At 44.8% G+C, this 144,179-nt stretch overlaps 1 pseudogene; it reads right to left on the reverse strand.

Annotated features, from left to right (window-relative positions):
- Positions 1–142,091: 142,091 nt before the first annotated feature.
- Positions 142,092–142,209, reverse strand: LOC124724248 (annotated as a pseudogene).
- Between the last annotated feature and the right edge of the window lie 1,970 nt (positions 142,210–144,179).

Genomic DNA, 144,179 nt, shown 5'->3' on the forward strand with positions numbered 1-144,179 from the left:
TACTTTCTCTTGGAGAAAGGGCCATGAAATACGCCATAGAGACAACGGAGGTCCTGAACTAAACATTAAATTTCCTTCGCCATATTGCTATGACGGATTAAAAGTAAAATGCGGTCGACAGCCCGGGCTCGGTCGTGAAAACGGCCGATAACTCAGACGGAAAACAAATTGGAACATAAGTGTTTTAAAAAAAGGGCATTCCGTCAGGAAATGTCGAGCCGTTGAAGGTTGCTGACAATGAGCAGAAAGTGTTGGGGATCACCACTTAACAAATGGCGATGGCTAAAACGACAGTGACCAAAACGCAACCTAACTAGAATGATCTCCTCGCAGCGAGGGAGCCGAGCGGAGGTCAGCCAAGCCGCTTGGAGAGGTCCCTTGTTCCCATGAGGGGAGGACCAGTGGTGATGCCAAAGTGACACCACCTGCTGACACACGGCAACACGGAGATCGTCGGAGGGAATGAAAGAACTAACGGACCGAGGACAGCAGTCTTGGCAGCAGCGTCAGCGGCCTCGTTTCCTGTCAGACCGATGTAACCAGGAACCCACATAAACATCACGGAGGCTCCGTCAAAAGTGAGCAAGTTAAAACTTTCCTGGACCCATTGACTAAGGGGTGGACGGTGTACAGCACACCGACTCTCTGAGAAAGGCACCAAGAGAGTCGGAGCAAATGACAAAATTGCAAAGTCTGTGTTGCCGGATGTAATGCGTGGCCTGGTACAGGACGAAGAGTTCCGCTGTGTTCCAGAAGCCGATACCGAAAATCTTCGGTGCCAGTGACGAAGCTACACTCGACACCAAGGTCGGTCAGAGAGCCATCAGTGGACACAAAGGTACTATCGCGAAGTTCCGAGCCAAGGCCGACAAACTTGCGTTGATAGAGCTAGTCTGGAGCAGTGTCCTTAGGAAGAGTCCAAGGTGAACACGAGCCGCCGCCCGAAGCCAAGGTGGTGAAGGGTTTATACCCACCGGGAAAGTGGCAGGTAGCGTGAAATTAATTTGCCGGAGAGTGTTAGCCAAAGGCGAACTCCAGGAGGTAACAGAGAGGAGGGACACGCCCCGTACTGGCTGTCAAAGGAGTCATCGAAGAAGGTGGCGTAGGATGGGTGGCCAGGCATGGCAGACAAATGGCATGCGTATCCACTGACGAGAACATCACGTCGGTATGACAGTGGTAGTTCGGCAGACTCTCAACCGGGCTAGTGTAAAAGGCGCCAGTGGCCAAACGGATGCCACGACGGTGGATTGTATTGAGACGGCGCAAGATTAACGGACGTACAGATGCCTAAACGAAATACCCACAGTCTAGTTTTGAACGGACAAAGGATCGGTATAAACGGAGGAGGGTGGATCGATCCGCTCCGCAGGAAGTGCCACTGAGTACACGTAGGACACCGAGGGACCGCATACAACGGGCGGCCAGGTAGGACACTGGGAGGACCAACAAAGTTCCCTATAGACCTTGAGCCCCAGGAATTTCGTAGTTTCAACGAACGGAAGAGCCAGCGTATGGTATGCGGCAAGACTGAGGGTACTTAGTTCATATATTACGTCACCCCCTGTCCCCTAACCACTCCCTTCTCTTCCAGTGATGAGCTCCAACCCTGGAGCAATTGCTACTAAATAAGAAGGAAATACATGTTTCATGCCTACCAGTTGTAACCAGGAAAACTCTTCAACCTTCGTTTTACTGGTGGACCCGTTGCACCTAAGAAACACCTTCGAAGTTTTGTAGGTGTTCCGTAAGTTATCAGCGATTACTCACGACTTCTCCCCTTAGAAGTCATTGTTCCATAGTATCTAGTAGAGGTATTATTCCTTATATTACGGGGCACTGTTAGAGTTGGCACGTAGGTGATAAAGGAATGGGTTACCATAAAAGAGCGGCTACTAGTGTTACTACCGATGTCATTTTGGATTCGCGCTCGTGGCCTAGCCATATGAAATAGTGCTTATTGATAAATCTATGCCAGTGGAAGTGGCACGTCTTCAGAGACAAGTGACTGTTGACATAAGAGGCTGTCATTAGAAACGACCTTAGAAATTTGTTTTACTAATTCTTCAAGCTAGTAGCAGCTGGTTGGTATGGGCAAGGGGAAAATTGAGATACCTACCTAGACTATTCGTCCCAAAGGATATACCTGCAGTAAAGATAATTTCTAGCCCCCCCATTAATTTATTTAATGATAGTATAGGAGGTACAGCAAGAAACAAATTTAAGTTTGAAACTTCCTGGCAGATTAAAACTGTGTGCCGGACAGAGACTCGTGCTTGGGTAGCTCAGTCAGTCGAGCACTTGCCCACGAAAGGTAAAGGCCCCGAGTTCGAGTCTCGGTCTGGCACACAGTTTTAACATGCCAGGAAGTTTCACATCAGCGCACACTCCGCTGCAGAGTGAATATCTCATTCTGGAAGTTTAAGTTTATTGGCGATGTGGCGTAGTCTGCCGGAACTTTTGTTTTTTGCAGCTGCAAGCTGTAATGTTTCATTTACAAAACAAAGTATCTCGGATTGAACCACGACAATTTTTGTCGCATAACTGGTTTGGTGAAAGCCCTTAAGAAGTACCAAAGAGACTACATACATCATTAATTTTTCGAATGAATTAAAGAAAAGGGAGTGGAATTAGTATGCCACAGGAGCAACTGGAGATGCAGACGCGTATAAACTGAGCTCTCCTTTACGAGCTGGAGTGTGCGCTGCCGTGAGTATTGTTCTCTCGACTTGGGAACAGCGCTCGCATAATGAAAAGACGGCGAGAATTATTAGTGGCGCCGTAAGACGCGCCTGCGCAGTGGCTGCCAGAGTTAGCAAACATCCCCCTCCGCAGGTCGGAGCACTCTATTATTTAAACGGCCTGTGCGCCATAAAAGATCGGCTCCGTGTAGAGCATAGTGTGTTCTTGAAGTACGTAAACCAGCTTGAACTGATTTGGGACGCCCAGCTGACAGCTGGTTGAAATTGTTGAACGAACACGTATGTCTCTTTCAAAAAATTATCTTGTTATACGTCATGGAAAGGAGTTATAGTTTTCATTTCTCAAAATATAAATGTGTGAAATAAAGAAATTTTAGTTTCAAGAAATGGCAGCACGGGATTGCGGTACCAAGTCCAAACGCTTGTGTGACGCCGAGATCTGAGAGTTCGTTGTGCAGATTTGGCAGCGGTGTTCGGCGGTTCGTCCTTGCCGTTGTCTTACATAAAGTCACATTTGCCATGCGATAATAATAGTAATAACATTCGCTAACAAGCAGACCTTTTGTCCCCTCTCCACGAACCACACAGTGTTGCTTAGATTGTCAGACGGGCTGGCAGATAACCTTCACACTGAGAAGATCTCGCGAAATAACGGTCCTTCTGTAGGTAGCAAAATGTATTCTCTGTATTGTGATGAGACTGTAGATTTAGTTTTCTCTTCACAGACACGCGGCTGTGTCGACAGTTGAAAATAGCATTTCTTGCGGACATACGCTCATCGACGGGTTAGTAAAAATGGTAGGTCGCCTCCAGCACAGCAATGAAACTACATCTGGCACAACAGGTGACTGATGGGAATCCAGCCAGTCCATTAAATGGTGACCTGACAGAGGACGTACAGTCGTAAGACACTGGACTCACCTTAGGGGGAGAGGGGGCGGGGGGGGGCGGCAGCGGCTATAATCCCCATCTGGCCATCCAGATTTAGGTTTCCTATGATTTCCCAAATCTTAAAAGGCGAACGATGGGATGTTTCCTTCCCCAATCAGAGCTTGTGCTCCGTCTCTAACAACGTCTGCGGCGGGTCGTTAAACCTTCATTTTACTTGTGAAGTTACTCACTGTGCCTTTGTTGAAACGGGTTACAGTATTACTTTCTATTCCTAGGTGTAGCAGGGCCAGAGCTCTAGGAATGCTCAGTGTATTTCTAGTTTTCTTCACGTCTTTCTTTTTCTCGTCTGGATACCGGCAAAAAGAAACCAACACATATCGATATGTGATACATCTTGGGAGGCTGTGTGAAAGAGCGACTGTACTGACACGAATTCACTCTCTGTGAGACCGTTATTTTCCTTCAAGCATTATTATATACACTCATGTTCAGAAAAACAGAACACCTTGAACGACTAGAGATAGGACGTTCATATTCACACGACATGTACATTACTATGTTCTGCAGAAATGTTTAGCATTTGGACCATGTCGGCCGCGGGTTGAAAGTCAACATCGATATCGAGGCGCAACACCGCCTACTGGTAAAATTCGCTTGCGGCTCTCGCTGTCGCTATAAACCGAAGGTAATGAATCAGTGTGACTTGAGCAGATGTGCAGGATGTCTAGCAGACGTATGCGCAAACCGTAACATCAAATCAGTGAGTCTGAAAGAGGGTGCGTTGTTGGGATGAGAGAATGTGATCCTTCCATCCGGGAAATTGCTGCTCGTGTGTGTCGAAGTGTTTCGGCAGTGCAACGGGTGTGTGCACAATGATTCAAGGAAGGCCGTAAAACACGACGAGAGGGACGAAGTGCACCATCCAGACCCCCCCCCCCCCTCCTCCCCGAGAAGATTCGACACCTCATCCGAATGGCATTGCAGGACAAATCTGCGTCCTCCTCGGCTCTGGCGTAACAATGGAACACATCGTACACTTACCAGGGGTGACAGCCGTTGCCGTTTATTACGGCATGGGTTAAGTGCTCGTCATCCACTTCCCCGCCTAGCTTTGACGAATGTGCAGAAACATACTAGACTGCAGTAGTGTATGGAACGACGTCGGTGGGGACAGGAACGGCATCAGATAGAGTTTTCGGACGAATCTAGGTTCTGTTTGTTTGAAAATGATGGCCGCATTTAGGTTCGCCGCGGGGGAAGCGGCATCGCAGTGACTGCATTAGCACAAGACATACGGCGACAATTCAAGGCCTTAAGGGGTGTGATGCTTTGTGATTCAACCACAAATCACAGTGTACATCCACGACAGTGTGACCTACATGAATGACATCCTGCGACCCGTAGCTATACCCTTTCTACACAACACCCTAGACGCCATTTTTCAGCATGACAATGCACGACCACATGTTTCTGCATGAACACGTACCTTCTTGGCGTCACAGGATGTCAGCCTTTTGCCCTGGCCCACCAGATCGTCAGACTAGTCGACAATCGAAAATGTGTGAGATATGGTGAAACGACGGGTGCAGTGCTATGACCTAGTGCCAGCCACCACATAAACTTTGGTAACTAAGTGAACGCAGCATGGATGGCTATACAACAGGACACCATTCACACCTTATCCGCGTCGATGCCATCACCCATGGAACAAGTTGTGAGGGCCCATGGCGGACCCAATGCCCTACTTGCAACAGGAAACATGCTGAACAGGGGTGACTGAAATGCTATACTAAAGTATATGTCCTGTGAATACGAACGTCGTATCTGTACTCTTTAAAGGTGGTCTGTTTTTTCTGAACATGAGTGTATAAATAAGTAAATGTCATGCCCCTATTGGAAAAAACAACGTAATTACTACGGATACCAACTATGCTATTGACACCTTGACAAAAGAGCATGATGACTCTTATCTTCCAGATGATGTGGCGGAGGATTGAGGTTTAACTTACCGCCAAAGACAGTGATATTAGAGACAGAACACATCCTCTGATTGGGAAAAGACAGGAAAGAAAATCAGTCCGCCACGTTCAGAGGAACCGTCTCAGTATTTACCTTAAGTCATTTAGGAAATTCACGGTAAACTGAAAGCTCAATGGTCAGACAGCGATTTGCATCTCTGATCAGTCATGACGTGTTATTGCATTAAACGGATTCTACTGGCACATACGCTGCATAAATGGACAGTGGCTCTGTCTCCTATAATGTCATCACTGCTGACGTACCGTACATGAAAGCTTATTTTCGCACGACTGTAACCAAAGAACGAGTTTATGTATTGCTTCAGGCACTTAGCTCTTATTTTATATGTTATGTTTTTGTTTTGTAATATGGGGAACATGGTGGCATATATGTAAAATTGTCTTCTTTTAGGCCCTGGGATAGCTGTATAATCGGAGACATTCTCATGACGCTCTATTTTTGGCTATTTATAGTCCACGCCCTACCTAAGCCTTTGTACGCGAACATTTACATTACTTTTTTTAATAAACATACTAGAGTACAAAAGAACGGAAGTAAGTTTCGCATCAGTTGTCATTGTCAAGTAACATTAGTCGGTAAAACTTGGACCATACATAGAAAGAACTGCTATCGTGTAGTACACAGGGTAACTGAAAGAAATGCGCAACATGATGATGAACATAAATGTTTTGTTCAAAGAAAAAATACAAGTGAGGTCACCGCGATCTATGAAGGTCCTCTGGACACCACAAAAGAGGGTCATGCTTCTTAGTAGGGTGTGTGAGCACTAAGGACGGCAGTGCGTGGTCTGCAACGAGCTCCCATGCTGTCCACAAGGTTGGCAACGAGTTCTTGTGGTAGGGCGTTCCATTTGTCCAACGCGCGGTTGACAACTAATGAATGGGTGCTGGAGCACGTAGACATGCTGCAGTACGTCTTTCCACCGCATCCCATACACAGTCGATGGATGTAATTCGGGAGAATCTACAGGGTAGTCCGTTCGCCGAATAGCCTCTCATTCCAAGAGCCTCTCATTCACCTGCGCTGTTCAACGCAGTCGTGCAATGTCGTCCTTAAAAATGAAGGCAGGACCGAATACACCAGTGGAAAGGCGGACGTGTGGAACGAGTGCAGTGCCACATCAGCAGTGACCGGTGAGTGCATAGTGTTCAAAGCGGTCAGTACACCCACGCAACATTACGCCTCCGCACACCGTTAACACCTGGACCACGAAAACAATCACGTTCGACAATGTTCCTGGAGGAATTACTTGTTCCCATCTCTCATATATGAGAGGGTCATCATACAAGGGCCCGTCTCGAATCGCTACTCATACTGAATCTGGTCTCATACGAGAAGTGCACGCGGCCACACTTCTCGTTGGTCCAGTCACTATGCTCCTGGCAGCGTCGCAATCGGTTGTCGGTGGAACACAAATTACTGGTTACTGGGCAAAGAGACCGCTCCCAGGCAGTCGCTGCGCCGCAGTGGAGCATGATATTGCTTGCGCGTCTTCCAGTCCCATTAAATGTGGTTGCAATTGCATCCGCTGTTCACCGTGGATCACTTCTTGCGTATTGCACAATGTAGAGCTCATCTGCTGCTGCTGTTCACCGTGGTCCATCACCTCCTTTGGACAGCAGTGCCTGTGGCACGGAACCCTCCCTACACACATGAAACAGTGCTGTGAGCAATACAAAACTCTGGACTACACTCGTCACACGTCATCGTTCTTCCAGTTTCCCGATTGTTGCTGCATGTGTGAAGTCATCCAGATATGATCTCTGGGCCATGTTGTAATGGAAAACGCCACCCTTGTGCACCGCAGCTGTTTGCTGATTGACAAACATTATATTTTCCCGTTCCTTTAACTCCCTCGTGTTGCGGGAAGAGCCAGTCATTCTGATCTCACGCCGTGCGACATCCAGCTTTTTGTGCACGACTGGGATACATGTGGCAACTTGCACCCGCACTTTCGTTCATTTCCACCGAGTTGATAATATTTTATATTACTTTATCTGTCTCGATCATACGTTTCAATGGTCTGTATGCGCTTCATTTCTCCTCTTAAATTTTATGAAGATAGCCGCCCAAATTATGTATAATGTTTTAGCTGAACGTGGTTCGTCTCCTAAATCGGACACACACACACACACACACACACACACACACACACACACAGCGCGTGAGACAGACAGAGAGAGAGAGAGAGAGAGAGAGAGAGAGAGAGAGACAGTCGACGTATGTTACGTTGAGACAGTCGACATATGTTACGTTGACGAACGCTTTTCGGATATCAGGTAAGGAGAAATATCCCTTTTCATCTGCATCTGTAGAATGGGAAGATGGATCACAGAACGTACTGGAGATTTTAGAACTAGCGTTTTCGATTATTAGGAACACTCGAGGTTTCGGAGTTCAGCAAGTCGTCGATAGTCTAGACCAGGGCTTCCCCTTAGGGGTCCGCCAGCTCTTTCTAGGGCGTCCGCGGCCACCTTTCACCAAATCGTGTAAAATAATGTGTAAAATTATTGAATAAAAATGTGAAAATCAAATTCATCACATTTTTTTTCGTGTGAAAAGCATGTGTACTTTTACTTCAGGTCGTATTCCCAAGCAGCCTTTGCGGTTCCGAAGTGAGAATGCATACACAGTTTAGTGCCGGAGAATGCGGCTTCTCTGATCGACTGTTTCGCAACAATACGGGGGTCGATTGTGCGCCGGGTCTCGGCGCTAGATGCGCTTCAATCTTTTACGCATGCGCGGAGCGAGCTTTGTCGACCAATCACAGCGCTCGTTGGCACGTATGCAGCCCCAGGCATCATTAAATGTTACACTTGCTTTGTCAGTGCACTACCTATTTCATAAGTTGATTTTTGACCTTCTTTTCATTCATCTCTAAACCAAAGACTATTGATACTTCGGGGGGGGGGGGGGGTGGATGGGGAGGGGGCGGTCATTGGGAACATGGCACTTGCATTAAGAAGCTTTCAGTTCGCATGGGTTTCGCTCTGAAATTTATTTAAAGTTACTGTGCTCTTGACTGACTAGGGGTCCGCCATGGATTTTCGACCGAAGAAGGGGTCCGCCAGCTGAAAAGGTTGGGAAGCTCTGGTCTAGACGATGGTAGCGCTTGCAGCACATGTCATACATTTACCGTGTGAGACGTGCAGGAACCGTCGACACTGCGCGACACGTTATGCATTTACAATTGGCTATGAATTCCACCGTGTGCCTCCGTGCTACAAGTTACTGTGGCATCCTGCGCTTGTTCCAGTCGTAAACTTTTCCAACGAAGTTGAAGATGTATGGTGACCGAATCTGTGTATTTTGACAGTTACGTGTCACACCTTTGTTACATATATAGTGAGATGAGTAATAGCACATTCCAGGAAAAAAAGATACAAATTAATGTACTACAGCTTTTCCCCGATAACTGTTTGAGAACCTCGCCCTTCGTGGTCAAGGCAGCTCTTAAAAATGCGCCAAACGCTGTGTTGTTCTTATCTATACTTCTATAAGACAAGTCATAGTGTAACGTTGTTACCAAATTTATTCAAAAGTTCTTGACCAGTTTACTTCAGATTTTTACACTTTACTCTAATAAACGTTCGGGCGGACGTAGGTTACACATTGTATAGATTTTTAACAAAAAACCTCGGAAAGTTCTTGACCGATTTACTTCATATTTTTTACACGATTCCCAAACAAAATTCGTACATATCCTTTTCTAATAGCAAATAATATCGAATGTTCTTGACTGAAATACCTCAGATGTTTACACTATACTCTAATAACGTATCTACAATACAGGAAATATTGTTAGCAAAAAGTCCGAAACATTCTTGACCGATGCACTTTAATTTTTTTTACCGAGTCCGCCTGCTTAGCCGGGTAGTAACGTTCTCGCCTCCCGTGCGAGCGGGCCACAGGGTTTGATTCTCGACTGGGTTGGAGATTTTCTCCGCTCAGGGACTGGGTGTTGTGTTGTCCTTATCTGCATTTCATCCTTATCACCTCATCATTGTATAATTTGTCATAACGTCTTTCGCGCGGACTGACGTAATTTAGTCAATAATGCAACGACTAAACAATGAAATCGTCAAGCCAAAGAGAATCACAGACTGATCAGTGAAGCCGGCCGCTGTGGCCGAGTGGTTCTAGGCGCTTCAGTCCGGAACCGCGCTGCTGCTACTGTCGCGGGTTCAAATCCTGGCTCGGGCATGGATGTTTGTGATGTCCTTAGGTTAGTTAGGTGTAAGTAGTTCTAAGTTCTAGGGGACTGATGACCTCAGATGTTAAGTCCCATAGTGCTCAGAGCCATTTGAACCATTCTTTGCAGCGATGTAAGGGTTTCCTTCTCCCTTCGCTTCCAGAAGTCGTCCTTAATTTTGTTGCGGCATTCCTTTTCCATAGCAAGCATTTAGCTGTTGCTATCATGATCTCCCACCGTCCTGCCCCACCTTGCTGTCCTCGCAGCGATAAATTTCCATCATATATTATGTTGGGCAAGGAATTTATATGTGTGTGGGCGGCTGCTGGTGATGTTCACAGTTTGGCCATGTTTTTGTTGGCGAAGTGAAACGTCATAGCGTTGTCCGTATACAAGGTGTCAACGATAGCTGTTAAATAAATGCATAGTACAATAACGTGTGCGCTCTACACGATTAGTCAATTCTGTAATCTGTTTTCGGCTTACAAGGCCATTATCAGACTTTAAATGACTCTCGTCGTCAAATAAGTTATAATGTTTGTGTACAGAACAGGAAAAGACGTCAGTCGTCTAGACTGAAGCACTGTTAATTCTGACACTGTGATGGTAATGCAATTAAAAAACGTAAGAAGGTGAACAGTAAATAAATATAAAAACAGCAAACCGGGAAAAACATTAACACTAAACTCGAATCTACCATACTATCAGAGATGACATTTGCTGTGTTTCGTGTCTCACTGTAGACGAGTAAATCTTTTCCAATGTTGTTTTAGCTCATTTGACGAGGAGCATAACAACATTATGATTTTCATTTATTATTTCTGTTGTTCTACCAAGAAGCGACGAAAAAAATCTCGTAACACGTACCACATTGGTGTAGGGGGGAAGTCAAGACAGACAATTTGTGGTCTATGAAGTCGGGAAACAACGTGAAATTAACCTTCAAATGACACCTGCTCGCCCGCCAGAGCGGTTCTAGGCGCTTCAGTCTGGAACCGCGCGACCGCTACGGTCGCAGGTTCGAATCCTGCCTCGGGCATGGATGCGTGTGATGTCCTTAGATTAGTTAGGTTTAAGTAGTTCTAAGTTCTAGGGGACTGATGACCTCAGATGTTCAGTCCCATAGTGCTCAGAGCCATTTGAACCATTTTGACACCTGCTCGCCGCGCGAGATATTAAATATGCTGTCGCCGTCTTACGCCACCAACGTAGCCGATCGTTTGTTTGAAGCTTATTTATTTTTCCCGCTAAAATCGTTCTTGAATACTGAATACCTCTTATTTTGTAACGACTAACTTCAAAATTTGATTTTTGTGTAAATTTTGCCTCAAAATTTTGAGAATTTTGATAGCTTAAAATTAAGAATTAAATAATTTTGTTTGTCTGACCCTCCCACTACGAAACTTCTATGCTTGTAAGGGTTAAATTTAGCCCGCCCGGTTAGCCGTGCGGTCCAACGCACGGCTTTCCGGATTGGGAAGGAGCGCCTGGTCCCCGACACGAATCCGCCCGGCGGATTTGGGTCGAGGTCCGGTGAGCCGGCCAGTGTGTGGATGGTTTTTAGGCGGTTTTCCATCTGCCTCGGCGAATGCGGGCTGGTTCCCCTTATTCCGCCTCAGCTACACTATGTCGGCGATTACTGCGCAAACAAGTTCTCCACGTACGCGTACACCAGCATTACTCTACGACGCAAAGATAGGGGTTACACTCGTCTGGTGTGAGACGTTCCCTGGGGGTGGGGGGTCCACAGGGGGCCGAACCGCAGAATAACCCTGGGTTCGGTGTAGGGCGGCGGAGGGGTGAAGTGGACTGCGGTAGTCGTCGTGGGGTTGTGGAACACTGCGGCTGAGGCGGGGACGGAGCCTCTCCGTCGTTTGTAGGCCCCCGGTTAACATAAAATACAATACAAGGATTAAATTTAAATCGAATTTTAAAGGTAATTAGTTTTTGCATAAGTTTTTTTCCTCAATACCGTCATGGGCAAATTTAAAGTTATAAAACAACAGACTAGGCCGGCGACGTGAGAGAGCGAAAAGATATTCAAAATAGAGCACTGCGCGCATGCGCTGTACGACAGACGGCTTTTGTAGGCCAATTTGTTTCCCACCTTGGTGACCCCAAATGTCCTATATTAAATCGCTCGCCTCAATGTCCCCTACGGCATTATGGTACGGTGTAAACAGTTGTCGTCTAAATCTTGCTGTACATGGTCTCTCTCCTTCCCTCGAACCAATCAAAGCCGATTTATCAGTAATCGTATCCGAATAGAGTTGTAGGTGGACAACACGATTAGTAGCGCAAGCGAAGAGAACGGTGTAGCATTTGTTGACAGTGTGAAGGTTGATTGAAGGTCCTAATCTCATGGCCACTTCTCACGCGCGGATAATATTTTTAGGGCTACTCAAAGTCGTTTGCGCGTGAAAGATCAATAGAAATTGAAGAAATGGTTGCTAGGATCCTAGTTGCCTGTGCCATTGTACAACAGACACCAAGGACATTTGAGAGCGTGCGACGAAATTTTATGCGGCGTTGTAATTCGTGCATTAGGCTGGTGGTCTCTACGTTGAACTGGCAGCAGTTAATTCCATAAATTATCTGGGAGTACGCATTATGAGTGATTTAAAATGGAATGATCATATAAAGTTGATCGTCGGTAAAGCAAATGCCAGACTGAGATTCATTGGAAGAATCCTAAGGAAATGCAATCCGAAAACAAAGGAAGTAGGTTACAGTACGCTTGTTCGCCCACTGCACGAATACTGCTCAGCAGTGTGGGATCCGTACCAGATAAGGTTGATAGAAGAGTTAGAGAAGATCCAACGGAGAGCAGCGCGCTTCGTTACAGGATCATTTAGTAATCGCGAAAGCGTTACGGAGATGATAGATAAACTCCAGTGGAAGACTCTGCAGGAGAGACGCTCAGTAGCTCGGTACGGGCTTTTGTTAAAGTTTCGAGGACATACCTTCACCGAAGAGTCAATATTGCTCCTTCCTACGTATATCTCGCGAAGAGACCGTGAGGATAAAATCAGAGAGATCAGAGCCCACACAGAAGCATACCGACAATCCTTCTTTTTGCGAACAATACGAGACTGGATTAGAAGGGAGAACCGATAGATGTAATCAGAGTACCCTCCGCCACACACGGTCAGGTGGCTTGCGGAGAATGGATGTAGATGTAGATGTAGATTTTAAGTTTTTGCTGTAACGAGTAATCTTATTCCATTAGAAATTCGTTATTTACGTACTATCCTTCATTCCTTATCTCGATGTATTCAGTTTTATCTGCGACACATTCATTGGTGTATTGTGTCAGTAAATGTCTCGTGCCAAAAGGAGGTCGCGAGTGTCGCTGAATGTGTGTCGGCCGCGCTGCTTCACAGATGTGTTGTGGAACGCAGGCGAGTGAGAGAGAATGCGCTGGGGCTTATCGAGGCGCGCCATCAGCGTATCAGAGCGCGCCTATAAATGCAGCTTATGACGTCGCGGTTCGCAACGTGGAAGCGGAGGTATCGACCGGAAGGTGACGGTAGAGGTCGCCGCTGCCGCGGCTGTATGCAGGCGGCGTGCGCGTCCCCGTGCCCGCGTTCCGCACTACTACCGCTACAGCCGCCTCGCCTTTATGGTCGTGGCTTCCTGTGCTCGCCGGCCGGCCGCGCCGCAGCGTGCAGCTGATTTCGCAACGCCGCCCTGTCGCTGCACCAGAATGAGCCGTAATAGCTCCTGTTTCATATCTCCGCGAAAAGGGGGAGGAGGGTGGTTCCTGGGCGGTCCTATTCATTTTCTCTCTAGGACTAATAGTTTGTGCGAAGCAATGACAGCTCTCTGCTTGGAACCACATCTCATGAAACTATAGGGGCTGAAGCGCGAGTATTTCACGATATCTCACAGCAAATTCCGCATTTTTTCAACCGAAATTCACCGAGAAAAAAATGCGTTGCATTACTTATTGAACGCCCTGTATTAACATGTCATCGTTTTCTGAAGTCAGACTGTGTATATCGATGTCTACATCTACAATTATGCTCCGCAAGCCACCCAACGGTGTGTGGCGGAGGGCACTTTACGTGCCACTGTCATTACCTCCCTTTCCTGTTCCAGTCGCGTATGGTTCGCGGGAAGAAGGACTGCCGGAAGGCCTCCGTGCGCGCTCAAATCTCTCTGATTTTACATTCGTGATCTCCTTGGGAGGTATAAGTAGGGGGAAGCAATATATTCGATGCCTCATCCAGAAACGCACCCTCTCGAAACCTGGACAGCAAACTACACCGCGATGCAGAGCGCCTCTCTTGCAGAGTCTGCCACTTGAGTTTGCTAACCATCTCCGTAACGCTATCACGCTTTCCAAATAACCCTCTGACGAAACACGCCGCTCTTCTTTGGATCTTTTCTATCTCCTCTGTCAACCCGACCTGGTACGGATCCCACACTGATGAGCAATACTCAAGTATAGTTCCAACGAGTGTTTTGTAAGCCACCTCCTTTGTTGATGGACTACATTTTTCAGGACTCTCCCAATGAATCTCAACCTGGCACCCGCCTTACCAACAATTAATTTTATATGATCATTCCACTTCAAATCGTTCCGTACGCATTCTCCCAGATATTTTACAGAAGTGACTGCTACCAATGTTTGTTCAGCTATCATATAATCATACAATAAAGGATCCTTCTTTCTATGTATTCGCAATACATTACATTTGTCTATGTTAAGGGTCAGTTACCACTCCCTGCACCAAGTGCCTATCCCCTGCAGATCTTCCTGCATTTCGCTACAATTTTCTAATGCTGCAACTTCTCTGTATACTACAGCATCATCCGCGAGAAGCGGCATGGAACTTCCGACACTATCTACTAGGTCCCTACAGACGAAGTGCAAACTTAAACCGATATCGACGGAAGAAAAAAAATGTTGATGTTGTTTTTCTGCAATTCGGCTCAAGCTATTTAAGGAATTACAAAAAGTTAGAATGTGTGTGGCTGCATGGGGTTTCGAACCCATCTCTCTCTTGTAACGTACCGGAGCTACATTATTTCTGCCCTGAAGACTCCTTTTCTGTACTTTTTCATGCTTGCTGTTCATAATGCGAATCCAGTTACTACGTTGAATGTATACTGTACTCTTTATCATTTCATTAAATGGCGAGTCATCGTCAGTAAAGAGGACAATTATGTTAATGAAGATGCATAAATAGAAACGAATAACTGACGATAACAATATGTCATCAGATAGACTAGCAACAGAGGAAGTGATACAACTATTCTTTACGAAAACGAGGAACCGAATAAGTAATAAACAATGGAAAAGTGCACGTGGGCCGAAAACACTGCCCTCATTGTCGTCAGTGTTTGCTATCATAGAGGGACTGCACTTATTCTCGCACACATCTGGATGTTACCTAAGTAACGCCGCAAGCCTAATAATCATCCAGCCCTTAGGCGAAGAAATAAATACATAAAAGGCTCCAAATCATTACAGGTGGGGATAGCAGATCATCACACTCTGAATACCTGTGTAGCTTCAACCACTGCATCATCTCTCCCAGCGAAAGTAGAGACGTTGTACGTCCCACCGATATCTGTGAAACGCTTCGTAAACCACTGTTTATGAATCCTCTTAATAGTATTAACATGTTCCATTTCTCTTTATTAACGCCATTCACGCTTCGTCCACGTATTTAGGCAATTAATTTGGACTACCGCACGTACTTATGATTTATCTGCCGATTGTTGTTGTTGTTGTTGTTGTTATGGTGTTCAGTCCAGAGACTGGTTTGATGCAGCTCTCCATGCTACTCTATCCTGTGCAAATTTCTTCATCTCCCAGTGTCTACTGCAACCTACATCCTTTTGAATCTGCTTAGTGTATTCATCTCTTGGTCTCCCTCTACAATTTTTACCCTCCATGCTGCCCTCCAATACTAAATTGATGATCCCTTGATGCCTCAGAACATGTCCTACCAACCGATCCCTTCTTCTAGTCCAGTTGTGCCACAAACTTCTCTTCTCCCCAATCCTATTCAATGCCTCCTCATTAGTTATGTGATCTACCCATCTAATCTTCAGCATTCTTCTGTAGCACCACATTTCCAAAGCTTCTATTCTCTTCTTGTCCAAAATATTTATCGTCCATGTTTCACTTCCATACATGGCTACACTCCATACAAATACTTTCAGAAACGACTTCCTGACGCTAAATCTACACTCGATGTTAACAAATTTTTCTTCTTCAGAAACGCTTTCCTTGCCATTGCCAGTCTACATTTTATATCCTCTCTACTTCGACCATCATCAGTTATTTTGCTCCCCAAATAGTGAAACTCCTTTACTACTTTAAGTGTCTCATTTCCTAATCTAATTCCCTCAGCATTGGCCGACTTAATTCGACTGCATTCCGTTATCCTCGTTTTGCTTCTGTTGATGTTCATCTTATACCCTCCTTTCAAGACACTGTCCATTCCGTTCAACTGCTCTTCCATGTCCTTTGCTGTTTCTGACAGAATTACAATGTCATCGGCAAACCTCAAAGTTTTTATTACTTCTCCACGGATTTTAATACCTACTCCGAATTTTTCTTTTGTTATTGAATAACATCGGGGATAGGCTACAACCCTGTCTCACTCCCTTCCCAACAACTGCTTCCCTTTCATGCCGCTCGACTCTTATAACTGCCACCTGGATTCTGTACAAATTGTAAATAACCTTTCGCTCCCTGTATTTTACCCCAGTCACCTTCAGAATTTGAAAGAGAGTATTCCAGTCAACATTGTCAAAAGCTTTCTCTAAGTCTACAAATGCTAGAAACGTAGGTTTGCCTTTCCTTAATCTAGCTTCTAAGATAAGTCGTAAGGTCAGTATTGCCTCATGTGTTCCAATATTTCTAAGGAATCCAAACTGATCTTCCCCGAGGTCGGCTTCTACTAGTTTTTCCATTCGTCTGTAAAGAATTCGTGTTAGTATTTTGCAGCTGTGGCTTATTAAACTGATTGTTCGGTAATTTTCACACCTGTCATACACGGCGCAATCCAATGTACAGTGCGCGACGGACGGTATTCCGTACGATATTGGCGATTTCTTTGTCCTGTTCAATTCATGTTTCTAACGAGGGAAACACACTATCTACAATCATCTGTATGTCCCCTAATCCCTCTCTTATCTTATTCTCGTGATGCCTGCGCGAGATATAAGATAGTGGAAACACAATTACCTATCAGTCTTCCCCGAATATCAGTCCGCTAAATTTACCCATTAAGTTTTGACGAGAACAACTTCGTCTATCCTCAGAAAGCTACCACTAAAATTTATCGAGCATTTCTGTGACAATTTTGTGCAATTATATCGTTTGTTAAGATCCTAGAAGCGCGCCTCTGAACTCGTTCGCAATCTGTTGTGGTGCATACATTACAGCTCCCTTGACACATAGAAGCAATAATCTAGAATTGTATCGGGTTCTTTCCCGCCGTTATGAACATTGTCTTGCGTTTATTCACGTTTAATGAGAGCAGACCTTCATTACATCAAGTGGAAACGTTGTCCATTTCTTTCTGGATTTTGTTACTTCGTCCATCGTCGATAACAGGCATATTTGTCACCGAACATTCTGTCAGTGCTTTTGTCAAAAATGTTCAGATGTGTGTGAAATCTTATGGGACTTAACTGCTAAGGTCATCAGTCCCTAAGCTTACACACTACTTAACCTAAATTATCCTAAGGACAAAAACACACCCATGCCCGAGGGAGGACTCGAACCTCCTCCGGGACCAGCCGCACAGTCCATGACTGCAGCGCCTGAGACCGCTCGGCTAATCCCGCGCGGCGTGCTTTTGTCCCTATCTGATAAAGCGTTCATATGTATTGTGAAGATTAGACGTTCTGTAACGCTCCTTTGTGGCGCGATGTAGACTGCCAAACAAATAAAGCTTTCACCGAGAAGAAGAGGAAGAAGAAACGACATGAAAATTACTAGTTTAGAGGGTACGTGATTTTATTCCATTCATTACAAAATCGAGTGAAAGTTATCAGGAAGTTGGTAGTATGAGACACATTTCAGTATGACGTTTGCACCACGTTTGGTCTGGATCCACGCACTGATTTGGTTGGAATGGGTTTTAGAAAGCCATTGTATTCTCTCATGGGGCATGCTGACTCACAACAGCTGTACTGGTTCAAAATGGTTCAAATGGCTCTGAGCACTATGGAACTTAACATCTCAGGTCATCAGTCCCCTAGAACTTAGAACTACTTAAACCTAACTAACCTAAGGACATCACACACATCCATGCCCGAGGCAGGATTCGAACCTGCGACCGTAGTGGTCACGCGGTTCCAGACTGAAGCGCCTAGAACCGCTCGGCCAACAGCGGCCGGCAGCTATACTGGTCCTTGATAGCCTGGTTACTGGCTGTGGCTCTGAGTTGGCATCCGAGCTGGATCCACATGTGTTTATCGCGAACAGATCTGGGGATCTTGCTGGCTTAGGGAGTACCTCAACATCACGCCGACAGTTTAGAGAGACGTATAACATGTCTCGACGAGTATTGCCCTGTTGAAAAATGTTACCACAATATTCACATCAAACACATAAGGATGCAGGATGTCCGTGGCATACTGTTGTGCCGTCAGAGGTCCTTCGATCTGTAGCCATGCAGATTGGCTCCCCAAACCGCTGTGCCTCTCCTAACCATTGGGTGAATGGGACCTCTTCCCATGTCGCCGGCCGCGATACTCGCCGAAGATGATCATGTGGGGCAGTACGGAATTGCGATCAATCACTGAACACAATCGACGCCATTCGCCAGCAGTACGTGCTTCCCGGTTGCGGCACCACTCCAAACCCAGCGGTTTGTATTGTGATGTCAACGGCAGCCTACACATGGGCCGGTAATCGTCCAGTCCTGCTGCTGCTAGTCTCCGACCATTGGCGCGGGACGGCACAGAGTGTTGCAGGTAGCCTGTTACTCGTTCTCGGGTTGCAGACGCAGGTGTGAAGGGGCTACGATTTGCCTGGTGCAGAATACGGCGATCCTCCCTCGTTGTGGTCAGACGTCATCGATCGGAACCGTGACGACGAGTATGCATGCCCACACGTTGCCATGCAGTCCAGCATAGGAGCTCTCTCACATCCAAATGCTACCCAAATCTGAGTATTGAACGACCCGACAAACGTATAACATGTCTCGACGAGTATTGCCCTGTTGAAAAATGTTACCACAATATTCACATCAAACACATAAGGACGCAGGATGTCCGTGGCATACTGTTGTGCCGTCAGAGGTCCTTCGATCTGTAGCCATGCAGATTGGCTCCCCAAACCGCTGTGCCTCTCCTAACCACAATGACGCCCCTTTCAAACTGTGTCAGGTGCTGATAACGCTTTCCCACACGAGTACGACCATCGCCGTGTCCTTCACAGTGATTACACAACAACCGACGCTGTTCGCACCGCTTATATGCTCTATCAGGCCTGTTGACAATGCTAAACACAAACGGCACAATTGCACCATGGTGGCCATTCTTCCTGTCAGTGAGGATTGTGACTTTAATTATTTACATATACGCGGATAGTGTGTACATTTACGCAGTTACATTCACATCCAACCATGTCCTCTGTGTGCTTAACTTTGTCATGCAGTGAATATTACTTTCGTTACTGTTGAACATTCTTCGTGTAGTACAACATACAGGATTCTACCAGTCAAAATTTCATCTACTTAATCTCATATCTGCGAGAATACTCTCTGTGGTGGTACCATGGTTATTAGCTGATGATGCCATACAGGAGTAAATCTAGGAAAATCGAAAATCCTCCGGAAATATCTTAGGCGTATCCTGGGATGTTTATTAAACTGGAGTTGTCCGGTATCTTACCTCATTCCCTTCTCCATCGTGCGTTTGATTTACCTCTTCGTCTCTAATAACCTCGCTATCTACAAGATGTTTACCTCTAACCTCCTTCCTTCCGGCTGGATATAGTATTGTAAATCATATCAGATCCAGATGAAGCGCAATAACGAATTACCACCTCTTAACTTCCTGCCGGGGACAGCAATACTGGAAATTCCGCTCACTGCTCTGGGGCTAACATTTATTAATCTTGAATAGTCCTTACGACATCCAGTCACGCAGTCTGTCTGTCTTTCTCTCGCCAACAAGTGAAGAATAGTTCCGTTACCGCAGCCGTATTGAGAACTGTGCCTCTTAACGCAGCACCAGTATTATCAGTCGAGTGGAATGCTCTTTATCACCTCCTGTCACTGATACGGCGTTACTCAAGTTTCATTACGGAAAGGAATGTGCGCAGATCGAAAAGCTTCGGTCAGGAAAATTTGCCTAGCTATTTACCTTCGATTAACAGTCAGTTTTGATGTGAGGGTCTAAAAGATTTTACGAAAACATGAGGCCTAAAGAACGCTGACACTCGTAGAAGTCGGATGAGGAAACGAAGGGGGAATCCCATTGGAAGCAACAATGAAAATAAAATAAAATTCTACGCGGTAAAGAGGTGTGTCACAAGTGAATGGGGAATTGTGAGTAGGTAATAGAGGAATGAAATACAAATTGGAAACCAATGGAAACAAGAGAGACTGGAGATACAGTAACTAAGAATGAAGGAAAGATAGAGAGCGGAATGATGGAAGTCATTATCAGGAAAGAGCTATTAGAAAGTTTAAGGAAAATTATTGCCTTTATGACGGCATGTTCTTGCTTCAAGAGCTTACTGCAAAGCATTTTGTATTGTACGATATTCAACGGTATGATGCTTTTCCTTCAGAGACAGCGCCTACTTTTTTCCCGTTGAGTGATATTTCTGATAGAACAATTCGTAGTTACTGCAGTGACTTTAACAGAAATAGGAAAGCTTGATACGGTGTAAGTGTACAATTAACCCGTGAGTTTTAACGTCACATGTCTTGATCATAGATTAGATCTCTTTAAATACTTCTTCCTTTCTAGAGGCATGAGAAATTTCCTCTCATCGGTAGGATGTCAAACCCTAAGTTCCTTTCTTTTTTCGAAGCGGCGTCATCTGTAAAGGCTAGCCACCAGAGCGTGTAGCCGGCCGCGGTGACCGAGCGGTTCTAGGCACTTCAGTCCGGAACCGCGCGACTGCTACGGTTGCAGGTTCGAGTCCTGCCTCGGGCATGGATGTGTGTGATGTAATTAGGTTAGTTAGGTTTAAGTAGTTCTAAGTTCTAGGGGACTGATGACCTCAGATGTTAAGTCCCATAGTGCTCAGAGCCATTTGAACCATTTTGAACCAGAGCGTGTAGGGCACGAGTTATTTAGTTCACCTCATTTGTTGGTTACGAATGTACTATATGTCAGACATGCCAAGATGTCGCGGGAGATTCGAATGCATTGTTTCACATGTTCGTTCGTGGAGAACGGGAATGGTTCATTCGCTGAAATGTGTTCCTTATCAATTTTATATCTATACACTGGTTCTGAAAATGAGGTGGAGTTTAATATACTCTCTAAACCATCGGGGGTGTTGCGTGACATGTGTAAGTGGAGCGATACTGTGCGTATGAAGAGGAGTTGTAGTTGGTGGAGCTTCTACGAAGTTCTCTCGAGCTGGATCTAGGCTAGCCGTTAATGGTGGCAGTGTAAACTTTTGAGTGGTGCCGTCCTGCAGGTGTGTCGTGTCGCTGCCGTTATCGCTGCTGATAGGCCTGCCACCTACGGCACGTCTGCCAAGTAGCAGCTGTTACGACGCTGCGCCGCACTCGTTCCATTGATAACTAATCAATCTCTACGCTAGATACTGTTTGCAGCTGTAGGAGACCCTAGCGGTGAAGGAAAAATATGGATGCCACGTTAGTGAACAGTGAATACTTGGGTGCTTATATTCTTCGACGAGACTAAGTTCAGACACGTCTTAGGTTAATTTGTTGGGGAAGCTTTCATGGTAACGTTATATGTTGTTGACCTGCCAGACAATGTTAATAGTAACCTAAGAATTTTCATAGATGATGGCCTGGGAAAAGCTGCGCAAATAGTCATTGAAATCCTGATAACATTTTAACATTTCAAAGGTTACCAATTTGTGTTAAAAGTTAAGAAAGGGTAATTGTGCACTTAATCGAAAACAAAGTAGTGTCCTGTGAGGACAACATCAGTGAGTGACAAATGGAATCAGTCAAGTGGTATAAATACATATTGTAAAAACTACAGGTATCACAATTTTAAACGTGGCTGTCAGCAACTTTAAACAAATTATCAATATATAAAATTTACAGCCACCAGGTTGCATAAGTTAAATGTAAAAACCTCAACTAGGTGTCTCTGCCACTGAGGGTAGTTCTTCAGAAGGAAGTCTCTTGTAAAGTTTGAGTATTTTACAAAAGAAACGTCTACAATACTTAATCCTGACCACATTGAGAAGGAGAACATGCAATAAAACTGGTACGTACATAAATTGCATGAAGTTAAAATTGTAAATATGCATGATGAACTAAGGAGCTCAAGTCAAACAGCAGAAAATATGAAATAAAATCCTGAATGGGGAGAGTAAAAATTGTTACAGTAAATACAGCTTGTTAATAGAGCAGACATTAGACTGAACGTGTCAGCTAGTTACAATGCTAGGTAAACATGGTGTAGAGCGCGCCACTTACTGGGCGATAGCAGCTTGATAAACGCTCAACTGTATAAAATGCGTAACTGTTAAAGTAATACATCAGTACGATGCATATTTAGATATTTTAAACAAAATAATTCTGTGTGGTATAAAAACAGGATTTACAAAATATACAAAAGGAGTAAAATAATTTTTGTAAAAATGACTCGGCGAAAGTAGCAAAATGAGTAAAATGGTTAATTTCAGCAAGTTCCTTGTGCCGGCCATTTTCGCAGCAACTGTGTATCAATCACAGTTGTTCAAAAGACAAATACGTACTGAGAATAAGGAACGTACTGCAACAGGATTTTTTTTTATCAAGGTGTTACAACTATGAAATGATCTCACAGCCTTAATGGCAGGCAAAGCAGGTTCATTGGTAGGGTAGTGGAAAACTGCATATATCTACAAAGCAGACTGATTACAAACACTCGTGCGACCTATCTTAGAATGTTGCTCAAGTCTATGGGAGTCGTAGTAAATAGACTAAGGGGGATACTGAACTTATTCAAAGAAGGTCAGACAGAATGGCCGGCCGGTGTGGCCGTGCGGTTCTAGGCGATTCAGTCTGGAACCGCGTGACCGCTACGGTCGCAGGTTCGAATCCTGCCTCGGGCAAGGATGCGTGTGATGTCCTTAGGTTAGTTAGGTTTAAGTAGTTCTAAGTTCTAGGGGACTGATGACCTCAGAAGTTAAGTCCCATAGTGCTCAGAGCCATTTGAACCATTTTGAATCAGACAGAATGGTCACAGGCTTGTTTGACCTACGTGACAACATCGTGAAGGTTCTGAAACACCTGCGCGGGCAGACGTTTGAAAACAGGCGCCAAGTTTGAAGGAGCGATACTAACTAAGAGACCACGGGGCAATCAGAGTTTTGTATTTTTCATACAGTATTTGTGGTGTCACCGCCAGACACCACACTTGCTAGGTGGTAGCCTTTAAATCGGCCGCGGTCCATTAGTATACGTCGGACCCGCGTGTCGCAACTGTCAGTGATTGCAGACCGAGCGCCACCACACGGCAGGTCTAGAGAGACTTCCTAGCACTCGCCCCAGTTGTACAGCCGACGTTGCTAGGAATGGATCAATGACAAATACGCTCTCATTTGCCGAGACGATAGTTAGCATAGCCTTCAGCTACGTCCTTTGCTACGACCTAGCAAGGCGCCATTATCAATAGATATTTAACTTGCGATGCCTGTACCGTCAGACCGATGTACACCACTTATGGATTAAAGTTAAGTATTCTACCAGTTACCTCCTGTTTTGCTAGTCTTATTTCTCTGACCTGTTCCAGACCTCACGCCAGACTGCGTGAGCTTAAAAGCGTGCATTTCGGCCTCCTCTAGCAACACGGTGTTGGCTCTTCTGCCAACACTACAGTATTTATGGTATGTGAAATGCAGCAGCAAAAATAAATTTCCCACAGCGGTTAGATGCAACTCTCAAATATCCTAATAAAGTCGACTTTGAAGTTTTCCGAGTTCATTTCATTCCCTAAATTAAGATCAACTTATTTTCGACGTGCCTTGTGGCTCTGTGGTAGAACACTTGGCTGCTGCATGGCTGGCCTGCGTTCAATCCCCCCCCCCCCCCCCCCCCCGCCCTTCCGCCTTCCAAAATGGTTCAAATGGCTCTGAGCACTATGGGACTTAACATCTGAGGTCATCAGTCCCCTAGAACTTAGAACTACTTAAACCTAACTAACCTAAGGACATCACACACATCCATGCCCGAGGCAGGATTCGAACCTGCGACCGTAGAGGTGTTTTTAAACAACGGTGATGTTCTACGAACATTTATGGGGAAAATAAAATACGTAAAGGCTGGCTCTGAGCACTATGCGACTTAACTTCTGAGGTCATCAGTCGCCTAGAACTTAGAACTAATTAAACCTAACTAACCTAAGGACATCACACACATCCATGCCCGAGGCAGGATTCGAACCTGCGACCGTAGCGGTCACGCGGTTCCAGACTGAAGCGCCTTTAACCGCACGGCCACACCGGCCGGCAAAATACGTAAAGATTAAAGAAATTATTTCTGATGTTTTTTTTTAAATTTAGTTAATCTTTATTATCACTCTTTTATAATTAGGAATTTGTGATTGCAATCAAAACTGTTTTTTGTGTGTGATATTTAATTAGAAATAAAAAAACGTGAATTTTTTATGAAAATAACAATTCGATACGTGATGATTGCATACATCTGATGAACTTTTTACTTAAATGATGTGGGTATTCGAACATAACGAAAAAAACTTACGAAAACGAGAATCGAACGAGCGATTACGAGACCCGAGCGCTACCGACATCTTTTTTGCATTTTCGTCTTTACGTATTTTACACCTCACAGAGAAACTTGTAGTACATTCACCTTAGTATATATATATATATATATATCGGCCGGGAATCGAACCCAGGCCACAGACAACCATTCTATCACAGAGCCAAACGGCCCTTCAGTTTTGAACTAGATTTAACGAATTGAAGACGCTCGGGAAATTTTAAAGTCAATTTTCTCGAGAGTACTGGAGAGTCGCAGGGAACGCCTTTGGGTTATTGGCAGGCTGCTTGAGTTGCGAACTTCATATTCCATAAATATAAAAAACTTACAAAAATCCGATTGTCATGTGTGTCTCTTTGCTAAGTGTTGGATCTATGAATACACTACATACCAGAATGTAGCACTCCTGCGGGAACCGCGAAGACAAGATACATTTCACTGCGCACAGCTACGTTTAACCATTTACTCTTTTCGCTCTCTATATGCGAATGGAATGCGAAGCAGCTCTAATACGTGGCACAATGGAAAGTCATCTCGGTGCTCGCTACTTCGCCAAATTCCCGGTACGTTGCTAGTTGCTGTTATTTCTTCCTGTTATTTCCGTTTGGTGTGAAAGCAAAACCACTGTAAAACGGCCACCAGAGACGTCTCAAAGTGTGCTACACGAAGCCTCAGGCTATTTCCGCACGACGCTGTTTCTGCCGTTACGACAAACTTTCTTCTCCCGTGACTACTGTTGGCTTCCACACTTAACAGCTGTGTGCAGGACCGACCGTTAGACAAAAGAAAAAAGTGGACGAAAATTACTTTTCCGATTTCCTTGATCTTTTGTTTAAATACTAATGCACCACATCTGTTTCTGGGGCTAGTTTTTTGCTAAACGCATTCCTTTTCATAAGAAAATAACACAACTTCTACGTTTCATTGCACTTGTGCTCTCATGCTGCAGCTTTTATCACTTGTGTTTTATTAAAGGTATTGGCTTGTAATTTTTTTTACATACAGTACGGAAATATTTGCCTCGGCGCGAAACACTTACCCCACCTCACTCAGTGTGAGAGATTTCGCCATTGGTCAAGCATGTGCTCCTTATTAAGATACGTATTATTTAAAAATGTCTTCGCTTGCTACTTTAAGGTCAGTAAGGGCTAGATCACTCATGATTTCGTGTGAAATTTTGCTGCATATACATAAACGTTTTTGTATTTGGAGTGACTCTGAGCTTTGTCTTCATTCACGAGCAGATGATATGGTGTAAAGGCTTTTGCAACCATGCGCTATGTAAACCAGCTGTGCTCTCAACCGGGTGCGCCGAAGACTATAGGAAGAAGACGCTTTTGTGATGGTGGGAACTTCAATAGTAGCAACTATTTATCAACAACTTATACAAAGTAGCTAATGTTCTAAAATTTTTACTGTCCCCGAAGTAGTCACCAACAATGTGTAAAACCCGCTGCCAGCTACGTGGAAGTCGTAAACGGGAGCAGATGATATTAATAAATATGTAGCAGTTCACTATATTCATTGTGGTTTCCTATGCCCACAGCTTCAAGATCTTCGTTAATTGCTGCTCAGGTTCTCTCTCTCTCTCTCTCTCTCTCTCTCTCTCTCTCTCACACACACACACACACACACACACTACTCCTCCGAAGTATTCGTACTAGTGGTGCGATTTTCGCAAATTTCTGTTGTTTAATATCACTCTCACAGGCTTTGCTAATTATATTATTAATTGCTCTCTGCCGATTTCGGTTTTGATCTTTGCACGACGACACATCTGGTGTCACATACGCCACTAAAGACTGTCACGATATAACGATCTGTAAATAGCACACAATTGTCGGGAAAACGCCTGTTTCTATTACTTAATCCTGGTACGTTCTTCGTTGTGTGATCGATTACATATGGCGGGACAAATTCAAGAGACTAAATTTTACAACAATGAACATAAATATAAGACCTTATACAAATCGCAAAGGGGGGAGTTTGAAGCTTCGTTTTTACATTGTCGTAAGATGCACGCTTTGTGAATCCGATGTCTAGTACAACAGATGCCCAAGTGTTAGTCAAGACATAGTCTCTGATCGTGGTACGCCATACACTCAGTTCTGGTAACGTCGATGGAAGTTGAGCGGTATGAAATTCGTCTTTGGCGAAACGCCACTGGAAAAAATGACAAGTCGAAACTTACGCGACCCGATAATTCACTTCTGCGCGGCCCATCGACTTGTCATTTTTCTGTTTAGGTAATCCCAGACATTTCTGTGTCAGTATGAAATGAGAAGAGGATATAAAAATAAGATTCGCGTGCTGCTGTAAAACGAATCCATGCTGTAGCTACGCGTATCAATGCTCCAATATATCTAGGTCCAAGTGTGCTTTGACAATTTTCTTGGCGGGGCCGCAAAGTAATGGATTAAACAACTTCGGAAACAATGCAAATCTGAGTGGAACGGGGCACACCGTAAGACTATGGTACTTTTTCTAGCGATCTCTATAGAAAGCCAGTCAAAATTTTTGCTATTTTCCATTTATTATGGATTACAGGACAGTTTGCAATAGATGCAAAAAAAGTAAATCAAAAATTTAAGTCTTGATTGCAAATGTGACTTTTCGCAATAAATGTCATATTCATATTTTCAAGTTCTGGACACTTATTATACAAGGTACTATCCAAAATTTTCGGGACTGGTGCTGCCATCTGTTGAAAACCTTACGATTGGACTAATGATCACTATCACCCTCGAAGTAGTTCCCGCCCGCACGTACACACGGGACCAAGCGCTTCTGCCACCGGTCAAACGTTTTCTGGAAGTCCTGTTCTTTGTGGGTGTTTATCACCGCCAGCGATGCTTCTTGAATCATCTCTAGAGTGTCGAACAGACGGCCTTTCAACTTGAGTTTCAGTTTTGGGAATAGCGCGAAGTCGCGCAAGGTGCCACATCTGGCGAGTACGATGGGTGGGGTACAACCGCCATGTTGTTTTTTGCCAAAAAGGTCCTGGTGAGCAAGGACGTGCGACAGGGCGCGTTGTCGTGATGCAGCAGCCAGTTCCCTTGACGCCAAATTTCGGGCCGCACATTTACACGGAGCCGTCGCAAAACGTCACATGAGTACACGGAATTCACTGTTTGGTTGGGTGGGACGAATTCTTTGTGGAAAATTCCCTTGGTATCAAAGAAAACGATGATGATGCTCTTTACTTTGCTCTTCACCTGTCTCGCTTTTTTGGGTCTTGGAGAGCCCGGGCGCTTCCACTGGGACGATTGTTGCTTTGTCTCTGGATCATAACCGTAAATGCAGCTCTCGTCGCCGGTGATAACCCGTGACAAGAAGGTTGGATCAGCGGATGCGGTCTGAGGAAGGTCCGTGCACACTTCAACACACTGTGCCTTCTGATAGGCAGTCAAGACCCTTGGCACAAATTTTGCGGGCGACACGCATGCCCGATTCATCAGTCAACATTCATTGACATGTCCCATAACCAATACCCGCTTCATCCTCAAGGTCTTGAATGGTTCGACGTCGATCCGCTCGAACCAATTGTTGAAGTTCTGCAACAATGTCTGGTGTTGTGCGGCTAACGGGCCTTCCAGGATGAGCATCATCTTCGACGTCTGTACGGCCCGCCCCCAACCGAACATGCCACTCAAACACACGAATACGGCTCATGCTCTGTCCCCCCAAACACTTGTTGAATCATTGCAAGGGTCTCCGTAGCACTTTTCCCGAGATTCCCACAGAATTTGATACACACGCGCTGTTCTGTTCGCGGATCCATTGTAAAATCGCCATACACTAAGCACAGAGTATTACGAAAATCACTGTGGACACGAACACTTCCTCCCAGCTGAATGGCACTCCGCACACTGAGGCATCAGATATGCAGCTCTCGCCATCTAGCGGTGCAAAGATCTACTACTTCTACTTTCCAGATGGCAGCACCACACCCGAAAATTTTGGATTCCACATCGTATACCTATATACATTTAAATAATACTTTGTGAATAAAACTCAACGACAATTAACGAAATCTATATTTTTTTTAAATTCATGTGATGGTCATGAACAGATTGAGGCAAATGTGTTGGCACTGCTAAGATTGTGCTAAAAGATAACTAATTTCAAATTCTGGACCCTACGTAGATATCAGTGCCTATCTTCGACCATAGATACTAGTAGACTGCCTTGCTGTGCAGAAGCTATACGGCTGGTGTGGCTCCAACATAAACCACGTGACTGTTGGCAAAACATGGCGGGATTTCAAATCAGCGGTCTGCCATCCTATGTTTGTATCGTATTTTCCCCACATTTCTCAACTGACTGCCAAACGCTTCCAACAAAAATTATTTTTTTATTTGCGAAAAATTATGCCAGAACTACATTTGACCTGGATTTGTCCACAGGACGATTTATAAAATCTAACAAATACATCGAACGCCACTGGTGGGCAGCGGGACGAAATTACTATAAACTATCAATTAAAGTAAAATGTCGTTAAAATTCTTTTAAACAGTAAGAGTGGGCTCGCGTCAAAACTTTAAACATTGGATTCGCCGCATTTTGAGCTCTAGTCACTTATAAAAGAAAATGGGATATCGGAATTATGTCAACTATAGGTGGAAAAATTGTCGACTTTAGGAGCAGGTCCATTTTAGAGTATCAATTTTAGGTGCACTTCAAAGCTTCAGTTCCCACTATTTTTACAAAAGTTTAAACTATCAGGTTTTTAAAAAAAGACGTAACATGCTACAGTTCTATTCTAATGCAATATTTTACTAACTCGCAGTTATCACACACATTTTAACAACATTCAGACTCACAGGCATTGGAAGCACAGATTTCAGAAGACGAGGCATCATCTAACGAAAGCCTTCTAGTGTGTGATTTACGGAGCTTAGGCCTCTTCGATTTCATATGCTCCGGAAAATCAAAAAGTGTCGGGATAGCATCACTACTTAGCCAATTCCCTCCAGTCTTAGCCCTATAAAAACATCAGGATTAAAATTGACAGACACTGTAAATATAAATTATAAATATACATTTTAAATAATAACTAACCTATCAAAACACTTCTCCTCGAAGTGTTTCGAGCAAAGGTCGAGTATTTGCAGATGGCTTAAAGTTGTTCCGTTTCAGGGCCTGTACCCAAAGCTGCCTTCGGTTTTCATCCTTAGGGAAACTATGAGTAGGAACGAGAAACAGTTATACTTACTTCTGTAACCGAATTATCATAGATACTTTCCAAAATTTCATATGAGTCTGACTTTACAGGCGTCACTTTCAACACTTTAATTTACGTGATACTCTATTTCAAGTGTAAAAAACATTTAAAAGTCACTTCAGCAGATTTCAATAAACGCATCTGCACTATCATAGAAACACTTACACGTGAAATGTAATGCCATTTCCCCCGACAAAACGCTGAGCACAGCCATAAGCGCGACACGAAACAACCATGTTTTGCCAACATTCACGTGACTTCAGCCCAGAGATGTTGGAGCCACGAAAATGACGTCAGGGCCAGTTTATTATATTTATGGTCGAAGGTGCCTATTTAAAAACGACGTTGTTAATAAAAGTTAACGACAATTTACGAAATTTTTCTGTAATTTTTTATTTTTGGCTTGATGTAAGTCCCCCCTCACCTACGTAATACACGCTACGGAAAATACAGGCTGTTACAAAAAGGAACGGCCAAACTTTCAGGAAACATTCCTCACACACAAATAAAGAAAATATGTTATGTGGACATGTGTTCGGAAACGCTTAATTTCCATGTTAGAGCTCATTTTAGTTTCGTCAGTATGTACTGTACTTCCTCGATTCACCGCCATGATTTCATACGGGATACTCTACCTTTGCTGCTAGAACATGTGCCTTTACAAGTACGACACAACATGTGGTTCATGCACGATGGAGCTCCTGCACATTTCAGTCGAAGTGTTCGTACGCTTCTAAACAAAAGATTCTGTGACCGATGGATTGGTAGAGGCGGACCAATTCCATGGCCTCCGCGCTCTCCTGACCTCAACCCTCTTGACTTTAATTTATGGGGGCATTTGAAAGCTCTTGTCTACGCAACCCCGGTACCAAATGTAGAGACTCTTCGTGCTCGTATTGTGGACGGCTGTGATACAATACACCATTCTCCAGGGCTGCATCAGCACATCAGGGATTCCATGCGACAGAAGGTGGATGCATGTATCGTCGCTAACGGAGGACATTTTGAACATTTCCTGTAACAAAGTGTTTGAAGTCACGCTGGTACGGTCTGTTGCTGTGTGTTTCCATTCCATGATTAATGTGATTTGAAGAGAAGTAATAAAATGAGCTCTAACATGCAAAGTAAGCGTTCCCAGACACATGTCCACATAACATATTTTCTTTCTTTGTGTGTGAGGAATGTTTCCTGAAAGTTTGGCCGTACCTTTTTGTAGCACCCTGTATGTCGGTATTCCTAGGGTTGAGGCGCAGCGGTCCGTGCACAGTCTGCAAAAACTGAAGCGCACCATAAAGTCCAAACTCCGAAGAATGGTGACGGACGGCACCATGTTGCTGCAGGATAGTGCCCGCCTACAAGTTGCCAAGGTTGTTTAAACTAGGCTGCAGTAGTTTCGCTGCGAAGTCCTTACACATCTTATACACTGTTCCCATCTCTCTGCATGCGGTTTCTATATTTTTGGACGCCTGAAGAAAGAAATTTATGGCCGTCGATTTGCTTCGGACGAGGATGTGCACGCCTGGGTATAATCATAGTTCCGTAGGCAACCGCAAACACTTTTCCACGAAGGCTTTGACCGTCTTGTCATTTGAATAAATGTCTTAACACTTACGGCGCCCACTGCTGAAATAATAAACAGGTTACTTACTTTTTTGGATGTGCCTCGTTATTATTTATTTTGATAACATTTGTTAGTTTCGCAGCGCACGTCTCCTAGGCTGGTTTTAGATCGAAGCTTCTCTCCTCGCTCTCCTCATCTTTCCAGTTTCGGTTGTACCGTTCCACCTGGTACTTCGACGGGAGTGTGTTTCCTCTAGGATGGGTAATATGCGCCCTAGGGTGCCTGCTGCCTGCAAGGGCTCCTGGAACCATATCCGTTCCGCGCTGACATCGCGCTATCGGCGAACTTATTGTCCGTAACTTCTACTCTATCTGCAGTCACAGATTCCGTTCCAAGCCATCTAGCTATTCAGCAAGGAGCGCAATTCTGATGGACACGTGCTATATTGGGTATTCATTGAAGTATATTTGACAGGATTAAAAAAGGTATTTATCCTATGAGAATGTTTTAGTATCCACAGCAAATTTACATGCTGCAGTGACGTCTGTTGTTACTGAACTTTTACGAAATTTAGACCAATCTTTGCTCTGATACTGATCCCGTATATCATACAATATGAATGTTCCATCCCCTAGGAAATCTTCTCTTGTATGAAATTAGTGTATACCTCAAGCGTTTTGCGCGGCTCTTATCCGCAGCAAGTATTACATAAATATTTGTTTTATAAACTCAATCGCCTTTTTCTTGTTGCAGTCTATTTTAATTGTTCCAGACGCGTTCCGCGTTTTACAAGAAGCCACATCCAGTGGATTTAATGTGAGATAAGACTGTTTTGCTTTTATGTGAAATACTTAGATTTTTTGTGCTTTGCAGTACTGAAAGTCGTCACTCGCCTTACATAGCTCAGGTGTACTCTCGAAAATATTCGTTTCTGTTTTTCGCGACATGCATCACTGCTGATTTTGTGTCACTTGACTACATTTTAAGAGAAATCCAGGTTTTACTGATGGATAAAAGAACCGAATCAAGTTTGGGTGAATTAAAAATATACTGCAGTTGCAAAAGATACTGTAACGAACATGTTATTAGTTTAAAAATAATCCCATTTTACATATGGCATTCCTGCACTGGCCTTCATGCATTCGACTATGTGTACTGTTTCTGAAGACTGCTTGTAGACGGCTATTGCATTCGTTGATGCCTGTTGCTTTTTTCGCAGTTCATGTAGCGCAAAATGCACCGAAGTTTTTCTGTCGTTTGAATCGAATTTATTGCATTCAATTTTTGACCGCTACGCAATGTTTGTGGACTCTCCATTAAAGGCATATGCATTGACGTAAATATTTGAAAGTTTGGAGAAAAGTGAGCAGTATAACATATAGCAGTTGAGCGGCTTATTGTTTTCAAAATATTTTAAATCTCACAGAACAGCAATTTATCCGCCCGTATTCTTTCGACATTTGCTCGGATACACAGGAACTCACCAGTTGACCAGCAGTGTCAACAAATAAACACGCTGCGGCATCTCACACCGCACGATGGAAACAAACTTAAAGTGCACGTAATACAGCCACAAATAAATGTTGACATGTAAGCCAAAACACACAAACGACAAAATGTTGTGGCTAGTGCAGTGCAGTGTGTTGAAAAGCAGGCGCCTGTGTATGGGAGAACATACGGGAATAAATTAAGGGTACTAGAGTACTAGAAAGTAATTTTGAACGTAATAAGTGTTTATGATCCCGTTAAAGCGATATCTAAACAAAATCACAGTTATTGTAGAACCCAGTGACGATGCTAGTAAAGAAAGCGAAACTTTTGGGCTTGATAACACTTTATACATTCCCAAAAGAGGCATAACCCCCATCTTCTTTGTAATTTCTTTACATATTCTTCTTTAATCAAATGTTTGCTTCTCTGGCTAAATTGCAGATATCATTCGGGAGATTTTTGCTAAGGGACATAGCATTCGAGGTTCGATGAATTCACTCAATATTTATTTATAAGTTTCAGTCTTCCATTTTTTAAAATTTTGTTTCAATTTCACTTTAGGGGGGAGCAGTTGTGGTCTCGTCATACAGTGTAAACCAATTCTACTCAACTTGCTGGGCTGAAATAGAGGGCCGATGAGCAGAGATTACACGTGGCTGAACTAAGTCAAAGGTGACGACACAATTGTACCAAATGTAGACCGCGACATAAAAAGAAAACGGAGGGAAAGCTCGCCTTGAACACGGAGAGAATTTTATATATGGACGCTCTAACTAGAGGCTTGAAGTCATATCAGTGTATGTTTATTTTCCACTTTTGTGCGGAATTCAGTTCGTACTGAATCTACTGGTTCAACGGCTTTCTGGAAGTGTATAAATGACGGATAAAATAATATTGTTTCGAAGAAAGTGATCTCGAACGTCTGAGTTTTTCATAGTCGTTCATCGTGAGTCACTGTTGTAAAGCGGGATTCATGCTGCGTGAGTCCCGTGCTCAGACCATGACTAAGCCATCGATCTCGTTACCACCATGGCGTGGCCGAGAGGTTCTAGGCGCTACAGTCTGGAACCGCGCGACCGCTACGGCGGAGGTTCGAATCCTGCCTCGGGCATGGATGAGTGTGATGTTCTTAGGTTAGTTAGGTGTAAGTAATTCTAAGTTCTAGGGGACTTATGACCTCAGAAGTTAAGTCCCATAGTGCTCAGAGCCATTTGAACCACCATGGCGCGTCAGTCTCAATTCCTTCGTCACGGGAATACATGCCTCTCAAACTGCCTGCTGTTTCTTCTCACATTGTTTCGTGTTTAATTCTGTAGTTTCTCCTTTGTAAACCACGTGTTTAGTTCTTTATCCGAGCCTGTCAGCAATCTATTTGGGCTGCTCATTCCTTCGTGTCCCCTTAAATTACGTAAATTGTTAACAAAAGTCCCAAATTTTACCAAACAGCATCCGGCTGAAGATGGTGTAGGATAAAATGAATTCAATGCCCGTGTACGTAAAAATGTCATGATGAAGCGAAAGATCAGTCACCAGATGAAGAGTACGAGAACATTAATCAAGCGATAACGCTATCTCTAGTATCGAAATTTTTTGCATGACTTGGATAACTTAACACCGTAATCAATTATGGCTAATCGATGGTCTCAACAGTGTTCTGAAGAGGTGCTCTTAATTATCTGTCACGTATCTCATCACAACATTCATCGCCGTCTGTTTCCATAAACCTGATCTGCGTCACTGTAGATGCATAGAATGCACTCCCTTTAACGAACTGTTGCCCGTATGGGCTCCACAATGATGGTAGAAAATAGTTTTGATGCACTAATAGCAAGATTCGTTGGGAAGTCAATATGATATGAAAAAATGGAGGTGCACGTTGTGATTACTTTCTGCAACATGTTCTGGGAAGGTTGCACCAAGTTTTATCACGAAGGTGTAACCAGTCAGAAATATCAACAAATGAGTTGCGTTAGATACGGCTTCAGTTTGGGAGGTGTGAATCCGTATATTAATTTACGCGATAAGGCAACATTAAGCTTAATGACCCGGCTGCTTCTCCTCTTTGCCGTGTGGATTTTCTTTCTTTTTATACTTTGCGTGACTTTCATCTGTTGCAAAACAGGCTGCTTGCGCAAAATATCATGTCACCGTGCAGTTTGTTAAGATGCAGCTCCGTTACATACACTCACTGTTGTGAATTTTATGCTTTCCCGTTTAGTGCAATTCTTTGAAAGTTCCATATTTCCTACTACTAAAGAAAAAAAAAAAAAACTGAAATGGCACGTGTATCTCGGGTTGACTTGATTGAGGAGTAGTTGATACGGAGCTGAACATATTGCTCAGAACGGAGGATCATGAGTTGCAGATGTGCAAGAGAACTTCAAAAAATAAGTTATACATCGTTATTGCAGGCCAAGTAATTTGTATTGACTGTTACACTACACTTCGAAATGGCGCAAAAACGAATTCACGACAAAATTCCATAGCCTAGAGAATTTTTTCCAGAATGTATTTTTACTCTGTAGTGGAATGTGCGCTATTTTGAAACTTTTAAAGCTATGTCCCGAACAGCGATTCGTGTCTGCTGAGCTGCCCAGGCGCGACTCTCGATACTGTCTTCCAGCTTCACTTCCGCTGTACCTTGGAAAGCTAAGTCACTGAGAGAATTACCGGCGAATAGTCAAAGTTTTCGGTTCGAGTTTTGGTCCGCTACGCAGTCTTCATGTACCAGGAAGTATGTTGCGCGAAATTTTCGTTATGGATGGCGCGGCTACCTTTCAGCAAATTACGCTAACCGACAGAAAATGATTTTCAGACAAATACAAGAAAAAAATTTAAATGCCCTAAATATTCGGCAATGGAAAAAGTGGTTATATCAACCGAAACTCTGAAAATTGCAAGAACCTGTCTCTGAGTACGAGTAAATTCCATTAATATTTTTAATAATTGCAGCGATTTCCTTCGTTTGCTAATTCAGTTACGCTTTATAACATAGATAAGAAAACATACCGTCTTTTCCAAGTGAACGTTTTGTTTGTGTGTACCAAACATGATTCGCCTATTCATGCTAGTCGTCTTCAGTGGTCTATAATGTAAAGAAAATTGTTTCATTATTATTTTGATAGAAGACCTTCAGTGATTTTTGCAGCTCATTTCAGTTATCTGTCTATTTACAAATATAGAGTTTTCATTAGTCTCACACATTTTAAGTCCTTTTGATGCGTCTGTGTTTTCTGTATATGCTAGATGCACACATTACAAGTTTCCGCTTCGTAATTCTCGTTGAAACATTTCACTGTACATAACCTATATTGTAGCACACTGTGCATGGTCACCCAGGTATAATGTAGTGCTGCCTGAGAGATCGTGGGAGCTGTAGGGGATGAGAATAGACTGTGGTGTCGCGCTGAGCATGGAGAGGGGAATGAATGGTGGTGGTGGTTGTGTGTGTGTGTGTGTGTGTGTGTGTGTGTGTGTGTGTGTGAGTTAGTGAGAATATTGTTCTTCTGCTACTATTGCCTTTTTGTCAGTTAAAGGTACTTCCATTTTTATTAAAAGCACTCCGTATGAAATATTCTTCCTGTAGAGTGAGCATCCCCTTTCTTTTATTGTTATGACTTGAGATTGTAATTTCTTGTTTTAGTCCAGTGTGGCGATTATTGCCTTTTATTAGGTGTTCTGCGTATGTGGAGTCGGTACATTCACTCTTCAGCGCCTTATGTAATTTTTGTTCCTGGTATTAAAGTTTCGTCCGCAGCTCGTGGTCGTGAGGTAGCGTTCTCGCTTCCCACGCCCGGGTTCCCGGGTTCGATTCCCGGCGGGGTCAGGGATTTTCTCTGCCTCGTGATGACTAGGTGTTGTGTGATGTCCTTAGGTTAGTTAGGTTTAAGTAGTTCTAAGTTCTGGGGGACTGATGACCATAGATGTTAAGTCCCATAGTGCTCAGAGCCATTTGAACCATAGAATTAAATTAATGTCACTCGATCTCACGCATACGAAGCGCCATTCAGACTGTGATCATTTCGTGGATGAAACAACAAGATAATAAAAAGAACAATATTTCCTACCGTTTACTGTAATAAAAAGAACATAGCTGTAGAACTGTGTGCATGAGTGTGTTCGCAAATCGGAGTAATACAGTGATACATTATCTGCATGAGTCTTGGACCGAATAAAACATTACGATGATAAAGCTGACAGTCAGAGTGGCGCCTGCTGTAGTTTTATTAGTTTTAGCTCGATATGCTCTGCATATCTTTTGGACTGTTAACTTCAAGCTATTAACTCCTGATCCTCTGCTGCACACGTCACATAAAGTGACTGAAGGGAATACTTTCCTGGAATTGATGGTAGATAAGAATCTGTGCAAGCACTTGCTCATAATATTCCAGTTTGTTAGTACAGCAAATGAGACAATGCTTGGTGGTCGCACAACGTTCATTTATACTGGGACTAGTACAGGAAAGCCCCTTATGAAACAGGAGTAGGTTGCGAAGTAATTTTGGACGCAGAGACAAACTGGCTAAGCAGATCATTACGGCCAACCAACTTACAGTATCTTGGTCAGCCTTTAGTGCGAGGATAGCTGCGTTTTGTTCATATCGGAACGCAGTGTGTTGTGTGTAACGATAGGTAAATGGCATTATACAGGGATGGACAAAAATACGATAACACCGAAACCACAACACATTACCATGCCTAATAGGGTGTAGGAAAGCCAGTGGCATTCAAATCAGCTTCCAGTCGTATTTTAATGAAGAAATGCAGGCCCTTTATGGTTTTCAAGGGAATCTTGCGCCATTCTTCCTGCAAAATAGTGGCAAGTTCAGTTAACGATGATGGAGGTAGATAGCGATTACGCACCCTTCTCTCCAAAGTAGACCACAAAGTCTAAACGATATTGAGATGTGGTGATTGTGGTGGCCAGAGGAGGTGCGACAATTCACCTTCGTGCTCACAAAACCAGTTCTTGTCGATGCGAGCTGTGTGAACAGCGTTCCTGGTTCCAAAAACATATTACCGAAATATGCTACACAGAGGCGTGTTGGAGGACTGGCAACGGGAGTGGGATGAAACAAGAAGTTACAAGGGCAACAAGTACTCTATAATTCGTCCGCGGATGCCCTCTTCCACGAAATCGCGTACACATTCGGCGGCTGGACACGTCACCTCGCCTCTCGTGTTTAAACATGGATTTTACCGTAGATATCTTCACGTACTGTACATGGTTGCGAAACTTTTCTGCTCTTATGGAGAACAAAAGGATGCGGATCACCTTTTCCTTGGATGCCCCAGACGATACGAAAGTACCAAAATCCTTTTACAAGAACTGGTGAACCTTAGTGATACGTTGCCAAATCCCGTGACAGCATTGTTCAAATCAAATGGCTCTGAGCACTATGGGACTTAACAGCGGAGGTCATCAGTCCCCTAGAACTTAGAACTACTTAAAACTAACTAACCTAAGGACATCAGACACATCCATGCCCCAGGCAGGATTCGAACCTGCGGCCGTATTAGTCGCGCGATTCTGGACTGAAGCGCCTAGAACCCCTCGGTCACCACGGCCGGGACAGCTTTGTTAGCAATCCGGTATCACTGACTTTTCAATGCGATGTGCCTATTCATTGTTGCCGTAGACATCCGCAGGGTTAGGGATTTTCTCTACCTCGTGATGGCTGTGTGTTGTGTGCTGTCCTTAGGTTATTTAGGTTTAAGTAGTTCTAAGTTCTAGGGGACTGATGACCATAGATGTTAAGTCCCATAGTGCTCAGAGCCATTTGAACCATTTTTTGAACATCCGCAGGTAGTAGCAACATGTCATAGACAATCGGCAGTAGAAGTCTTCTGTAACATTTTATTGACAGTGATTACTCTGTATGGGCCTGTTTATATCTATCCACACTGGTTAGCCAGAACATTATGACCACCTACCTAATAGCCGATTGTCCATCCTTGACACGGATAACAGCGGCGACGGGTTGTGGCAAGGAAGTAATGAGGCCTTGGTAGGTCGCTGGATGGAGTTGGCATCACATCTGCACACACAAGTCGCGTAATTCCCGTAAATTACGGGGAGGGGTGTGATGAGTTCTGATTCCACGTCCAATCACATCCCGGATAGCCGACCGATGTGGCCGAGCGGTTCTAGGCGCTTCAGTCTGGAACCGCGCGACCGCTATGGTCGCAGGCTCGAATCCTGCCTCGGGCATGGATGTGTGTGATGTCCTTAGGTTAGTTAGGTTTAACTAGTTCTACGTTCTAGGGGACTGATGACCTGAGAAGTTAAGTCCCATAGTGCTCAGAGCCATTTGAACCATTTTTGAACATCCGGGATATGTTTGATCGGGTTCAGATCTGGCGAGTTTGCGGCCAGCATACCAATTGGAGCTCGCCACTGTGTTCCTCGAACCACTCCATCACACTCCGGCCTTGCGGCGTGGTGCAATATCTTGTTGAAAAATGCTACTGCCGTTGGAAGACACGATCGTCATGAAGGGGTGTACGTGGTGTGCAAACAGTGTACGATACTCCTTGGCCGTCATGGTGCCTTGCACGAGCTTCACTGGACCCATGGATGCCCAGGTGAATGTTCCCGAGAGCATAACGGATCCCCCACGAGCTTGTCTCCGTTCCACAGTACAGGTGTCGCGGGGCTGTACTCCGGGAAGACGACGGATTCGCGCTCTCCCATCGCCAAGAAGCAGAAGGTATCGGTATTCATCAACCATGCAGCTCAGTACTCCTCAGTACTCCTCGAACACCCGATAAGTCCTGAAGCCTCCGGGCCATCACATTCCCCCTCGGTCAAACTCAGATACATGATGCGCCTTTCCCAGTCTACATGCGGACAGCACGCTCACTGATACTACATGCATCATGCACCGTGAATGTGTGCTCGCGAGATGTCGACGGTATCGTGTGGTCGGGTTTATATCTATAGTAGGTCGGCGGTCATAATGTTCTGGCTGATCAGTGTATGTTCTCTCTCTCTCTCTCTCTCTCTCTCGTGTGTGTGTGTGTGTGTGTGTGTGTGTGTTCATTACAACTGCAGTAACTATATTTTTATGAAACTGTAAGCTGTCTGTATGATGTAAGTTAAAGATCAATAAACATAAATAAATAAATCGTGTGATAAAATAGCGAGCTGTTTTTTTCACACGAGTGATTTTTCGTGAATTTATGTTAATTCCATTCTCCAGAAATCTCATAATATTATTGAAAGGCTTACGCGAATTGTCACGTCGCATTTGCTTTATGGGTTCGGTCTGGTGTGTTATGATGTGCGTAGAGCCAGTCTGCGTGTATGTCTCTAAAATGTCTCACGCTAAGTCTGCTTTTCGATGATATCATTTACGTATTTTATAAAATATGGGCATGGTTACTCCAGATACGGTATCCAGTCGACCTATTATCGTCATTGTATTCCATTGTAACTTCTGTTATCAACCAAAACTGCGCTGTAAAATGGACTTCGACCGAAGCCGGACGCTTAATAAGGAATAGTCTTAGCAGAAGCTTACGGTGTTGTACGTTGCCTTTTCTAAAGTTTACTTTCGCTGTGGAATACAATCAACAAAAAAATATTTTCGTCTAGTCTGTTTGTTAGACGATTTACGTTCAGTATTGTCTGAATTTATCGTCTTGACCTTGAAGCTGTTCTGTCCCTTTTTGCTTACAAATGAATTTTTATGTCTATTAGTAGTAAAGATCATTTGTCTTGTTTTACAGAACACAATAAAAACCTAGTGATGGTGCTGAAAAAACAGCGAAACATGTCTGGGAAATAAAACAAAAGATAAAAATTGTTTTTGCTCAAGGCGGACCCTCTGCGAAAACAAAACGTAATATCTGAACTTCCTGTAACAAATCTCAATTGTTTTTCTCATTGATAACGAGACATTCAAAGCGATCTACGTCTGTTCGTAGAGATACAATCTCCCTTCATCGTAGGTTATTAGCCACTTGACTAATGTATTAATTATCATTATGTCACTTTTGCCGTAGTCGTCGTGCTGTGAAGCATATTGTTGTCGCAGTAGGAGTGAATCTGTCTGTTCTCTTTGCATCTCGCAATATCTCGTGGAAATTTTATCGGTCGCCATTATCGAATTTCGCTGTCATGTGCAAGATAGGTGCACTGGCTCGTTTCCTGGACTGGCTTGTCTTTCTTATCACCTGGAAAAAAACCTTTAGTGGACGAGTTATCTGGGAACCAGGTAGCCATTCCATACTTTTGCCTGTGTGTTTGATGCTTTGTGATCGTTCCAGTTGGCAATTTTTTCAGAATTATGTACGATTTTATCACTAGAGAGAAATGTTACAGATTTCGTAACCAGACAAATCTGTTTAGTCTCTCAGATTCCTCTCTTAATATAAAAACAGACAAAGTTTTTGTCTTTCACCGTCTTTGTATGCCTCACAGTCAACTGTCATCACTTCTTGTACTTCAGGCGTATGATTTCTTGTGTAATCTTTCGACTTTTGTTATATTTATGAAGATAAGCCATAAGCCATAAAGTTCACTGTATGCCGTGAAAATTTCTCCCATTTACGTTTAGTAGATACTGCTGCTGTGTCACTTCGCCCTTTCTTCTCTCTCTCTCTCTCTCTCTCTCTCTCTCTCTCTCTCTCTCATACTCATTTTCTGGTTACTAAGGTACTAAGCCTCACGTGTTGCTTTGCTGCCTGCTATCTTAATCGCGCCGTTTAGGATGTTATGTTCTTGCGTTCTTTTCGAAACTTTTTGGGGCTATTCAAGTTTCGGAACTAGTTCATGAAACAGGTATGTGGAAAGGAAAGTAAAAATTAGGGGATTCTTGTTAGGGTACATAACACCAAGTCGAAAGGGCTACATTGTTTAACTTTTGAACACGTTTTAAGATAGTTTATCTTCTTCACTCGACATATTCACTCGCTGTTCTTCGGATCCTAAAAACCAGCTGAACTTCTCTTGAAAAACTCCGTCTCTACTCTTATATTTCGTAGCTTCCGTCTTTCTCAGTTTTACAGAAACTATTCGGTAACAAAAAATTAGTTTTGCGTTACTTACAGCTTTATATATCAGCTTCATGATGATGTTCCCCCGCCACTACGTTAGTTATTTTGATGTTTGTATGGAAGTAAGACACTGCACGAAACTCGAAAAAGTTAGCAATGAAAAATAGGGGTCGCTACGATTTTGCGTCTGGTACATGTTACATAATATGTTGCTATGTATTTAGCTAACATATTGAATATTTCTTTAGACTTTCATGAGGATCTCTGTCGCCAATTTGGAGAAAACTGATCTGATGTTGCACACTCATTTGCGATCGCGCGCGCCAGCAATAAAGCCAAGGTTCAATGTCAACTACACACCTCATATTTCATAAATGGTTTGAGATATCAAAATGAGATTTTGGCAAATGATAGCACTCAAAGAAGAGAGTATTTTGCCATATGGTTCTTATGCAAAACTTCATTATCTACCGTTTCATTCTACTAACTGTAGACCTTTCGATGAAAGAATGTAATTTTTTAGAGCCATCGATAGCTTGTGAAACGATAAATGCTATGGCTTTTGGAACAACAGTTTACTCGTTTCTTTTTGTATCTAAGATATGCTTTTTCATAAGCTAGTGACCTTACTTTTCCCTCAGTTCCTCACATAATAAACCACTGTGTTAGAATTCTCTCGCAATTCCGACTGCACAACATGTTAGTGAGGTGACACTATAAATTCCGCTGTGTTTTGGCAGAAGAAGCAAATTTTGACATGTCAGCAAGAGAGATGTGTAGGGTTTACTCAAAATTCGGCAGTCATAACGCTTTTCTGAAAGTTACAAATGGTTAACAAACCAGTCGAACATAAATCTCTGCTTTTCTTGCATTTTCAGAGGAATTCTTTTTAGGTACTAATCAAAGCATAGACATTTCCCCTACACTACCTGCCGGCAACCCCCACCATTACAGCTTCCCCGATGCGTGCCCTGGTCGCAGGTTCGAATCCTGCCTCGGGAATGGATGTGTGTGATGTCCTTAGGTTAGTTAGGTTTAAGTAGTTCTAAGTTCTAGGGGACTGATGACCTGAGATGTTAAGTCCCATAGTGCTCAGAGCCATTTGAACCATTTTTTTTATGCGTGCCCTGCTGACTGCGCACCTATTGGCCACGTTATTCTGCGCGGACTCTTGCTCGGAGGCATTCAAAGGGCTCCAGTGTACGGAGATAGGCGTTTTGCTGCTAGAATATGAGGCTCTCGAGCCCCACTAGAAAGGAGGAGGATATAGTGTGAAATTTTCTAGTCATAACCCACCAGTGCGAAGTGGTAATGCGGCAGTAACAGAAACTAACTTTGGCATTTGACTGCTCCCACTGGAGTACTGTGCGTTGCTACGTCGCAGTAGAAGCATGGAAGATGAGTGTCCAAAGTATCGTCACGGGAAGGCGCGACAGTTTACAATTTACATGTTTAAATTTGTTGACTATAAGACAGAGAAAGGATTTATCGTGCGGCCAGAGCAGGCAACAGAACAGGCAGCCAAAACGTTTAAGTTTAACAAGAGGATAGTTTGTAAATTATACAAGCCGAAGAGAGTGGAATTCAAATTTCTGTGCCAAAGAAGAAGCAGCAAGTTGTTCACAATAAGTATTCCATTGACGATATGGATAAACGTATTATCAGGCAGCAATTTCTACACTATTACGAGCAATAGAAAGGAATACCAGCCTTGCGAAAGCTGCACAGGTTCTTTTGCGCAGAACTGAACTTCAAGGCTGGCAAGAAAACTCTTGAAAAAACTACAGGGTGAACATAAAATCTGGGAACACTTTCAATTATTTATTGCACAACTTTCAATTATTTATTGCACAAGAACTAAACATTGTACAGATGTCATACATATTGCATTTTGAATAGAAACTCTGAAAATGTTTTTTTTACAAACATCCGATATGCGAACCATGAGTGACCCGGCAGACGTCAGTACGGTTATCGAATTCTTGCCGTACCCGTCCCAGCATGGCATCATCGACTGTGGCAGTCGCTTCCCGTATTCTCTCCTGGGACTCTGCTACATCATCACGTGGTAGAGGCGGTACACACACCAGATCTTTAATGTGTCCCCACAGAAAAAAGTCACACGTTAATGAGATCTGGTGATCCAACACACAGAAAGCTCGCTTCGCACCTGAACTCGCCATGTTTGCAACTAGCGCAGACTATTGGCAGATTACCAAACTACGCTGTGGCGGTATACATAAAAAAAAACTTTCAGGGTTTCTCTTCAAAATGACATATGTATGATATCTGTACAATGTTTGGTTCTTGTGCAATAAATAACTGAAAGTGTTCCCGAACTTCATGTACACCCTGTATTATGCGGGATTTAATTTTACAATGTTCCAAAATAAACGTGTTGCATGTCTGTAAAGAGAGAACGTAGTTGAGAAAAGGGCATAGTGCATTACGTTTTTTTTATTTGAGAGCAAAGCATCAGAATCGGAGAGGCCACTGGTTTACTTAGATGAAACATGGATTAACAAACATTAAATCGTAAATAAATATTGGCAAAGTGACAGTATGCGAGGAGTATTGTCGAACAAAAGTGACGGTCAGTGTCTAATTGTTCTGCATTCAGGCGGTAACATGAATTACATTAAGGATTCAATTCTCATATATGACTAAAAAACCAAAACGTCATGCTAGCTCTCAGAAACTGATCATGAACACTCTTCTTTATTTATTTGAAGGGGATGACTTTTTATTTTCTTTTGACGGAACAAGATTTACAAATGCTGAAGCATTTTCTTAATTATCAAAACAATTTGTGACAGCCGTATTATACTTCGTAGCAGGGTAATTTGTAAATTATTATATCCGCTTTCTGTTACTGACAAACGCTCTTGTCCGATCGACTTTTTTTCAAACCATCTATAAGCGATGCGCAAAATAAAACATATAATACGATGATTGAAATGACACAACAAAGGACTGGAAATAACACAAACACAAGTAACTGGATAACAATAATCATAAAAATTTAAAAACTTTCAAAGCACCTGAAGCGGTTCGCGCTGGCAACTTCTCGATTGCAAAGAAAACGTCTTAACCTTCTACACCACGGCACTGCTCGGAACAATACTGTCGGGCCTCAAGCGAGATACCCTTTGTTGATTACTCGCAGTCTTCACCCAATCGGTAGCCATTGTAAGTGTACGAAATGTATGACTAAAACACTGCACAACCAGTAATCATATCGGAATTATTTCCCACAATGCGCGTGACATGGCGAGAGCAATAAAACAGTCTTGCACGTATAAGGTTTTTCAACATCTATTTTTGAACCACTTCCTCTCTCTATTAAATTAAAAAAACTACAAAGGCGCTGATTTCACAGAGTTCACTAAATCGGAACAGCAGATTTACACAGTTCATTCGTGTTAGACAAGTCAAGCTTGGAAACCGATGTTTGATCGGAATAGCAGAATAGATTCAAGCCTAACATGTAAACACGACAGCGAACATTGCATTCGGATTTAGAAATTAGATTTTCGTTTTCCACAAATTGCCTCTCGTGTAAACGTGATGGCCTAACGAGGCCAAGAACAGTGCCATTTGCGTAGAAGTGAGTGCTAACAGAAGAGCAACACAGCTTTAAGTAACTGCAGAAATCAATGTGAGACTTACGACGAACGTATCCATCCGTTAGAATAGTGCGGCGAAATTTGGCGTTAATTGGCTATGGCAGCAGACGACTGACGTTTGTGGCTTTACTAACAGCACATCGCGTGCATCACCTGTCCTGGGCTCGTGACCATATCGGTTGGACGCTGGACGACTGCAAATGAGTTCCGATTTCAGTTGGTAAGAGCTGATGGTAGGGTCCGAGCGTGGCGTGGACTCTACGAAGCCATGGATCCAAGTTGTTCAAAAATGGTTGAAATGTCTCTGAGCACTATGGGACTTAACATTTGAGGTCATCAGTCCCCTAGAGCTTAGAACCACTTAAACCTAAGTAATCTAAGGACATCACACACACCCATTCCCGAGGCAGGATTCGAACCTGCGACCGTAGCGGTCGCGCGGTTCCAGACTGAAGCGCCTAGAACCGCTCGGCCACGCCGGCCGGCGACCCAAGTTGTCAGCAAGGCGCTATGCAAGCTGGCGGTGGCTCCATAATGGTGTGGGCTATGTTTCGTGCAATGGACTGGGTCCTCATGAACAGCTGACCGATTATTGACTGTAAATGGTTATGTTCGGCTACTTGGAGACCATTTGCAGCCATTCATACACGTCATGTTCCCAAATACGATATTTCTTCAAAGAAGTGTTTGCCTTACGTTCTTTATCTCATTTTCTGTTGCACTCTCTTAAGTATGTCATTCTGTTCATCTTACCTTCGATATTGCTTTTTCTCTTAAACCAGAGTCTACTTAATAAAATCTGTGTTTATGCCATCTATAATCGAAGCCAGCTTTAACTTTCAGAAATTTTTCGTACCACTAGAATGTGAAGAGGCTCTTATCGGCATTGACAGCGATAATCGTAGGGTCGCTGTTACATCTGACGGATCAAAATGGACAGAAAAGTAATCCAATAGTCTCGGAGGTTTAGGACGCAAAGTGTCCCCTCTTATGAGTTAGTTTGAGCGACAGTTTACGACGCATTAGTTAGTGTTACGAATCCACACTGTCTTCTAATGACAACCAGACGTAGTAGTAGAGAATTTACTATAAGCAATAAATCAGTCAACTGTCAGTATGTATCAGACTTTTACGACATAAATAAGCGTATAGAATATTCTCGTAAATCCGATTAGAATGAATATGGAGAACTAGCTCAAAAATGTTTTTATGCCACAGGAAATGACTGACTGTTTACGATCCGCTAACTGATTCATTACTTTTCATCCACAGTGTTTTTCTTTTACGGAATGATTGTCTAGCCTCCAGTCGGCAGTTACAGAAATGGAATTTGCACGACGAAATTTTACTGAAGAACCACAAGATTCTGTCCTAGCTCTAATACGTTTCTAATACGTGTATATTATCTTGCATGCCCCAGATAATAGACGGTATTTATTATTTTCGCCGAGGACTCAGCTATCACCCTCAATAGCAATAGACAGAGCTAAAACAGAAATTTCAAATAATTAGTGAGCGATTTTCTGCAAGTGATCTCTCTCAGCCGGCCTGTGTGGCCGAGCGGTTCTAGGCGCGTCAGTCTGGAACCGCGGGATCGCTACGGTCGCAGGTTCGAATCCTGCCTCGGGCATGGATGTGTGTGATGTTCTTAGGTTACTTACGTTTAAGTAGTTACAAGTCTAGGGGACTGATGACCTCAGATGTTAAGTCCCATAGTGCTCAGAGCAATTTGAACCATTTCTCCCTCACAATTGAACAATGAGAAAAATTTTATATATTCAGCTCTGCACATCATAAGATACAACACGAAGAATAGTTACTTCTGTAATGGAAAACCGAATAACTAAGGGAAAATCTTTGAAATGTTTGGGAGTAATTATAATCTGGGATAAATACGTGGTGCTCACCTTCAATCGCATTGTAAAAATTGTCTTCAGAGCTAGGCATTTAAGTACTACATCATACAACATATACTTTGTCATGAAATTAGTATTAAACGGTACATTGCCTTCCTCAAGGAATAAAGATATTCATAATTTCACTATCGGAAGATATGACGATCAACCTGTATGAAAACTGACGTTTTATAAGAAAAAGTTAAAATGCTGCTGCCGAGGTTCTTGAGTTTGCCATGTAACATAAGAAGCGTAGTAGACACAAAACCAAAATTTGAAAATAAGTTGAATTGTTCTGGGAATTTCCACCTGTTCTACAGACAAAAAGTTTGGAAATGTGTGGACTATGAAGTGCAAAGAAACGGTATGCTTTCTCCTGTTGACCTGATGTAATTACATTTTCCTAGAGACATACTGATTCTCAACTTTATCTTCAGTAACGGTAGAAGCTGAAATAATGCATTAAAATTAGTGCCAAGACCGGGACTTGAACCCATGTCACCTGCTTAATAAGCAGGTGTGCTACGCACTTCTGGACAAGGATACTTCGTACAGCTGTGTTGGCCACAGAGCCAAGATAGTGTAACGGTCAGCACATCTGCCTAGTAAATGGGGTTCCAGCTCTGGTACAAATTTTAATTCATTACTTCAACTTCTATCCTTACCGAAACTTTTTCCTATGTTAATCATTTTGTAAATGGTCAGTATGCAGGCAAATCTGAATACGAATTATGTTAAAAGAAGCATGTTTGTTAACTCGTTCCACATCGTTATAACAGGTCTGATTTGTGAAGCATAAAACACCTATCTAACTATTCCAGGGAAGCGAGTATCTTTAAGGCCAGTCAACTGTGTCACACTGAAATGACTGAACCAAGCCGGCCGGTGTGGCCGAGAGGTTCTAGGCGCTTCGGTCTGGAGCCGCGCGACCGCTACCGTCGCAGGTTCGAATCCTGCCTCGGGCATGGATGTGTGTGATGTCCTTAGGTTAGTTAGGTTTAAGTAGTTCTAAGATCTAGGGGACTGATGACCTCAGATGTTAAGTCCCGTAATACTCAGAGCCATTTGAACCATTTTGAATGAACCAAAAAGAGTGACATAATGCATTCTGTCTGTACAGACAGGCGTGTTAAGTCAGTTTTGTCACGTCACGTCTAACCAGCTACACGTTCGGTGTTAACTTCTAGTTACGTTACGGGTGCAGATTACGTGTGGTGTCGCATCGGCGTTCGACCCGCCCCGTCTGGTTCTGCTGTGGCAACTTCTCCGCAGAAGCCGCGCTCGCCGCTGTGGGAATACTCCGTCGCGACTCTCTGGGCACTCTCTATTGACGTGAAGTTCTCGGCTTTCCCAGTGAGCGGAGCAATCGATAGGAACCGAGCATGCAGCCGAGTACAGTTGACGTCTTGCATTAGCACTCGACAAACTAGTTAAAAATGACTCGCAATTAAAATTTGTGTTTGTCACAGTTTGTCAACACACAGTATTCAGGTCCAGAGGGTCTCGGCCTGGTTGATATCCAATCTCATTTACATTTATTTAATTATGTAAATATAAAAAGCTTCCGTAGCAGCACTTTTTATCGTTTTGAAAAGCGGTCATCTATCATCTAATCCTGAAATTCTGAACAACATTATTCGTTATTGAAGGAAATGTATTGTTTAATACAAATGTCATGACAAAATCTGTGAAGTACGTAGCATCGTACCTAGCTCTGTAAATCTCTTTCTACAATATGATCGAAGATGAGCACCACATATTTATCCAGAAACATAATAACTCCCAAACATTTTGAAGATTCCCCCTTAGTTATTCACTCTTCTACTGAAGTAGTAGGTCTAACTGTGTCATTTTTCTTATACCTTTGAGGTGCAGAACTGAGTATATTCTTCTTCTTCTTCATTGTTTTTAGACATATTTGCAGGAAATCAGTCGCTAACTCTTTAAAATATGTTTTGTAATTGCATATCTTTTGATCTTGTCATAATGTGCTGCCTGTTGTGTTTTAAACGGAATATCGTTTAGACTTATTAGAAATAACAGCAGACCTACGATTGAATCTTGTGGCACTTAATTAATAATTTGTCGTGCATATTTATTGGCTCTGAGCACTATGGGACGTAACAGCGGAGGTCATCAGTCCCCTAGAGCTTAGAACTACTTAAACCTAACTAACCTAAGGACACCACACACATCCATGCCCGAGGCCAGATTCAAACCTGCGACCGTATCAGTCGCGCGGTTCCAGACTGAAGCGCCTAGAACCGCTCGGCCACTCCGGCCGGCGTGCATATTTATTTCTCGCAACTTCCGACTGCAGGCTAAACTGTCACTTCGGTAAGTCAAAAGCTCCGAACATAGACCACCAAAAGTAGCGAATTAGTTATCTGATCATTACCGATCGGTTTCTGGGACCTACAAATGATTTTCAGCTAAACTTCCCATATATGACCAAGTCGGATTTATATTCAATGCACTCATGTATATGGCAGATGTCGAGTACTAACCGACAGTAGATTGCCAACTGCTACGTATTTTCCTACTACTGTTTACTATAAATTGCAACTCCGCGATTAGGTTTTGAGGCTCATGCGTTGCGTTCCTAACGCTGTGTCATTCTCTGCCCGTGGCACTATTCGAATGTTGTAGGGAAGACCGCGGTCAACTTCCCAAACGTTGGCGCCATTGCTTGTAGTTCAAGTAGCTCCTCAGTTGGCATCGAGATGCTGAATGGTCCCCGTTCCAGTCTTCCACCAAGGAAATTCCCTGGTTGTGGGATTCAGGCACGCTGGCTACTCAGCTACTGAGGCTGACTGACTATACTACTACTACTTCTACTACTACTGATAATGATGATGATGACGAGGAGGAGGAGGAGGAGGAGTAGGAGTAGGAGGAGGAGTAGCAGCAAGAAGAATGGATTGAAACATCATAAAAAGTTCATATGAAGATGGGTCCGAAAATACTCCGTTAGCGAGCTATGAAATGAATTCCCTGTAGTGACCCATCATAAACTGACGCAACTCAGATATGCATTTCTATGTGCATTCCATTTTACAGAGTGTTTTGGCATTCGTTTTTAGTTTGGCTTGACTGTCTTCTCTTTAGCATCAACGTGTGGGCTGAAATCATACATTATTTATTGGTCTCTACTTCATCCCACAACATCTTACTGGACAAACGGACGGTTTCTCAGAATCACTTAATAGTATACCACTAGACGTCATCCAGCTGACGCACTATGTGCACAATGGTGCTCCTTGTCCCGTAACTCAAGAAGCTGGCCGGTATATTGATAACCAGTTTCCGGATCGATGGATGTGTTGTCGAGGATTCATTTCATGGCTTTCCTGACCTCCAGATTCGAATCCAAAAGATTTTCACATCTGGAGATATTTAAAATCCTTCGTGTATTTAATTCCTGTATCTAACGTCAGTGTTTTGAGCAAGCGTATCCAAAACGCATTTCACCAAATACGACGGACTTTGGGAATTTTTAGCCGAGTACGGCAAAGCATGGGATGCGGACTCAGGGCATGCAATGAAGCAGGTGGAAGTAATTGTGAGCAATTTTTGTGAATGTACGACGTTAAATGTATCACATGTGAGAATAGCAATGGATACATGTCTCTCCCTAACAAAGGAAGGTTCACATGGCTCTGAGCACTATGGGACTTAACAGCTGAGGTCATCAGTCCCCTAGAACTTAGAACTACTTAAACCTAACTAACCTAAGGACTTCACACACATCCATGCCCGAGGCAGGATTCGTACCTGCGACCGTAACGGTCGCGCGGTTCCAGACTGAAGCGCCTAGAACCGCTCGGCCACTCCGACCGGCTAACGAAGGATGGTTGTAATCTTGTTCACATTACTTTCTGTAATGTTCTGGCCTGACGAACGCGTCCCTACATTTATCGACACAAATTTATAAACCCTGTATGCACCCGTCAGATGCAGAATCATGTCTCGCTACGTACGTAACACAAATTCCTTCCCGATTAGCAGTGACTGTAACAGTATCCACATGGTGTATTCTGTACGTGCGGCGGGTATCCGAGCCTACTCCTTGTGTTTACTGATTTGTTAAGTGTGTAAAACGCTTTCTTACATCACGTCGAATGTGATAAAACATATGAAGTGAAATAAGATTTTTTAAAAAATGTTTGGTTCTTGCTGTCACGCTGAAGTGTATCCGTGCAAATGTAAGATAAAAATGTTTATATTCTGACAAATAAGTAAAAACAATGACGAATCATATAATTAAATTTTTAGATAACTGTATCGATATTTAAGGAGAAGCTACCATCACTTGTTAAAACAGTAGAGCGATTTCCTAGGAAAGAGATTTCCTTCCGTTTAACTTTTTATTTTCGCGTGTTATTTGCGCTGAGATAGTCGTAGGTAATTTGATTTATTATTTATTTGCAACCATGTCTACAAGCAATGTAGTTTCTTATAGATCTATGTTTCACATTTATGTTTTGTGTTTTATATTTTTTGTTATAGAAAGGAAAGGAAGGGTGGTATACATTGTTCGAAAGCCGTCGGACCGAACACGTATCGACTCATGCTGTTTAAGCATTTCGTTTCAAATAGAACCTGCATCTCTTAATAAATAAGTCCGAAACAGTATTACTACCAGTTCGTAAGATAGAAAGTAAATTAACACATTTCAATCAGCTTATCGAGCAATGACTCTCAGCCATGCCCACGGCCTGATACACTCACCAATCAAAAAAGCGATGGCAACTTTATTTTTCAGGAAAACGAGTCCGTAGGTATGAGTAATTAATAATTTGGATTCAAATTCATTACATCATGACATCGCATTTGTAATGTGTCCTTTTACATGCACTGCATACAATTGAGCAGATTTGGTTATCTCTATCATTATCACTTACTCTTTGCTGCCAGGCAAAGGATATACTACAATGAGGAAAGTAATTTTATTTCTCGTTTTACAAAAGTCACAGATATTTCTGGATCCTTGTCTTTTCGAGACGTTCTTGATCACTATTCTCACGAGTCACGAACATTTGAATTGATAACTGCCTTGTTGGTGGCGAAGGTGGAGGGGGGGGGGGGAGAGGGGCGGGGGTAACTCTCCTGTCGCCATGCCGGTTGAATTATTTCGTCGTGTCAGGCGACAGGCGTCGCTTCAGACATTGTACTGGCCGTTGGTTAGTTCGTCATACAAGCACAGAGGACTCTAGCTGTCACCGTGTTAAGGGTGTAACTCGAGTGCCCTGATTTTGGGAAACTTGTGCACTGGCGTGAGCAACGACGTGTTGATCAAAGAGATCGCCGTCGACTGCTGCCAGCGAGTAGACTAGTCACAGTGGAGCATATCACTGGCCGGTACGAGTCGATTGAACCTACCGATGCTGGGTGTCGGCTGCATCCCGTAACAGAATGAGGACGTAGCGTGCGACGCTATGTGCGCGAAAATAGCAAGAGAACGGAACACTATTTATTTTGCGTATATATTATTTTTTGGGATGTAGGTTGTGGTGGCAAACGATCAAAGCGGTATCGAACGCTTCAGATAATTCGGAAATACTCTACTGGACAACAGCAACAAGCAGGCAGACCATCCAGAAACACAGGCACCGCGTGGAGTACCGAAGCCACATGCAGCATCTTTGCTCACTGCATGTCACGAAGTGCAGAGATCATCACTGATGTAGGAGCGAGCACAGCCATTGGACATACGAAGCATGGAAGAAGGTCGATTAGACTGATTAATCACAGCAGACGTCGATACTCGCCGGTGCCACTTTCAGAGTACCACAAGTGCCGATCTATTCCGCTTGCCATCTGGGTATAGTCCTGCCACGTAGTGTTTTAATGCATAACTTTGAGAGGAGGAATCGCTAGGGTTGGGGAGCAGTGAACGGCGGTTGATGAAACAAGACGCGGCCGTTTCGTTAGTCCTAGCCAACTGAAGCGGGAGGACGTGATTGTGCCGTGCGTAGGGCACTATCATCTGATGCATGGATTCCTTGTCCGGCGAGATGACCCACCGGTGTGCAGTACTTGTAGTATAGAGATACGTGCACACCAAATTTTAAAAGAACGCATTTTATTTCAAGACATTTGGACCACTACCAGCTCGCCGGCTCATCTGTCGTCCGTTTTAGATGTTGAATAGAATTTGGTCCGTGTGTTAAGTTTCTGCGTAGTACCTGACTTTGTAAATAGGTCACTAGTTCATCTATTGTTTCCCGAATTAATCAGTAACAGTTTCTATTCACAGTAATTTCGCTTTTGTATAGTTGTAGTATGTGTATTTTAACAATGGCTTTCAGAAGATGATTTGAGTCTTAGCTATTTTATTCTTCAGTGTGACAGAGTGAATGCAGCAGAGTGAGGGCGGCTCTGTATGGATGAGATTTATATTTCCTATTTTACCTTTTGCGCATACTTTTAAAAATTTAACCACATTCGCCTCGAATTAGTTCTGTAAGGTGCTGATGACGACGATATTGAGCGCTACGTACCATCATCACCTTAACGCATCACGACGTCTATAATAGAATATCGGCACTTCTTTGACTCTCATTGGTATCGTACGTCCGTTTTGATGTCTGTCACCACACTCACTCACTCTCTGTCTGTGATTGCGAATATAAAGTGCGAACGCCTATGCTACAGCGACAATTTTCTTGTAGCTCAGAACATAGTGTATCTGAACAACCGGCACTGGAAATTAACTGCAGCGAGCTATATTCCGGAAATACTGTAGACATCTCTGTCAGACAACCGTACGGCACATCAGCAGAGTGGAAAACGTTTCTCTAAACTCATGACCGGGAACAGAATGCGAAGAGACAAAGAAATGACCTTGAAGTACAAGAGAACCACATTCTTTGAAGATATCATTGGGGCTGCAAACAGACAATCAACCAATCGTCACTGTATGAAAGTCATGATGATGATGATGATGATGATGATGATGATGTTTGGTTTTTGGGGCGCCCAACTGCGCAGTCATCAGCGCCAGTACAAAGTTCCAATTTGTACACAATCCAAAAGTTCCAATTTGTACACAATCCAATCTACCCACTGTCACGAATGGTGATGTTTAAATGATGACAACATAAACACCCAGTCCCCGGGCAGAGAAACTCCCCAACCCGGCGGGGAATCGAATCCGGGATTCCGTGATCCAGAGGCAGCAACGCTAGCCACTAGACCACGAGCTGCGGACTCTGTGTGAAAGAATCAGGTAACCAGGAGATAGGGGTTCCAGAGCAGTGGCCCTAACTGTCCTCGTGTTTCTCAGTTCACGAGAGCAAAGCAATGTTGTGCAGTAAGTAAAGGGCGAAGACAGTCTTGTAGCAGGCACTACGCTTTTAGATGTGTACGGTGGAAGGTGATGTGCGAGATAGGTACAGAAACAACTGCTGCTCCTTGTGAGTAGAGAGGAGCAACCCTTCAGACGACAAGATCCGCGTTAGAGGTAGGCAAGCCCAGAGAACTGACATAACTCTGCAGCACTGCTTCTTCCCAGGACTTGGGCGATCTACGAACAGATAATTTATTATCTGCCGACTTCAGGAACTACGAGCAGAGACCGATATCAACAGCTGACCACTTACTTGCAGACTTTGCAGCAGAGAAAGATCTACGATCCAGTCCGGGCATTAAATTATTGATTCCGATCAGCGACAGTGCGAGCTCTCGCAGTGCGCTAATGCTTGCTGGAGGAGCGGAATTCAGATCTCCATTCGGCCAAAGTCATTACTATTTTCCCCTCTTTTTCCTTAAATCTTTTATGCTAAATACCTGGATAGTCCCTTCAGCACGCTACATGCCTTTTCCCTATCCTTATATAACAACATTGCAGTTCCATCACTAGCATCACTGTATTTCAGGTTTTCCGAGGCATGGCGTAGATAGAATTTTTTGCAACTCTTATGCATTTTACAATACTTAATCCATAAAATGTACAAAGATTTAAATGTTGGGACAACAGCAGAGATACAAAACAATAATGTAACAAAATTAAGTTGAACGTCTTGGACAGGATTCCGCCGGCCGGTGTGGCCGAGCGGTTCTAGGCGCTTCAGTCTGGAACCGCGCGACCGCTACGGTCGCAGGTTCGAATCCTGCCTCGGGCATGGATGTGTGTGATGTCTTTAGGTTAGCTAGGTTTAAGTAGTTCTAAGTTCTAGGAGACTGATGACCTCAGATGTTAAGTCCCATAGTGCTCAGAGCCATTTGAAACAGCCATTTTTGACAGGATTCCATAAGTGGCACACGTGACACCTCTAGGCTGGTTGCAAGATTTTGCCTGAGGCTGATGCCGCAGCAAGTAGGAAGGAGGGAAAATGTGATTGGTACGTTGTGCACCTTTCGTCACGGTGGCTTGGAGAAAACAGATGTAAATGTACCTCTGCTATCAGTGATAGCATTTGAAAACCGTAGCACCTGTTAACAAGAGGTTGATAGCATTTTATTCCCAAGAATCAATTGCAACACAGGGATGTTCTGCATATTATTGCTACGTATCAACGTCCCACTGATAAAAGGAACCCGACTAACAGTTAGCAGAATTCTTATAATCACAGACTGCACCTGGTAGACTGTGCTGATAGGCTGATAGGCAACCCACTGAACAGATTTGCAAAGCGGGCAGCCGTTCCTTGCCGGACAATTCGTGTCAATTAATTGCATGCACTTACAGACGTTTGCCGATCACGAAATATACTCATATTGAGCAACTGGAATGTGAATTAAAAACTTAGAGATATGCTCCATCCATTAACATCTGTCTGTTTTCTGTATGTCTTGTAGTTTTTGCACAGTCGTCTTTTGAAATCCTGAAGCTGTCTATGAAAAACTCTTCTGTCGTTGGAAGACGAAATACCAGGAAATATTTTTTTCCTGTTGACACATCTGACTAGGATAATCTTTAAAATAAACTTACATTAACGTTTTTCATTAAAAAATATTGGTAGTAAAAAGTTTAAATGAAATATCCTCCACCAGAACTTCAATCTAAATGGAAGCATGTCCCCCTGAAACATTGACCGTTATAGCTCCCTAAATAAAACCGACTGAAATTTAAGTTGATTAGTATAAAGCTGATTTAATACATCAGTTACATGATAAATAAAGTATTCTGTTTAAAAAAAATTATAACCTGTCATAGTAAATCTCTAAAAGACAACTAAGGGTTTTACTTAGTTGTGCGCGTTGTAATTATTGCGATCTTGTCTCCACCGTCGCTACGGGGGCGACGCAGTGGTTACCACACTGGACTCGCATTCGGGAGGACGATGGTTCAATCCCGCGTCCGGCCATCCTGATTTAGGTTTTCCGTGATTTCCCTAAATCGCTCCAGGCAAATGCCAGGATGGTTCCTTTGAAGGGCACGAGCGACTTCCTTCCCCGTCCTTCCCTATTCCGATGAGACCGATGACCTCGCTGTTTGGTCTCTTCTCCCAAAGAACCAAACCAAACCAACTAAGTAAAATATGATGACAATTCCTCAGAAAGAGTAACGTTTGTTACGTTTAGCCATGAAAGTTAAGGTAAGCTAAGCTCAGCTTCACGTTGTGGGTCAGACGGACCAATCGGGATTGACCGATCACCGTGTCATCCTTTGCCATGACGCTATTCAGATGTGATATTGAGGAGCATGATGTCAGCACAGCGCTCTGCCGGCCGTTGTCTAGTTTCTTGACCTTGGAGCCGCTGCCTCCCACTCAAGCAGCCCCTCAGTTGGCATCACGAGGCTGAGTGCACCCCGTTGCAGGCCTCCCACCAAGGAGAAATCCCGAGAGTACGGGGAATCGAAGCCTGGATCTTCCACTTAGCAGCCAGACACGCTGATCACTGAGCTACGGAGGCGGACACGGTTACCTATCTAACTAAATACTCCTTTCCCTTATTCTTTTGTAAGTTACAGAGAAGAACACATTCTCTGTAACACCTTACATGTTCAGTATCCCTGAACGTAGTGTCCGACCTGTTCCATCGGTCTCAATATCGTGCTTACGTCTTTTATACTGAGGTGTCGCTGACACATTTTGCGTAACCAGAAGCAATAACTGACACTACAAGGAAAGTAATTACGTGGAGGAGAGGTCGCTGTCTTTCAGCCCACTGAAAAATATCGACAGAAGCCACTCCAATGTACGTCGAGCTTGCCTGGCTTTAGAGCGGGCCTCTGCACTGCAACATGATTTGTTACGCTTTCCGCGACAGTGACGCGCCTGAAAACCATTGACTGTGTTCAACTTTTGTGCAGGAGCACGGAGAGCTATGTGATTTGTCCGACTGCTTTGCAGTGACGGCACTAACACCAAGCGTTCCCGTTGGCACCTTTGCCTACCGTTTTAGGCACGCTGTTGTGAGTGTTAGGTAATAACAGTCCCTTAGAAGAACAGCTCAGTTTTGTCAAAATGTGTGTGTGTTTCTTTAGATAATGAGCATGTTTCAACGTCGTCATGCCATCAACAATGCTATCCGGGAGAAATTTTGTAAAATTTCCGTTACAGGTTAGAGCTTTCCACATCCGCGTATGGAATCGTGCTGAGAACACCATGTCCTTCTGCGACATCCCGAAACTGATATTCATGTTAAGACATTCAGAAGGTTCACACGTATACGCCTGATAAACACTCTCACGGAACTGGTTTTTCGTGGGTCTGGCGAATAGCATTCTTCAACTTTTCCTGCTCCAAGCAGTCAATTACTGGGTGATCTATTCGGTTTGCATAAAATACACCGATAAGGCGATTTAAGTTTCGTCATGTGCACGGGTGGAGCGGTAATACTGCTGCCTGTTTGACCGTTATTTATCCGTATGCTTACTTTAGTCATTGCATTCGTTCCCTGATTCCGTTTACAGTATACAGTGTTTTGAAGATCGTTTTCTCGCAGTTTTCTTCCACGCTGCGCTCTGATACATCGAGCAAAACCGTTTCCTCGTGACCTTATTACGAGAACCTGAGTACAAAGGTATTTTAGTACTAATGTCAGTAGTATCAAAAGAATTTCAGTGATTGGATGCCACTGCCACGAATGTGCATCGTGTTCAAAGAAATTTCCGCTAGCTGTGGCATATCGACCCCGTGCTGGCCACTCGACTCTCGAAGTGCGACGTGTGTCATTCTGCGGGCGGCCGCGTGTTACTGGCAGGTCGTTGGCCAGTATGTAGTGACGTAGGCCGCACGCCGCTGCCGCCGTCGCAGTACGCCCTCCGCACGCTAGGGGCGCTTGGCACGGCACCTGCCAATCGATATACAGGCGCCGAGACTCGCTCGAGACAAGTGCCACAGAATGCAGCGACTTAACGAAAGGCACTCGGGCGCAGAAGCGTTTGTCGAGATCGCTAACAACCGGCTTTCGGTTCTGTGACTGATAATGCTGTGTCGAGGACCAAGTTAAAGTACAGTTTCGCCAACAGTCACGCAGCGGGGAATACTTAGTAGACCAAATGTAAACAAAGGGTGTATAGGTCCGCGAGTTACGATTCTCCAGTCCCATGTCTTTCGCATTTCCTGAAGAATCCTGTTCTCTGCCGAAAACTCAGCTTTACAGATTTTGGCGCCTAGCGTCATGACTAAATCGATCTAAGGGATGGTGACTTCCGTATGACGGTTTCTGCTCCACGAAAGAGCTGCCCTTGTTGAAGCTTGTGGAGCCAGTTATTGCTACTGCCTGCCGCCAGCTGCCTGTTGAGCCACCGCAGTCCGGAGTCACTTGACTTCCGGCCTTGACTCAGCTGCTTATGCCACGCGCGCACAAGAATGTATGTTACGGATACAGATGACACAATTAACACCGTTTAATACGTAACAACGGTGACAATAATTTTCTCATATGACGCTGCCGGAACTGCCGAGCGCGATGATGCAATAAAGGCACTGTGGTCGCATTACAGACGAGCGAGGACTGAGTATTGGTATGGCCACACTGTTTTCGGTTGCGTCTCAGAGTTCTTCATTGCGAGTCGAAGGATGATTCCGCTGAAAAGGCAGCCGCTAACGTCCTGCCTTATTTTTGTCTATGCCCTTGAAGTGGTCCAATGATCTTGTCAACGGGACGTTCAGAGATAATCTTTCCTCTATCTTGATTATCTTCTGTACTCCGGAGTCCTATCGTTTACAAAACACGCTGCCATTAACACTTAGACATCCATGAATGGTACATCGTAACTGTTATTATGACATTGCCGCGCGGAATTAGCCGAGCGGTCTTAGACGTTGCAGTCGTGGACTGTGCGGCTGGTCCCGCCGGACCCCCTCGGGCATGGGTGTGTGTGTTTGTCCTTAGGATAATTTAGGTTCAGTAGTGTGTAAGCTTAGGGACTGATGATCTTAGCAGTTAAGTCCCATAGGATTTCACACACATTTGAACACATTTTTTTTTTATTATGACGTTGGTTAACCGAGTATGCCTTAGGATGGGGACCGTTATTCTGTCCTTAGGTCCTATTAGTTCTCTCAGTATACTCTTCTGTTATCGTCCATCCTGCTTTTGAAAAATAAGTTTTTATTTTTTTGAGTCTATTTGATTTTCAGCATTATACACTGTCCAGTCACATTAATGTTTCCACCTGTCTGAAGCCCCAATAACCACCTTTCGCTGCACTTGTCAAAGCAAGACATGCAGGAAGAGAGTCAGTGAGGTTCTGGAAGGTACCGACAAGGATGTTTAGCCATGCCGACTCCAGTGCCGTGGTCAGATGCGCTAGGCTAGGTTTCTCGGTTGAGGATCCGTGGCGTGAACAGCCGCATCGAGGTGGTCTCAGAGATTCTCGATTGGCTGTAAATCCAGGGAGTTTGATGGCAATTGGAATACGATAACCTCATCATGGTGCTCTTCGAACCACGTACATACATCGCGAACTGTGTTAATTTCTGCATTGTCCTGCTGGTAGATGCAGTCATGCCATAAAAAAAAGGGTGTAAGGACGGGCACGGTTCCCAATGAGAGATGCATACTTACGTTGATCCACTGTGCTTTCTAGAATGACGAGATCATCCAGGGAACGCTCAGTAAATGTTCCTGAGGGCGTTCGCTTTGACACATTTCACGCATAGACTCATTTGAGAGGCAACATGTCACCCCTCAGTAGGCATCCAGTGCAATATTGGAGAGAAAATTCCAGCCTTCGTCGCCGATGAACAGTAGCCAGCACTGGTGCATGAACCAGGCGCCTGCTGCGAAGGTCCATACGCAGCAACGTTCGCTGAAACGGTCCTTGAGGAGACCGTTTTGGTAGCCCGTCGGTTCATCTGGGCGGTCAGTTGTTCAACAGTTGTAAGTCTATTCGCCCGAACACATCTCCGCAGCCGTCCTTAACTCCTGTCATGTATGAACCGTGGTGCACTACAATTGTCTCAGCGCTCGTTCTCGATAGCGCCATTTGCCCAGGCACAGTATACTTTAGCCACGGTGTGACGCAAAGAATTTACAAACTTAGCTGTTTCGGTAACGCTTCTACGCTTGGCCCAAAAGCCGATCATCGTGCCCTTTTGGACGTCAGATAAATCGCTCAGTTTTCGCATTACGACAACAATTGCACTGTTTTCCGCGTCCCCCCGACACTATTTATATACCCTCCAATGCTACTGCTGTGTTTTCGAAAGACCGCGTGCGAAGCAATAGGTGAATTTTTCACTGTTCATCGTAAACTTTTCTGAAGAGAGGCTTCGGAACATTGGCACGATATTGAGAAAATTCAATTAGTCATCGAAGGAGATACCTTATAAAATACTCCTATAAAAGTGCTCTACTGTATAGGATCCATCTCAAATGGGACAACAGAGGACAATCAATGTAAACAAAGAAGGGCAGTAAGAATAGTCACAAGTTTGGCTCAGGGAGAACGTCAAGTTAGTGCTGCAAAACCGTTGTTTGCCGACTCGAAAGCCTATTTAAGAAGTTTTAACAATAAGTATTAAGGGAGGAATCAGTTTCCGCCTTATATATCGCCCCCGTAGCGACGGTGAAGACAAGATCGCAATAATTACAACGCGCACAGTGTCATTTAAGCACTCTTTCTTCCCCGCCCTGTACGCGAATGGAACACGAAGAAACTTTAATGCGAGGTACAAGGGGAAGTAGCGTCTGCCATCCACTTCCCCATGGTTTGCAGGTTATTCAGGATGAACGTTAATAAAACCGACAAACTCCAGGGACGAGTTCCTGACTGTAAATGAAGGACAAAAGGTCCTATGAACATGTGTCCGGAAATGGACGGTGTGCGTTCAACGACAACAAATCGTCCCGGAACACAGTACACAGTTGCAGTACATCCACGTCACAACACATGTTCAAAGTGATCTCCATGGGTTGCAGGTCGTAGGGATAGTAGAAGTGTGGTGGTGCTCCATCTTGTTGGCAAATGAAATCGAGTCCTCCTGAAGGTGTGGAAAAAGCCAATTCTGCAGAATTTCAAGATTCCTCATTCCAGTGACTGTTTCCCTTAAAAAAGTAGGGACCGCACACTTTTTCACGAGAAACTAAGATTTTGTGAGTATTTTGCAATCCATCCCATGTTTGTAGCATGTTTTTTGTCAATAAATGTGGAGTTTTGAAATCACGTTATTCTTTTCAAAACACCTTGTACTATAAAAAGTCAGAATCTTACCGTGAATTCTAGTGATAACAGAGAACAGAAAAAAAATGCCAGAACGAATACATAGAATTTGTAGGCGAACAACGAACTACTTTTCCTCACTCTGCTCGCAATGCTGCGGATATGAGATGCTCAGCTCATTGAGACTGGGGGTCTTGTTCTGTGATGTGTTATTGGAATACTCGATGTCACCTCTCGAGAACATGTCTGGCCCTGGGTCCTGGATTACCAGCACTAGACCAGACTGAGTGAGCTTAGATGGCAGTCTCACCAATTCCCCAGTTTGTAATGGGATAAATGTTACTGCAGAAATTAAAAAGCGTCGTATTAGTCCTTTCGCAAAACCTAAGAATGCCCAACAAAAGAACATAGCACAGTTTTTAGAAACATAGATGCGTCATAACTGCAATATGTAAAGAAGACTGCGGCTATTCTGCATGGACAAAATGCTGGCCTCTTTGTTAACTATAGCTCGCCGAGAAGTTTTCTCCGTTTATGAAGTGCTCTTCTGGCCATTAAAATTGCAACACCAAATAGGATAACGAAATTTTACTTGTTGCGCATATATAGTATGGGAGGAAGAATACGTGGTTCCATTTGTAGGAAAAATTGGAAATTTGTGGTAAGAACTATGGGAGCAAACTACTGAGGTCATCGGTCCCTAGGCTTACGCACTAATTAATCTAACTTACGCTAAGGACAACACACACACACACACACACACACACACACACACACACACACACACACACACTCGAAACTACGACGGGTGGAGCCGAGCGAACCATGATAAGACGCCTGAGACCGCACGGCTTTCTCGCGCGGCTTGTTGTTGTTGTTGTGGTCTTCAGTCCTGAGACTGGTTTGATGCAGCTCTCCATGCTACTCTATCCTGTGCAAGCTTCTTCATCTCCCAGTACCTACTGCAACCTACATCCTTCTGAATCTGCTTAGTGTATTCTTCTCTTGGTCTCCCCCTATGATTTTTACCCTCCACGCTGCCCTCCAATACTAAATTGGTGATCCCTTGATGCCTCAGAACATGTCCTACCAACCGATCCCTTCTTCTGGTCAAGTTGTGCCACAAACTTCTCTTCTCCCCAATCCTATTCAATACTTCCTCATTAGTTATGTGATCTACCCATCTAATCTTCAGCATTCTTCTGTAGCACCACATTTCAAAAGCTTCTATTCTCTTCTTGTCCAAACTATTTACCGTCCATGTTTCACTTCCATACATGGCTACACTCCATACAAATACTTTCAGAAATACCTTCCTGACACTTAAATCTATACTCGATGTTAACAAATTTCTCTTCTTCAGAAACGCTTTCCTTGCCATTGCCAGTCTACATTTTATATCCTCTCTACTTCGTCCATCATCAGCTATTTTGCTCCCCAAATAGCAAAACTCCTTTACTACTTTAAGTGTCTCATTTCCTAATCTAATACCCTCAGCATCACCCGACTTAACTCGACTACATTCCATTATCCTCGTTTTGCTTTTGTTGATGTTCATCTTATATCCTCCCTTCAAGACACCATCCATTCCGTTCAACTGCTCTTCCAAGTCCTTTGCTGTCTCTGCCAGAATTACAATTTCATCGGCGAACCTCAAAGTTTTTATTTCTTCTCCATGGATTTTAATACCTATTCCAAATTTTTCTTTTGTTTCCTTTACTGCTTGCTCAATATAGAGATTGAATAACATCGGGGAGAGGCTACAACCCTGTCTTACTCCCTTCCCAACCACTGCTTCCCTTTCATGTCCCTCGACTCTTATAACTGCCATCTGGTTTCTGTACAAGTTGTAAATAGCCTTTCGCTCCCTGTATTTTACCCCTGCCACCTTTAGAATTTGAAAGAGAGTATTCCAGTCAACATTGTCAAAAGCTTTCTCTAAGTCTACAAATGCTAGAAACGTAGGTTTGCCTTTCCTTAATCTTTATTCTAAGATAAGTCGTAAGGTCAGTATTGCCTCACGTGTTCCAGTATTTCTACGGAATCCAAACTGATCTTCCCCGAGGTCGGCTTCTACTAGTTTTTCCATTCGTCTGTAAAGAATTCGTGTTAGTACTTTGCAGCTGTGGCTTATTAAACTGATTGTTCGGTAATTTTCACATCTGTCAACACTTGCTTTCTTTGGGATTGGAATTATTATATTCTTCTTGAAGTCTGAGGGTATTTCGCCTGTTTCATACATCTTGCTCACCAGATGGTAGAGTTTTGTCAGGACGGGCTCTCCCAAGGCCGTCAGTAGTTCCAATGGAATGTTGTCTACTCCGGGGGCCTTGTTTCGACTCAGGTCCTTCAGTGCTCTGTCAAACTCTTCACGCAGTATCGTATCTCCCATTTCATCTTCATCTACATCCTCTTCCATTTCCATAATATTGTCCTCAAGTACATCGCCCTTGTATAGACCCTCTATACACTCCTTCCACCTTTCTGCTTTCCCTTCTTTGCTTAGAACTGGGTTTCCATTTGAGACCTTGATGTTCATACATGTGGCTTAAATTGTAGGAAATTAGAGGTATATAATGTGCCAATTTAGTACACAGAGCTGTACCTCTGGCAGAAACTATGGTTCTAACCAACTGGGCATCTTATCGAACTCAGTTTTGGTGACAGATACGGATAAGTCATTCCGTGCTGCTGTAACCCTGTCAGAGTTCGTCAATCGTAGTTGTTAGCGAGTGGTGGTGTGCCGCAACAACTGAATAAAGTTCTAGAGAGAGCGTGTACGTATGGGCGCGGCTGCGTCCTCTTTTGTCACTGAAGAACAGTTAAAAGAAATAGAAACCTGCGTATAAGTGCCAATATTAGTCATCTACGTCAGATCATGTAATTCCACCTTGTAAACTGAAACGGTAAACAAAGAACGATATCCGGGAAGTACGGTGTTATAACGTGACACTTCGGCACGTGTATGGTGTTACAGTAGTAGCGTTGAATATGTGTGTGTGTATTGTTTGGGGTGGGAGAGTGGGGGAGGGCGGGTGGGGGGGCTGCGGACTGAAGACTGAAGACGCTGTATGCAGCGCCGCGTTGTTGTTGGACAGAATGACTACCGTCTCGTTCCCGGTGCTGCAGTAGGCTGTACAGCTTCGTCCAAAGTTTCGGCTCGACGCCAGAGTTGGGTCATGCACCTGTCTGCGTCGACGGTTTAGTGTCGTCAGTTATGGGCTAGATTGGTGGTTCGCATGACATTACACCGGCTTCTACTGTCTAGAAATCACAAACGCCCCTAAATTGCAAAAGGCTCGTGGTGTGTTCAAACTCTACTAGAGTCATAGCGGAATGCACATTAGATTCTATTGTGATGACTGTAATCGGCAGTGTGCGTAACTGAATGGTATAGGAGACTAACACTTCGTTTGATCGTTTTGAGCGCCATTAGGTACAAAATAAGACGTCTAATCTTACGTTTGCTAGGGTTTTAGGGTCCGGGGAAGTGACAAGTGGCAATGTGATAAAGAAGAATCGTAAGACGACACCTTTCACTGGGAAAGCGATACTCGCTGTTTTTTTGCGATGATGAAGGCATATTCCGTACCGTTTTGCAACAACAATAACAGACAAAAAATGCTAATATAACACCTGAAGAAACGTGGTAGGGAGTTTCAAAGGCGTGGTACATGACAAAACACAATCAACAAGAATGTATTTATAGCGCTTTTCTTTGTCCATATAACTCACTTTCGTTCGTTTCTTTAAAAACAATTATAGTGAGGTGACAAAAGTCATGGGATAGCGATATGCACGTATACACATGGCAGTAGTATCGCGTGCACAAGGCGTAAAAGAGCAATGCATTGACGGAGCTGTCATTTGTACTTAGATGATTAACGTGAAAAGGTTTCCGACGATATTGTGGCCTCATGTCGGGAATTATCAGACTTTGGACGAGGAATGTTAGTTGAAGAAAGACGCATGGGGCATTCCATGTCAGAATTCATTAAGGAATTCAATATTCCGAGATCGACAGTGTCAAGGGTGTTCCGAGAACGCAAAATTTTAGAAATTACCTCTCACCTCGGCGGCCTTCCCTTAACAACTGAGAGCAGCGACGCTTGCGCAGAGTTATCAGTGCTAACAGACAAGCAACACTGTGTGAAATAAACGCAGACGTCAATGTGGGACGTACGACAAACGTGTCCGTTAGGGCAGTGTGGTGAAATCTGGCGTTAATAAGCTATGGCAGGAGATGACCAACGTGAATACCTTTGCTAAGAGCACAACATCGCCTGCAGCGCCTCTCCTGGGCTCTTGGCCCTATCGGTTGGGCCTAGAATACTGGGAAACCGTGACCTTGTCAGATGAGTCCCCATTTCAGTTGGTAAGAGATGATGGTAGGGTTCGACCGTGGCGCAGACCCCACGAAGCCATTTACCCATATTGTCAACAAGGCACTGTGCAAGCTGGTGGTGGCTCCATAATGGTGTGGTCTGTGTTTACATGGTATGGACTCGATCCTCTGGTCCCACTGAAGTGATCACTGACTGGAAACGGTTATTTTCAGCTACTTGGAGAACATTTGCAGCAATACATGGACTTCATTTTCCCAAACAACGATAGAATTTTTATGGGTGACAGTGCGCCATGTCACCGGGCCACAGCTGTCCGTTATTCGTTTGAAGAATATTCTGGACTACTCGATCAAATGATTTGACCCATCCGTATCTCCCGACATGAATCCCATCGAACATTTATCGGACATAATCGAGAGGTCGGTTCGTGCACAAAACCCTGCACCGGCAACACGTTCGCAATTTTAGACGACTGTAGAAGCAGCTTGGCTCAATAATTCTGCACGGGACTTCCAACGACTTGTTGACTCCATGCCACGTTGAGGTGCTGCACTACGCCGAGCAAAAGGAGGTCCGATGTGATATTAGGAGGTATCCCATGAATTTTGTCGCCTCATTTTATCTTTCGCGTAAACGTTTTCGAGACGACACTTTTGTGGAAAGGTGAGCCACCGCTAGGTTCCGATGTTAGCTTAAAAATATTCGTGGGGCTGTATTTCAGAAGCTAATAATACAACGGGATAAATGTATCGATGTGTAGGGAGATTGTGGGATGGTTAAATTAGTACTCTTCGTACTGCTCTGTATCGATTTATAAGTTATTGGCAAAAGCAAAAAGGCAGCGTTCACCCGACGCCATTCTGGTCGTTCCACCGGATCGACAGTTTTACTGTCTGTCGCAGCGGCATTGCGTTGTATACGCGTTCGTTCACATGAATAGCCATTTCCGTACACGGCGAAACACCGAAGCGGCTGGCTGCGACACCTGGCTTTGTCATTGAAAATCAGAGGTACTGACAACGTGACAGGCTGCACCGGCCGCTGATGGTGCATCCATTGTGGCCAGCGTGTTCAGATGGCGCCTTTGTATCCCGTATCACCAAAGGGCCGGAGCAGTCTGTAGCGTATTTATGACGTGGATGAAATAAACGCGGAACTGCCGATAAGATAGGCAGAGAAAGGGCTTGAAAATGTGGAACATAACGCTCGATGCCTGCAAGTACGGTGATTTGAGGGAATCGCCTTATGAACGACTTTGAATGAGTACTTTGAGGAACTTAGTCAGGAACAGAGACAATTATTACGTAAAAAAAAGACCATATGTATGTGTATTGTTTTCCGTGCGTAATGAAAATGTGAATAAATGATTAAGAATAACAGTCGAACCCAAGCAGTTACCTTGAGCATGCGATTAATGTTCGAAACTTTGTGTTTTATTTCTCTAAATCTCGATGCACCATTGTTAGTAGATTATGACACTTAGAGAGCGACATTCGAAAATAAGGGAAGCGTTTTGTTAACCTCTTCTCGCAAGGGGAGGCTACAATGTTCAGATCACGGATTAATTTCAAACTTTGTATGCTTTTAGTAGTCAATTAGGACAACATAATGTGCAAGTAGTAAGGCGACGACTTAGGCAAGTTCGAGAAAATAGCTAGAGAAGTTTTACGTGTCCAATGTGTACCGGTGCATTGCGACTCGGAGCACGAGCTGGCGGCGGTCAAGTAGTTAGCGTTTAAGCTAATACATAAATTACGTCATCACAAGCATCGAAATGCATCAGAAACATGATTTCAAAATGTCGACCATGAGACCAACCGTCCCAATGGTGCAAGCGGCCCTGCATGGCATGTGTGTTGTGCGGGTAGTATCGGAATGCGTTGCAGGGAGTGTGTGTGTGTGCGGATGAGCACGGCTGATTTGAGAGGGAGAGAGAGGGGGGAGGGGGGAGGAGAAGGATGATGTGCACAGAGAAGGGAGGAGGATGAAGTGGACAGACGGAGAGAGGCAGGAGGAGATTGACAGAGAGATAAGGGGGGGGGGGGAGGAGGAGGAGGAGTTCGACAGAGAGGGGTGTGGTAGAAGGTTCAAATGGCTCTGAGCACTATGGGACTTAAACATCTGAGATGATCATTCCCCTAGAACTTAGAAGTACTTAAACCTAACAAACCTAAGGACATCACACACATCCATGCCTGAGGCAAGATTCGAACCTGCGACCGTAGCAGTCGCGCAGCTCGGGACTGAAGCGTCTAGAACCGCTGGGCCATCGAGGCCGGTTGGTAGAAGGAAGAGATGGACAGAGAGAGGAGGGAGACAGAGATGGATTTGAATAAATAGTTACGTGAGTAATTCTGGGCTTCTCAGCCTAACTAAGAATGGGAAACTGCAAGTTTTGGACGTATGTAGTTCAACTGAAAAGGCCAGTGACAATATAGAAAGCCAAAAAGCGATACCAATAGAGACACCCCAAACCCGCGACAGCTGACGAATAATATTTTAACATTACTAGAACACACAGACTGCGCTTCCATCTATCAAACAAACTATCACGCCAATCAAGGAAGATGTATTCATAAGAAATTTTAAGTTGACGTAAATTTTAGTCACTTTTTACTGTCACTACTAGGAAAACGGAAGATAATATTTAAGCTCTGACTGATCTTGCGTTCACCTTGCTAAACATGTAGATTTAATAACGTGTCCACACCACCAGATTTCACAACGCCCTATACGAACTCCTTTTAAACTACAAATACAGCATTAACTATCACGGCTATCACCCCCAAGTAAAACAAAACAACGCTGTGCACATGTATCATGTTACCCGCCACGACACCACCACGTCACGGCTCAAAGCCGACGGGTAATGTCCAAGGTTCAAGTTGACTCCCAATTTTTCGGTGTCAAATATGAGGTGCCGTACTATAATAACAACCGTGTGCTGTCATGGATGTAATATAAGCTTCATTTCAGTTACATGTGTGCCTGTTGGTGCTGCAAGTTTCACAAATAGCCACGTATTAAATTTTTTGATTCATTCTGGAACGTAAGTAAGTTCTACCACTTGCGGTCCGACCGACCGCCGTATCATTCTCGGCCAGTGGCGTCATCGCAAGAGTTGTGGAGTGTCGTGTGGTCAGCAGACCGCTCTCCCGTTATCTGTCGGATTTCTTGATCTTGGAACTGCTGCTTCTCGGTTGTCCGCATGGGGCTGAGTGCACCCCGTTCCAGTTCTCCTTTGTAAGGAAAACTCCGTGGCAGTACCAGGAACCGAACCCGGATTCCCCCCATGGTAGTCACCTGCCCTCACCACTCAGCAGCGGAGGCGGACCATTTCGGAACATGGTCTCGCGAAATTTTGTGAGTAAGTTTGTACGCGATGCACGTCATCTCTTTTGTTATGCGTGTCTCTGTAGTTACTTCAGCATTTCCGTGACCCACTGTAAACCTGAGAATTCTCGTCGTTGTTTCACTCACGCCTACAGTGGCGCAAGCAACCGCTCTTTGCAGCCTTTATATACTGAATTACACAATATAAGTTCCAGTCACCGATTCATACAGGAGAGGAAATTACAAATCCGACGGTCGCAATAATGTATTTTTTACGTGCTTCTTTAATGCCGAGAAACTTGGTGTGCGGATTTCCGTTGTAATATCTGTTTTTCGCGGTTTTCTGTATCCGGCAATGTGTTGTTGAGTTACATGACATCAGATAGTGAGATCAAAACAATGTTACTAGTCGCCAAGCACATTTTTTAGGAAAGCCCGAACATGGTGTGAATCGTTGTCGAATGGAGCCATTTATTTCAAACTGACTTCATAGCAACGCTGCCGTAGAAGAAGACTTAAAAAGCCGCAGAAGAGTTCACCCTAATATAGTGAGCATAGGAACTAGTTTTTGCTGGTAGAGACACTGCACCGAGGCAATAAAAGTAGCGCAGACGCGCTTTCCAGTCGCAGTCTGATGCAGACTCTCGTCGATGTCGTTTGGTTTTTAGTTTCATCGTAAGAATTGGTGCGAAAGTCGTTGCGACCCTCGCTTAGCACGTACTGCCCTCCATTACATTGGAATCGGTCGTATCATATCACAGGTGTGAGAATCCGGTCGTGCAACGAGAGAAGGCATCCGCCACTTCGTTCGCCGAAATTACGCGCGCACGCACCACACCACAAACAGGTGGTTTCCGGGTAAGAGCTATCGCACTTGCAGCCTCTGAATTAGAAATTAGTCTCTCGCACGGTCAACAGTATCTCCCATCTTCTATCTACCATCTTCTTCTCAATGTGGCAACAACGGTTATACTACTTAGGACTTCCTAGGGGCTGGACGAACATTTTATTCGCCTTTGATAAATTTCTCTTTTAAATTATTACTCCCGTGTAGGACTAGCTACCTCTTTGAAGTCACTCTTCGGAGACTCATTATTTTTTCATTTAATGTTCATTTATGGATTTAATGTAATAACCAACATTCAATGGCTGCAACTCGCACGTTGACTAAACAAATGGCTCCGAATCATGCAGTTCTTTTTTTCTCTCTTTCATTATTTCAACTTGATAAGGATCCCAGATTCACGATCAGTACTCAAAAAATGACACTTTTATTCAAAGACAATAATTACACTGAAATCACCGCGATTTACGATGGACCCCTGGGCGTTACAAAAGGCGGGACATGGTTCTTAACAGTGTGTCTGATCATCACGGACAGCAGTGCGTGCTCTGCTACGTGCTTCCATGCTGGCCACAAGGTTCGTAAGCAGTTCTCCTGTAACTTCCTGGCAGATTAAAACTGTGTGCTCGACCGAGACTCGAGCTCGGGACCTTTACCTTTCGCGGGCAAGTGCTCTACCATCTGAGCTACCGAAGCACGACTCACGCCCGGTCCCACAGCTTCACTTCTGCCAGTACCTCGTCTCCTACCTTCCAAGTTTCATATCAGCGCACACTCCGCTGCAGAGTGAAAATCTCATTCTGGAAACATCCCCCAGGCTGTGGCTAAGCCATGTCTCCGTAGTATCCTTTCTTTCAGGAGTGCTAGTTATGCAAGGTTCGCAGGAGAGCTTCTGTAAAGTTTGGAAGGTAGGAGACGGATACTGGCAGAAGTAAAGCTGTGAGTACCGGGCGTGAGTCGTGCTTCGGTAGCTCAGATGGTAGAGCACTTGCCCGCGAAAGGCAAAGGTCCCGAGTTCGAGTCTCGGTCGGGCACACAGTTTTAATCTGCCAAGAGTTTCATATCAGCGCACACTCCGCTGCAGAGTGAAAATCTCATTCCAGTTCTCTTGTAGTTGGGCGTTCCATTTCTCCACGAGTTCGGTTGACTACTGCTGCTTTCAAAAAAGAAAAAAGGGTAAGAAAGTTACGTTACTTATGGAAAGCCACTCCTACAAGAAATCGACGACATTGTTGAAAGTTATTGTGCTGCAGCAAATTGTGACGCTGTGTTCCAAGGAACGCCATTTAAGCTGTGTTTCAAGGGAATCCGAAGCTGTGTTGTGGTGTGGTGTGGGTACGGTCAGCGACGATAAAAAGGGAGCCGAAAGCGGGCGCCGCTCAGGCCGTGTGACGCGTGTCCTGGAGGCCTTCCTGCTGCCTTATCGCGGCCGCCACGCGCCCACGGCGCTGCTCTCCGTTCTCCAGGTGTAACTACGGCGCGCCTGTCGCGCTCTCTGAATGTCTAGCTTTCACCATGAACAGACTCTACGTAACGTATTCTGTACTAAGATATTTCTATTTACTTTCTTCATTTGTAATGAAGATATCGCGATTACAGTATCTTTAGTCGATTTATGCTGCTCTGTGCGGCGAAGGAATTGCTTTATGCTGTGATATCAAGAATTTCGACCAGTGCTACCTTGCCTATTTCCCATTGATGAAGTAGCTGCGTTTGTTTCACATCTGTTTTCTGAAGTAGTGGTCAAGTATTTTTATATTTTTTATGTATTACGACTTCTTTTCACAAATTACCGTAATAGAAGATCAGGCTAAAGTCCACTCAACAACGAGGTCTTCTCAGTCCTCACGGTTTGAAGGAAGGGTGGAGAAAGCGTTCAGTCCTGCCCTTACAAAGGAACCATCCCAGCATTCGCATGAACCGACGTAGAGGAACTACGTAAACTCAAAATTGAATGACTTGACAGGGGTTTGAACCGCCATCCTCCCAATAATGGTTACGGTGCCTTACCACTACGATAACTTGTTCGGTAATTAATCGCACATTATTTGTGTGTGTATTATCTCCGTCTCTGATGACCTCCCTGTCGACAAGACCTTAATTGGTTCAAATGGCTCTGAGCACTATGGGACTTAACTTCTCAGGTCATCAGTCCCCTAGAACTTAGAACTATTTAAACCTAACTAACCTAAGGACATCACACACATCCATGCCCGAGGCAGGATTCGGACCTGCGACCGTAGCGGTTGCGCGGTTTCAGACTGTAGCGCCTAGAACCGCTCGGCCACTCCGGCCGGCAGACCTTAATTCTCTATGAAGATGGTATCTGTTCTTTCGGACATGTCCGAAAGAACAGATATCATTGGCGATCTTGCAGCCCTCGAAGAATGAAATCACAATGAAATCCAGACCTTAACTGCGTACAGGCGTTGATAAATATCAACCGGGACAGTTGAAAATGTGTGACCCGACCTCACTGTTCCTTCTTCCCAGTTACCGCAATCAATAGGGGAGGCAGAGAAATGAGAGAGAAGAGCGCGTGTTTCGTCATGGGCTCGTTAAGAAAGCGTGTAAGATTTACGGATAAACTCATCAAACTACAGTGCAAACGCTAGACTACGAGGGACATTCGAAAAGTTACCGGAATTTCGTTGTAACTATGTATTACCACAATATAGGTACACGTTTACTTAATCGCCTTCAAAGTAGGCTCCTTCGCCCCCCCCCCCCTCCTCACACACACACACACACACACACACACACACCTACACCTACACCTACACCTACATACTTGTTCCACCGCTTCTACCATTGCTGGAAACAGTTACGAAAGTCGTGTTTTGCTATCTTCCGAAGTTCAGCCGCCGCGTTGGTTTTGATGCCTTCTAAGGTGGCAAAACAGTTACCTCTGAGTCCCTTTTTGATCTACAGGGCGAGCCAGAAATCCGCCAGTGCTAAATCCGATAGGCTGGTAAAGAAGTGGAAAGTTCGTTTGTGCGATCCATGCCCCCACAACAAGCGATGTGTGGGAGGGAATATTGTCGTGTTGCAGTGTCTACCCTTTTTGCAATTTCGCGGGACGTTTTCTTCAGATTTGCTCCCTCAGTCGTTTCAAAAACTGCATATAGAAGGGGTTGTTAACGCTTTATCCAGCTGGTACAGAGCCATGGTGCACCACACGTTCGTGGTCGAAAAACGCAATGAGCATATGTTTTGTTTTGGGTTTGACCTGACGTGTTTTCTTTGGTCAAGAAGAGGACATTGTATGGCATTCTGATGACTGCCTTTTTGCTCCGGACCGTATAGGTACACACAGATCTCGCCACCAGTAACGACTGCCACAAGAAATGTCGCGTCCTCTATGCGTTTTTCAAAACATTCGGCCGTAGTCAACAAACGAGTTTCCATTTGATCCAGAGTGAGCATCCGTGGGACAAACTTGGCACTGTCACCTTTCATCTTGAAATTATCTGACAGGACTGCGTGTAAGCATTCATGAGTGACCCGCAATTCTTGTGTCGACTCATCGATGGTCAGTCGTCGGTCTGATCTAATTAACTGTTTCACTTGCTCGACCGCCTTCTACTACGGTGCTGGTCTGACAATTAATCGTTAACGATTGCTTTTCTTTAAAGCAGAACCCCTGTAAAATGTTAGTAAGGCAAACAAAGGCTCTGAAGCAGATTTACCCAAACTGACCATGAATTCCATGTTCGCCCTTACTCGAACTGGACATCGTGCCAACAGATCACCGGACACTCTTAACTGTAAATCAACAAAAAAACGTTTTGCAAATTATTGCAGAAATTAAGGATAATTAGTTAAATCTGAATAATTAACTCAGACTAATACGAGGGGAGCAAAACAGTTACAACAAACTTTTTGACTGTCCCTTGTAGTTTCACTGATATACATCTTTCTAAATGAAAAGTGCGAGGTCATCTACATGGGCACTAAAAGAAATCTGATATATTTAGGGTATACGATAAATCGCACAAATCTAAGGGCCATCAATTCGACTAAATACGTAGGAATTACAATTACGAGCAAATTAAATTGGAAAGACCACATAGATAATATTGTGGGGAAGGCGAAACAAAGACTGCGTTTTGTTGGCAGAACACTTAGAAGATGCGACAAACCCACTAAAGAGACAGCATACATTACACTTGTCCGTCCTCTGCTGGAATATTGCTGCGCGATGTGGGATCCTTGTCAGGTAGGATTGACGGAGGACATCGAAAAATTTCAAACAAGGGCAGCTCATTTAGTTTTATCCCGCAATAGGGGTGAGAGTCACTGATATAATACGTGGGTTGGGGTGTCAGTCACTGAAACAAAAGGCGGTTTTCTTTGCGGCGAGATCTGTTTTCGACATTTCAATCACCAACTTTCTCTTCCGAATGCTTGAATATTTTGTTGACACCCACCTACGTAGGAAGAAATGATCATCATAATAAAATAAGATAAATCAGAGCTCGAACGGAAAAATTTAGGTGTTCCTTTTTCCCACACGACATTCGAGAGTGGAATGGTAGAGAAGTAGTAGGAAAATGGTTCGATGTACCCTCTGCCAGGCACTTGTGTGAATTGCAGAGTAACCATGTAGATGTAGATGTAGACAGAAAACAAAAGAAATTCTTATTCACATCGAAACTTTCGTTCTACTCGCTCCCATTCGCGAATGGAACGCGGAAAATGGTGGTGGTATTCAACGAACACACCGTCAAGATATCGTGCCGAGTTGAGATGTAGATGAACAGAATTCTTGTGGCCTGAATTGCATCTGCTGCTAATCCGGATTACTAAGCGGCCTGTGATGTGATTACAAGCGGCAAGGACTGCTCCAAACACGTTACCATTTGACCGGCTATAAGCCCGTTGTGGATCCGCCTGTTACGTAGCTCGTACGGAAACGCAATCGACCTGCCCAGGCAGCCGAAAAAGCCTCTTGGCTGCGGCGCCACGCCCTCGAACCCCCACCACACCCCATGTCACGGTCAGCATTTTGCTTCCGCAAGTCCTCTTTAATTACACCAGCCCCACTGCAACACTGGCAGCTCCTCGCGAGTAATTCGATACACTCCCCCTCCCCCCTCCTTCCCTCTCCAAAGAAGAAAGAAAAAACGCAAATATAATCTCCAGAGTCTAAGCAAAGTTAATTTAGCATCGCCTCGCACTTTTCATTACCTCACGCTATGAGTAAAAGAGCAGAGGAAGAATGCGAGATATTGACAGGTCATGACTGATGACGTGTTCACACGAATGCCCTCAATGATTTCCCTTTAAATTCAACGGCTTGCATCAGCAAGATGCTAGAGTACTATTGCATCTGGGCGCTACCGGACGTCCATTGTACATTGTTGCGGAACAGGAAACTGTAACGGTGCGGCGGTCTAGTCTAGTGCACCTGTCTTCTTTTCAGAAACTCTGTTGCTCTAGTTCTGAACGAGAATATAAAATTTTTATGTTGAGTGATATAAAATCCCGTTAACTACGCCTGAATTAAGAATGAAAGCACGCGCAAGACACAGTAGATGAGAATGTGCTGAACGGTTTCTATTTGATGATTCAGTAGTTCAGTCTATCGTCCATTGACGACGTTTTCAGTAACCTTATCTTGTGAGCCACACCTTTCAGACTGATAAAATAGACTGGAGCAAGCCAGATACAAAAGCATGGTTAATGTTACCTGCAGCGATAAGCGCCTAAGTATAAACATAATGCGCTTGAATTTGACCATAACACGCTTGTAAAGGCATTGGCACGATATGAAGCTGTAGATGTATAGCATTTTATAAATCTTTCAGCTGAACAGCCAGCTGTGGTTCAATTAAATTTACTGATCGTAATAAAAAAAAAATCTTGTTCTGTGTACTCGCATATTAATACTAGCGATGGAATCGAGATTTTGTAAAGGAATTAGGAAAGAAAGGCCGAACGCATTGTTTGTACCAGTACTATAAGATTCATCACAGTACCAAAATGACTCTGTAAGTGTTATTTTTGTGATAGAAGGCCAACAGACAAACACCTATAAGCTCGTCGTTAGACGTTGAGCGTGCTGAAATTGTAATTGGTGGGGGAAAGAGAGTGAGCATCGACAGTTGTAACAACTTCTTTAACAAACTAAAACTTAAATAAATTTTCAGCAGTTAGCGCTGACGCCAAGTTTGCCTGCGCAGCTGAGTGGTCAGCGTGTCTCACTTCACGCGGAGGCTCCGGGTTCAATTTCCGGTAGTGCCAGGGATTTTTCCGTGACGGCGTCGACTGATCCTCGTGATACCAATTGAGGAGCTACTTGAATGAGAAGTAGCGGTTCGAAGGCTCGAAAAGACAGGGGAGAGGTGTACTGACCCCGTGCACCTCTGTACGGCATCTGAATGATGCCATATGGAAGAGGATGACACGGCGGCCGGTCGGCATCGCGCGCTCCTGTGGGCCTGAAAGCGGCGTTCAGTTGTTTTAGGTTCGCTCTACTAGTAACACAAAGAAGGGCCAATTTCAAGATAATATCTATAGCTTCTGAAGCACTTCAGTCACTAAGTATAATATCAATCACAGTGGCAAATACAGGGTTATTACAAATGATTGAAGCGATTTCACAGCTCTACAATAACTTTATTATTTGAGATATTTTCACAATGCTTTGCACACACATACAAAAACTCAAAAAGTTTTTTTAGGAATTCACAAATGTTCGATATGTGCCCCTTTAGTGATTCGGCAGACATCAAGCCGATAATCAAGTTCCTCCCACACTCGGCGTAGCATGTCCCCATCAATGAGTTCGAAAGCATTGTTGATGCTAGCTCGCAGGTCTGGCACGTTTCTTGGTAGAGGAGGTTTAAACACTGAATCTTTCACATCACTGTGCGTGAAACTTGCCCGCACGCGTTCAACCATTTCTTCGCTCACTGCAGGCCGACCCGTTGATTTCCCCTTACAGAGGCATCCAGAAGCTTTAAACTGCGCATACCATCGCCGAATGGAGTTAGCAGGTGGTGGATCTTTGTTGAACTTCGTCCTGAAGTGTCGTTGCACTGTTATGACTGACTGATGTGAGTGCATTTCAAGCACGACATACGCTTTCTCGGCTCCTGTCGCTATTTTGTCTCACTGCGCTCTCGAGCGCTCTGGCGGCAGAAACCTGAAGTGCGGCTTCAGCCAAACAAACCTTTGAGTTTTTCTACGTATCTGTAGTGTGTCGTGACCATATGTCAATGAATGGGGCTACAGTGAATTTATGAAATCGCTTCAATCATTTGTAATAGCCCTGTATTGCACAACATACTGAAAATGTGCATCACTATACGTGGTGGCTAAAAGCTCCACTAGTGAGACTACTAACAGAAGAGTCCAAGGAAAACCACGCAGAATGTTACAAACGGCAATACTGGCTTTAACACAGCACCTTTTTCACTTTATCAGCCACTCCTTTTCGGACACGGCGGCCTCTTGTAGAGTTGTAGAATATAGTATATGATCGTACGGTGTACGTACCGGCCCAACCTGTGTACTTCTACTTAAATTATTTCCAAAGTAAAGCATCAGTATTTGATTCAGTGCCTAGATTTTATCACTCCTACATACTTCCATAATTCTGTCAAATTAGCCGAGCGGTTCTAGGCGATTCATTTCGGAACCGCGCTGCTGCTACAGTCGCAGGGTCGAATGCTGCCTCGGGCATGGATGTGTGTGATGTCCTTAGGTTAGTTAGGTTTAAGTAGTTCTAAGTCTAGGGAACTGATGACCTCATATGTTAAGTTACATAGTGCTCAGAGCCATTTGAACCATTTTTGATCAAATTATTGACTGACGTCGCTATCTCCGAATGAAATATCTCTTGAACGAGGGACTGATGACTTCACTGCTTACTCTCTTTACCTCCAACCAACCAAATATTTGGAAGTAAGCGTACGGAGTGGAACAGGCGCACAAAACCAATCGCAGGAAAGGCTGAGATTCTTCACAAGAATCCATCCACGACGGAGATGGGTTACAAAATCCTCGTTCGACAAAGACGTACCTTGAAAATTGCTCTTCAGTGGACAATCCGTATCAGATAAGACTGATAGAGGAAACAGGGAATACGCAAAAGAAAAGCAGCACTTTTCGTCACAGGTTCGCTCGGTAAGCGCAAAAGCGTCAGGGAGAAGCTCATCCAAATCAAAGCTCATTCAAAGAACAAGAGAACAGTTGTGCATTAGTCTGTCGTTTATTGTGGAAATTCCGAGAAGAGTCAGTCATTATACGGGGTCTCCCGCGAGGAATGGTCAGTATTCAGTGATGTGACAAGAACGATCGATAAAAGCAAGGAAGTCTAGTAAACATGGACTATAAAATGCATGCCTGAAGAGCTCCGGGCACTTTTTCATCATTGCTACTGAGAAACTTTGTCATCTGAACCAGTTCTTAAGGTATGTACACTACTGGCAATTAAAATTGCTACACCACGAAGATGACGTGCTACAGACGCGAAATTTAACCGACAGGAAGAAGATGCTGTGATATGCAAATGATTAGCTTTTCAGAGCATTCATACAAGTTTGGCGCCGGTGGCGGCTCCGACAACGTGCTGACATGAGGAAAGTTTCCAACCGATTTCTCATTCACAAACAGCAGTTGACAGGCGTTGCCTGGTGAAACGTTGTTGTGATGCCTCGTGTAAGGAGGAGAAATGCGTACCATCACGTTTCCGACTTTGATAAAGGTCGGTTTGTAGCCTATCGCTATTGCGGTTTATCGTATCGCGACATTGCTGCTCGCGTTGGTCGAGATCCAGTGACTGTTAGCAGAATATATAATCGGTGGGTTCAGGAGGGTAATACGGATCGCCGTGCTGGATCCCAACGGCCTCGTATCTCTAAAAGTCGAGATTACAGGCAACTTACCCGCATGGCTGTAACGGATCGTGAAGTCACATCTCGATCCCTGAGTCAACAGATGGGGAAGTTTGCAAGACAACAACCATCTGCACGAACAGTTCGACGACGTTTGCAGCAGCATGAACTATCAGCTCGCAGACCGTGGCTGGAGTTACGCTTGACGCTGCATCACAGACAGGATCACTTGCGATGGTGTACTCAACGACGAACCTGGGTGTACGAATGGCAAAACGTCATTTTTTCGGATGAATCCAGGTTCTGTTTACAGCATCATGACGGTCGCTTCCGTGTTTGGCGACATCGCAGTGAACGCACATTGGAAGCGTGTATTCGTCATCGCCATACTGGCTATCACACGGCGTGATGGTATGTGGTGCCATTGGTTACACGTCTCGGTCACCTCTTGTTCGCATTGACGGCACTTTGAACAGTGGACGTTACGTTTCAGATGTGTTACGACCCGTGGCTCTACCCTTCATTCGATCCCTGCGAAACCCTAAATTTCAGCCGGACAATGCACGACCGCTTGTTGCAGGTCCTGTACGGGGATTTCTGGATACAGAAAATGTTCGACAGCTGCCCTGGTCAGCACATTCTCCAAATCTCTCACCAATTGGAAACATCTGGCCAATGGTGGCCGAGCAACTGGCTCATCAAATACGCCGGTCACTACTCTTGATGAACTGTGGTATCGTGTTGAAGCTGTACCTGTACACGCCATCCAAGCTCTGTTTGACTCAATGCCCAGGCATATCAAGGCCGTTATTACGGCCAGAGGAGGTTGTTCTGGGTACTGATTTCTCTGGATCTATGCACCCAAATTGCGTGAAAATGTAATCAAATGGTTCAAATGGCTCTGAGCACTATGGGACTTAACATCTGAGGTCATCAGTCCCCTAGAACTTAGAACTACTTAAACCTAACTAACCCAAGGACATTACACACATCCATGCCCGAGGCAGGATTCGAACCTGCGACCGTAGCGCCTAGAACCGCTCGGCCGCACTGGCCGGCAAAATGTAATCAAATGTCAGTTCTAGTATAATATATTTGCCCATTTTATACCCGTGTATCGTCTGCATTTGTTCTTGGTGTAGCAATTTTAATGGCGAGTAGTGTATTTTAGATCCCCTATTTACTAGACTTCTTTGTTATAATGTTAGGAAGAAATCAGCTGGTAAAATTGTTGTTTATTAAAACACGATCGGTTTCGCGCATTATCAGGTAAACCTACACGGTATAAAGCAATGTACAGTGTCACCACATTTTGTGGATTTTAAAATTAATAAAGGACTGTCTAAAATATACTCACAACGTTAAAAGATCATGTTTTAATAAATGACAGTTGTACCAGCTGTAAGCGGAGTTCTTCCTAATATCGTGTCTTTCAACAGCTGCAGTTGTCCGGAATATAAAATAATTTGAGGTAGACTTTTTTTGCTCCGAATGATCGTTCCTGTCATATCCCCGTACATTGACTGTTCCTCCTAGGATACGCTGCATTTCTTGCTCCTATGTATATTTGGTGAAAGTCGTTAGCTCGAGACTGCGCGTGATAACACATCGTCCATACATAAACCAAGAGAGAGACAGTGGGGGAGGCGTGGTGTAAGTGCCTCGTAAACAGTTGTAGAAGTGCCTGAGCGGTGGGCCGGCTCTAAGCGAACTGCCAGTCGATACACGGCCCGGCGGCGCCTGCGCGTGGCGGCGTGGGGCGGCCGTTCCGCGGCTATCCTATATAGGCGTCCTGAGTCGTAGCCTGCAGCACATAGGACCCGCCACAGCTGAGGTGGAGCACGCATCACGTCACGATGCCGGTGCCGCGTCATGAATCCCTCTGTCGTCTTAGAAATCCAGCAGGTTACTGCCGAACCCTAATTCCATAGCCGGCCGGGGTGGCCGAGCGGTTCTTGGCGCTACACTCTGGAACCGCGCTACCGCTACGGTCGCAAGTTCGAATCCTGCCCCGGGCATGGATGTGTGTTATGTCCTTAGGTTAGTTAGGTTTAAGTAGTTCTAAGTTCTAGGGGACTGATGACCTCAGAAGTTAAGTCCCATAATGCTCAGAGCCAATTGAACCTAATTCCATAGGCCACTTTTGTGGGCCCCATGCTTTTAGTGAACGTTTGACGTTTGTGCGAGGTTTTATTCTGGAAAGAAACTGAAAATAGCGGGTTTATGAAAAATGAGATCTGTGTTGTTTGGGGGACGCCCGGTGAACTGTTTACTATACATATGGAGGACGGTCAGGATCATGCAAGGGAAATACACTCCTGGAAATTGAAATAAGAACACCGTGAATTCATTGTCCCAGGAAGGGGAAACTTTATTGACACATTCCTGGGGTCAGATACATCACATGATCACACTGACAGAACCACAGGCACATAGACACAGGCAACAGAGCATGCACAATGTCAGCACTAGTACAGTGTATATCCACCTTTCGCAGCAATGCAGGCTGCTATTCTCCCATGGAGACGATCGTAGAGATGCTGGATGTAGTCCTGTGGTCCTCGCCGATACCACAGGAGCAACAGTGTCCCTAATTTGCTGGGAAGTGGCGGTGCGGTCCCCTACGGCACTGCGTAGGATCCTACGGTCTTGGCGTGCATCCGTGCGTCGCTGCGGTCCGGTCCCAGGTCGACGGGCACGTGCACCTTCCGCCGACCACTGGCGACAACATCGATGTACTGTGGAGACCTCACGCCCCACGTGTTGAGCAATTCGGCGGTACGTCCACCCGGCCTCCTGCATGCCCAGTATACGCCCTCGCTCAAAGTCCGTCAACTGCACATACGGTTCACGTCCACGCTGTCGCGGCATGCTACCAGTGTTAAAGACTGCGATGGAGCTCCGTATGCCACGGCAAACTGGCTGACACTGACGGCGGCGGTGCACAAATGCTGCGCAGCTAGCGCCATTCGACGGCCAACACCGCGGTTCCTGGTGTGTCCGCTGTGCCGTGCGTGTGATCATTGCTTGTACAGCCCTCTCGCAGTGTCCGGAGCAAGTATGGTGGGTCTGACACACCGGTGTCAATGTGTTCTTTTTTCCATTTCCAGGAGTGTAGAATCCCGTCGGGACGATTTAAGCTACGTGTTTAGCAACACACGACACATTTGCACCAGAATTCCGTACTGAAAACCGCAGCGTGAACTGCTATCACCGTTGCTCATGTTCCCGTGTGTGGGACTCAGGCTGTGGCGTCACTACAGGCAACCACAGCTTTCCTTTCTCGTGGGCCGCGCACGACTACCACCCAGAGACCGAGGTACAAACAAGTGCTTCACTTGTGATAGTACCGAAGCGTGCCGGCTTCCTATGTCCCGTACTAAGAACTCTGCATTCATGACATAAGGAGGACGACGCGACGCGACGCCAACCGGCCATCGTGACACCTTCTTTCAACGGCATCATTTCATCGAGAGGCTTTGAGCCAGCACAATCCCGTACACCTACGTACGTGATCCACTAGATTTCTGTCGTGCAACCGCTGAAATCCTGTTCCTTCACTTGATATTTCGGCCTTGTGCCAATCGGCCTCCTACCGAGTGAGCCGACACTCTGAAGCTCGTTTCGGCCTTTCATACTTGCGGACGCGCCACATTTCAGCCGACTAATGATACGTGGATACCCCAGCATGGCTCAACCAGCTAACCATATGTTCAGTTTATGTATAGCTCTTTGCCGCCGTAGGACATCCCTGGCGCTCGTGTATTTATGATCGAATCCGCAGTGGCGCATTCCTCCTTACAAGGAAACCTCCCCATCGCACCCCCCTCAGATTTAGTTATAAGTTGGCACAGTGGATAGGCCTTGAAAAACTGAACACAGATCAATCGAGAAAACAGGAAGAAGTTGTGTGGAACTATGAAAAAAATAAGCAAAATATACAAACTGAGTAGTCCATGTGCAAGATAGGCAACATCTAGGAGAGTGTGAGCTCAGGAGCGCCGTGGTCCCGTGGTTATCATGAGCAGCTGCGGAGCTAGAGGTCCTTGGTTCAAGTCTTCCCTCGAGTGAAAAGTTTACTTTTTTATTTTCGCAAAGTTGTGATCTGTCCGTTCGTTCATTGACGTCTCTGTTCACTGTAATAAGTTTAGTGTCTGTGTTTTGCGACCGCACCGCAAAACCGTGCGATTAGTAGACGAAAGGGCGTGCCTCTCCAATGGGAACCGAAAACATTTGATTGCAAGGTAATAGGTCAACTGATTCCTCCACAGGAAAACACGTCTGATATATTCTATACGACGCTGGTGACGGCATGTGCGTCACCTCACAGGAATATGTTGTCCACCCATCTAACTTGTACACTTGGTGAATGGGTAAAAAGATTCTTCTACCTTGCCCGATTTAGGTTTTCTTGTGGATGTGATAATCATTCCCAAAAAAAGTGTGAAAACATAAGAGTTTGTCACATAAACTGTAACAAATGAATGCAACAGTTTCACAGTTTTGCCTGTGCTCTGTCAAAACATTTGTTTTTAACGTTTTCAAATTTTTCCGTGTGCAGACCGTCAAATCCTGCATATTTCCAAGCAAATCTGAACATGTCCTGGAATTTTGGAGAGCGAAGTTGATTATGTGTGAGTGCCTGAACTTTGATAATTGTCTGAAAATAAAAAATTAAATTTTTCATCCGTGGGAAGACTTGAACCATGGACCTCTCGTTCCGCAGCTGCACACGCTAACCACGGGACCACGGCGCTCTTGGGTTCAGACTCCCCTTGTTGTTGCCTTGTTGCCTATCTTCCACATGGACTACTCAGTTTGTATATTTTGCCTATTTTTTCATAGTCCCACACAACTTCTTCCTGTTTTCTCGATTGATCTGTGTTCAGTTTTTCAAGGCCTATCCACTGTACCAACTTATAACTAATTCCGAGGGGGGTGTGATGGGGAGGTTCCCTTGTTAGTATAATTGGGAGAGTGGGATGTACCCGCGTCGGATTTCACCCTCTCACTACCTTTCATGCATAACGACACAAATACCACACTGCAGTTACCGCACTCATCCACACTACATAAATTTTCACTCTACAGTTCATAACGTATCTGTCGTAGGTAACAGCTAGCCACCACCAATGTCAGGATCTTGTCCAGGACGGCAGTTTGCCCTCAGCACTCATTTGCTGACTATGGGACTCACTGACTGACTGATTCTGTTAGAGTCACATTGCTGAGCCAAACATTATCATCGCTGACCACTGTGAGAATCAGTGTCGCCCAATAGAGCTGCGAGTATTCAAGGAAAGTATGTAAGCTGACCAGAGACAAGTGGGGAATCTTTCGCACGACGGCATGAGCCACAATTGGGTAAGTCCACTGATATAAGCGGCTTGGACAAAGGGGAGATTGTTATGGCCCGGCGTCCGGGAACGAGAACCTCGGAAGCGATGAAGATGGTCGGTTGTTCGCGTGCTCCTGTCGTGAGGCAGAGGGACGGTGAAACCGCGAGTAGTAGGAGTTTGAGAGACCGTGCCTCATCACGGAACGTGGAGGTCAGAGGGTAGCCCGCTCGCTAAAAACAGTAAATCCTGTGATTATTGGCATATCTGAAGCCAGAGCACAACGCTGGTGCAGGCACAAGAGTTTCGGAGGATACCGTTCAGCGCACATTGTTGAACACTGGGCAAAGCAGATGTCCCTGTGTGTTAACATCTTGATCCAACGACGCCGTCAACACACACGGGATAATCGAGATGGGTTCCTGGATCAATGGATACGTGTCACCTGGTCGTACGAGTCATGTTTCTTTTTACACCAAGTCGATGATCGTTTCGGGAGACACCATCTTCAAGCGAACGGCTACTCGAAATATGTACCGCTCCACAAATCCAGGCCGCGAGGGCTGTGTTATGGATGCCGAGCTTCACCTCGTCTTTCATAGAACCTATGGTAGTAATGCAAGACACCGTGAGAGAAGTGGACTACATGGACATGTGATCAAATGTATCCGGACACCTGGCTGAAAATGACTCACAAGTTCGTGGCGCCCTCCATCGGAAATGCTGGAATTCAGTATGGTGTTGGCCCACCCTTAACCTACATGACAGCTTCCACTCTCGCAGGCATACGTTAAGTCAGGTGCTGGAAGGTTTCTTGGGGAATGGCAGCCCGTTCTTCACGGAATGCTACACTGAGGAGAGGTATCGATGTCGGTCGGTGAGGCCTGGCACGAAGTCGGCGTTCCAAAGCATCCCAAAGGTGTTCTATAGGACTCAGGTCAGGACTCTGTGCATTCCAGTCTATTACAGGATGTTATTATCGTGTAACCACTCCGCCACAGGTCGTACATTGTGAACAGGTGCTCGATCGTGTTGAAAGATGCAATCGCCATCCCCGAATTGCTCTTCAACAGTGGGAAGCAAGAAGGTGCGTAAAACATCAGTGTAGGCGTGTGCTGTGATAGTGCCACGCAAAACAACAATGGGTGCAAGCCGCCTGCATGAAAAGCACGACCACCCCATTATACCATCGCCTCCGAATTTTACTGTTAGCACTACTCACGTTAGCAGATGACGTTTACCGGGCATTCGCCATACCCACACCCTGCCATCGGATTGCCACAATGTGTACTGTGATTCGTGGCACCACACAACGTTTTTCCATTGTTCAATCGTCCAATGTTTAGGCTCTTTATACCAAGCGAGGCGTCGTCTGTCATTTACCGGCGTGATGTGTGGCTTATGAGCAGCCGCTCGACCATGAAATCCAAGTTTCCTCGCCTCCCGCATAACTGTCTTAGTACTTGCAGTGGATCCTGATGCTGTTTGGAATTCCTGTGTGATGGTCTGGATAGATGTCTGCGTATTATACATTTCGACCCTCTTCAACTGTCGGCGGTTTGTCAGTCAATAGACGAGGTCGGCCTGTACGCTATTATCCTGTTCGTGTCCCATGACGTTTCCACTTCACCAACATATCGGGAACAGTGGACCTACGCATGTTTATGAGTGTGAAAATCTCGCGTACAGACCTGTGACACAAGTGGCACGCAATCACCTGACCACGTTCGAAGTCCGTGAGTTCCGTGGAGCGTCCCATTCTGCTCTCTCACATTGTTTAATGACTGCTGATGTCACTGATACGGAGTACCTGGCAGTAGATGCAGCACAATGCACCTAATGTGAAAAACGTATGTTTTTGGGGGTGTCCGGACATTTTTGATCACATAGTGTTCTTTCAGCCTTTATCACTTCTGCGAAAGCGATGGCATCGTGCAGCTGGGTAACTATGTGTGTCACAAGTAAATGCTAGGGTCACAAGCCCAGAAGAGTGCTACATTGTTTTGAGGAGCGTGATAATGAACTCTCGTTGATGGCTTGGGTATCAGATTCGCCTGATCTCAACGCAATAGAACATGTCTGGGACGCTATCGGACGACAGCTATGCGCCTACGATCAAGTAGCCCCTAATTAACGGAGATTCTGTGACCTGTTGCGTAAAAATCTGGTGCCTCATACCTCGGCAACCTACCTAGGATTAGTCGAATCCATGAAAGGCAGAATCGCTGCTGTATTGTGTTGCACAGATGTACCAAAACGCTACTACGCAGGTAATCATAATGCTTTACGTCATCAATGTAAGCTGTGTATTTCAAAATTAAATGTTTATTTGACACTACAATAGTGAAGCCATAGTTACAGTACATAAAATTTTTGTTTAAAAAAGGGGGTTACATTACCGGTTTCAACGAACTAAGTCGTCATTTTCAAATGTAAAACATCAGTTGGAGCATATACAATGGGAATCGTGACCATACATCTGACAACAATTACGAAAAATAACGAGATCAGGCAAGCGAGGTAATTGTGGCACAACCAAGTCACTACAAGTTGTGCCCATGCCTGCCCAATCGTTTATTCCACGTCCTTATATAGAATAGGTAAAAACTACACCAGGGTAAAAACTGCCAAGGATTCTTACAATGTGTCCTGCTGTGACCTAACGATCGTGTGGCTGATATAAATTCAGAAGTCATAAGTGTATCAAGTGCAGCAAGCTTCCATACGGAACGCAGCACATAATTTTACTATGTTCCGGAAAAAGAATCTCAAAACACACTGTACTCTCATGTAGGTCTGGCACACTACTTAGTAGCATAACATTGCTCCTTTTACCTGGTAACACATTCAGAATGGGTTATAGGAACGGGAATCTCTCACTGATCCGTGCTCACCCTCGGAACGACTCTAATTTTCAACTTGTCGTTCGATTGCCGCCATACCCTACAACTTGAAAGAGTGAGCCAGTCCATGAGGCGAGCACGTTTACCGAATGGATTGCCCACTACCGGCAAGCGGCGCATTTCCCGGTTTGGGTCTCGGTCTGTCACGCTGTTTTAGTGTGCGTCTGTAGTCGAGGTGGTTCTTATGGATATTATTACCATATTTTTAGACGCGGAAAAAATAGCGATGAAAAGCATTCGTCTTAACGCAGTGGTAAAATTTTCAGCCACAGCAATTTTTTCGCATAAAAAATCCCTCAAAATGTTTCATGTCCCAAATAAATGTTCCATAAACTGTCAGTTTGTTTTCCTCTTCGATTCATTTTATTCTTTTCTTCGCTTAACGTGTCCGTTGTAGCGTAAACATTTAGTCGGAGTGCCTCAGCTGGTAGTCACCGCAAGCAAAATACACATTTGGATTACAAGCAGTTGATGTTCCGCCTAACACATGGTTCTTACAGTGTTTCTCTTGGATAAACATCTGCAGCAACGTCGTTGTCTGTGTTTAAGAGAAGGGTAGGGCTATTATTTGTACATTCTGCACGATTTTCAATTGAAAGCATCGTCAGCTACTTGGCTTCTGAGAGTTCTGGTTATTGCTACTCATTGTTACCATAGACATGTGCATTAGGCTGTAACCGAAATCTTGAAGTATCTTAATTACGGAACCATACTTTGACTGTATTTCGTTTCCAAAAACTTGTCGAGGTATATTTCCTCGACGGGCAACTGCAACGAAATCGGGAACCTAGTTTTTCTTTGTGCTCTCAGTAATTACGAAATTGTATAGTCACGTCGATACACAGCTTCCAAGACATTTGATTTAGGTTGCGAATTTCTTAGAGACTGTATGTCCTAATACAGCTAAAATTGAAACAGCTTTCGGGAGATAAAACTAATTTAGGATATGTGTATATTTCTGATTGTCATTGTTTCTCATACTTTACCAGTATAGGTAATTTTTATTTTTACCTTGTGCCCATTTAAAAACAATTCAACCAAATGGGAACCTTGTTTATTTGAGGGCATGCCTTCACGCCATGGTGTGGAATGTGGCAGTCTATCAGGTACATCCAATATGCAGCCATTAATCGTGTAACCAGAACAATATACAGACTACCCCAGGGGGAATTGTCAATGTTCAGGGTTATGACAAGAACGATCATTTGAAGCAAGCCACATTTTCTTTACCCTTCTGTTCTAGAACCAGTCCCCTTAAAGCAACCGCTTCCGGAACACGGGGAGGCCCACCGGTGGCGGTCGAATCCGCTCGGTGGCTTAATGGCGACGGCCAGTGTGCCGGCCAGCGTGAATGTAGTTTTTAGGCGGTTTCTCACAGCGTACTAGCTGAATATCAGGCTGATACACACGTTCCGCCCCAGTTTCACGATCACAAATATTTTAGAAAACGTTCTCTCGCATCCGGAAGCAGTAACACTAGCGGATGCAGTAACACTAGACGCAGACATGGGGCACACAAATGCCGTCGTGGAGGCAACGGTAGCGCCAGGAAGGGCATCCAGCACCTGCTACCGCAATCAGTGTCAAATCGGAAATAACATAAGATAGGTTAAGGCCAAGAAGAGGAAGAAACAGAAGAAATAGTTTCAGGAGTTGATGGCAATGTACGGTTGAGAACAAGTGCAAGTAATAGCAATCCCCCTTTCGATAGATAGCCCAGTCCCTAGCCAAAACCTGCGAGATAAAAAAGGGACGTAGGAAGGTTAGGGTTTAACGTCCCAATGACCAAGTGCAAGGTTGCATAAGGAAGTGGCAGGGAAGGACATTGACCTTGTCCGTTTCGAAGGAACGAGCTCGACATTTACGTTAAGCGACTTAGAGGAAACTACGAAGTACTGGGTGATCAAAAAGTCAGTATAAATTTGAAAACTGAATAAATCACCGAATAATGTAGATAGAGAGGTACAAATTGACATATATGCTTGAAATGACATGGGGTTTTATTAGAACCAAAAAAATACAAAAGTTCAAAAAATGTCCTACAGATGGTGCTTCATCTGATCAGAATAGCAATAATTAGCATAACAAAGTAAGACAAAGCAAAGATGATGTTCTTTACAGGAAATGCTCAATATTTCCACCACCATTCCTCAACAATTGCTGTAGTCGAGGAATAATGCTGTGAACAGCACTGTAAAGCATGTCCGGAGTTATGGTGAGGCACTGGCGTCGGATGTTGTCTTTCAGCATCCCTAGAGATGTCGGTCGATCACGATACACTTGCGACTTCAGGTAACCCCAAAGCCAATAATCGCACGGACTGAAGTCTGGGGACCTGGGAGGCCAAGCATGGCGAAAGTGGCGGCTCAGCACACGATCATCACCAAACGACGCGCGCAAGAGATCTTTTACGCGTCTAACAATACGGGGTGGAGCGCCATCCTGCATAAATATCGTATGTTCCAGCAGGTGTTTATCAGCCAGGCTGAGGATGATGCGATTCTGTAACATATCGGCGTACCTCTCACCCGTCACGATAGCAGTTACAAAACCAGAATCACGCATTTCCTCGAAGAAAAAAGGCCCGATAACGGTAGATGTGGTAAATCCAACCCATACCTTGACTTTCTCGTCGTGCAATGGAGTTTCCACGACAGTTCTAGGATTTTCGGTAGCCCAAATTCTGCAGTTGTGGTCGTTGACAGACCCTCGGAGCGTGAAATGAACTTCGTCGGTCCACAAGACGTTATTCAACCAGTCGTCGTCTTCCGTCATCTTTTGAAACGCCCACACCGCAAATGCCCTCCGCTTCACTAAATCGCCAGGTAACAGTTCATGATGCCGATTGATTTTGTTCGGATAGCGTCGGAGGGTACGCCTCAGTGCCAACCAAACAGTAGTGTATGGAATGCCGGTGCGACGTGCGACTGCACGAACGCTGACTTCCCCGTGCATAGACGAACCCGCTACAGTCTCCATTTCTTCCTGAACTGTCTCATTACGCTCTGTTCTCGGTCGGCCACTACGGGGTCTGTCGTCTAAACAACCCGTGGCTTCGAACTTCGATATCATTCTCGCCACAGCTGCATTTGTCAACGGACCTCTACCCGTTCTAATCCCCTTGCTATGGCGGTAGAATCGTAACGCTGAACTAGCACATTCCCCATTCTGATAATACAGCTTCACTAAAAGCGCCTTTTCAGGTAACGTCAACATGCTGCGACTGCTGGCGCATCTGATTCTCTCTCTCTCTCTTTTTTCTCTCTTTATTGTTATTTTGAAACCTGTATTACAGGCAGGCCTGCAGGCAGCATACGACGCCGCTCTTTGGCCGCAGAGAAACACGAATATACAAATGAAGACATTTAGAGAAAAAACATGGTGGACATATAAACGGAGACAAACACTTTTTAAAATACAAGGTGCCGTTCACGGGCGTAGAGTCCAAGATAAAATTGTTCAGACACTTGGACACAGACAGAGACGAAAATTGTCACACGTGAACGTAGGTGCACAAAACGAATAACACTGAATCACTTAAGCACAAAACGACGGCACACACAGAACACGAGGCGTTGATCTCAAGGAAAAGGAGGAGGTGGGGCAACGGGATGAGATCATACAGGATCCGCGTGGGGGAGGGGAGACGGATGCGATAGGCGAGGCGGAGAGCATGGCGTTCAAGGATTTGGAGGGATTTATAAAAGGTAGGGGGGCGGGGATCCAGGCCGGATGGGCGTAACAAAGGATAGGGCGGATGAGGGATTTATAGGTGTGGAGGATGGTGGAGGGGTCCAGACCCCACGTACGGCCGGAAAGGAGCTTGAGGAGACGGAGTCGGGAGCGTGCCTTGGCTTGGATTGTCCGGAGATGGGGAGTCCAGGAGAGGGGACGGTCGAGAGTGACGCCAAGGTACTTAAGGGTGGGAGTGAGGGCGATAGGACGGCCATAGATGGTAAGATAGAAATCAAGGAGGCGGAAGGAAGGGGTGGTTTTGCCTACAGTGATCGCCTGGGTTTTGGAGGGATTGACCTTGAGCAACCACTGGTTGCACCAAGCGGTGAACCGGTCAAGATGGGATTGGAGAAGGTGTTGGGAGCGCTGCAGGGTGGGGGCAAGGGCAAGGAAGGCAGTGTCATCGGCAAACTGGAGGAGGTGGACGGGGGGTGACGGCGGCGGCATGTCCGCCGTATACAAAAGGTGCAGAAGGGGGGAGAGGACGGAGCCTTGGGGCACACCGGCGGAGGGGAAAAAGGTGTAGGAGTCGGTGTTATGGATGGTGACGTAGGAAGGACGGTGTGAGAGAAAGGAGCCGATCAGATGGACGTAATTAATGGGAAGGGCGAAGGTTTGGAGCTTGAAGAGGAGACCGGAATGCCATACGCGGTCATAAGCTCGTTCGAGGTCCAGGGAGAGGAAGATTGCGGAGCGACGGGAATTAAGCTGGTCGGAAAGGAGATGAGTGAGGTGAAGGAGAAGATCGTCGGAAGAGAAGGACGGCCGAAAGCCACACTGGGTAACGGGAAGGAGGCGGTGCTGGCGGAGATGCTGGTGGATGCGGCGGGTGAGGATAGATTCCAGGACCTTGCTGAAGACCGAGGTAAGGCTGATGGGACGGTAGGAGGAGACGGCGGACGGCGGTTTGCCAGGTTTAAGGAACATCAGGATACGGGAGGTTTTCCACAGGTAGTAACCGGTGGACAGGACTACATTGTAGAGCCTGGCCAGGGTGGAGAGGAAAGAGACAGGAGCTTCACGAAGGTGACGGTAGGTGACACGATCGTGACCAGGAGCGGTGTTGCGTTTCGTGCGGAGTGTAGCAATGAGATCCTGTGTAGTGATAGGGGCATTGAGTTCCGTGTGTGCAATGTTGTCCAAGCACTGGAAACCAGGTGTGAGGGGAGGGACAGAGGTGTCAGTTCGATCGCGGACATCCGGGAAGAGGGAGTAATCGAACTGGGGATCACCGGGGATGGAAGATTCTCTCTCATTACAGCTCCTTTTATACACGATTATCATGCGCAGTCACTGACGTTTTGCTGTCCAGCGTCATCTGTCGGACATTTTGTGAACTTTGTTTCTTTTTGGCTCTAATAAAACCCCATGTCATTTCAAGCATGCGTGTCAATTCGTACCTCTCTATCTACATTATTCCGTGATTTATTCAGTTTTCAAATTTATAATGACTTTTTGATCACCCGGTACCTAAATACATGAGCGGAAAAAAAACCGTGAAACAAACGTCTGCCGCAAATACCGAGACAAAAGCCAACAGGAAATACGTCAACAAGTGGCCACGAAAGCCTCAACAATTTTGTAAACAGAGAAATATTAGGTTGTTGTTGAGGTGTAGAGGCCGCAGCAGAACACGTGCTTTGTCCGATCGACGTCACCAGTCATTCTGGGACGTGCGCGTCGTTCCCGGAAGCAGCACTCTCAGCCCAGTTCCCGGAACTGCGTGTTTTCACCTCGGGAAGCCCACGGCCGTCTGGCGGGCTCGAGCCGCGATGTGGCTTCCCAAATCCGCTGAGCGCAATCGATGCGAGGAGCGAGCGAGCGGGCGAGCGGGCGAGCGGGCGAACCCGTGTGTGTGCCGCCCACGCGCGGGCCGCAGTGCGAGCGGCGGCCGCGGGCGGCGTTGGGGCGGCGGCGGCCCCGTGACGTCACGCGCGGTAACGATCGGCGCGGCGCGGCGCGGGCGCTGCGGGCGCGGGCTCAGTCTGCGGCCAGCCATGAGCGGCGTCGGGTTCCTCGTGAAGACGCTGACGCCGCGGCGGCGCAAGGCCGCGCTGCCGCCCGCCGCCGTGGCGGTGCCCGTGCCCGACGTGGTGCCCGCCTGGGACGCGGCCGCCTGCGCGCCGCCGCTCACGCCGCCCGCCGCCTTCCTGCCCGCCGGCTCGCGTCGCTCAACAGGTGCGGGGCCCGTCCACAAGCACGGCCACAGCCGCCGGACACCTGCTAACCGACACCATCCTCACTGCCCCCGGCCTCCCCCACTGTCCTGTCCCGTGCTGTCGGTAAGTGTGCGGCCACACTCCACTGCTCTGCGGCAACCGTCGCCAGGCGGCCGTAGAATGCGCGCCGCTCCCAACCCCTGTCCTCCTCTCCCCCCCCCCCCTCCCCCTACTAGCGCAGGTACTTCCCACGCGTACTACACCCATTCATTCCTCTCTACCCCGTCGCTTTTGCAACAACACAAATGCTCCACAATCCACTGTATAGTCTTCTATAACAGTCGTTATTAGGGTCCTTGTGCCAAATATACGGTAGAAGTTGCTCAATGGTTTTACACGTAGTATCTAATAAATGCTTTGTAATACCTTAAAACGTATCAATAAAACATCTCGGTGACTATGTGCCACTTACAAATACAGTAAAGGTGCGAGTTCTATCGATCACCACCACCTCCTAAGCTGACCTGGTCAGCACCCCAAACACTCGAATCATACCAAGTACGCATTTTCGCAGCTATCACTTTCTCGTCATAGAAGTTCATGAATCAAATTTTTCACGTTCTCTTTTAATGGCTATTCCATCTTTCTTATTACTGTTTCGATCCGGAGGTAAAGCAGCCCTTATACGCACGTACACAGATATGTCTACTATTGTTCAAATGTACTTTTCATTACATGTTCAACGCGCCCTACTATACGACCGCTGATTCTCACCGGCGAGGTAGAACAGCGATCGAGACTCGCATTCTAGAGGACGGTGGTTCAAACCCCCGTGGGACCAGCCATATTTAGGTTGTTCGTGGTTTCTGTATATTACTTAAAGCAACTGTCGAGACATTTCCTTCGAAACAGACAAGACCGATTTCCTTCCCCATTCCTTCTCCGTACGAGCTTGCGCTGCGTACCCGCGACCTCGTTATCGACGGGAAGCTAAACCCTAATCTTCCTACCTCCATTTTTATACATCGCAGGTTCCGGTTCGAGACTAGATTTACGTCTAAAGGCAATATTACAATCTTTCTACCACTTAGTTTCATCCGTTTGTTGCTACTAAATCCTAAAACTTCCCGATGCATTTTTATTAAATGCGCTTGGTTTTTTACTCTTTAGCGTGACAGACAGGTTCCTCATGTGGTATCAGTGCTTTACACGATTCACACTTGACAAGTTGAGCTTTTTGCACTTCTCGGTTTGGAATGTTGATCATGAAGATACATTTTCGCATACAAATTATTTGCACTCACTGAAAATGTAGCGTGAACAAGCAAAGTGCGTCGCTACACGGTTATCACAGCAGTGTGGAACTAGGATGCATTATGCACTACGCGCCTTTACTGCGTAGTTCTGTCGCGGAAGACATTAATACAGACTGAAGAGGCTGTTTTTCCCATTCTTTTTTCTGAAAATACCGTCTTCTCGATCCAGTAATGAAAGCTATTTCTATCATCTCGTAGTAATTCTCACGAACAGCACACTTTACGCAATATCTTGTCTGCGGTTCCTGCAGTCATTCGATGATGCTAGGGCGGGTCACAGCTCCATATCTTTACGCTGCGGCTTGTAGTTCAGCGGTAGCTGTCGTAACGGGCTACTTTGAAAGATGTTTCAAACGGCCGCCTTTCCCAAATCGTATCGGGTGCACAGTTCCGCCTGCAGTGAAAGTGGGGGAGGGGTTGCGTTGCGGTTCACTGCCCAAGCGAAGGTCAAGCAGCGCCGCCCGCAGATGGCCGCGTCTGCAGCGGACGTTGCCGCCATCTCCGTCCTGGCCTTCTCTTCCTGGGTAGCTTCCATCTTTCCATCTCCCGGCTTCTCTCTTGTCTCTGTGTTTTTGTTCCTCCCTTCTTTTCAGGACAGGGAAGAGATGAGGGGAAATCAATTTACTGCTGGCAGCAAGGTCATTAGAGTCGCAACGTTAGCTCAGCTTGAGTTGGTATCGATCGCACGCACGTTCAAGGACGTACGCCGTGTTACGGTCTTAAGATATTTATTGCCTCTACAAACTAAACTGGTCCAATAGTTTATTCACAGCACCATTTCATTAGAATTGCTGTTTTTTGCAGTGAAATTCAACAATGGAAAATCGAGGAAGGAATGTAATGTTATGAAAAAGATAGTTAGTACTCACCTTACAGCGGAGATGATGAGTCGCAGATAGGCGCAACAACAGACAGACTGTTAGAAAGGGAGCTTTCGTCAGAGATAGACACACACACACACACACACACACACACACACTCATGCAATGCAAATTGCACACAGATGACCGTGTCATTTGTGTGTGTGTGTGTGTGTGTGTGTGTTTTGTCTCCGACGAAGGCCTTGTTGGCCGAAAGCTCCCTTTCTAACAGTCTGTTTGTTGCGCCTATCCGACTCAGCATCTCCGCTCTATGGTGAGTAGCAACTATCCTTTTCATAATACTGTTTATTGGGGTGTATACGATGCGAACGCTTGCGTAATCGATGTGAGCTACAACGTGCCACCTGGGAGATGTGGCCCTACTCATTCTAGAACGACCACACCGCTGGCTGGACTGGTCATATCGGCTGTAGAGGAACTGGTGGAGCCACCAGCACAATGGAGCCCCACCAACGCTCGGAGCTTCACGGCTGAGCGGCATATCCACAGTGTTGCGTCACTTCTCAAATTTTATGACGCGGAAACTTACCTAGCAGTATAGAACGCATCTTCTTTCTTCGTACACACACACACACACACACACACACACACACTCACTCGCGCGCCACGCCACTAGTTACGCGGAACAGATGATTCATTGACAACTGAGCAATGCAGCTCGCTTCAGACCCACTCCCGGTCATTCCGATTTCGGTTCCCCATCCTTATTCAGTCCGAGTGTTCCGTTCTGTCTAATGGCATCAACGTTGATGAAAAAGCTGAACTCTTCCTACCTGCCTTGAATAGTCAATGAAAAACTGTCACTGATTTGTCTACACCCACATACTACTCCACAGGTCACCATAAATTGCATGACGGAGGCTGCTCTGCTCCACGCTAGTCATTCCTTTTCCTGTTCCATTCGTAAATGGAGCGAAGGAAAAACGACTGTCTTTATGCTTGCGTACGAGCCATTATTTCTCTTATATAGTCTTTATCGTTCTTACACGAAATGTTTGCTGGCAAAAGTAGAATCGTTCTGCAGTCGGCTTCAAATGCCGTTTCTGTGAATTTTCTCACTTTCGTTCCGCGAACACAACGTCGCCTCCCCTCCAGGTATTCCCATTTGATTTCCCGATGCATCTCCATAACACCTGCATATTGTTCGAACCTTCCGGTAACAAATCTAGGAGCCCACCTCTCAACTGCTTCAATGTCTTCCTTTAATACAAGCCGGTCCGGATCCAAAACACTCGAGCAGTATTCAAGAATAGGTAGCACTAGCGTCCTGTTCTCCTTTACAGATGAACCACACTTCCCTAAAATTCTCCGAGTAAACTGAAGTCTACCATTAACCTTCCCTACTACGATCCTGACATGCTCGTTCCATTTCATATCGATCTGCAACGATATGCCTACATATTTAATCGCCCTGACTGTGACAAGCAGGACATTACTAATGCTGCATTCGAAAATTACATGTTTTTTTTCCCCACTCATGTGCATTATCTCGCGTTTTTCTACGTTTAGAGCTAGCTGCTATTCATCACACCAAACAGAAGTTCTGTTTAAGTCATCATGTATCCTCGTAGCTTCGCTGAAAGACGACAGTTTCCCGTGCACTGCAGCGTCACTGGTAAACAGTTGCAGACTCGTGCTCACCCTATCCGTCAGATGGTTTATCTATGCAGGATGCCCCAGGAGGAATGGTCAGTGTTCAGGGTTATCACAGGAACGATCATTTGAAATAAGAAGGCAGAATAAACACAGCGCCGGCCGGAGTGTCCGACCGGTTCTAGGCGCTTCAGTCTGGAACCGCGCAACCACTACGGTCGCAGGTTCGAATCCTGCCTTGGGCATGGATGTGTGTGATGTCTTTAGGTTAGTTAGGTTTCAGTAGTTCTAAGTTCTAGGGGACTGATGACCTCAGATGTTAAGTCCCTTAGTGCTCAGTGCCAATAAACATCGCCTCTAAAATGCATACCTTATGAGCTATGAGCACTTGCTTATCTTCGCTACTGTGAAACACACCCCTTCTACTGAAGAAGAACTCATATCTTGCTTCGAATGATCGTTCCTGTCCTATCCCTGAATACAGACCATTCCTCCTGGGACAGACTGTAACGAGAGGGCTGTCTTATCGCACTTTCCCGGGACATACAGTGCGATACCTTTGGTTTCGATGAACATCCGCCGCCCACAACGTACTGGGTTCTATTACTTAAAAGACGTCTTCGTTGTAGTTGAGAAAAACTGCATCCTTTGTCAAAAAGAGTTTTTTTTAACAGGTCGCTTATGTTAATAAAATTTGAGCAACAAATTTGTGTAGGTAGTTTCAACCTCGGCAGTCGGCTTCAGTTCCTATTGAAGTCGGCCTGCGTGTCATTTCCCCGTATCAGAAAACTTAAGCGACGTTATTTTAACACATTCGCGGAAGCAAGAGTTGCGGAAAGATTTCGCTGGCCGCTGCAGTCTCTGGCCAACTCGTGGCGGGGATTGCGCAGCGCGCAGGAAGGCGGGTGCCAGAGGTCGGCTAGAGCCCTGGCAGGCGCGCACGTGTGCGGAAGCCGGCCATCTGTGTTAATATTCAACGCTTCGATCACTCTGCGGTCGTTCCACTGAGCCGTTAGCAAGGTTTTTTCCGCTCCGCTCTACTCCAGTCGGCTGAAATCCCTCCACGGATCTAAAAAATATATTTTCATCTCCTAACAGAGTGGCGAGCGGGTGAGATATTGCAGGCGAATCTGGGGGGGGGGGGGGGGATAAATGTGTTCAGATTCCGGGCCGGTCTTAGTAACTTAGGTTTCGTGTAGTTTTCATAGCTAGTACTTTCGTGCGAAAGTTGCCAGCTTTCCGTCACAAAAACTATTTTTCCCCCTCTCCTTAACTAAGCTGGTGTCTTTCCTCTGACGAACTCAGTAACGAGCTGCAATACATATACACGAAACATCTGCCTCGCTTTCAGTTCCGAGTCACCACTTCCACGACAGGATAGGTGTCAGCTAAATCAGACGTATTTTAATTTTGATTCTCGTTCAAGAGAAATCCAAGTTCTAATGTCTCTTGCTCTTTCGTCCACTTTCAAATATTGTCATTCTGCATTATGTTGTGATAGCTTTATTGATTTCTACCTTTTACTCATCTCTTACATGATTTTGGTGTGCCTTCACTTCTGTTTCTCTAGTTCCTTTGCTGGTCTCTCAGTGTACCGCTCAAAGTTCCTTATTTTAATCACAAAATTTTGTTTTTATTAGTTTCTACCTGTGCGTGATGGATGTTCAAGGCCTTTTCTTTCCAGAATTGTAAAAAACACGTCGTTCCTGGTTAAGTTACAAGTATTAATTTCTGAGTCATTCCATGTCAATTCAAAGCAGTACAGTAACATTTTCAATCTGAGCAAGTCAGATTTCTTTCAGATTTGGTGCATTCAATGACCCAGATAAGAGATGAAAAAATACCAATTTGTAGGTCTGTAAAGTTTGGAATTAGAGCGAAATCTACATGCGTCTGTCACAACATAAATGACTGTAATTATGGTTCTAATTCAGTTACAGCAATGAAAATGGTACTATTGGAAAGCTAACGAATAGACCTTTACATTGATATGCTGCATGGCAACTTTATGAGAATTTTTATACTAGAGGTCGTTGACCTTCACCTTTGACCTTGAATGTCTCAGAAAACCCCATCTTCAATTTTTTTGAAAAAAATATATTTAATTGCTCCATTGTGTTACTATAAATATGGTAAATATCAAGATGGCACACCAAAGGCATCATGCGCAAAAAATTATTTTGTCAGCATCAATACACTATCGAAATGAAGAGGGTAACACACATATATGAAACACAAATTATGATAAAGTGCAATCCATAAGTAATATTGTACAAAAATATGGTTTGCATTATTATAGTGGTGTTATGAATTATTTACATTACATTACATTTTTTACATTACAGTTGTAATGAAAAGGCAGTGAAAAGTTGTTAGATCTCTCCTCACAATTCGCCAACTAAATTGTTAACGTTCGCCAGTCTGATGCAGGGAGATTGTATGTCCTTCCAATTGGCGTCACTGGATCCACTCTTGTGATAATGTCACATTTTCTGATGACACAAGTGTCTGGTTTGGCAGGAAACACAAATGACGGAGAAGGTCCATGTGGGTGCAAGAAGTTGACCTTTACTTCATCTGTTTCTTCACATGTTTGTAAGACATATGCAACCCACCAATGACTGTCATACATACAGGCAACAAATCCATGTATATTTGTTAACAGAATTTCATTCACCATGGGAATCTCTGACTCTTCTCCACTCACCACAGAATCAGAATATGTCTTTGTCTTTATTAAACCTTCGTTAACAGGTATTACACAATGAAGCTTATGGGTACCTGGAATCGTCCTTGTATTTTTGAAACGTTGTTTCAGCCTGGCCATATCTTCATCATGATGGGAAACCTATGTATAATGGAAGACACATGAAGGAATATTTTCCTTGCACCACTCAAACAAATGTCGCGATGTCAAAATATGATTTTCGTAAGGTAGCTTAAAGCTGGCAGGTCTTGCTAATCTCTTTACAGTCCCTGCTATCCCGTCACAAGTTCCTTTACCATGCGCTGTAGCAAAAAAATGCCATTCTGCTGTAACATCAAAATCTTCTTGATGGTAGGACAGATTCATAAAGTTTATTCTGTTTTTGTATTGGGCAGCACATCCATCCGAAAAGTAATAACTGTGCTTTGGATTTGAAAACTGACATATTAAAAAAATGATGAAATTTGTCTGGAAAGAATAAACACACACTGTATCATGCTGAAGGCAGTCAGAGATTTCCACGTATGATACACATGTCGTATCTCATTAGTGCTTAGTCTCTGTAGTAAGCTACAAATATGTGACTTATATGTGAATTATTCCAGTGGAATCCTTGCACCTCATCCTGAATGGTGAAGGAGTAATTTTCTGCAAAGTCACAAAGAACAAGAAACTCATTTACTTTAAGATCTTCTTTAGTGATTTTACAGAAATGTGACTGCTGCTTGGAGATAAATGAGTGCGGTAGGAACTGCTGTAACCTCGATGCGAACACCTCAATGAAATCATCTGTTGACTTTGTTATAGCCTCTAGAACTACCCTACCTGCAGTTTCGTCAACGCAATTCTTATCAAACAGAACTTACAGATAATCAGTTAGTCTTGTCACTTCTGGACTATAGAGACATGAACCTAAGAAACATGCTGGTAGTGCAGGATTACATGAAACAAATGCTACACAGTGCTTGTATAATGGTAATGGGTATTCTTAACTCTTTGTTAGTGCTTTGAGTTTACAACCTTCAATCATTAACTTGAAATTCTGGTGCAAGACACACACATTGGCATTGGCAAGAACACAGTGCTTTGACTGCAACTCACAAAATTCGGAGAAACCAATATTTATATCTAGGTATTTATCTTTAAAATATGCATCCAGTTCCCTAAGGTTGTGCAACACTAGCTGCTTCTGTTTATGCACTGTAATTCCATTTTCTTTCACAGACACAAATACTTTTCTTCCTGGCATCATACGGCTTACGTCTTGAACCCAGTAAAAATCACGCACACACTAAACAGTTTTCTCACATAATGTCTTACCTGGCTTTGGATTTGATGTCACTAATATACCACGTTCTGCTACTAACTGTTTTGTTCTCCATACCACGTAATCTGAAGCAGAAAATTTTATCATAGTTTTCCTTATACTCCAACCCTTTGGAAGTACAGTTAAATTTGTGTTTTGTCGCACATACGGTCTGAATTGTGAAACTTATCTTTCAGCTGGGTGATAATTTCACTTTCTCCATTTTCACTCTCTCCTTTTTCCTGTTGTGCCACATAAGTACGCTCCAACACAGATGTTTTTTTTTTTCAGTTTTTGCTTTGGGTACTTTTTCTCACTCTGAAGTCTCTTTTTCTTCACAGGAGATTCACCTTAATACTGAAGGTACCATTTAAAGCATCGAGTGTCGGATCTGATGCTACTTCATCTTCTCTGGAACTACCTGGCACAACTGAGCCAATATCTGCAGTTATTGTTGGGTTTTGCGACTTTTTTTCTACATTTACTGCAAATTTTACCACCTAATAATACATTAGGATATTTATCATCCACTCCTGAACATTCCTTAAACTATTCTGCACTCTTGTATGACCTTCTTCCCTAAACGGATTGCAGCAATACAATTTTGACTTGAAATCCATTTTTTACTAAATATTACTTTACGACACATTTACGCTGCACTTTGTTAAACAAGCTACAGCTATAAAACATACGAAACAAAATTTGCATAATATATAGAGATCAGTGGACTAATGGTGACTAGTTGCAATAAGAGTCTCTCTGATTGGCTGTTCACTAAAACAGGCTAATGTTGATTGATGGAAATAAAAGTCTCTCTCATTGGCTGTTCACAGCTAGAAATATTAAAGAACTGGTCTGAATAAAAGTAACTGCTATTGGCTGGTGTTTTACATATATTTTAAAAAAAACTGGATACATAGCTGCATACTGCATGTTGATGGTGTACTTAAGGTGACAAAATAATTTTTTGTGCATGATGCCTTTGGCTTGCCATCTTGATATTTACCATATTTATAGCAACATACAGGAGCAAAACAATTGAAGATGAGGGGTTTTGAGATATTCAGGGTCAAAGGTCAAGGTAAATGACCTTTAGTATGGAAATTCTCAGAAAGCTGCCATGTGGCATATCAATGTAAAGGTGTATTCGTTACCTTTCCAATAGTAACAATTTTCATTGCTGTAACTGAATTAGAACCAGAATTACAGTTATTTATGTTGTGACATATGCATGTAAATTTAGCATAAATTCCAAACTTTCCAGACCTATAACTTTCTGCACAGTTGTAACACACACCTGCAAATCGGTATTTTTTCATCTATTATCTGGGTCATTGAATGCACCAAATTTTAAAGAAATCAGAGAGGGTCAGGTTGAGAGGTGCGTTGAATTGACACCCTTCTGTCTTCTGGAGCCTCCTGCTGATGAAGTAATTGAGAAATAGCGCACAGTGAGCAGTTGCACTTTTATGATGCACTACAAGGTTATCCAGAAAGTTGGCTTTAATTAATTTTTATTTCATAAAATATGGCTCGAATGTGAATAATTTATATACAGATGTAAACAGGAAGTTCTTAAGTTTACAAAACAGATTATAAATGCTTAATGTGTGCCATTCGCTGTTCGATCGTGTCCGCATTGTTACTTTGTGCCAGGAAGGGCTCTCAACAGGGGAAGTGTCCAGGCGTCTCGGAGTGAACCAAAGCGATGTTGTTCGGACTTTGAGGAGATACAGGGAGACAGGAACTGTGGATTACATGCCTCGCTCAGGCCGCCCAAGGGCACGAATGACCTTGTACACTTTTTCTGCCGTAATTTTTTTTCTTTGTTAGCAGTGCCTCTCCGCCGGTGTAAAGCATCACTAAGTTTTGTTAGAGGAATAAAAGACGTGCAAACTCTCTCTAATGGTATGCATCGTTCCAAGTTGACTCACATAAGTTTGTCATGCCTTTGTTTCATGTCACTACTTCTCTAATCGCTTTCTCTGTCGCGTATTCACTTCTTGTTTGCTTATTTTTTCCTCTGAAATGCTCATCTATCATTTTTTGGTCAACTGTTACATCCTTTGCGTCTAGTATATTCATTGAAACTATTCTCTGATAACCTATTTACTCGATCTGTACCTCGCTATTACTTTAATCTCCCTAGTCTTTTATTTACTGTGCTCTCCATTGATACACATGGCCACGACTTTCCTTACCATACTATAAGTGCAACTATGCTGCATATTTTCCTTCAACAGCCGGCCGGTGTGGCCGTGCAGTTCTAAGCGCGTCAGTTTGGAACCGCGTGACCGCTACGGTCGCAGGTTCGAATCCTGCCTCGGGCATGGATGTGTGTGATGTCCTTAGGTTAGTTAGGTTTAAGTAGTTCTAAGTTCTAGGGGACTGATGACCTCAGTAGTTAAGTCCCATAGTGCTCAGAGCCATTTGCACCGTTTTTTTCCTTCAACATTTCAAAATATTTGCGCTGTTTGACTTTTGTGGATCTACTCCGAAACCCACCTTCCTGTTCATATATCTAATAAAGCGTTCCTACTCAGCTTATTTTCACTTCGTTGTTCTACCTTTTATTTTCTCTTTTCTCATCATTCCCGAGGGTTTTGATCTTTCGTGCGAGTTTATCTTCTTGTGCATTGTTCGTCGTCGACTCGAAAAAAAAACGTTCGCGTTCTAATGTAGTTCCTATGCTGCCCTGCTGCTAGTGTTCACCGACCCAGTGTTAACTTTCCGTTACCGTAAGCAACCCTTTCCGATTTTTCACTCGACTGTTGCACTTCCCCCCTTTGAAAATAACGAACTGTTTCTAGATTTTCCGTCATTTTCATGCCAAAATATTTATTGGGTGCAGCTGTTTTCACTCTGATTACGTATCTCGTTTTCTTACCGATTTCCAACTACATGATGCGTTTCCTGTTAGCAGAAGACGTTGGATGTGTATTCTCTCATGATCCATACACGGACTTAGACCATACCCACTGTTTATTTCTTCTTGCATTTTTTAGGGTTCATAAGCTACTACGTGTCATGCTTATTCAGTGTTGGTTCTCTGCCGCCAGTACCTGATTTGAAGACAATAAAGGAGAAAGCTTTTTCTAATGACGTAATTGTTAATATTTTGCAGAAGTTGTCGAAATTAACTGTTCGATGGCGTTACTCTTTATGCTTTGTAGGAAAGCACGACTCTACTAAGACAGGATTGCTTTCCACTATAAATAAAAGTTTTGCATTATCTGTCATTTCTTTTTTTATTGTGTTAAACGCGGCACTTTACGTGACTCGATTCCGGTAATGCAGCTATCGCGCTTGAAACGAGGACGAAATGTTAAGTGTAGAACTTTGCTCAGGAGAAACCATAGATCGCATACCGAATAAAAAAAAGTAAATATTCGTGCTCTTCAGAGTGAGAACTATATCTCGGAACGCGTCGTGCTCGTCACGTGATTTGAGAGAGTCTTGTACAGAAATGTTTATTTAAAGTACGTGACCTCCATGCCTGGATTATTCATAGACACCAGTGTAGAGTATAAATGTTGTTTCCAATGAAAATTGATTGTTTGGGGCTGGGAAATCATTGTTCGCAATACTTGCAGCCACAGCCACCGAGAGATTTCCGTGCAAGACACAGGTTTGATTGATTATTTGTTACATGCCGAGTACGCAAAGAAATAACACTGTAATGGTTCCGATGGTAAGATACGAACATCCGTTGCAAACAAACTTCATGGACATAGAACAAAGGTACGGGGATGAATGCTAGGGGCAACAGCCTTGCAGTCTTCGGAACAAAATTAAATAAGCCGTGAGTTGGTCGTTGGACAAGTTGGTGTACACTGTACTAATGCAGGAAGTAAAGTTCACGAGATTAGCCTAAAGCGTGGAGCAGAGGCGTTGCATGTTTTATTTGCTTACCGGACAGTCAGAGTGAAATCGTACCACTAGCTCGCGAACAGGCCTTCTTCTGTCTGTCACTGCTCTTGTAAAGCTTACTGTAGTCACAAGGGTGGCCCAATATGGCGCTGGCGCTCGAGTTTGGAATTCAACGGCTTCTCGATGCATCCGGAAGACGACGCGCGGCCTGCGGAACGGTGGCGATTGTGGTGGTGGTGCATTAAATATGGCACCACGCTCAACGCATGTTCAAATTGAAATGTGTGTGAAATCTTATGGGACTTAACTGCTAAGGTCATCAGTCCCTAAGCTTACACGCTACTTAACCTAAATTATCCTAAGGACAAACACACACACACACACACACACACACACACACACATGCCCGAAGGAGGACTCGTACCTCCGCCGGGACCAGGCTCAACGAATGGGTTTCTTCATTGTCCCGACGGGACTTCAGTTATGATGGTTCAGTACGTCCTACTCGACCAACTGTAACGAATAATGTGATTTGATGACTGGGTCTCGAGGCGCGACTTATTGCATTAATCGAAGGTAACATTTAAGCGGTGATTGGCTTGTTTAGCTGAGCATTGCCACGGTTGATTTTCTTCCCACAGATGTCCTAGTGTCTCGATGGAATAGGCGTTCGCATAAGCATGCTTACTATATTGAAAAGCAAACAGTACATCCGTCATAATACTGAGTTAAGGTCTCGCGGTGATTACGGCACTGACTCTCATTCCGGAGCAGCAGTGTTCAAACTGGCATCGAGACATCCTCATTTATGCTTTAGGTGATGTCTGCAAATTATAGCATAATGCCGGATTTGGTGAGCTGAACACTGCCATGGTTGGTTTTCTTCGCCGGCCGAAGTGGCCGTGCGGTTCTAGGCGCTGCAGTCTGGAACCGCGAGACCGCTACGGTCGCAGGTTCGAATCCTGCCTCGGGCATGGATGTGTGTGATGTCCTTCGGTTAGTTAGGTTTAAGTAGTTCTAAGTTCTGGGGGACTGGTGACCTCAGAAGTTAAGTCCCATAGTGCTCAGAGCCATTTGAACCATTTTGAACCAACGTGAAACCACGTCCAGGCGTCGTGGGGTTGAGCGGCCACCCCTCATTACAGATGTCGGACGTTGTAGCCTGGGCACATTGGTAAAATAGGACAGGCGGCGTACTGTGGCGGAACTAATATAAGATTTTAATGCTAGGCAGGGTAAAAGTCTGTCTGAATGCACAGTGCAACGGGGCTCCTTAGCTGACGACTTATGCATGTGCCAGAGTCAACACGACGACATTGGCAACTACGACTGACATGGGCACGTGACCATTGGAACTGGACATTAGCGCAGTGGCAGAGCGTTGCAAGGTCTGATGAATCCCGATACGTTCTGCATCATGCCGATGGGAGGGTGCGAATCGTCTGTACTGCGGGACGGAGACAAGCTGGCGGTGGGTCCATTATGCTCTGGGAACATTCACGTGGGCATCCAGGGGTCTAGTGGAGCTGTGTAAGACACTAAGGCGGCCAAGGAGTATCGTACAATGGTTGCAGACCATGTACATCTCTTCATCACGGATCATGCCTTCCGACAGCAGTGGTATTTTTCAGAAAGATAATGCGCCGTGCCGCAAAGTCAGGAATGTGATGGAATAGATCGAGGAACACCGTGGCGACTTCCCGATCGAACACACCTGGGATGTGATTGGACGTGGCATCAGAACTCATCGCTCGCCGCACCCCTCCCCGTAATTTATGGGAATTAGGTGACTTGAGTGTGCAGGTATGGTGCGAAATCCCTCCAGTGACCTACCAAGGCCTCATTGCTTCCATGCCACGACGCGTCGCCGCTGTTATCCGTGCCAAAGGTAGACATACCGGCTACTAGGTAGGTGGTCATAACGTTCTGGATGATCAGTGTATGTGCCTTGAAATGACAGACAATGCGATGGCTTTTCCTTAGTCACCACTGTACTTGTTTACTGTAACGTCACGGCGTGTTTCCAACTGGTCCGCTAGATTACCCTATCGTAATTGCATAGAAAATATCTGAACTGTTTGGAACAGTGTTAGTGTAGCAATCAACTTTCTTGCATTTTAGTAGCTCTACAAGTATACATGATGTAATCACCACTGAATGGATAAGGCTGTATCTGGGACAGCGGATTCTCTTACAGCAGGGGTGGGTAATTGTTGTAGCTTTGTGGAGGGCCGCACATTTTAAAATGTTTATTAGTTAATTTTGTATTTCAGAAAAGGTCGACTCTTCATTATACACACGACATTCATCACGGATATTATTTTTTTTTTTCGGAGGCTCATGGTTTCAGTAAAGTTGAATATTTAGCAGTTGTTGTTCCACGGATAACATGGAAATAAACCAGATCAATAGGGAAAGCGCTACTCCTCGTACTGTACGCGCAAATCATATTGCTACTGTTGGTAGCAACTTCCTGGTCAAAATCGAATACTCGACGTGCGTGCGCCTTTCATACCCGCATGTAAATAAGCAAACAAACACGTCGCGAGTGTGTCTATTAACGTCAATGATCTGTAGATTGTGCGGAGTGCGGAGTTCTAAATTTCCGAATATGCTGCACACAACGCATGCGCAGAGACAAGGGACTATGGCGGCGTCGCTAACGTGGGAAGCTATAACCTGATCTGGTCGACGTGACTTCAGTTACAGAAACGGGTTTTGTGTTTTCGTGTCTTTTTAACCTTTATTATGTAGTTTGTTCTGTTTTCGCGGCACATTGAAAAGTTACGCGAGGTCCTGGCATTTTTTGCTAGTAGTGTTCTCCTACAACAAAGACGAAATACCTGAAAGCAGAAAGTATTTACCTTTTAGAGAGAGCAAAACGTACGCTATTTATAAATAAGAACGTAAATAAATAAACATGTTTTAATGAAAACTATTGCAACAGTGAAAAAGTCAAAATTATTGGACGAGAAAAGTAATTTTCGTTGTTATTTGGCACTTGGCAGGAAAAGAAGATTCAAAGGATAAACCAAGAAGGATCTGTTAACTGCTTTCTACATGTTCTGCATATATTTGCAAGTGCATGTTTTCTCGAGAAAATGCATGTATATGTTCAGATGTACAGGGTGTTTATAAATGAATATCGGGGTTTTAACGCTTTATAATATTTATTATATTAAACTTACAGTTATAAACGATACCATCAAATGAAAGAGCAACTCAAACAGTTTTATCAAGAACCTTATAGATGCTCAATGGGAGCGCCATTTGTCACACGGCAGACATCAAGTCTATAGCCGAGTTCTTCCGAAACGTTGATAAGTGTGTCTTCAGTGACTGTAGCAACAGCTGCTTCAATTCGGTTTCTAATTCAGGGAGGTCTGCTGGTAGCGGAGGTACGTACACGCGATCCTTGATGAAGGAAAAAATCGCATGACGTTAGGTCGGATGAACGTGGAGACCATGCAAAACAAGCTCTATCATTGGGCCCCTTGCGGCCTATCCAGCGCTTGGATACAGTGAAGTTCAACCAGTCGCGTACTTCGCTATTATTTAACATTTATAAGGTTCTTGGTAAAACTGTTTGTGTTGTTCTTTCATTTGACATATCATTTATAACTGTAAGTTTAATATAGTAAATATTATAAAGCGTTAAAACCCCGATATTCATTTATAAACATCCTGTATTTAGATAACAATTCTCCTATTCTTGCAGTTCTCGGGAGTGTGACCAATTTACCATACGACCTTTGACAAGAATTTACACTATGTATTCTGCTTTTGTCATGAATAAATTCGATTGCCATTGCTTGTTCCTAAATTTTGTTACTGTATTTCCATTTTTCCGTAAAAAGAATGATCCCTCATAACCTCACTCTCACCATTCAGAGGCCAAACTGCCCAGCAGACAGCTGTCACAACATCGGCAATTTTGGCGCTGACGTGTAAACGAAACTGACCACTCCAAGCAGACACTACTCAGTACGTGAGTAAAAAGGCAAAGACTTTAGGGAACAGTGGATTTTCTAATCGCCGAATTGAGGTCGTTATCAAGGGAGAGGCGGCGTAACGGGATATTAGCGTCACGTCTTGTGTGGGCTGACACGGCATGTTCTGGCGATAGTCCTCGTCTGACCTGGCGATCAGTGAGCCGAGATAGCGAGAGTGCGCTGGCGCATCGTTACCTGTGATGTGCGGCTTGCGGTTATTCAGAGTCCCCGCGCGTGTTCGTACCTGCGCAGCGGCTATTGTTTGCGCGCGCTGCTTGGAGCGCGCGATCGCTGGCCCATTGTGCACGCGTCGCCGGTGGTGCGGTGCATCGCATTCACGCGGGCGGCGTGGCGGCGCGCGCCTGCGTCGTGGCGCCGGAGGCTGGCTGGCTGGCCGGCCGGCTGGCTGTGGCGCCGGGCCGCCGTATTGATCCGCGCCGCAGTCTTCCTCCGCCCGGCCCGGCCCGGCCCAGCGCGGCCCTCTCTCTTCCTTTTGCCTTTGACATCCGGCTGCTCTGCTGCATAGTCGATAGACCGCTGTACCGCAAAGCTGAAGGAGGCGGCCAGGTAAACGTCACCTCTCTTTGTAACAGCGCGGCTCCAGCTACCCAACTGCCCCCGTCGACGTACGAGCACATAAGCACACGGGGCAGGTACTCAGCATCCCATCCGTACTGACTTGATCGCCTGATGGCGCTGGAGGCACGTCACATAGGAAGGATAATAGACTGATAAACCAAAGCATTATGACCACTGCCCACCCAAACATCGGATGCCGCCTGGCCTCGTTGCGGGCACGTGACGCGGTACCAAAAGTATATAAGCGGAGCACACACGGACGGGGGATCACCCTAACGAAGATATGGGCTGAATATGAGGAAATCCATTGAGATAAGTGACTTTGACAAAGGGCAGATTATTATTACACAAAGCCTCTGGACGAGTATATCGAAAACGGCGAAGGTGGTCGAATGTTCACGTGCTACTGTCGTGAGCATCTATGGGAAGAGGTAACAGGACAGTGAAACTACCACTAGGTGCTAAGTTGTTGGTCGTCCACGACTCTTCACAGAACATGCATTCGGAGGCTTATCTGCCCTGTAATGCAGGATAGGTGGTGATCAAATGTTCAAATGTGTGTGAAATCTTATGGGACTTAACTGCTAAGGTCATCAGTCCCTAAGCTTACCCACTACTTAACCTAAATTGTTCTAAGGACAAACACACACACCCATGCCCGAAGGAGGACTCGAACCTCCGCCGAGATCAGCCGCACAGTCCATGACTGCAACGCCTAGACCGCCCGGCGGGTGGTGATCCGTGGCATCCCTGCAGAAAGAGCACAATGCTAGTCAACGCACAAGTGTTTCGGAAGACACCGTTGGAGCTGCGCAGCAGACCACACCTACATGTTCACATGTTGATCCAACGCCATCGTCACGTACGATTGCAGTGGGCACAGGACTATCGGGATTCGACCGTCAACCAATGGAAACGTGTCGGCTTTTCGGGTGAAACACACTTTTGCTACACTAGATCGGTGGTTGTTCCCACAAACGCCGTCATCGGGATGAACGGCGGCTCGAAACGTGCAACGTGCCACGGATGCAGGCTAGTGAGAGCAGTATTATACTGTGGGACCTGTGGTAGTAATCAAAGACGCGCTGACAGCTGCGAACCACCTGCATCCCTTCATGCCTGATGTCTTCCCCGACTACGATGTCATCTATCAGCAGTATAACTGCCCGTGTCTCGGAGTCAGAACCGTCCTACAGCGGTTTGAGGAGCATTATAGTGAACTCACATTCAGCTCTCGGGACCAAAGTCTCTGATGTAAATCCTACGGAACCCATCTGGGTCACTATCGGGCGCCGTCGCCGCGTACCCAAATCAGCAGCCCGTTGTTTATGCGAATTACTTGACCTGTGCGTAAACATCTATTGCCACGTATCGTCACAAACCTACTAACAAACTGTCGGATCCCTGATACGCACTATCAGTGATGTATTTCGTTCCAAAGACGGACAAAGTACCTATTAAGTTGGTGGTCATAATCTTTTGTCTCATCAGTGTATATACGCGGAGCAGAGTCGAATGGGGAATCGTCGGTCGGTACGGACCGCAAACGGGGAAATATGAGGGCTGTGTTTGAACACGATTAGAAGTGTTCGAACAGTTTACTTCACAGTTCGGGAAATCTCGTGTTGTGTGGGACTATTGATCGGCTTGCGAAGTAGTGACGTTTCTTTGTTATTATCGCAACGACCTGTCTTAACGTTTCAATGGACTAGGATTTTAAAAATAAAAAGTCTGTGAAACACGGACTGAAATTTGTTTGTGGTTGTAGGTAGCGCGTAACAACGACAAGTAAGAAATAAATAAAAGACTGCAATCACGGTTCTGTGTGATTCTAGAGCTTTCGGTCGTCCCGCGATCTGGTGACGTCTGAAGGTACTGTCTCCAAGAAGAGTCAGTCTACTGTAATTTTTTCTCGTGACAAAAATTACAGTCACTTCATTACGATACATTTCGTTTGTTCTGCATTTAATTCGTAGTTATTTTCATTTGACTGTTGCTGCGTTATTTTTCATAAACGTGAACAGGGATTGAACTGCTCGTTTCCAACCTACCTGGTACATCATTACCGCCTATGATGATCAAATAAAATATTTTACTGGATTGAGTCGAGCAATATTTTTTGGAGGACAATATTTTTGTCTTTGTTATCTTTACCTAAAAAACTTTACTTATTTTTTATAAATACCCATACGTACTGTATGAGACCTCGTATTGTAAATTTGATTTTGCAGTGGTAGGATTTAATGCTGTTACTTACACGAAATTGACATTTAAGCAGAGCCGTAGCTTATAGTTGTGGCTAGTTAGCAGTTTCTTTAGTATCCTTCGCATTCGCGCCGCTCTAGTTAAAGATAAAGCGATTGTTCGAACAAGCTCGATACTGGATCGAACACTGCGGCGTATCGGAAAATCTCGAGTCCGTTCGAACGCGAGTGTCGTTTGCCCAGCCCTGGGAAATACACTGGCATAAGACCTGTCACAACGAGAGATTGTTATAGCCCGGCAGCTGGGGACGAGCGTTTGGGAAACTGCGAAGCTGATTGGTCGATCGCGTGCTTCTATAGGCGCGTTCACACTAGGCCACATCTGGCAAAGTGTGTCTGGCTAGTAACTCTCCTCCAGCGAGTGCTCCCCTGCAACTCCACCCGTGCTATGCCGTCACGACCTCGCCGCAGCCACTGGCACTCCGGCCAGTTGCAGCGACGGCAGTCAGTCGTCTTGGATGCGACGGCAGTCAGTCGTCTTGGATTGCGATGAATAAGCAGTGAAAAGTTAAAGAATTTATTCCGTTTCTTCATAACTGACCAACGAAGCTACTTGTGCTGCTGATCATAGCTGGCACACTACCAGTACAAATTGCAAAGTATTTTTGAAAACCACCAGGTTTTTCAACATTGTTTTAACAGCATTAAAATATACAAAGCTGTTGTTCCGAGCAACGGAACTGAAGCAAGTAGTTCTTCGTGCATAGCAAAGTAGTCTATTATTACGTGAATAAAAATTAACTGTTGACTTAGATCTGTTCGATCAGTACTCTCGACCGACAGTTTGCAATTAAATCGTTAACTTTCCTGCTATGATGCCCATGTGAAGAAGTGGATTTTTTATGGCGTTACGTTACAAAGCAGCTGTTCTTAAATATTAGTAACATCGTCGTTGCCAAATGCTTTCGCCTTATCTACTGCACATTCTTTAACGAGTATGCCGTTACCGAAGCATTTCTCATCTTTTCCGACTATTCAGCATATTTCATAAACTTGACGGATCAGGTGACTTTTGTAATTCTATTTTGTTTTTATCCACGAAAACTTGTCGTTCGTCATGAGAGTAAAGCCCGTGTGTTCCTTCATGGAGTGAAGAGAAATGTCGAGCAAGCACTTTTTACATATTAAATTTTCGGATTTCTCATCAGAACTGCGTACAGAAAAAAAATTGATCTCCCACTCCTCCTTGAGAAAAAGGTTTTCCGTGTTCTTTCTTTTCGACATTCTAAAAAATCGTAAGAGCCTTAGTAATAACTAGAACTGAAATCAGAGTAGTGGCCACGATAGCAACCAAAATGACAAGCTAAGCAGCAGAGAAACGAATTCACGGCATCCAGATATTGACGGTCGATATATCTGATTGTCTATACGTGGTGTGCATAGGGGCCTGAATATGGCGTTAACGAGATGCCGAAACTGCTCGTCTAAATAAAATAACGTCTGGAAACGTACGGCTGTTTGGCGATTTTTCTGTGGTAAATATTTGACCGTCCGCTGTCACGTACCGTATCCACGATGGTTCAACAGAAATAGTGCGAGTAGAATTAGAAGGGGAAGCCCTCGTCGGAGTGGAATGGCTTGCGAGCCATTCTTCGCCAGGCCTGCACTAGGCCAACGAACGACAGAGACTGGTTTAGGCCGAACGTTGGTCGTGAATACATTGGCATCCGCCTTCTCCTTCGCGCCAAACGAAGGGCTCGGGGCCAAGAGATTCGGCCATGTAGGATCTCAGTTGGTTCTGATAACTTGCCGACGTTGCTCCCGTTTTGTTATTGTTATAAAGTAGCGTTTTAATTAAATTTCACCGGTCGATATTGTGGAGGAAGAAGACTTTGTAGTCGTCGTATGTGCAGCATTTATTTTACTTCAATAAGTGATTATCATCATCATCATCATCATCATCATCATCATCAGAAGAAGAAGAAGAAGAAGAAGAAGAAGAAGAAACGACGTTGGTAGGGACCAGTGTGATAGGACAAAACTGTTTACCGTAAAGTCGAATTGGAATATGGGCTATTTCATAATTTTTTCCCAAATGAAACCTATCTATTTCGAATTGTTACTGAAATGTGCGGGCCCTAAAATTTCCAAAAAGTTAATAGTAACTCTGTTTTGTTTGTTTCTCTCTGTCTTTCACAGCGAAAAGATGTAAATAAAGACACCAGTTTCGTTTTCGCATCTTGCGTGTCATTTTCTAATAGCTGAGTTATTTCCCCCGGTTTAGTTCATGGGGGCCCATAAACATCTCCGTTTACGATAACACTCTACCAGTTTTAATGCTGTCTCCATATTCCACTCCATACTCCAGTATTTTTAAACACAAATACGTTTTGCGAGAGCAGGCATTGCCTGCCAAGGAAACGGTGACTGTTAAGTATTTCTGGGCAGCCACAAATCACACTCAGTATGTTTCATTGGCTTCGCTCTTTAATTTAACAGCCAACTACTACACTTTGAACTGTAAATTCCAGAGTTTTTGATGATGCTCTCGTTAAATTAAAGAGCGAAACAGGCGAATAAAACATAGCGAGTGCGACTTGTAACTGTCCTGAAAAACTTGAATTCACACCCGTTCTTGAGACCCAACAAATCGCTATTGAGCCAACAAACATTCGACCCGGCGTCAACACTATGACAGAGGTCTAACGCCAACCAGCTGCCAACGTTTTGATGTTACCGCCAGCAGACCGAACCGCAGTCGGGGCCAACCGCTTCGTTGACCCCGAATTGCCCGCCGCCTGCACTAAACCAATGTCAGCCAACAAAGCGGTTGGCTGTCGTTCGTTGGCCTAGTGTCTACGCGCCTTATCGTGAGCCCCGCTCTGTAAAGCAGGATAGGCGGCTATCTGTGACAGCGGTTGTGCAGGCAGCTGTGTTTGGGGGAATATAGTTCAGAGCACATTGTTTACCGTAGATCTCCGTAGCAGACGACCGCTACGCGTTCCTGTGTTGATCCAGCATCGTCAATTATGTTTGCAGTGTGCACAGAATAATCGATATTGAACTATGAATCAATGGAAATGTGTCACGTGGTCAGATAAATCAATTTTCTTGTTGTAACAGGTCGATGACCGTCTCTGGAAACGACGTCATACAGGCAAACGGCTGCTCGAAACATGCAAAGCGCCAGACACAGGCAGGTGGGGCAGTTTTATGGCATCTTCCAGTAAGATAACTGTCGGTGCCAGAAGGCCGCAATCTTGTCACAGTGGTTCGACTAACATGACAGCGAACTCGCTGTAGTATCTGGGACCCCATAGTCGCCTGACGACAACCCGAAGAGGCACATCTGGGAAGATAGCGAGCGCCATCCCCGCCTTCACAAAACCATCGGCCCGTTATTTACGGGAATTGCGTGACCTGTGCGTAGGCAGGTGGTGCCAAGCGATCAGTGACCTAACTACATACGAAAGACACAGACCAAAAACCTTGATCATCGTCAGGAAACATCGCGCTACAACACTGTAACGCCGCCTCTAGCCTTCATAATCGGCACAGTTCGGGGAAATAGTGTCCACAAATTTGATTAGGTACGCGAATCCAAATGAAGCCATTTGTCGATTGCTGCGCGGTGTAGCCGCGTGGTATGAGGCGTCTTGCCACGGTTCTCGTGGCTCCCCGTCGGAGGTTCGAATCCTCCCCGGGGATGGGTGTGTGTGTGTGTGTTGCCCTTAGCTTAAGTTAGTTTAAGTTAGATTAAGTAGTATGTAAGCCTAAGGATCGATGACTTCAGCAGTTTGGTCCCATAGGAACTTACCACCACCATTCGTCGATTATTCGATATTCCGTAGAGCTACCAGAGTTCCGGGATCTTGATTACTGGGTTTCTACCGCTGTTCCAAATAGTTCCAGAGATTTGGTGAGCAGTGGAGATGGAACAGACTCCCGGAGTGTTCCTTAAACTAGAAATGCAAAGTCGCGGGCTTGCGAACTCAGGAAGACGAAAGAGTCGACGATTTCTGGTCCTGGAGATGTATAAGAAAGGACAACACCTGATCACCGAGGATGTTGAAATAAACATCCTGTCTCATGTTTTTCATGAATGAATGAATGAGTAAATAAATAAATAAATAAATACTGAATAGCGATAGAATCACGCAGTGACATAGAAGGCACTCTTGCAATTCGTCGCTCCGTGTTCCCTGGTACGTGCACAAATCGAACAAACAAACTCATTCCGGAATGAAAGCGCGAATAATACATAACGTACTTTTATGAAATTGATAAGGAATTCCAGCATCGTTTAGAAAAAGCCGAGATCAATAAAAATTTTTTGAAGCTGTCAGGAGCCATATCAACACATTTCTACCTCTTTGATCTAAAGATAGTCTGAAGACTATCGCTCCACATACACTACTGATTGACATTTAATTATATCAGATAGTACCAAAAGTGACGCATTTTGGATATACCTTGTATGCGCCGTTGTCTTGAAACGGCATAGTTTCGTAACACGCAAGTTATAACACGAAAACAACCAAAAACGAAAATTGTTTAACCACCAATATGATGTTTCACGTCAGTTTATTGTAACAAATCGTGTCAAAAACGACGCGTATTTAAGTGATCCTCAGTGTCATTTTGCTATGGAACAGCATACAATGGGGTAACCGAAGTCGTGGGATACCTCGTAATATCGTGTCAGACCTTCTTTTGCCCGACGTAGTACAGCAACTCGATGTGGCATGGACTCAACAAGTCGTTTGAAGTCCCCTACAGAAATAGTGATCCATGCTGCCTGTATAGCGTTCCGTAATTCCGAAAGTGTTGCCGCTGCAGGGTTTCGTGCATGTACTGACCTCTCGATTATGTCCCATAAATGTTCGATCGGATTCACATCGGGCGATCTAGGTGGCCAAATCTTTCGCTCTACCTGTCCAGAATGTTCTTCAAACCAGTCGCAAGCAATTGTGGCCCGGTGCCATGGCGGGTTGTCATCCATAAAAATTCCGCAGTTGTTTGGGAACATGAAGTCGATGAACGGCTGCAAATGGTCTCCAAGTATCCGAATATAACCATTTCCAGTCAATGATCGGTTCAGTTGGACCAGGGACCCAGTCCATTCCTTATAAACACAGCCCACACCAATGTGGACCCACCACCAGCTTGTACAGTGCCCTGTTGACAACCTGTGTCCATGGGTTCGTGGAGTCTGCGGCACACTCGAACCCCACCATCAGTTCTTATCAACTGAAATGGGGACTCATTTGACCAGGCCACGGTTTTCCAATTGTCTAGGGTCCAGTCGAGATGGTCTCGAGCGTTGGAGAGGCGCTGTAGGCGATGTCGTGTTATTAGTAATGGCACTCTCGTCGGTCTTCTGGTGCCATAACCCTTTAACGCCAAATATCGCCACACTATCCTAACGGATACGGTTGTCTTACCTCCCACATAGATTGATGCGGTTATTTCATGCAGGGTAGCTCGTCTGTTGGCACTGACAGCTTTACACAAACGCCGCTGCTCTCGGTCGTTAAGTGAAGGCGTCGGCGACTACATTCTCTGTGGTGAGAGGTAATGCCTGTAATGTGATATTCTCGGCACACTCTTGACACTGTGGACCTTGGAATATTGAATTTCCTAACGAGTTCCGAACTGAAATATCCCACGCGCCTGTCTCCAACCATCCTTCCGCGTTTAAAGTCTGTTAATTCACATCGTCCGGCATAATCACGTCGGAAGCCTTTTCACATGAATCATCTGAGTACTAATGATACCTCCGCCAATGCACTGCCCTTTTATACCTTGTGTTCGCGATACTACCGCTATCTATATATGTGCATATCCTTGTGCAATGACTTTTGCCGTAGGACGTAAGCTATAATGTAAAATCCAGCAAATATGGGCTTCAGCCGGAAAAGATGTAATCGAGTACGGTGCCTCGCATGTTCCGCTTGTGATGTACGAAGGAATTTTGCGTCTTGTTGGCGACGCTCCTCTCCAACAACAACAAAATCTGACTTGTCTTATTTAGTTCAAATGGTTCAAATGGCTCTGAGCACTATGGGACTTAACTTCTGAGGTCATTAGTCCCCTAGTTAGAACTACTTAAACCTACCTAACCTAACGACATCACACACATCCATGCCCGAGGCAGGATTCGAACCTGCGACCGTAGCGGTGGCGCGGTTCCAGACTAGCGCCTAGAACCGCTCGGCCACTCCAGCCGGCTCTTATTTAGTCTTTCAGTTTTGTGGAACGTGAAATTGCGCGTTGGGACGTCACAAAACTGGACAGCTCCTCTTCAACGAAACCTTTTACGATCCTTGTGAGGGCGGCTTAACGCGCGTGATGGGACGTCATCTGGTTCAGTCTGCACTACTACAGTCATTCTTTGACCAAATAGTGAGCTCGCAGGAAATCCTGGATAACCTAAACTTGCCACGAATTTTGTAAAACTCGAGATTCTGAAAGGCTTTTGGGGTAGGAAAAGGGGGAAGAGTTGAACTGTTCGGTGAGGGAAAGAAGATATACACATACTAATTTAAATTTGGACATGCATGTTTTTTAAGCGTAGAATATTGTGGCTGTGGTTCTATATTACTAGTTTCAGTGCACAGTAGTACTTTGCCGACTTCCATCGTCACTAATAAAGGAAACCTTCTCTCACATACAACAATTACTTTTTTTCTGGGAGATTTGGGATTCGAAAGTGACAATGTCAGCCATATCGTTTGATGAAGCAAAGTCGCAATCGTGGTTGAGACACCGTCTCCCGCGTGGGCATCCGACATATGTCTCTTTGTTACAGGTAGGAGAGGCTGTACAACAAACGGGAACAGTTTTCCAAGACAGTATGTTTAACGTGCGAATAAAGCTTATTTCAATTCACACTATTGCAGTACGGTGTTCTTATTTAGTTACCAGTTGTTTATATGTTATCGAATGCTGAGTGGCACGCTCATAATGAAAAATGAACTTGACAGGCCGATTTCACATGGTTTCAACTACGCTTTGACGCCGACCATCCTAGTGACGTACATTCGACGCTTTACACGAATTCTGTCAATCATCTCACCATCGGCTGTGAAAGTTACGCCTCGTCATTATCAGTAGCCGTGCTCTTAGTCGTCATCCTGGTAACTTCGGCTTGCCACGGCTTCTGATTTATATTCTTAACTGGCGGGCAAAACACTTGTTGCACAAGGCAGTGTTCTCGGAATTGTCAAGGCTCCATTTAATGTGGTCTCAGATCAAGATAACTACTTTGCGCCACTGAACGCCCTAAGTCGTTTATATTCGCTGCATAAATTATCATTTTTAGCTCAGCTGTTTATGCTGTTTCGCATGTTCTCTGCCAGCTCACCTTGGCAAGAGGGGCCGCCCCTTGTCTCTTCCTTTTGAACTACCGCGGTGGCGCAATGGCTACGACGCTGAACTCGCATTCAGGTGGAGCGCGGTTCGAATCCCTGTTCCACCATCCAGATTTACGCTCTATGTGGTGTGGTGCTCCTAAACCGATAGACACTGGACTCGCATTCGGGAGGACGACGGTTCAATCCCGCGTCCGGCCATCCTGATTTAGGTTTTCCGTGATTTCCCTAAATCGCTCCAGGCAAATGCCGGGCCGGCCGAAGTGGCCGTGCGGTTAAAGGCGCTGCAGTCTGGAACCGCAAGACCGCTACGGTCGCAGTTTCGAATCCTGCCTCGGGCATGGATGTTTGTGATGTCCTTAGGTTAGTTAAGTTTAACTAGTTCTAAGTTCTAGGGGACTAATGACCTCAGCAGTTGAGTCCCATAGTGCTCAGAGCCATTTGAACCATTTTTTTGAGCAAATGCCGGGATGGTTCCTCTGAAAGGGCACGGCCGACTTCCTTCCCCATCTTTCCCTAATCCGATGAGACCGATGGCCACGCTGTCTGGTCTCCTTCCCCAAACAACCAACCAACCATCCTAAACCGATCAAGGCGAATGGTGGGGGGGTTCCTTTGAATAGAGTAGAATCGCATCCTTATCTTATCCGAGCAAGCGCTCCGACAGGAGACATCGCCGTCGACGGGGCGTTATAAAGTGTAATGTTGCTTCCTTCATCCTGTTTAACAGTGTAGTACCAGAGCTACACATTAATCACATGGGGGGGGGGGGGGGTTCAGTTGCAACGATCGCTCTGAACGACTGCTGACGTAACCTGGAATCAACGTGGCTTTCTCGCTGTCATAGCTCTAAGCCTGTGTTAGAGCCATCTCTTTCCACGCTACTTGAAAACGGAGATTACTTTCAGGAAACGCTACTGTGTCTGACATGAAGTCAAGGCCTTGCCGAGGATTTGGTGAGATAGTCCCCTGTTATGGGCACATGGACAGAGAGGCCCGAAAACTCGCCCAAAAAAAGTCAAAAGAAGAAAGAAAGAAAGAAAGGCGGCTGAAGAACTAACCTAACCGAGAAACCGGGAGAGATACGTGAGCTCTCATAACCATCCTGTTCTTGTCTTCTGCGTGAGAGAAAAACGCTTTCCATTGTCCCGCCACTGTAAGCAAATGCACGCCATTTCATCGTCATTTGAACAGTGTCATTTCGTCCAAGTAGGATCATAAAAAAAAGACTACTACCGAAGAGACGTCCATCACCAACATGCACTCTGTTCACACAGCTCCCGCCTACACAGCTCGCTCATTTTCAACAGTGTTCTTGGTTCAAAATGGTTCAAATGGCTCTGAGCACTTTGGGACTTCTGAGGTCATCAGTCCACTAGAACTTACTTAAACCTAACTAAGCTAAGGGCGTCACACACATACATGCCCGAGGCAGGATTCGAACCTGCAACCGTAGCGGTCGCGGGGTTCCAGACTGTAGCGCCTAGAACCGCTCGGCCACTCCAGAGTTCTTGGTGCTTCTTTGCTACAATATTGTAGGATCTCAGAGTACTGTGGCAAATATGCTATTTGACGGAGGGCTTCTAAGTTTCACCGAATTCTGCCGACTTCTCAAGAGACAAAACAGTGGAGGAAGCAAGCAGAAAAGATTTACTTAGCATCCAGCTGGTACTTTTGCTATTCCCAAAGTTCAGTTGGTCCGGTCTGTTGTGTAAATAAGAAGTAATTAAAGACTGTGCCTTCTGTGACTGAAAGACAATGTTAAGGGAATCATTGTGCCTGAGCCATTAAACTCTGTTCATCGAAGTTGAGCGTTCGTGTAAACGAACGTATGGTCTGCCGTTGGTCATCGGCTGCCGTCCTCAAACATATGATGTCGTAAGACCACGGGAAATAGGCATTACTTATGTATTAGGTACTTTGTTGTTGTTCCAGCACGAATGAAAGTCTGACACACGCTAAAGCATAGGAAATCTCCAGGTTTCTGTGTTAATCACTGTGCTATACGGGGTGATTTTTCTGAATGGGAACAGGTTGCAAGAAACGATCCGCTAGAGGATAGGGAGACAAAAACTTCGTATGAATGTGCGGTCGGAAATGCGTTCCAAGGTGGAGATAAAATTCGGACACCGTAGGTTTCCGTGATTGAAAACACACATGAGAACACAACACACAAGAGGGAATCTTGTGTCTGTACTAGTGTCTTAACTCCTCACACAAGAGGGCAGCATGCTGGAGCACCACCATGTAGTAACCACACTACACTTCGTATCACAGAAGGATGTCTCCCAGCAGGGGAGGCAGCGTGACCCCCAGAAAGTGTAGGTATGCCTCGGCTATGCGGCGTTGTGGAAGGATGACTGGTCGCACGAGGCGGTCATCAGTAATTTCCGCCGACACATTGAGGCTGAAGAACCGGTGCTGATGGTTCGCTGCCACGATACCATGGTGATCCTCCGTACCCCACAGGTGATTCCTGTATATAAGAAGGGTAAAATAATGGACGCGCAAAATTAGAGACCAATATCTTTAACATCGGTTTGCTGCAGAATCTTTGAATATATTGTCAGTTCTAGAGACGGCAAAGCTTCTGTCCACGAATCAGTGAGGCTTTAGAAAGCATCGCTCATTCGAAACTCAGCTTCCCCTTTTCTCACGTGATATCCTGTGAGCTATGGATGAAGAGCAACAGACGGATTCCACATTCCAGATTTCTGTAAAGCATTTGATACAGAGCCACACTACCGACTGTTAACTATGTTACAAGCATACGGAATAGGTTTCCAGATATGCGATTAGCTCGAAGCACCAGGCATAACAGAATCCAGTACATTGTTCTCGACGTCGAGTGTTCATCAGAGGCAATGGAATTGTCAGCAGTGCCCAAGGGAAATGTGACAGGGCCGCTGTTGTTTTGTATATACATAAATGATTTGTCGAACAGCATGAAGTGCAACCTGTGGCTCTTTGCTGATGATGCTGTGGTGTATGGGAAGGTGTCGTCTTTCAGTGACTGTAGGAGGGTACAAGAGGACTTAGAAAAAATTTGTAGTTGGTGTGGTGAATGTCAGGTAGCTCTAAATGTAGAAAATTGTAAGTTAATGGTGATGAATAGGAAAAACAAACCCATAAGGCACGTAAGTATTACGGAGATGCTTCGGGAACGCGAAAGGGAATCACTGGAGCGAAGGCGACGTTCTTTTCGACGAACACAATAGAGAAAATTTAGAGAACCGGCTTTTGAGGCTGACTGCAGAACATTTGTCCTGCCGCCAATGTACATATCACATAAGGACCATGAAGATAAGATTAGAGAGGTTAGGGCTCGTACGGAGGCATGTAGACAGTCATTTTCCCCTTGCTGTATTTGTGGGTGGAACAGAAAAGGAAATAACTACCAGTGGTACAAGGTGCCTTGCACCACGCACTACGCGGTGATTTGCGGAGTTTGTGTGTAGATGTAGATGGACATTGTGAAGGTTGATGATATCGCCCCCCCCCCCCCGCCACAAAGGTAGCCTTATCTGTGCATAATATAGCTGACAGAAATCCCAGCACCGTAGCATTCTATGCGACGAACCATCGACTGAACTGTTGCTGCGGAGGCAAGTTTGTAGGTAACAAGGCCTGTAGACTTGTAAGTGTACGTGTAGTGTTAGATATCGTGGAGAATGCACCGTACGCTCGTCTGGCTTATCCTGTGGGCCTTCCCGGTGCTGATATCAGGCTCACTGTCAATGATCTTGCATGCACCTTTTAACTGGGTGTACGACATTTCCGGTCATTTGTCTGTATCAACTTCTTCGTTCCTTATCCTGTCAGGCACCGTTTTCTGCATTTTGTCCCATTATAGCAAAATCACTCTTTGTGCTTAAGCGTTATAGTTCTTGTATCAAACTTCACTGTACAGTTGGTTGGTTGATTGGGGGAAGGGCCAAACAGCGAGGAACCATCCCGGTGTTTGCCTCAAGCGATTTAGGGAAATCACAGAAAATCTAAATCAGGATGGCCGCAGGCTGGTTTGAACCGTCGTCCTCCCGAATGCGAGTCCAGTGTGCTAACCGCTGCGCCACCTCGTTCGTTCACTGGACAGTCTGTTTCCCTTTGCATGCCAACCGTACCCAAATGGACGCATCGTTCAAGTGCATCTATCAGAGCGAACCTCGGCCAGGTGAGAAGCGTTGTTGCAAGTTAAATGCTCCGATAATTGGTGAATTTGTTACCACAATGTCGAACCCGGCCAGCGAAGTGCCAGCATCGAGGTCGCTGCGTAAACCTTCATAAGGAGAAACTGTTCGAGCTGGAGCGTTTCAACGTATTTGGTAGGATAACAAATGAAATGGAAAAGAGAACGCAAATAACCACACCATTTCCTGTCTGGAAACGCCTTAAATAAAAGCTCGCTATCGTACCATGAAAAATGTGCAGCTGATTTTGGGGTCAAGTCAGCAAGTTGATACAGCGGATGCAATTAACGAAATAACTGATTCCAAGTTTCTGGTGATAGAGCTGATGAAGAGCGTTGACAAGGCTTCCCATTTACATATTTTGAAAGATTTTTCAAAATTATGGACTAAGACACGCTTACGCAAACATCGAAATAGCTTTGAGGATGAATAAATTTTTTTAAAATCTGTATACGAAAATGTCAGAAATGTACTTTCAGAGGGCCGAGGGAGCAGGAAGGTGCACAGCTTTGGCAGTTCTGCAGAGGGCAGCTTTGCACGAAGTAAATGGACATTAACAGGAATCGATCGGGAATTAGACAGCGCTGCTCGCAGCAGGTGCGCGGTGTACAAGTAAGGCGTCGGCGGCAGGTGGATGAGCGGCGGAGGCGATAAATAGCGGAGGTGATTCAGCGGCAGCGCGTGCAAGCAGGGGTAGAGGTAGAGCGCTGGCCTGGAGGTGCGGCCCGGTGGCGCGGGGCGTGCGGGTGGGACCTTGCGACGCGGCCGCGAACGCGCGCCGCGCGGCTCCCGAAATACGACGGCCCACCTGGCACCTCCCAAACAACGCTGTTTTCTTTTTGCCCTCTCCGGGAATGCAGCCTCCTTATTTACCGCGCATTTCGCGCGAGGCTTCGCGGTTTGGCCACTGCCCTTGGCACAGGACGATTTAGCCTTGACACTGAACAAAGAATGCGACGTCCGTTCATTGGATAAAATTTATTCCCAAGAACTCACTTTTCGAGTTGGGAAACGAAAAACAAGTGACTTTATTAGGGAATTATTTCGAAACCACATTGGATGTAAATTTTTGGAGGGCTTGGGATATGAAATTGTATCGTGTAAATGAAAATTCATTTTTGTTACAAAAAAGAATTTAATGGCATAGTGAATGGATATAAGCATTAAACGAAATTAAGTACACATTATTACTAAGTTACCACGTCTGGAGAAAATGGACACAAATGCATAATAATATTAAAGTTTTGAACAGAATAGACCTAAATCAAAACATTGTTATAACGTTTAATGATTCATTTATCGTATGTACACAGAAGTCATGGGATACCTTGTAATATCGTATCGGACCTCTTTTTGGCGGGCTTAGTACAGGAACTCGACGTTGCATCGACTCAAAGTTCCCTGCAGAAATATTGAGCCATGCTGCCTCTATAGACTCTCATAACTGCGAAAGTGTTGCCAGTGCAGGCTTTTGTGCACTTATGTCCCATAAGTGTTCGATGGAATTCATGTCGGGCGATTTGGGTGGCCAACTCATGCGCTCGAATTATCCAGAGTGTTTTTCAAACCAATCGCGAACAGTTGTCGCCCGGTGACGTGATGCATCATTATTTGGTAACGTGAAGTCGATGAATGGCTGCAAATGGTCTCCAAGTGGAGGAACATAAGCGTTTCCAGTCAATCATTGTAGTTGGACCAGAGGACCTAGTACATTCCATGTACTCTAAACTGGCACAGTTTTCACTCATCAACCTTCACAAAAGTGGCTTTGAATCCAACCAATACGGAACCACCACCAACTTGCACAATGCCACGTTGACAACTTGGGACCATGCCTTCGTGTGTCTCCGCCACACTCGAACCTTACAGTCAGTTCTTACCAGCTGAAATCGGGACTCATCTGACCAGCACGCGGTTCTCCAGTCGTCTAGCCTCCAACCGATATTGTCACGACCTCAGGAGAGGCGCTGCAGGCGATGTCGTGCTGTTGGCAAAGGCACTCGCGTCGGTCTTCTGGTGCCACAACCCTTTAACGCCAAATTTCGCCTCACTGTCCTAACGGATACGTTTGTCTTACGTCCCACATAGATTTCTGCGGTTAAGGCTGTCGGCGACTGCATTGTCTGTGGTGAGAATAATACCTGAAATGTGGTTTTCTTGGCACACTCTTGACACTGTGGATCTTGAAATATTGAATTCCCTAACGAGTTCTGAACTGAAATGTCCCATGCGTCTAGCTCCAACTTCCATTCCTTATTTAAAGTCTGATAATTCCTGTGGTACGGCATAATCACATCGAAAGCCTTTTGACAAGAATCACCCAAGTGCACAGCCCTTTTACACTTCGTGTAAGCGATGCTACCGCCATCCGTATATGTGCATATCACCACCTATACTTTTCGAACCCATTGTATAGTAAACACTGTTCAACACTGCATCGGCACAGTTCTTTTGCATTAACCTTCACAAAATTGACTTTGGGTCCAGTCCTCTTCAAAGGTTTCAGTGATCGTATAATATTGTTTCCCGTTTAACATTGAATGTTCTCAGGAAAACTTATTTCGTAAAATAGGTTTCATGGCGACCTCTTCGTTTGCCCGTAAAGCTTTATGCCTCTCACCTAATGTAATTCTTGGAACAGAATATTTGTACCGAAGCTTGTGTACAGCAAACCGGTGCAAATGTATGTAGGTTATAGTAGTTCAAATGGTTCAGATGGCTCTGAGCACTATGGGACTTAACTGCTGTGGTCATCAGTCCCCTAGAACTTAGAACTACTTAAACCTAACTAACCTAAGGACGTCACACACATCCATGCCGAAGGCAGGATTCGAACCTGCGACCGAAGGAGTCGCGCGGTTCCAGACTGCAGCGCCTAGAACCGCTCGGCCACTCCGGCCGGCTGTAGTAGTTATGCACACGTCGAGAGACTTGTAAAGGGTAGACTATCGGGGAGAGCTGCTTCGAACTGAACAATAACAAAACTACAATTTTACATTGTTGAATCAAAATGGTGGAATTCGTAGTGATAATATGAAAACATGTATTAGCATATACTAATGAAATATGCTTGCTAATTTGGTATCAAAGTGATCTACTTTAAACACCCAGCGGATACCTATCAGTCCTTTGAGACACAACAAGTTTTGTGTGATTCCTGTCTAATTTAGTTTTTGGGCAAGCATACGCTCTCAGAGTCACCGGTCAGTTATATCGAATATGGAAACTGTAGTATCGAGCATCGTCCTGAATAAATTTCTGGGGCGACCATGTTCCCATACGCTTTGTTCTAGTTCAGCAGCACTATCTTTGCGCGCAAATATTGGTCGCTTCAGCTTCACTCATAACTGCTTAATTACCCTACATAATATGAGCCAGAATTAATATTTCAATACACTTAATTATCTCTATTGATCGAGCCCAAAAAACTATTTCCATGACCTATCCCATTAACAAGATGGCCTTTTTTGTGCACTTCAGTCTGCGCCAGCTGACTGTATTTAATGCTGTTTTGTCTCCAGCGATTGGTGGAAGACTCTCGATTAGTTGTAGCTGCACAACGTTGCCAGATGGTCTTACCATTATGGCAGTGGGTTTAAATTCTTTAAAAAAGAGTGCAGTCATTGGGAATGGAATCAATGAAGATGCAATTGCATCAAATTATAATAGTGTGAACCGTTCAGAAGGGCTGAACTTGCAGTGTAGTAAATATTTAGTGGCAACTGAAAGTTTGTGCCAGACCCGAACTCGAACCTGAATTTTCTGCTTACTGCAATGAGGAAACATGAGTGGCACTGAAAGTTTGTGTCGAGCCTGGATACCTGCGCCGTTAGGTTGGTGTTTAAGGCGATTGCTCACGATAAACACGAAGTTCGGTTTCGACGCTTAGTTGGTAGGTACGCCACTTCTTCTCAGAGCTCTTCTGGGGAAATCGTGTAGATCGCTTTGATTTTGCGTTTCCATTCCGCTTTAAATTACGTCACAGGGGTGGGCAAAATTAAACTCGCAGTGTGACGCTGGACTGAGCCTTGTTAATGACCGTCACAGAAGATGCGGAAATGACCACCGTTACGTCGATACATCGTTTTGCTCGATTTATCAAAGTGATGATGATGATGTTTGGTTTGTGGGGCGCTCAACTGCGCGGTCATCAGCGCCCGTACAAAGTCCCAATTGTTACACTGTCCGATTTTCGCACAGCCCAATCTACCCGGTGTCACAAATGATGACGATGCTGCTGATAATGATGACAATGAAACGATGAGGACAACACAGACACCCGGTCCCCGGGCAGAGAAAATTCCCATCCCGGCCGGGAATCGAACTTACCCAAATGAGAGACACCGAACGAGGTGGCGCAGTGGTTAGACACTGGACGCGCATTCGGGAGGACGACGGTTCAATCCCGCGTCCGGCCATCCTGATTTAGGTTTTCCGTGATTTCCCTAAATCGCTCCAGGCAAATGCCGGGATGGTTCCTTTCAAAGGGCACGGCCGACTTCCTTCCCAGTCCTTCCCTAATCCGATGAGACCGGTGACCTCGCTGTCTGGTCTCCTTCCCCCAAAAACCACCAACCACCACCAAATGAGAGACACGCGTAGCAACTCTGCCTGAGGGACAACAGTAACAGCGTTCTCAGTCTTTCTGCTGTAGGTCTTTCAATGCTTGAGGATTATTTGAGTACACCTGACCCTTCAGTTTAACCCACAGTGAAAACCACAAGGGAGAGCGGGGAGATATCATGTGGTCGAGGTGGTCAGGAGATAGCATTGCCGCTGTTGATTGTCATCTCCTCACCGAACACCTGAGGCACTCGTGACAAGGTTGTCAAGGCGGCGGGAGCTGTTGCTCCGTCTTGCTGAAAATATCCATTCTGTGAGTTGGTCCACATAAGGATTAAACAGTTTCTGGATATACCAGTTAGCATTAACGGGTTGGTGTTACGATGCCGACACCAGACATTGCGCCATCAAACACCAGACTTTAGATTATGAAACGGCTCTTCAGAGGATTCTCTAACGTATAATGGCGCACTTCTGTGAGTTCACATACCGTGATTGGCCGACCCAAGCCTCGTCTCAAGAAATGAACGACTGACGATCCAGAAGCTCTGATTCCGCTTTACACAGAATTTACCGGCGGATCTCAACACGCGAAAGCTCGTCTGGGCACTTTTCTCACGAGTACAGTAATTTTTTTTCTTTTTTGATAATGTTTTGACAGATGATCTCTGAAGTGATCGGTAACGCAAAGAAATGAAAATTTTATGCTCGTCTTCAGTCGAAACTTCCGAGGGAACCGTGGTTTGACAGAGTCAGTAAACGGACACTAGCTACATAATACGAATGCAGTTACGACATGGATGCCACCCTTGTCACTTGTACAAAACTGAAGTTATTGAATTACCAATTTTCAATTTAAATTACATAATATACATTTCGGTACTTACATGCGTTACTGTTCTTCTAAGTATGTCCTTCTAATTATGTAAGGATCTAGCACATCACAGGAGTTTTCCTAAACGACTGAAGAGTTCAGTATTCTTTGGAACGTTTATGACTGTATTTGTAGCCCTATATATCTGTGTATGTAACATGTAAATTAAAAAAAAAACGCATCGTATATAGATACATATATCAAATGTAGCTGGTGAATTGGTGGATACCACGTTAAAAACTGTTCGCGTTCAGCCAAAGGCTTTCTCGTGAAATGAATTGTCGCTGTGACTACGGGGAGTCATATAGAACACGTGTAATGTATGTAAAATAAAGTCATAAACTCTCTTTTACATTGTCTGTAATTCTTATTAACGTCTTGCTATACGTTAAATAGTTATAGCCGTCTATAATCGCAATATTCATCTTGAACTATCCTGTAGCTCCCCGCTAATGGGAGGTGCCGCGTTTCTTTTGTGTTGAAGTAGAAATGCTTTATGTATCCAAAAATAATAATTCTCCTAATTCATACTACAATTTCGCTAGAAGAACGTCTTCGTTCCTCAAACAGTTCCCACTTACGTGCTAGAAGTACTCGTATATCTGTAACACTTTTATGTGTACTTTCCTGAATTCATTCTTTCTGTTACTTCTGACCAACTTGGCAATATTTCAGACTCATTATTTAAAAGTTAATTGTAGTGCACTATAAGTTTATTTACTGATATACATTAGTGTTAGAATATTCATAAGCCGAAGTAATTGCATAATTACCAGCTTCTGAAACGACACCAACGTACGCCATGCAGAACGCGAAAGTGAAGCGTGTCACACATTCTGATGTAAGATATCCTGTTACGTTTTGAACCAAATTACAGGCAGCAACAGTTCTGCGTCGAAATGACCTGCCAGAACAGGAAATAAGGACTCCCTCCCTGCCCCTCCCCCCTCCCGCCCATACTTCCGACACTACTCATCTCCAGGCATTGAACCCGAAGGTAGGTGGTTTGAATCTTCATAATCGGAGAAATCTTCGTTGCGAATGTTTGTCTGGCAAGATCCTGATCACCTGAACTTCCCCCCCCGTTTTATGGTTTATATTCCAAACTTCTCTACAGGCTCATGGAATGACGGCTTGTGAAATTTCCGACGGTGGTACATAGATGGGATGGGAATATTAAAGTCCGGACCGTTCTCCCCTGTTCTATGTATTCGCGAATAGTGTGTTGAAAGGACGTCAGTCAGCAATTCTCTGTACGAGCTCGATTTTTCCCTATTTTCTCATCTAGATGATTTCGTGAGAGGCTTGTGGTAGTAAATTGTTATAGTAAATTTCTCCGTGGTGCCAACGCCTCCCTTGTTAGCGTCTCAAAACGGAATTTGTTGAGTTTCTATGTAACGCTATCGCGTTATCTTGCTTATGAGACGAATTCGAGACGAAACTTGCCGCTCGTTGTTAGATCTTCCCTATAGCTTGTAATATTACATTCTGGTAAGGTCACAGACTGTTGGAATTTGGAATTTTGTGGTAAGATCTTATAGGATCAACCTGCTGAGGTCATCGATCCCTAGGCTTGCGCTCTTCTTAATCTAACTTAAACTAACTTACGCTAAGGACAACACACACACCAATGCCCGAGGGAGGACTCGAACCTCCGACGGGGGAAGCCGCGCGGACCGTGACAAGACGCCTAGACCGCGCGGCTACCCCGCGCGGCTCCAGACAGTTGAACAGTATTCAGGAATCTGTTGAACGAGTGATTCGTAACCATTTCTTTCGTGGGCGAATTACATTTTTGTTAAGATTCTTTCAGTAAATCTTAGCGTAGCATTTGCTGTTCCAAAAGTTTGTTTTATATGGTAATTGCACTTGAGGTGGCTTTGCAATGTTACTCGCATGTATTTTACGGAAATCTCGGTTTCCGTACATTTTCAGCCAGTAGTGTAATCGAAAAGTACTAGATTCTACCGTCTGTTTATGAACAGTAAGTTACATCTATTTACGTTCAGGTTCAACCACCAGCCCCGGAAGCGAGCATCGATCCTCTGCGGGTTTTCCTGAATTTTGGTAAGCGTAACCTACCTAAAGACCATGTGTGCGCAACCCGCGCGGCCTGCGATTGGTTTCAGTCCGGCCCGCGGAAGAAATTCGTGGGTAAGTGAGAGAGTTAAGGGCCCCTCACACGCTGAATATTATTGTCAGTAATGAAGGTCCGAGGGAGAGAGTTTTGGTATTGTCAGTACTAGAAATATTGACGAACAGTATTCATGCCGACCAAATTATCCTCAATGTTACCAGTACATACTGAACGAGTGAGGACGAGTATTGTTGCTCTGATAATTCTCCATTCAGTTGCTCGCATTTTTCTAGTTTGGCTTCTGTGTTATACAGCCGACAAATGCTAAATTCAAACCATTTAGACTTTTAAACTTTTCAAAATAATCAACAAAATAATGACTTAATATATTTAATGTTACAGAAACAAGACGTACCTATGCAATCAGTCATCAAAAGTATTTGTGGACAAATATTTAAAAAATGCTTGCTAATAGCGTGTGTGGATATTCACACACTCGAATGACCTGCCTGTAGCCAAAATGTTCGAAGTTACTCCTAAGTGCTTGTCGACTGGGGTTGCCTATCTCATTGCCGTGTTTTTGTTTTTCTATTCTTTCTCGTATTAACTTGAGTAACTAATTCTTTTGCCTTATGGACGTAGTGTAAGACTGCAACTGTTGATAATGAAGGTAAGTAATAATGAATTATCTGCAAACATTTGCTTTTATAGGCATTTATTTTTCCATGATGACATTTTTAGATGCCTGGATGATTTGCAAAGAGGTTTGCTGTCGTTGCGCCCTTCCGGGCGGCGGCGTCGGCAGCAGTGGCGACTTCAGTGAACTGTACGCACATCCTGACGTCTGACATGTCCCGAATGGGGCCTATATTGAGCACCTGTAATGTGTATTGAGCACTTGGAGGGATGCTGCATCCATTGATGTTCGTGTTCTCAATATACACTCCTGGAAATTGAAATAAGAACACCGTGAATTCATTGTCCCAGGAAGGGGAAACTTTATTGACACATTCCTGGGGTCAGATACATTACATGATCACACTGACAGAACCACAGGCACATAGACACAGGCAACAGAGCATACACAATGTTGGCACTAGTACAGTGTATATCCACCTTTCGCAGCAATGCAGGCTGCTGTTCTCCCATGGAGACGATCGTAGAGATGCTGGATGTAGTCCTGTGGAACGGCTTGCCATGCCATTTCCACCTGGCGCCTCAGTTGGACCAGCGTTCGTGCTGGACGTGCAGACCGCGTGAGACGACGCTTCATCCAGTCCCAAACATGCTCAATGGGGGACAGATCCGGAGATCTTGCTGGCCAGGGTAGTTGACTTACACCTTCTAGAGCACGTTGGGTGGCACGGGATACATGCGGACGTGCATTGTCCTGTTGGAACAGCAAGTTCCCTTGCCGGTCTAGGAATGGTAGAACGATGGGTTCGATGACGGTTTGGATGTACCGTGCACTATTCAGTGTCCCCTCGACGATCACCAGTGGTGTACGGCCAGTGTAGGAGATCGCTCCCCACACCATGATGCCGGGTGTTGGCCCTGTGTGCCTCGGTCGTATGCAGTCCTGATTGTGGCGCTCACCTGCACGGCGCCAAACACGCATACGACCATCATTGGCACCAAGGCAGAAGCGACTCTCATCGCTGAAGACGACACGTCTCCATTCGTCCCTCCATTCACGCCTGTCGCGACACCACTGGAGGCGGGCTGCACGATGTTGGGGCGTGAGCGGAAGACGGCCTAACGGTGTGCGGGACCGTAGCCCAGCTTCATGGAGACGGTTGCGAATGGTCCTCGCCGATACCCCAGGAGCAACAGTGTCCCTAATTTGCTGGGAAGTGGCGATGCGGTCCCCTACAGCACTGCGTAGGATCCTACGGTCTTGGCGTGCATCCGTGCGTCGCTGCGGTCCGGTCCCAGGTCGACGGGCACGTGCACCTTCCGCCGACCACTGGCGACAACATCGATGTACTGTGGAGACCTCACGCCCCACGTGTTGAGCAATTCGGCGGTACGTCCACCCGGCCTCCCGCATGCCCACTATACGCCCTCGCTCAAAGTCCGTCAACTGCACATACGGTTCACGTCCACGCTGTCGCGGCATGCTACCAGTGTTAAAGACTGCGATGGAGCTCCGTATGCCACGGCAAACTGGCTGACACTGACGGCGGCGGTGCACAAATGCTGCGCAGCTAGCGCCATTCGACGGCCAATACCGCGGTTCCTGGTGTGTCCGCTGTGCCGTGGGTGTGATCATTGCTTGTACAGCCCTCTCGCAGTGTCCGGAGCAAGTATGGTGGGTCTGACACACCGGTGTCAATGTGTTCTTTTTTCCATTTCCAGGAGTGTATATCGTAGTTTTCGCACAGTCATCTTCTGAAACCCAGGAGGCATCTAAAAATAACTGTGTATATTGCAAACAGCAGTGGCCCTAAACACTCCCTTGGGTTACACCAAAGGTTGTACCATTTCATTTGTTTTCCAAGTTCGATGTTCATCCATAACAACTCAAACACAACAGTGCCCTGCACACCCGAGAATCACCCATAGCATAAAGATACATATCTGATATTACGTAAGAAATCGGACGAGGGAAACGGCAAAGAACCTATTGAATTCGCACATTTTCTCCCACTGTCACTGGCTTATAATGGGACTCATTTCCAATCTAGTATAGAGTCAATTAGCGCTTAATTGGCTTGTGATGTACACACTGAAAGGTACTAATAACCTGAAACAGTGAAAACTCGTTACGTTGTTCTTGCAGATGTCATATTAATACAGATTATTTGCGTTGGCATAATAGCGACAACGGTTTGGAAAGGTGACAGATTATTTCCAACCCCATACATGCTTAAATTGGCATTCCAGACGCTCGAAGTTTCACGTGTTAAAATTTTCAGAGGAGTATTGCAATTTCTATATTTAAAATTTGTATGCTTTTCCAGAAACGCTGCGTATACTACATTCTAAACGGCTGGCATGTAGCGAAATACTCATATATATCCTGTTGTAAGTTTCGTCCTGAGATTGGTGCATTTTAAATCGCTAGAGTATTTTTTGGCAGTAGAAATGTGTGAAATGCAAGCGTGCTGTCCTTGTGTTTCTGCACAGCAGTGGGTGAATTACTCGTGCTTGATTAGTAAGTTGCGCGAGCATATTATTTATTGGGAATGTTGAAGATATTCGCATAATCATGAGAACGTATCGGAACGAAATCCGTCCGTGCATGCTAAAGAAAGACGAGATGGGCCCTACGCTGCAACTGGTGTCTTATTGGTGGAAGCCCACTGATAACTTCATTACGCTTACACTCTTTCGTTAGTGGGTTACATCGACCGATCACAGTTGTTAGCTCAATTCCTGGTAGTGGGCGTGTATTTTTTTCAGTGCTATTCTTAAACTACCAGAGACGAATGTAGCGACAACAGTGTTTCACGAAAGACAGCGGCCAATTCGTCGCCCACATCTTTTCCAGTCCGTGCGAGCACCCTCTAAATCGTGTCAAAAGAAAATAAACCTGTCCCGGTGGTCTCTATTTAGTGCACGGTGAAGGGTAGAGCCTAGTTGGCAACAACACAGTTGGCTCCTATTCTTCTCTCATTCGCGGCTGTACTGCAGGAGGAGCGACCCTCTGTACTAGAGTACACTCCGTGGCGTCTCCCTTGCCTTGTCACTGTCACTATCGGATCAAGTTTCTTTAAAGTGCAGGCGAATTTCGTGGGATTTTCCTTAATTATCGTCTGCCGCGATTCTGGCTGTGCCTCTTTTCAGGAGCAACACTCGTGTAGGCAACGCCAGAAGCAGCGCTTGTTTATTCTGCCTGCTCCATAGGTTTTATGTCTTCCGCACTTGGTAATCATCGTACTTCCCGTAGTGAGAAGGGCTAGGGATTGAGGGTTCTCATTTTTTAAAATTCTGTTTTATTTTCGTACTTCGGGACAGCACCGAGGTTTTCCTAATTCGCTTGGGACAAATAATGGTATGGTTCCTTTGATAAGAATACAGCTTTTCCTTTGTGGTGGCACATGATCCGCTCGGCTGGCTTCAGTACCAAGGGCGGTGGCTCAATGATAAGACAATGAGTTAGGTTTACCTTTGATAAGAAGACGGCTTTTCCTTCCCCACTCCTTGCCTGGGGTCTTTCATTATTATCCTCGTTGTCGTCTGCACCTTATACCCTAACATTCCTGAATTTGATGCCCCAGTAGATTTGCAAAAAAATGAAACTGTAGTTTTATCGTGTATACGCATCTCACTCGGCGTTTACTTGAATTTGTTAGAAAGGAAAGAAGTAGAAAAATCTGTTTATCACAGCTCTTTAACATTAAGGTCATGGTAGACGCGAGATTACCGCATGTGGTCAAGGATGAAGAAGGTGGCCTTGTTGTAGAAACCATCCTGACATTCAATTGCTGTGGTGTACGTGAAAAGTAGGAAACATACATTGGATGGAAGCTGGAACCGCGTCGTTTCCTAATGAGAGTCCGATTGTTTTAACCTCGCTCGGCTATAGCAGTTTGCTGCTGTTGCCAACTGGAATTACAGACAAAGTCTTCGGCGATCCCTCTGACGCAGTCGTTTCGACAGTGGGAGTGACGTACAAAGTGGCGGCCACTAACCGCTGTTTCATGCTGTTCACAACCTGGCCACCAGAAATGATGCGAAATTCCGTGTCGAACATTGTTATCGGCGCTGTTTGAAAGACAGCCTTCACTTTGGTGGACAACTGCAGTTCTGTGGCAAAAATACGAGTGGTGATGACGAATCTAGAAATATTTATGGGGACCATTTAGCATCTGCGATTCGTCTATTAACAGCTTGTTCAAATGGCTCTGAGCACTATGGGACTTAACATCTGAGGTCATCAGTCCCCTATAACTTAGAACTACTTAAACCTAACTAACCTAAGGACATCACACACATCCATGCCCGAGGCAGGATTCGAACCTGCGATCGTAGTGGTCGCGCGGTTCCAGACTGTAGCGCCTAGAAACGCTCGGCCACAGCGGCCGGCAACATCTTGTCGCCCTGCCGACACTATCATTATGGACATCAATTTTCTGCAAAACAGTGAGGAAGTAATGTTTCGAACATACACATTAAAAAAAAAGTTCACAAATTCAGGAAAATTGGATGTTTTGTTCAGGAGAAAGAGCTTCACAAACAGAGCGAGTTAATAACGCGTTGGCCCATCTCTGGTCCTTATGCAAACAGTTACTCGGCTTGGCACTGATTAATGGAGTTCTTGGACGTCCTGCGGAGGTATACCGTGTCAAAATCGGTCCAGTTGGCGCGTTAGATCGTCAAAATCCCGAGGTGGTTCGGCTGTCCTCCCCATAATGCTCCAAACTTTCTCCGTTTGGGAGACATCCGGCTACCTTCCTGGCCAAGGCAGGGTTTGGCAAGCACGAAGATAAGCAGTAGAAACTCCAGGCGTATGCGCGCGGGCATTACCTTGCTCACTTGTAACCGTAGGGTGGCTTTCCATGAACGGCAACAAAAGGGGCTTAGAATACCGTCGATGTACCGCTGTGCTGTAAGAGTGCCGTGGATGAGAACCAAAGGGATCCTGTTATGAAATGAAATGGCATCCCAGACCATCACTCCTGGTTATTGGGCCGTATGGCGGGCAACAGTCAGGTTGGTATGCCACCGCTGTTCGGCGCATCTCCAGACACGTCTTTTCGAGGCTCAGTTCGAAAGCGGGACTCATAACTGAGGACAATTCTACTCCAGTCAATGATATTCCAGTCCGAAAATGTTTCTGGAGGCCCCCTGGATAATGGTTGGATGCCACCATGGCTGTCGCCCGCCATAAGGTCCGACAACCAGGAGTGTGGTGCCACTTCATTTCGTAGCAGGACTCCTTTGGTTGTCATCCGCGGCAGCCTTACAGCGCAGCGGTACGTCGACGACATTCTACGCTCCATTTGGTTGCCTTTCATGGAAAGCCTCCTGTGCTTACATTTGAGCAAGATAACGACCGCCCGCAACGGGGAGAGTTTATCTTCGTGCTTGCCAAACCCTGCCTTGGCCATGAAGATCGCCAGATCTCACCCCAACTGAGAACGTTTGAAGCATTATGGGCGGGGCCCTCCAACCATCTCGGGATTTTGACGATCCAACGCCTCAATTGAATTTGGCGCGATATCCCCCAGGAGGACATCCAACAACTCCACCAATCAATACCAAGCCCGATAAATGCTTGCATAAGGGACAGACGTGGACCAACGCGCTATTGAGTTGCTCAAGTTATGAATCTCTTTCTCTTGAATAAATCAACCAATTTTTCTGAAGTTGTAATAATTTTTTTCTCTGTACACGTACGGCACTTTTACCGATTTCCGTTCCTATTGGATAATTACTTCGTGGTGGATCATTTGTTTTTGTCTTACAGTGTATTCTGAAAATTATCCTGTTAGTTCAATGATGTGGTCAATCACGAACTGTGACTAATTGTAGTGAAGAGTGTGATTGAGGATATTCAATCAGCTGTTTTCATAACCGTCACGCAGGCAAATTGCGTTAATTGTTAATACATTATGCTGAAGATGGACTAACAGTAGATTCACCTGCGCAAAAAGGCTCATACCGTCACACATTCATGACCGTATACCTTACAGGGGCGTTTTCCTTAACATCGACGTGTAAAAATTCAGCGTGTGATTTTAGACTTCCTCGGCGTATGCTTATTCCGAAATATAATTGGGTATTCATGTGGGTGGTATCGTCCTGAATATGCGAGAATGTTTCAAAAATTCAAAATCCACTGCGCTAATCGCGCTCTCCAGGGAGATATATGACGCGGTTGTTGATGGGAATGGCAGGATCGACAAAATTTGCGAGACAGTGTCGATTTTGGACAGCTATTCTATAAAGGTCAAGTATGTTTTCCTATTAACTCCAATTCGTCTTTCTAATACCATCCTCAGAGGTAGTTTGCCTCTCTAGTTCCTTTTCCGGATCTGAAACCAAATTCGTCTTCTCCTAGGTTTGTCTCAATTTTCTTTCGATTTTTTGTTATGTTTAACATATTAAACTAGAAGATGATGTTCTAGAGCAGGTTGAGAAATTATATTATTTGGGGAGCACAATCACTGACGACAATAAATGTATCACAGATATAAAAAGAAGAATAACCTTGGCAAAGCAAGCTTTCCAAAATAAAAGGAATTTACTAACAGACAATCATATAAGCCTAGAAAGTAGGAAAAAGTTTGCCAAAACTTTTGCCTGGAGTGTCTTAACATACGGATGTGAAGCGTGGACTCTGGGAAAGGCAGAGAAAAAGAGACTGGAAGCAATGGAAATGTGGATATGGAGAAGAATGACGAAAACAAGCTGGGTAGATAGAAAAAGTAATGAACAAGTCTTAAGAGAAGTGAATGAGAACAGAACGCTGCTAAATTATATAGGAAGAAGAAAATCAAAAATGATACGGCACATAATCAGACACAACCAGTTCCTGAAGAATGTATTAAGTTTTAGGGGAAAAAAAAAACAAGAGGCAGGCCAATAGCAACGTATTTTAATAACATCAAAGAAGATATGGGGTAAAATCGTATAAAGAATTGAAGAGGATGACAGTGGAGAGAAGGACGTGACTAAATCGACAAGGCATAGCCTTTAGTTTATGATGGTGATTCACTTATTTCGATTCGCTGTCAAATTTAGCCCCAGCACACCATGTTATGTTCGTTGGCATTCTGTTATCTTCGCTGTGTTGTGTTTTCTTTCGTGTGTCGTTACCTCCGCGTGCCATGTCTGTTTTCTTATACAAAAGCATATGACGAGCTCGATTCAGTGCTGTCTGCTACCGAAGTGAGGCTAGAACGGATAGAGAGGGAAAGTTGTCTGTGCCGGTCGAGTGCCACCGATTTGTATCGATTCAGCGAGCTGCCATCAGCGTGTGTCTTCAGAAAGTACAGGAATAACGCGTGTGTTGCAATAAGAGCGCAATTTGTGCTCCATTTTGAGTGTTATGATTCGATATGTCGTGACAGGTTGATAGGGCCAGTAGCAGTTAGTAAACATGGAGCGTTACACCATACAACAACTCATAGTTACTGTTAAACGTTAGTATGAAGTGATGGAAAATTCATAGCTACGATTCGTAAAGTGCGTCCAGTTTTCGGTAGAAGCAAAGTTTCAATTCCATCAGCTATAAAAAGAATAATCGAAAAATTCGGAAGTAATGGTTCAGTTGTTGATGTAAAACACGCGACATGACCTCGTAGTGGTCGTTTAGAAAGAAACATCACGGCAGTTCGGGAGAATGTGGCCATAAGTCCAGGAGCCTCGATTCGTCAGGGTGTTTATTAAGTGGAAATTTCATAAGGCACTGGTCACCGCGTTCTCAGTAAATATTTGCATCTCCTTGATTACAAAATCCAATTGACTAAACGATTTCTGCCAACAGACCGTGCACAGCGAAAATTCCTGTCATATCTCGTTTTGATGTCCAGAATCTTGCAATTTAACACCTGTAGACACTTTGAAGTCTCCGGTTGACATTAACAAGCCCATGACCACCTAATCATTAAAGACCGAAATTGAAACGCTATATCTACGAAATACTACGGTAGTTATGCAAAACCACTGTTTCGAATTTAGGCACGGCCGTGACTGCTATTTACCGTATGTATTCTTCCAAACATAATTCCCTGCCGTGTCCGTCATAAATCGATAACATTACAATGATTTGCTGCAGAAAACACTGTTTTATTAACAATTCAAATCTTGCTCTCTTACTGTATCACACTATACTGTACGTTCATGGCGAAAGTTCTAGAGAGAAAAAGTGGGCGCACCGTATTGTTGGCTTGCAGTGTTTTAGCTATCTGTGCTCTTCGGTGAAAACGGCCGTTACACGGGAACTGCGTGAACAGGACAGGGGTGGGTGGTTTGGCGGACGGCAGGTGGGCGCAACCGGTGCGTCTTCGGCTGCTGCGTTCCGTAATAGGCAGCCACTTCGCGGGCCGAGCGCGCCGTCACAGCTCCTAGAATAGCGCCCACGCCGCCGCCGCCGCCGCTTATTCACGGCAGCCGTTGCGTGCCGCGCCATCGGAATGGCGACAGCCCCCAGCTGACTCTGCGTCCTGTCACCGCGAGGCCCACCACGTCTCCAAAGTCCGATTGATGCAATGTGCCAGGCTGCGTTGTTCTCGTGGTAGTCATCGGACACGTCTCATGCAGCTCTCCAAGCTTGCTCATCCTGTGCGAATCTTTTCATCTCACGAGTGGACCGTGCGAACATCCATTCACAAATTTAGTTCATATTGACAGGCTGTGTAGGGAGCAACTAAGACTTCAATGGATGTAAACAGAAAGACACAAGTCTCAACCGTTTCCGAGAAAATCGAGTTTGAACATTTTAGGTGTTCATATATACTTCGTATGGTCGCTAGTATTCAAAGATTCTACAGCCGAACGAGTAAGCACTAAGTTCCGTAAGTACGAGGTCTGCGGGTCGAGTCTCGCTACCGGTATTTTTTTTTCACTAAGATCTAACAACGGATATGTGTGGTACGCCACGAAATTGTGTGATGACCTATTACCGTTTGCGAATGTAAATCAAGTTTGTTTCGTAATAGACACACTGAAAAAACAGTGCAAATGCAATAAGTCGGCGTTAATTACAAATATTGTATTTATGAAACGTCCCCTTAGAACAATTATACATGACTGCTTAAACTGACACACAATATTTTTTGGCGCAACGCAATCTGACTTTCAAAAATCCCTACAAAAGAATGGCCCTGACTAACATTAACCTATACCTTTCACAAATCACTTACCTCACAAAAATCTTCGTTACTCGAACTACTGCAATACAGCGAGCGCCACTACTGCCAGCTAAATAAAAGATTCAAACTACTGAAGGCACCAACTACTGATAGGTATAGTTAGCAAATGAAAGATTTTGATAGAGAACAAACAATGTATTTACCTCAATAGTGTTCAAAAGTCATAATATCTATATCAGTTCATGGCATCCAGTCTTACAAATTTACTGTCTCTGTCCATAACTCCGCCATCTCACTCCCCACATCCATCACTGCTGGCGGCTCACCTCCAACTGCGCAACGCTACGCGCTGTTAACATCCAGCTGCCCAACACTACAATGGCAGACAACAATGCAAACTAGCCACAGACTGCACACAGCACAGCCAGTTATTTTCATACAGAGCGCTACGTGGCGTTACCAATAAGAAAACCTACTAAACAGCGTACTTACATATTATGTAGTTCAAGTTGGAGGGGGGGGGGGGAGGAAGAAAAGAAAGGGAAGAAACTGATGAGATCAGCTGCATCAGGAGTTTGTGCGGAAGGCGGCGGTGATAAGTGAAAATGTGTTCCGGACTGGGACTCGAACCCGGGATCTTCTTGTTACTAGGCAGCTGCGTTAACCACTGCGCCAACCGGACACAGTGTTTGTCGCAAATGCGCGGACTATCTCGGCGGGCCACCATTCCCACCTAGCGCCTCCTGCCCGTAGTCCTAGCCCAAGTCCTCCGTGCTCGCTAATTTTTGTATTCCTGCCGGAGGTTGAACGAAGTGTGTATCCACACTGAAAGTTATGGATTTATTGACCATCGAAGCGAATCAATTATACGAACAGAAAACTGCCATACTGTACTTTGCAATAATCATTGTTTCCCATGTTTCTTGATCAGTGTCATTCTAATCCGTGCAGTGCTCCATAGGTTACGTAATACTATTTGTCGCAAATGTAGATACACTAAAATTAAACTCCTCCCGAACAGGCCTTGAAGGCCCAACGGCACCGACCGGTCGCCGAGTCATCCTCAGCCGACAGGCGTCACTGGATGCAGATACGGAGGGACATGTGGTCAGCACACCGCTCTCCCAGCCGTGTGTCAGTTTCCGAGACCGGAGCCGCTAATTCTCAGTCAAGTAGCTCCTCAGTTTGCGTCACAAGGACTGAGTGCACCTCGCTTGCCAACAGCGCTCGGCAGACCGGATGGTCTCCCATCCAGATGCTAACCCAGCCCGACAGCGCTTAACTTCGGTGATCTGACGGGAACCGGTGTTACCTCTGCGGCAAGGCCGTTGGCCACAAATGTAGATACAATAATGTAAATAAAATGACTATACTGATTTGGTTGACAGTTCTTTTGTATCCTTCTTGTATTTCCAGTCTCCTTCTGAAAACTTGTTTCTCCTGTTTTCAGGAGAAAGATTATGAAAATGATTAGTGAATCGGCTTAGTCATGATAAATCTGTTGTAAGAACTACGTGGAATGAAAAAATAAAGTTCCAGGAGGGAGATTCGCTCCAGGGATCTCGCGCTTTTGAAACTAACGGCTTACTCTCTAGACTGCGGGATTCTTGAATGCTAGCGACCATACAGACTATCTTAGCACATGTAAAATTTTCATACTCGATTTTCTCGAAACCTGTTGCGTCTTCCTGTTTCCATATGTTGAAGTCCTAGCCGTGCCCTGCACATCCTGTCAATATGAATCAAATCGGTGAGGAAAAGTCCATAGGGCCCTTGTCAGCAAATGTACTCCACCCTGCGTTCATTCTAGCCTGCTTACTGTAATAAACCCTTGCTTCCTCTCTACAATTTTTGCCCCAACACTTTTCTCTTTTTCTAAATTGAAGATTCCTTGATGCCGTAGGATGTCTCCTATTAACGGATTCCTTCTTTTAGTCAATTTGCGCCTTAAGTTTCTTTTCTAGCGAATTGGGTTCGGTATCTCTTTATTCTATTCAACACGACCTGCAGTTTTTCCTCACTTGCACTGAAAATAGCAATACCACCTGCGAATCTTCATTATTGATATCCTTTCCACAGAGTTTTCTCCTGGAAACAAAATAGAGGTTCAGGATGAAAGGGTATCAGTGATAATTGAATAGATTCACTGATCACATTGCCATGCCCAGTCAGAGTGAGGATGGATTTGCAGCGCCTATTGAATGGAATAAAGAGTGTAAAAGTACACAATGTGGATTGAGAATAAACCGAAGAAAGACATACTAAGGAGGAGTAACAGATACGAGATAAGAGATAAACTTAACATCGAAAGTGATGACCACGAAGTAGATGAAGTGAAGGAATGCTGCCACCTTGACAGCAAAATGAACCCACTACGGACGGAGCAAGAAGAAGACTAACAGACTAACTCAGGCAGAGAGAGCATTCTTGGTCAAAAGAGGTCTGGCAGTATCAAACAGTGCCCTTAATTTGTCGAGGAAATTTCTTATAATGTCCGTATGGAGCACAACATTACGTATCTGGAAGACAGTCATGGCCTTTAGGAAAACTCGAGCAAAAGATAATCGAAGCGTTTGAGATATGATGATGTAGAAAGATGTAGAAAATTAAGTGGACTGACAAGAATTGAGAAAGTTATTTGTAGAATCGGCGACGAAGGGAGCATGTGGAAAACATTGACAGGAAGAAGGGACAGGATGATACCAAACGTGTTAAGGAATCAAGAAATAACTTCTTTAATACTTGAGGGAGCTGCAGACAGGAAAACCTGTAGGAACAGACAGAGACTGGAATATATCAAGCAAATAATTCAGAGCACTGAGTGCAAGGGCTATTCTGAGATGAAGAGGTTGGTACTGGAGAGGAATTCGTAGGAGCCGCATCAAAGCAAGCACTCAGAAGACTGGTGACAAAAAAAAGGATCATTACTTGACTAGCCATCTAATCATCAACTTTCTTCTGTAGCACCACATTTCAAAAACGGCTGTTCTCTTCTTTCTGAACTGTTTGTCATACATATTTTACTTCCGTACAAGGCATTCGGAAAAGGTTTCCTAACAGTTAAATTGTATTCGGTGCTAACATAGTTCTCTTTTTCCTAAAAGTTTTTTTTTTTTTTTTTTTTTTTTTGGCAGGCTGGAGTTTATATTTCCTCACATCTGCTATGATCAGTTATTTTGCTACCTAGATAACAAAACTTTTTTTGCTTTTGGCGTCCAATTTCCTAATCTGATTCCCGTTGCATCATCTTTAATTCCCCTACTTTCAGTTACCCTTGCTTTACTTTTATAGATGTTGATTATC

This window comes from Schistocerca piceifrons, chromosome 1, assembly GCF_021461385.2.
Source record: "Schistocerca piceifrons isolate TAMUIC-IGC-003096 chromosome 1, iqSchPice1.1, whole genome shotgun sequence".
Taxonomy (NCBI): Eukaryota; Metazoa; Arthropoda; class Insecta; order Orthoptera; family Acrididae; genus Schistocerca; species Schistocerca piceifrons.